Below are 142,231 nucleotides of genomic sequence, written 5' to 3' on the forward strand. Positions count from 1 at the left end.
AACTTTCAGAAATGGCATCTCCTGCAGACATTGTATCCCACCCTTAGTCTGAGCAAGGGGGGGGGGGGCTAATTACTATTGAGTGGTAAATATTATCAATTATAATAATCATAATAAACCTACCATCCCATGCTAGCACCGGCTCCAGTGGGCCACAAGGCATTTGCAGTGCACTTTCACCTCAAGGGCAAAGCGTCTCAACCACTAAAGTCCTAATCTCCAACGATCTCCATCACAGGCTACCCTCTTGCAGCTCCCTTGCTGTGGACTCTGCTCACATTCCCAGCATCGGCCCCCTGTGGTTATAGTCACAACTCCCAGTAACTTGTTAAAATCAAAACTCAGTAAGTTTGTAATTTAGCAACAGATTTATCCCAGTAAATCCTCACCCCACAAGACGTCCACACAATAAACTCTAAACCAATTAATATGAATGTAAACTGCCTGCCCAGATAAGACAAATCGTCCTATAAAAATTGACCCCTTGTGAAATATTCACAACTACCTGTGGCCCTTGAAGGCCACACAGACCTGGGTAGTCCTCTTCCTTCATTTGTTTCTTCTCCTTTCTTTCTCCTCTCTTCCTGACTTACAAAAGCTCTCTTCTGCCTTACGTTTTTCACTGCCCAATCACAGGCCTTGCCTTATCTTGTGCCCGCCCTCACCTGCATACAGATATCAACTACATATTACGGTTTCCATTGTTGCCCCCATTCCCCAGGCTCCGTCACCAGGTCTGTGCTCAGTCCTACTGAGCCCCTTAAAACTGATAGGGTTCAACAGAGTCAATTTAGCTCAAATCAGATCAGCGGAGTCCAGCAAGTGCCAGCACACAGTAGGATCAGTCTGCTTAGGCTTGGCCACACTAGGCCACCTTCAGAGCCCAAGAGGCTAGGGAGGCTCTTGGTTGCCAAGAGCAGACAGGCCGCCAGGGAAGCTCTGCTCAGGGGCACACCCACCTCTGGGTGGCTGCCAGTCTCCTTGCCAGAAACCGCAGGCTGGGTCTGGGCTGCCCAGAGCCTGAGCAACAGGGCTCAGGACACAGTGGGTCAGATCTGCAAAGCATCTGACAGACGCTTCTGATCTCCAGAGGACCCTGGGGTGGGACAGGGGCCTTGGCAAGGCTGCAGCCGCTGGGCAGTGGCTTGGAATGGAGGTCTTTATTACTGGGAACTGAGGAGCTAAGAGGCTCCTGTCAGCTTGTCCTAAACTCTTAGCACTTGTGGTGGCTTGGGCTTCACACACTGTCAGACACCTTCGTGGTGGCCTCCACGGCCTCACCTTCAGGTAATCGGGCTTATTCCTGGGACTACAGGGAGAGGTGTAGGGACTATGGGGGAGAGGCATAAGGACTATAAATGTTTATGTGTGAGTGTGACTGTGACTGTGTCTGTCTGTCTCTGTCTGCCTGCCTGCCTTATTCTCTTTCTCTGTATGTACCCAGAAGGGACCTCATTCCTTCTAGAACATAAAAAGACTCAGGTATTGCCTCCCAGGTTTGAAGCTGGCTCCACAAGGGACACGGTGACATGAGGGGCAGCCCACTGATCCATCTTCTGGCCACTTCCTTCCTCTGCCTTCTCTCAATGGTAAGGCATCCTGGGCTTAAGGACAGCAGAACTCTGGGTGGTGGGACAGTTAATGCGGGCACAACTTAGGACTCTTGGAAGACCCTATACTGGATGCAATCTGGTTTCTGGGTCCAGGCTTGCTTTCCTCTCTGGGCCCAGAGAGCTTGCAGGTTCTGCTGTGTGACCTCAGGCAAGTGTCCTTCCCTCTCTGAGTCTCAGCTTCAGTTGAATGGATACAATGTTCATGAGGCTTCCAAGGAGACCATTGAGGAGAACGGCTCCACATAGGGTAGCACAGGTCCTGAACCTAGATGAGTGTCTAAAAGAGGACATTGGGACCCTGCAGTCTCCTCATAGAAACTAAATCAGAGGTGAGTCATGAGTAGCTCTGAACCAGGACAGAGACGGATGCTGGGGTCTGATTGCAAAGTACAGTCCAGGAGGGTACAGTATGCTGGCCCTCAGGCAGTCAGAGACCTCTGGCCCTGATCAAAGAGAGCAGGAGATACCTCTGTGGCAAATGTCCTTGTCTCTTGGTTCTCATAGGACACCTTTTAATTGGCTTGTGAGCAGTTCCATTTGCCTCACCTTTAAAACAGCCTCATAAGAAAGTGTTCTGTCTTAGTCAAAGGAGACTCAGAAAGGGTAAGCAACTGACCCAAAGCCACACAGCAAAGAAGAGTTGCATGGAGGAGCTGGGGCAGACAGAGGTGTGTTTGGAAGAAACCTTAGTCTATGCCTCTCCACCCTAACCTGGGCAATGCCTCACATTAAATGGAATGTGGGTATAAGCATCTCCCTCCCTGGCCCCAAGAGGTCTCCCTGGACCAACTGGCTTTCAGTCTTGATGAAAGGGGATGGGCAGAACAAGATGCTGGGGTGAGTGGGTAGTCTCCTCCCCCCTCTTCTGGCGGGGGGGGGGGCGTCTGAAAGGCTGAGGAAGAGCTGCCCTGGATTCGCCACTGGAGTGACATTTGTGAGGCCGTTCTTCCCTGGTTCCAGAAGTTGATTGGCATCTGGCACAGAAACCTAGGGATGTAGTCATGGATAGGATATAAAGCCACATCCTTTCCAGGGGAGGGAATTCTGGGTCTTCCAGGCAGGCTGTGAACTCCTGGCTGTGGACTGGGAACCTGGAAACAGACAAGCGAAGTTGATCGGGGGGCTGACAGGGACCAGAGTCCCAGTTACTTAGTCTGGGGAGACCAAGGCAAAGGAGGCAGCTTGGATTTGGGGGCAGGATGATTAGCAAAGGCATGGGAGAGGAGGGAAGCCAAAGCAAGAACCCCTACCATGCCTGCTCACTGTCCTTGAACTAAAGACAGAGGCCGAGGCAGAGGTTCAGGTGCTAACGGAGCCCCTGGAAGACAACAGTTGTTTTGGAGTTTATTTCGGAGCAACATGTCACTCTGTAGTCCAGGCTGCCCTGGAACTCACTATGTAGCTCAGGCTAACTTCAAAAATCTTCTGCCCCAGTCTTCTAAGTGTTATTTCATATCTTTAAATCGGACAAGCCGCCCCACAGGAGAGGGCTAAACAGAAGACTGGTCCACATAGCACTCAGAGTAAGGATATCATTAGTGGCTTTTCCTAGAGTCAGGACCTGAAGAAGCCAGACACTACCGAGAGCCTGCAGCAGGCCTAGGGCTCAATAAAAGGCGTATTTTGTGCTTAGCCAGTTCTGCCCAGCCATGGGAGTCAGACCCCTACTCTGGAAGTCCGCCTCTTTGCTCTCGGGACAACTGCAGAGTGCCCTGCTTTAGGTGGGAACCATTCACTGGTCAGGGAAAAGCCACAACTCTGGGGCGGCCCCTGCTGGCCAGAGTGAGAAGTGCGGGCCCTGAAAAGCAGGTTTTGGGAACTCTGGGTCCAGGGGTGACAGGATGGGGGCTACAGTAAACGGATCACTGTTTCCTTGGGCCCATCAAGAGGTTTGGGGTCTTTAGTTTTCTTTTCTTAACTGACAAATCCTTCATATAAGACCTTCTACTCCTGTTAAAGATTGATCGTCCACTGGTGGGGTAGGCAGTCCGGAGCATCTTGAGTGGAACCTCCCTCTTGGTCCCCACCCTCTCGGGAGCTCAAGGCTTCTGGTACTTCATTCATGTGTTTCTCTTCTGGGTGGGAGGCGCAGTTGTGGCGCTGGGATGAAGCCCTGTAATGAATGGGTTCCGAGCCTCTGGCTCAGTTTCTGCCTTTTTCAGAAGTGTCCTCCTCTGGGGCTGTGAGTCCACGTCAGCGAGGTGCCCTTGGCACAGCTCCCAGATCTGACTACGGGCAATCACTTCCCCCCTGAGGAGTCAATTTTCCCATTTGTGCAGGGTGGTGGGGGAGTGAGGTGGTGTGGTATGGGGGTGGAGAGTTGGGGTGGGCTGGGGTAGAGGGGCTGTGGGCATACATGGGTTTTAGAAGCTTCTGGACCTAGATGTTTCTTAGAAGCTTCTAGATAGCTTTTTAAATAGATCACAGGTCCTGCCTCTGTAACTTCTGGTTCTGTGAGTCCCAGAGGAGGCCTGGGAATCTGTATTGCCCTTTCTTGGCTTAATCTGATTGTGCACTTAAGGCTGGGAAACATGTTGGGCGGGGCCAAGACCAGGAAGTTGTATTTTCGGTTTGATTTCTTAGCCTGAGGGGTAAGAACGTGCACAGACTGCTGCCTTCGCTGTGTATCACCTCAGGCCTTTACACTAGCCGTCCTGTGAGCTCATAGCAAAGATGACCACCAGAGTTAACTGCTTTCGGAAGGGTGAGGAGACTGCTTGGTGGGTAAACTGCTCACAGTGCAAGTCTGGGGACCTGAGATGGAGCCCCAGCACCCAGGGGTAGCAGCCGGGCACAGTGGGACACATCTGTATCCCCAGAGCTGAGTGGGCAGCAATGGTCAGATCTTCAGGTTCATCTGGTCAGGCAGCCTAACCGATTGGTGATTGTCAGGCTTGGTGAGACACTCTGCGTCAGAAACAGAAGGTAGAGAATGATAATTTCCTCCACCTGATGTGGATGTCCTCATATTTACACATAAACACCTGCACATACACATACACATGTACACCAGAAACAAACAAACAGCTAGCCATATAGATGACCTCCTACCTACGCTCCAGGGTTAGTGACATCACTTCCTGTCCCCATTTTACAAACGAGGAAACCCAGGCTCAGAGAGCTCAAGGCACTCTCAGGCCTCTCAGCCAGTAAGGCAGAGCCTAAGACTGAGACTCTGACCTGGGTCCTTGCTCAAGGTCAGTGCCATGCCACCTCTTAGGAGCACCGTGGGACAGTTAGGCTGAAGACCAGTCTGTCTGACGCCAAGGCCAATCTAAGGATCCCACACCGTCTGAAGTGACCAGTTGTAAGAGTCTCCATCCCTTCCCTGATATCAAAACTGAGTGAGGTTTCTGTCTCCTCAGGTGTGTGCCCAGCTGTGCCGGACACCCTGTACCTGTCCTTGGACACCACCCCAGTGCCCACAGGGGGTACCCCTGGTGCTGGATGGCTGTGGCTGCTGTAAAGTGTGTGCACGGAGGCTGGGGGAGTCCTGCGACCACCTGCATGTCTGCGACCCCAGCCAGGGCCTGGTTTGTCAGCCTGGGGCAGGCCCTGGCGGCCATGGGGCTGTGTGTCTCTGTAAGCAGGTTTGCCAGACCAGTGTGTGTGCACTCGCGCGCGTGCGCGCGTGTGTGTGTGTGTGTGTGTGTGTGTGTGTGTGTGTGTAGGGGTGTTAAAGCCACGGGATCCAGAGTCAAAGTGGAGCCTGCTCCTTGTATCTCTTTCACCTCACTTTGGGCGCTAGGTTTATTCAGCTCAATTAGTGACCCAAGGGCCCGCTCCCTGTTTCTTGCCTCTCTTCTGCTGGCACTGTCCTTATGGTGATTTCCATCCACACCCACTCATATCATAGCCAGCTCCAGAGCTGTACAAACGGCTGCCCCTAGGCAAATGTACAGCCCTGTGGAGAGCAAGGGTATGGGCGTGTATGTGGGGCGTGGTGTGTGACACAAGCAGTGCTGGGCACTTGTACTGTTGTGCAAGTTCTACAAGTAGGGAAACTGGGGCTCGAAGGTGTTAGGTGGCGAGCTCTATGTCCTACAGCCTGTTCCATCTTCAATCAGATTTAAGTAACAGTCCACTTCCTCCACCTGGGCTGGGAGCCTTAAGCTACTTTTTGTGACCACACACACACACACACACACACACACACACACACACACACACACGCCACACCGTGCTGTTTTCAGGTGGCATTGGAGTGACATTCCTCACCACTCTCTCAGGCCTGGGTGTCCTCTGACACTTTAGGGCAGGGCTTGGTGCCCAGCACCAGGGCCACGGTTGCTGGGAGACTCTCTGTGTCCTGATCTTTAGCAGCACCTGCTCTGCCTACAAGGTGCCAGGATCATCTACCAGTGATGACCTTGCCAAGGGCGCCCAAAAGCAAAATTACCCCAGTTGAAATTTTTGAGAGAGATGGCTCAGTTGTTTTGTTTTTACAATTTGTCTATTTCATCTAAGTGTGCTTCACATTTTGACAAAAACGACCTCATCCCTTCCCTTTCTTGTTCCTGCTCTCTGCTCCAGCCACACTAGCCTTGAACACCCAAGTCATGGTCTGGACCACAGGGCCTTTGCACTGGCCATTCCTCTATGCCCCTTCTATCCCTAGACACACACATGGGACGTAGTCCCTCAGCCGGGACTAGACCACTAGGCCAGATCACCAGGCAACACAACCTTGGCACATTGGCTGTGTTTATTTCCGCTGGAGATTGCCAGTGGGGAGGATGTTTGCCCACGTAGCCACATATTACAACTGCCTGGCACATGGCCTAGGCCACAGGAGGTGCTCAGCAAATATTTGTGGCTTTGCGTGGATGCCAGCAGAGGTACAAATGGGGCTGGCAGTCACTGGAGCCCTTTCCTAAGTCCTGCGAGAAAACATTGTAGTGGCCCATTTCACTTTATCCTTAACGTGGGGGTACATCCTCACATAGCCCCTATTTTGCAGGTGAGGGAGCTCAGCTCAGAGAGGGTTAAATCACTTAAGTGGGTCACAGAGCTTCCAGGTGGTGGAAGGGAAAAAAAACCACGGTAGCTCTGATTCCTGCCTAGCAACTGACTTCCGGAGGGAAGGCATGGCCTAGAGATCCCCAGATAGCAAGCCCATGGCTTGTACTCAGGGGAGGCTGAGGACCTCAGATGAAGGCCGGTATCAAGGGTGGGAAGGGGAGGTTGCCAGCAGAGCGGATCTGGAAGCAGGCTTGGGGGAAACAAGAGTTTTCGCTGCTGGGCATGGGTCCAGCTGGGTAGAATTCTGAGGCAGTTCGTGGGGTTTACAACGTCAAGGTATCCCCCATAGCAAAGCTACCCTGCTGAAGGACTGACTGCCCAGCCTCACATACCCTACACCCAGCCAGCTCCCAGTCTGTGAAGGGCCAGGAACTCTTGCTAAAATTATCGTCCTCCTGATGACTTCCCTAAACACTTCTCTGTTTGCTAGCTCATCCTGGCAACGGGGCCAAAGCTGGGGCAGAAGTCAGGGTGTGTGTGTGTGTGTGTGTGTGTGTGTGTGTGTGTGGCTGGATGTGTGATGGGTGTGTGTGTGTGTGTGTGTGATGGGTGTGTGTGCATGCATGCTTGTGTGTGTGAGTGTATGTGTGATAGATGTGTGTGTGTTTGATGGGTGTATGTATGTGTGTGATGGGCATGTGTGTGTGGTGAGTGTGTGTGTATATGTGTGTGTGATGGGTGTGTGTATGAGTGTGTGGGTGTGATGGGTGTGGGTGAGTGTATGTATGATGGGGGTGTGTGTGATGGGTGTGTGTATGTATGTGTGTGTGGTGATCTGTGATGGGTGTGTATGTGTGATAAATGTGTATATAAGCTGTGTTTGTGAGTGTATGTGTGATAGGTGTGTGTGTGTGTGTGTGTGTGTGTGTGTGTGATGGATGTGGTGGCATGAACCCAGAAGTGGCAAGGCCAGGTAGGAATCCAGGCACAGTGGCCTGTGTGGTTTCTAGGGAACCACTGACAACATGGCCCAGGTCAGAAGGTCTTTGTGTCCAAGGAGTTGTGATCTGGAGGCGGTGGGGACAGTGACAGTCCTCTCTGGAGAATAAGGGGATGCCAGGAGGAGTACTCTGGGCTCTCCCTCCAGACAGGCAGTGGCATGAAGGCCCGTCTTGAAGGTATCACTGTGTGTTTCTATGTGCCTGGCCTGTGCTAGATGCCCTGTGTGCTGGTCTGTGTAACCTGAAGGCACAAGCTGCTGTTATCATTGGTGGTGATGGGGCCACTCAGAGAATTTCAGTAGCTAATATATACAGCTCTAAAGCCAGAAAATTAAACCTGACCAGACAGGGATGATGTCACACAGGAAGAGGACAAAGAGTCTGCCACATGAACCCCCAGTCCCAGTGTATGCTTCACAGCTAAATACTAAACATTACTAACTTCAAAGGGTCTCTAGCCCACGCTGGCCTTGAACCTCTGAATCTCTTGCTACCACTTCCCAAATGCTAGGCTTACAGGAGTGCCCCATGCTACCACAGAGTTTATACAATGCCGGAGATTGAGCTTAGGGGCCTTGAGCATTGTAGTCAAGCACTCTACCAACCGAGTTACATATGACCCCTTAGCCAAGGTTTCATTTTGTCAGATTCGTTACACACATAATTTCACTTAGCTGTGGACTAAATCCAACATATCCTACTTCTTACATGGAGAAACAGGCAAAAAGTGAAATTACTTGGCCCGTAGCTAAGAAAATACAGAGCTGGAGCCCAAGCCAGGCTCCTGGATGCCTCTCTGTCTTGCTGAAGAGGGAGGCCGGCCAGAGCAGCAGAGGTGTGGCGAGGAGCGGGGATGGCCCAGGGTGCCCGTCTTGTGTTCTGACCTCAGGACCCTGTCCTGGTCCTCTTTCTCCTCCCTGTGCAGTGGATGAGGATGACGGTAGCTGTGAGGTGAATGGCCGCAGGTACCTGGATGGAGAGACCTTTAAACCCAATTGCAGGGTCCTGTGCCGCTGTGATGACGGTGGCTTCACCTGCCTGCCGCTGTGCAGTGAGGATGTGCGGCTGCCCAGCTGGGATTGCCCACGCCCCAAGAGAATACAGGTGCCAGGAAGGTGCTGCCCCGAGTGGGTATGTGACCAGGGAGTGACACCGGCGATCCAGCGCTCCACGGCGCAAGGTGAGTGAGTGCCACCAAGGCCTCAGCTGCAGCAGCTCCTAGAAACAGAGCTGACAAACCAAAAGGCAACCACTTAGGGATATAATTTTAACTAAGAAATCATCGAAAATTAAGTTCAAGGGACTTGAGAGGTGGCTCAGTAGTTAAGAGCACTTGCTGTTCTTGCAGAGGATCCGGGTTCGGTCCTTAGTACCAACATGGCGGCTCATAACCAGCCCTACCTTCAGCTCCAGGGGAATCTGCTGCCCTCTTCTGACCACTGTGGGTGCCGGGCACGCACCTGGTGTACATGCATACATGAGGCGAAACATGCACACATAAAATAGAAGTAAATAAATCTCAGAACGTAAGCGTTCAAGTTCAGGTGGTGGAGTCGGGTGGGGGAGGGGGAGGAGGAGGAAGGCGCGTTAGCCTTCCTAAGTGAGATTTTTGCATCTCACAGCAGTGGTATAAATACAGTGCAAGTGCTATAAGAGCATGTATAATAAATTAGGATATATAATACGATGTAAAATATGTGTATAGAATATATATTTATGATACTTAAACCCATGTGGATAATTTATAATATCGTGACCACATGATTGTTTGGATTTAGGTAAAATCCATAGGTAAAAGATTACGTAAAGTCTAGCTAGACCAGGCAAGACTCGAGTTTGAGGCACAGCCCAGGGCGGGGCAGAGGGACGTGCAAGACAGCTACATCCTTTTATTAGCTTTTCAACTCTGGGATTTTGTTGTCCTGTTTCTTTAAAAACACTATTCTTACCACATGAATTTGACTGAGGAAGGGACCAGAAAGTGAGGGCCGGTTCCATGGATGCCCCCACACACGGAGGTAGGACACGGGTAGCATAGATGGACACTGTCTTTCTTTCTTTCTTTTTTTCTTTTTTCTTTTTTTTTTTTTCCTTTTTTTGAGCTGGGGACCAAACCCAGGGCCTTGTGCTTGCTAGGGACACTGTGTTTCTAAACCCATGCTTGCTATGTGAGACTGACATGGCTGGTGAGATTCCTGGCCTCGGTTTCTCCAACTCTAAGAGGGGACTAATAAGAACGTTCACCCTTCCGAGCCATGGAGAGGGCCAAATGAATTCGTTCAAGTAAAGGGATTGTAAGAAGGCCCGACACTAGCATCGTGTAAGTGCTAAGGCCAACCTTGTACCTGCCAGGGAATATGATATATCAAGTTAGGCACATAGGAGAGTCATCAAATCACCTCTGTATCCCCCTACCCCAGCAGTACCTGGAACTGAACCTAGACCTTTGTATGTCCTGGGTAAACGCTCTACCACTGAGCCACGCTGCCAGCCCTCAGCTTGAGTATTCAAAAGCAACATAAAAACCCTGCCTCCCGTCTGGCCTCCCCTGTGTGCACATGGACAGGGCCGTGAACAAGCACACGTGCAGCTATTCCTCTGTAACCAGCTGTGCATCCAAAATAGGGTAGTGCAAACAATTTAAGCTATTCCAGACTAGTTCACAAGTAAACAAGACAGACCATGGCTATTTCGTCTGGTTTTGACAATTACTGGGGGTCATCCCCTAATCTACTCTTCTAACTGCAGGCCTGGCTACCTCCCAGCGGTGTGTCCCAGATACTTGCTGTTTCTCCTGGCCATGTGCTTATGGTTCCTCTCCCCTCATGGTGGCTTCCTCCTTCTCTCTTGTTCCTCCTCTTTTCCCTTCCTCCAACCAGGTCACTCCGAACCCACCTACCTCTAATCCTCCCCAGTAATTAGCTGTAGCCAATTTTATTTAACAAATAGTTTTAAGTCAAGGAGCAAGGTTTGCACAACAACGGCTTGTAAACAGGAGAAGTCACTCAATAAAAGCTTGCAAACAGGACAAATCACTCAACAAACGCTTGTAAACTTGAGAAGTCGCTTGTAGGCCCAGGCCTTCAGGTATAGAATTTAGCATTACACTACATAGCAACAGAGCAAACCTCAACAAAGTAGTTTTGTAACCTGGCCTGCACTGAGCATGTGCAGACTGTTCCTTAGCAGAAATGGTTTCAGAACTATCCAGGAACACTTCCATTTTAGCTAGCTTCAGTGACTGTGAGGTGACCAGTGTTCCTAGGAGGGTGCGTGTAAGGTCCATGCAAACACTGCACCATGTATACAGGGACCCAAGTAGCCTCACACCGCCTGCCCTAACATACAAACACACGAAGGCTGTGTGTGCAGGGCAGTGTTTCTCAGCATCAGAATCAGGGACATTTGGGTTGCACTGAGTCATTCTTTGCGGTTGGGGGCTTTTGGGTATGAAGTGGGGTGTGGAAAGACAGCCTTACCCCTGCCCTCTAGATGTCAGTAGCAACCCCCCCAAAAGCTCTCAGGGTTGGGGGAAGGACATCAATCATAAGAGAAAAGGAGAGTCAGGGAGGAAGAGACAGGCCATGGTGAGCCTGCCGTCTTGGGCCCTTCAGGCTTGCAGTACCAAGCCACACAAGTGTGTCTGTAAGACACCATGTCTCAGTGAGTAGGGAGGTAAGGAAAAAAGAAAGATGGCCTTCGTTAGTTGCTTTGGGACCAATGTCAGCAGGGTGCACTATGCTCAGACAGCCTCAGCTATTGCCTTATCCAGTCCCAAATGTTAGAAAGCTTAGGAAGACACAGAGGCTAAACAGCCTGGCCAGGTTCCCTGTAGTGGCCGGCGGGCGAGCTGATTGAGCCTCAACTTCTCTTCTTTCTAACCCCCAGGACACCAACTTTCTGCCCTTGTCACTCCTGCCTCTGCTGATGCTCCTTGTCCAAATTGGAGCACAGCCTGGGGCCCCTGCTCAACCACCTGTGGGCTGGGCATAGCCACCCGAGTGTCCAACCAGAACCGATTCTGCCAACTGGAGATCCAACGCCGCCTGTGTCTGCCCAGACCCTGCCTGGCAGCCAGGAGCCACAGCTCATGGAACAGTGCTTTCTAAGGCCAACTGGGGATGCGGATACAGGGCCTGCCATCCTCAGCAAATGACCCTAGGACCAGGCCCTGGACTGCTGGTAGATGCTCTTCTCCATGCTCTTGGCTGCAGTTAACTGTCCTGCTTGGATTCACTGTGTAGAGCCACTGAGCAATCCCTGCTCTGTCTGAGGTAGGCGGAGCAGGTGACCAGCTCCAGTTCTCTGGTTCAGCCTGGGATTCTGGGTTCTCCTGGCTCATTCCTCAAAACATCCCTGTACAAAAAGGACAACCAAAAAGACCTTTAAACCTAGGCTATACTGGGCAAACCTGGCCACCGTGCTGGGGATAAGGTCAATGTTAGGACCAGACAGCAGATTGCCTGAAACTTCCAATTCCCTTCTTGGACTTCTGTATGCTTGTCCCCAAAGATGATGAATGAACTCGTAAGTGTACCTTCCCTGACCTGAGAACACCCTGCCTGCTCGGGAAGTATTCAGGGGCAGAATTCTCTGTGAACATGAAGAGATGAATCACACTGTCCTTAAGAAATTCCTCAAAGTCCAGGAACTTGAGCTTTGTATTTTCAGGAATGCACATCTCTTAAGCACTCGCAAAACAGGAAGGCTCCACACCTCTGGTAGGCCAGGGCCTTTCTCTTCAGCATGAGAAAGACAAGGGACAGCAGAGTACTCTCCTCTGGAGGACTAGTCCAGCCTAGAATAAACACCCAAATCAAGCGTGGAATTTTGTTTGGTGTCGTGTTTTATTTTGTGCAGAAAAAAAAAAAACAAAAACAAAAACAAAGCAAAACCTGCCTGGATACAAATGTTACATCCTCTCCCACCGTCCACTTTGCGGCTTGGGAGACAGCTCGGTTGGTAAAGTGTTGGGCAGGGTAGCACGAGAAGCTGTGATCAATCCCTGGATCCGATATACAAAGACTAGATGTGGTGATGCTGGGGAATTGGAGGCGGGAAGGTTCTCAGGTTCCATAGCCAAACAGCCTAGCCTAGTTGGTAAATTCGAGGCCAGTGGGACTCCCTGTCTCAATAAACACAGTGGACAGCTCCTAAGTTAACAGTGCTTGAGCACTGCGCATGCGCGTGCCCATGCTTACAGCCCACGTGCGCATGCTTATGGAAACATGCACATTCGCACGTGTGTATGGGGGGTGCGCGCATGCACGCACACACGAACACACATACACACAAACACACACACAAACAACAAATATTTTTTTAAACTAGAATTATCATCAAGGTCTAACCGAGCCATGAGAGATGTCTCTGGCTATCATGGTGACACATGCCTTTAATCCCAGAACTCTGAGGCAGAGGCAGACGGATGGATCTCTGTGAGTTTGAGGACTGCCTGGTCTACCTATTGGGTTCCAGGCCAGCCAGAGCTATACAATGAGATCGTGTCTCAAAAAAAACAAAAAAAAAAAAACAAAAACAAAAAAAAAAAACAAAAAACAAAAAAAACAAAAGAAAACAAAAACAAAAAACAAAAAACAAAACAAAAAACAAAAACAAAAAAAACCCAAAAACTAAACAAAATAATGGTCTGTGTTTGAGCTGATTTTTTTCCCTATGGAATTTTAAGACGTATGTAAGTCATACCCATGCACAAGGCACAAACTCTGTCTTGAGTCTTTCCAACTGTACCCATGTGACCAGCACCTCCATCCAAGTATATAATGTTCCCATCACCTCAGAACAGTCCTTCTGGGCTTCTCCCAGCCTGCTTCCCCTGATCGGGTGATCCCTGTCCTACCTGATTTCCATCTCCACAGGTGTGAGTTTTTTCCTGTTCCTGCGCCTTGTACACCTGAAGCCTGACACTCTTTAATGACCAACTTGTCCCACTCAACAGGAAAAGAAAAGAACCATTTACTGTAGGGACTGAGTCCATCTGAGAGACCCTTTAGGGAACCAAGATCAACACCACACCTGGAAGTAAGAGCCGCCCCCTGGTGGCAGGCACCAGGTTGACAGACCCAAAGCTGTCCCTGAAGGCAGAAAGGAACCTTAGGATGCAGGACTGCCTCTTGCTCTCCCCGAGAGTCACCAACCAGGGAGGAAGGTCAGCCTCGTGATTCTGTAGTCAGGATGAGGAAGGGCAAAGACAGGAGCCCTCCCTGTGTGAAGAGATGGTGTTGGGCTTATAGTTGACTTTCTGACCTTCTAACCTCCTTCTCTCCAGAGTGGAGCTAACTGGGTATGCCTGGCTGAACCCAAAGAAAGTGTCTGCACTCACTTCCATAGCGCTGGGTTGGAGCAGCAGGAGAACGTTCTGTCATAGACCCAGTGCTCTCTGGAGACTTCTCTGTCAGCTAGGGCTGATGCTCCCAGCACAGAGTCTTTGTGGACTGGGGGGAGGGAGGCACCCCATCGTCATGTATGTTGAGGGGGAAAATGAAGTCGGGGCTCCTTAGGTGAAAGGCAGAGAGAGATCCTTGGCCTGCGTAGGGTCCATTCCTAACTGGGCCCTCTAGACCTTCCCTGGGAGTCGGCCCCAGAATGGTACCAAGCAGCCGACAGCACCATTGTCTAGTGAGCATTTCCTGTGTCCTGCTGCATCTGTCCATGACCTTACGAAATGTGAGGTAAAGGAATCCCTGCTCTACAGGGGGAAACTGAGGCCAGAGGGGTAAGATTACAGATACCATCAAGGCTGGGACACGCAGAACCAGCGGAACCCAGGGCTCAGGGGCTGTGCGCTTCCAGCCCCCACCCCCACCCCATCTCTCTCATCTCCCTCTTACCCTTTCCTGTCCTTTCTCTCCTCCTTTGTTCTATCTGCCCCATCTTTCTTCTCTCTTTCCAATCTTGTTGGGTTTTTTTCCCCTTCCTTTCCTGGATTACACGTGGTCTTTTGTCTACTGTTCAAGAATAGCCCGCCTGTTCACCAGTATCTGGTCAAAGCAGGGGCTTGCATTTCCTGAGTCCGCGACCCCCGAGTCCACCTTGAGTCACCATTTCACTAAAATCAGTGCTTTCAAAGGGGCTCTGGTAGAGGAACCTGTAACACGGTGCTGCCCTCTAGTGACATTCGTAAGCATGAACAGTGGGGGAGGCTGCCAGCCGATTGAAGTCTTGAAATTAGAGGTCACTGCTGCCCCCTGTTGCCCAGGTGTAAAAGTGCAGCCTGTTTGGAGACCAGCGGGAGGTGGTGATTGAGAAAGCCAATTTTGTTTGTTTGTTTGTGAGTTTGTTGTTGTCGTCGTCGTTGTTTTTGTATCTGAGTGTATTATTTAATCTTTAGACCCTGAGCCATGTCACCTTGTCTGTGCCCTGGATGACTCCATCGTGAGAGCCTTCTATTGGCCACACTGCATAGCCAAGAAGAACTTTGCCGTGCACAACCATGACTAAGTCACTCTGCTTAAACTCCTTGGGGACCTGAGATAACCCTCCACCCCGCTGGATCAGATCCCCACAGCTCCCAGGCCTGCTGTGTCTTCCAGATCACTTGTGCAGAGACACCACTGATGGCTGTAGTCTCCTCTTGGCCAGATTCTCCACCTAGGCTGTTCTCCGGGCTGCCTTCTCGGGCCTGATGGCTCTTGATATTCCTTGTGACTCTCAGTCTCATTTTTCTGCGAGCCTAAACTCCTCTGGCTTCCAACTAAAGAACCAGCCTATGTGGATAGTGTTTGGCCGGGTTCAGAAGTCAGGGAAAACAGGGGTCAGGTGGGATAGAGTGTGCAGCCATGATTCTGGCTGGCCTCACATCTCTGTGTTTCTGGGGAAGGAGGTGACAGACATTATCACCTAATGCCACCCAGGGAGCTGACACAATTTTACCAGGTTCTTTTAGTTAATGGCTGCAGGTCCTGGGATCTAAACCTGTTCTCTGGCTCTAGAAACTTGCCCTTGACCTCACTATGTGGGCTGAGGGAGCCGGGCTAGGAGGAGGAAGCCAGTAGGATGTTTCTAAGAAGGGCCTGTGGGTGAGTCTTGGAGGTTTCTGCAGTATTGGGGTTCTTAGTACCTGCTGTTTGACCTAAGCCATAAGTTAGACTTTATCCAAAACTCAGAAACAGTAGGAAGTCCCACTTAGGGGTCTGTTGTGTACGTATCATCTGACTTGATTGTCACAAGAACTTACAGGATACGTGTGTCAGGGTAATGCTAGCTGCCTCTGTGTGATGCTCCTGGCCACTTACATGATGACCTTCTATTCCACAGGCATGGAGTTGGACATTGCAGACAGAGATGGAGAAGTCCCCCTATTCACTAAGATCATACCTGGAACCCACATTCTCACTTGCACCCCATTGGTGACACTCACCACATAAACACTTGTGGCTGTAAGAGAGGCTGGAAAATGTAATGTCTTGCTGGCAGGTGTCTCAGAGTCAACATTATGCTATGGAGTCTTTGCTAGAATTAGGGTGACCACAAAACTCTTGTTAACAATCTGTTTAACCAGCTTACTCGGCTAATCAGGACTCTGCAGGCTGTTTGAATGGGACACTCCCGCCACACGCCTGCTGAGTGGCCAGCAGGCCACTCTCTGGTACCCTTGTCCCCTCTGGCTTCCTGCCACCAGATTGCATGCTTGCCAAGAGTCTATTAGGTTTGTTTCTAAACTGGCCTGCGCCAGCCACACTGGCCTTTGTGAAGAGGCAATTGGATTAGCGATCCCATAAGCTGGTGAAATATGAGCACAAAAGGAACAGATTTGTTTTCTAATGAAAACTCAATGAAGACTTGTGGTTTAAAAACTACTTTAAATTGGGCACGGAGGACACAACTCTGAAAGATCTGGAAAGAAATATCCAGGGGGCAGCTGCAGTGACAGCTCAGCGGCTAAGAGCATGTGCTGCTCTTACAGAGGTCCCAGGTTTGATCCCCAGCACCTCACCAAGTGACTCACAACTGCCTGTAACTCCAGCTCCAGGGGTCTGATGTCTCTGCCGGCACCTGCCTTCATGTGTGCACACACACAAACACATGTACAAATGTACGCACATGTGTGCATGCACATGTTCACATGCACACACGTTCACATGCATACACATGCACACACGTGTTCACATTCACACATGCACACATGCACATGCACACAGGTGCACATACATGCACACATGTGCCTGCACACACATGCACACACATGCACATGCACACGTGTAAACACATGCACATGCATGTACACACATGTACACACATGCATGCACATGTGCGCACATACACACAATTAAAATAATGAAAATAATGTTAAAAAGGATAAAACACAAGAACGTAGAGGGAGTCTGCACTCCTGCTTTTCCATTAGGTGTCTGCCAGTCCCTGGGTGTCCTTCACGTACGGGGGCAATGTTCAAAGCTCGTGAACGGGACTAAACTCAAGGAATAGATTGGAAAACAGGGGTTTGTTTTTAAGTGAATTAAGTCTTCCAGGAGATGAGTGTGTCAATCTCTGTGTTAGCTCTCGCTTATCTGATGTGCTCTGGGTCCAGGGTTTGGTTACTAGCCCGCCATTCTAAAAATTCTCATGAACCGGGCGTGGTGCTGCACAACTGTAGTCCTGGGTACATGGCAGCCTTAGAAACTTAGCAAGACCTTGATTCAAAACAAAAGAGAGGGCTGGGAATAAGACTCCTGGGGAGAGAGCTTGTGTAGTGTGAGAACAAGACTCGGGATTCAGTCTCTGTCACATCAGAGAAAAAAAAAAAAAAACAGTCCCTGCTGCTTGAGTAACTGATTCCCCTCCAGTCCCAGCTCTGGTGGATATGTGGGCTTTTACAGAATCATTATCCCCATTTCACAGGTGAGAAAACTGAGGTCCAGGATAACTGAAGATTAAAAACAGCATTCAAATCCAATTCGTAAATAGCTTATGAAGCAGTGGATTCCCACACTGTTTTTTCATACGTCTTTAGTTAGGTTAACCCAGTCTCTACTCTTTCCTTTCCCATTACAAAATAAGTTTTTTTTATTAATTTTTGACATAGGATCTTACTGTGTAGCCCCGCCTGGCCTGGAGCTCTCTTTATAGATCAGATACACCTGCCTCTGCCTCCCAAGGCCTGGAACTAAAGGTGTGTACCACCGAGCCTGACCTGAATTTTTAAAAGATGTACTTTAAAAAACAAAGTTTTAAAGATTTGTTTTTATTCTGTGTATGGTATTTTCCCTGCATGTATGTGCGTGCCTAGTGCCCAAGGATGTCAGAAGAGGGCCTCAGATCCCCTGAATCTGGAGTTATGGTTGTGAGCTACTGGATGGGTGCTGAGAACTGAAACGGGGCCCTGCACAGGAGCAGTGAACACTGAACACTTGTAACTGCGGGGCTGTCTCTCTAGCCCCAGAATTTAGAACTGAATTTCTAAGCACAGCTTAATTATAGCACGTTTGAATATAAGTGGCCACATGTGACCAGTGGATAAAGCACAGAAGTACTGCTCCATGCTGTGCAACTTTTAACCCATGCATTTCTGTTAGTGTATGTGTGTGGGTGCACATGTATGTGTAGGCACATATGCATGTATGCACCCATACAGTCCAGAGGATAACTTTGGGTGTTGTTTACCAAGCACCACTCACCTTTCTTTGATGGAGTCTCCCAATGACCTGGAACTCATCCAAGTTGAGGGATCCCTCTGTCTCTACTCCCCCAGTGCAAGTGCAGGCACAGGACACCATGCCTGACTTTTAACATGGCTTCTGGGGCTTGACCTCAGATCCTAATGTTAGCAGGGTAAGCAGACTCCTGACTGAGTCATCTTCCCAGCGCCCAGCACATAACATTCCTGTCCAGTTCAGCTTTTCCATGTCTTCTTGCCATCTCTAGGCCACGATGTCTTCTGCATCAGCCCTGGTCTTGTCATTTAGATAGCTCTTGATTTCAGCAGAGTAGATTCACAGCAGAAGAGAGGACGGGGCTTTTCAGCAGCTGAACTCTGTCATGTGGCACAGTCAGGGTCAACTATACCCTTGCCTGGCCCACTCCTCCCTACCAACAGGAGAGAGTATACAGCAGGCAGCCCTCCAATGCATGCCTCTTAGCCTGATGACTTCAAAGAGTCCCGCGTCCTTCTAGGCCTGAGTTGTCTAGGGTAGGATCAAAGTGCCCAGCCTACAGCCCCACTGTGAGGATCAACTATAGGCAATACCTGCTTCATGCTTCATGTGTGATGGTACATGCCTGTATTCTCAGCACTCAGGAGGCTGAGGTGAGAGGAGTGTGGGTTCAAGACCAGCCTGTACCACACAGAGAGATCCTAAAAAGAAAAGAGAAAGAGAAAGAAATCACCAAGGAAGTTTTAATTACTTAGGATGCTCCTCTAACTCAGAACAAAGATACAACAGGAAACAGAACGGGGGTGCGGTGGGGGTTTGAGAGTCCACTTGGCTGCTGCTGTGATAAAATACCACAGCCAAGGCACCACACAGGAGGCTTATTTGCCCTTAGAGTTCTAGAGAGAGCTCACATGTTGAACCACAAGCAGAAAACGGAGTGAACAGAGAGTAGCCCTGTCTTTGAAACTCAAAGTCCTCCCTCTAGGCAACATACGCCTTCTAACAAGGCCCCACCTTCTAAACTTCCCCAAAGAGCACCACCAACTGCGGATAGAGTCATCCTCGTTCAAACCACCACAGAGAGAAACACATTTAAAAGACTGCTCTTCTGTAGAGATCCTAACGTATACGCAGATGTGGAAAGAACTATTTGACCACTCCCAATGTTCCTTTGACTTTTTTTCTTTTTTCTTTTTTTTTTTAAGATTTTATTTATTTATTATATATAAGTACACTGTAGCTGTCTTCAGACACACCAGAAGAGGGCATCAGATCTCTTTACAGATGGTTGTGAGCCACCATGTGGTTGCTGGGAATTGAACTCAGGACCTCTGGAAGAGCAGTCGGTGCTCTTAACCGCTGAGCCATCTCTCCAGCCCTGACATTTTTTTTTCTTGTTTGTTCGTTCTTTTGTTTGTTTTGAGGCCTGGTCTACTGTGTAACTCTGCTGAATTTGCTCTGTAGACCAGGCCGGCCTCACACTTCCAGAGATCCACCTGCTTCTGCTGGAATTGAAGGTGTGTACCCGACCTACAGCAGTTTTTTTATTATTAACTGTTAGCAAAGCAAGAATTTATTAGTGAGCGTTGGGACTCCAGGCTGGCTGAGACCTAGAGCCAGAGAGGGAGCAAGCTTAACATGACTACCATTTGTTCTCCAAATAACTTCCCTGTCCTCCTGGGGCAGTGGTACCCCTCTAGTGTGGATGTGACTATGGTGTGCGGTCTCCCTGTCCCACTCTCCCTTCCTTTCCCCTCCCTCCCTTCCCCCTTCTCCTCCCTTCCTCCCTCTCTCTCCTTCCCCCTCCCTTTCCCCTTCTCCCTCCCTCCATTTCCCTCCCCCTCCCTTCCCCCTCCTCTCCCCTTTTTGGGTTCTCCAGAGATTAATGTTTGTCTTCTGGTGGCCAGAACATTTGGGACAACCCTACCCACTCCTGTCATCGTCATTCTTTGGTTAGCAATCATGTCGATCATGTCAATCAAGTCCAGATCCCAGAGTGACAGTCAGGCTGCAGACAAGCCACAGCTGCTCTCTAAGGAGCTTCCGAAGATGTCCCCTGGGGTGGAAACAGTCAATTCTGTTAAAAGGAACGCAGAGGGATCTTATCAGGGGAAATGCCTGAGCCTGCTGGTCTTCTGGAAATTCACTGAAGTGCATTCTAACTGTAAAAGTCAATTGCTTATGATCCCCAAAGCCTTCCAGAAGGCACAGGGGAGACACCAGTTGGGGGAGGGGTGCTGATATTAGCTGGTGAGGTTCTGAGCACATTTATTTGATCCTTATAGGAACCCTATCAGGCGGATATTCTTACACACCTGCTGGGGCAGAGATGGGCATACTGGGGCTCAGAGAAGTGTAGACCTAGACGGGACCTAGCCCCAGCTCACTCAGATAACTGGGCCCTTGCTTGTCTCGTCTGCTCTTGTGTGGCCTCAGATGATTCTGCGCTCCAACTTCCTCTCCCCAGCATGGGAGTGGCAAAGGCTTCAAGCTTTTAAGGAGCATCCAGGCCTCACTGAAGGGCCCTAGGTACCTTGTTAGCACCGAGGAACAGAGGAAAATCACAAGGTCTCCTCAGGTCCCCAAGGTGGGGGCAGTGAGGGTAGGCAAGACAGTGTGGGGGAGCTGAGGGGAGTGCCTTAGGGAGTTCTGTTTTTGGTGTCTGCTCAGCAGATGACTTTCCAAGCTGAGAAACACACGTTACAAACTCTAACCTCCTCTTGCTTAAAATAGAGCTGCTGAACCAAAAAATGCCAAGCACAGGGAAGAGTCACCTGCCTGGCAGGGCCAGACAGTGCCTTGGCCCCGTTTATACCCTGGTGGATGGTGTCTCAGTCCTGTGTCTCAGGATCCTCACAGTGCTGAGACAGCTCCATCTACCAAGGCTCGTGCAGCCTTCCTGCAGATAAAGAAAGCAAGGACCCCAGGGCCCATGGGAGGGTGACGTGGCCAACAGTGACTTAGGGACTCAGGCAGCCCCACGTCCAAGTCCTGTCTCAGCCATGACCAGGTCACTACCTTCTCTTTCTCCACCTGTAGAGGTGACAATATTGTAAGGCCCAGCACACACAGGGTTCCAGAGCCTCTGGCCTCTTCTTTGTTTCTGAAAACAGAACTCCTGGTATCCGTGGACGTTTGAAAAGAGAGGAAACAAGACTAGGAGCTCAGGGGCACTCGGGAAGCGGCCTCAGCTTCTGTAGCATCCTTTGTGGGAGCACAGGTATCTTGATCCTCACATGGGAAAGTTGAAGCACAGAGAAATGGGAATGTTCTATCCATGTGCACCTGAGTAGAACATGAGGGAGTAAGGATTCGAAATCAAATCTTCGTGGACCTCAGCCATGCTCAGGATCATCCACAAGAACCCCCCCACCCCCACCCCAACTTCCCACCACTGCCATGACCAAACCAGTTCCCAAACCTGTTGGTCAGCCCTTGATTAGTGGAAGGGTCCGGTGCCCTTCCCCCACCCTTAGATTCCTGCCCAGGTTTCTGCCTCTCTAATGCAGAGAAGATTCAGAAAAAAAAAACAAACTTGCTGATGCCCTTACTAAAAATAAAGCCGTGGCAACTGTGTTAGCTCTCCTGCGTCAGCACCCCACTTCTGGGCCACTTGGCCGACATCCTGACTCTCAGGGGGTGAAGGCGTGCAAATCTTTCTCTATAGGCACTGAGCCCCAATTCTGTCCCAGAGCTGAGGTCTTGCAGGCCCCAGGCCACCCGTGTGACCCCAACAGTGGCTAAATGCTCCTAGGCAAATCGGCATGGCTTCTCCATTTACCCAAGGCAGCTGTCAATCACTGAAAACATGGAGACTTACTCCTACCTCCCATTCCTCTCCAGATTACCTTTTGGGGTTGAGGAGAGCTCTGGGCAGTAAAGGGCTTGCTGCAGAAGTGTGAGAATGTAAGATTAATCCCCAGTACCCAGGTTTTAGTCAGGTGTGGTGCACAGGTTTGTAATGCCAGCTGAGGAGGTCAAGAGGGTCTTGGGCTGGCTGACTAGCCGCCTGCCTGAATCGGAGAGCCCCGGATCCTCATAAGAGATCTTGTTCCAAGAAAATAATAAGGTGGATGACTCTTGAGAAATAACACCCAAAATTGACATGTGGCCTGTGCACGCATACACATCCATGTGCATGTGTATCCCTCCACACACGTGCAGATCCACATCCATCCCCCCTCTCCCCCAAAGAAGAACTTTTTGGTTCTCTGGACCCTGAGCTAGGTTAAAGGTGCCTGTGTGTCCACATTCCTTCTTGGAGACGGTGAAGGGACCTGTCTTCTTCCCACTTCTGGCTTCTGGATGTCACCTGCTTTGCCTCATCTTGGGGTCCCTCCTCCCAAGGGTGACTTGCTTATGCTGACAAGTCTGTGGGTATCTCTTCTGCCTGCATCCTCCCTCAGCACAGGGATCCCAGAGGTGTAGGTGTCCTTAGGGGTCATTCTTATGCTACTGACGTTCCTTAAGAGACAGACAGGAGAAAAACCAACTGAACAAACGAAAACGGCATTCGGGCGATTGTGAAATTGAAACAACCCACACTCAGGAAGCGATGGAAGTTAGGAGCTCCTAACTGGCACACGCAAGTCCCCATTTGACCTTAAGCTGCCACTGTTTGTGTGCTGCACACACACAGGTCTGAGTGCTGGACACCCAAGGATGATCCTTGGGGGAGGGGAGCATATGTGGAACTTGAGGGATGTACTGTAGTGGGAGGAATGGAAGATGGCCGTAGCTCTGAGGGAGGAGCTCAGAGGAGAGCGCCTAGGGTGGTGTCAAGGAACAAGTCCAATGGTACTGAGTGAGAGTGGCCAGGGTGTGAGCCAGCTGAGTTGGGAGGATTAAGTACATCAACACCTGAATGGCATGGCTGCTGGTGGTGTCTCTCAGAGGTTGGCTGAGTGGGAGGGGGAGAAGGCTGTAATGAGTCTGGGCCAGAGTTTACAGCAGGAACTGAAAGTTGAGATGTGGGTGGAGCAAGCAAGAGTAAGAGGCGATCTGGAGATTGGCCTGAGTAGTCAGAATGATAATAATGCTTAAAACACTGCAGCGGACACCTGGGAAGGCCAGCTGCAGCAGACACCTGGGAAGGCCAGCTGCAGCAGACACCTGGGAAGGCCAGCTGCAGCAGACACCTGGGAAGGCCAGCTGCAGCAGACACCTGGGAAGGCCAGCTGCAGCAGACACCTGGGAAGGCCACACTGCAGCAGACATCTGGGAAGGCCGGCTGTCGCCAACAGCTTTAGGACCGGGTAACTGGCGCTGTGTCAGATGTCTTTATATGGGCCCATATGTAGGACTCTGCAAAGGGTACCATTTTGGAGCATGGGGACAATAGTGGGGTCCTTCAGAAGTGGGGTTCATGGGAGGCTTCCCAAACACCTCACAGCTCACCCTGGGCTCATCCAGAACCCTTCCCTGAATCTCCACAGCCAAATCCACCAGTCACTCTTGACCCATGAATTAGGGTGTATCAGCCTCAGTGACAGATTGGTCCCTGAGTCTCAGATCCTGACACGATGGATCAGACTTTCAGAACAGCTGGTCCTGATAGCAGGCAGCCTTGCTTAGCTCTTTTGTGGTGCTACGCCTGTTCGGTCTGCTGTCGAGGGAAGGGGTGGCGTGGCATGGGGGCAGGACTTTAGAGATCAGGCCTGGGAGTGGCACATGTCAGTTCTGCAAGGATCCACTGGCTAAAGCTTGGGTTGGGGAAGTGTCTTGATGCCAGGGAGCATAAGCAGCAAGGCTTGCTGTGTGAGCAACTCTGCAGTGTCCCTTCTCTTCATCTGTTGTCGAAGGCTAGCCCCCTCAGCCTGTATCTGACTAATGCCATTCCCCTGGCTGGTCCTCACTCCAAGCAGCAGCCCCTTGCTTTTTCTGAGGTGTGGTGGTGAGACACGATGTCGTTTAGCCTAGACTGGATTTGAACTTCTGATCTCCCAACCTCTACCTCCCAAGTGCGGGCTGCCATGCCTGGCTCTGAAAAGCAAAGCAAAATAAAACAAAACAAAACAAAAAACAAACAGATTATAGTGGAACTGCGTGTGGTTTTGCTTAGAGTTTTTCCCTGGTTTTCAATTATCCTGAACAATCAGCCTGGGATCTGGAAAGGTGGCTCAGTGGTTAGGAGCACTGACTGCTCTTCCAGACCTGGAGTTTGATTCCCACATGGTGGTTCATAAGCTTCTGTAACTCCAGTTCCAGGAGATCCTACACTCTGTTCTGGCCTTCACAGGCACTGTGCAAGTGGTACACAGCCATACATGCAGACAGATATAAAATAAAAATTAAATAATAAAAAAATGAATTTGTGGACGTTACTTCTGCCTGGCCCTCCTGTCTGTCTCTCCAGCCCGCATCCTAATTCTCTCGATTCCACTCACACCAGCTTCTCTGCTGTTCTCTGTCACCAAGTCACCTCCTTTCTGCTTTTAGCGAGGAACCTACGTATGTGGCCTGGATTTCCTCTCTGGTCACTCCTGGATGGTTTGGCACGAACCCCTCCAAGCATTTTCCTCCTTCTTCACACCTGTCTTACTTCATCTTTTCGTGCATTTGTCAACCCTCCCTGCTTGCTGGCAAGCCCGTTCTACTCCCACCGGGAATGGAGGGCACCAGAGGGCGCTTGGTAAATGTTTGCTAAATGATAGATGGGAGGAAGGAAAGGGTGCTGAACCCCCAAGACCTAGGGCGAGTTAGGGATGGTGCTGTGCACACCTGGGCCGGGTCTCTGCTCCAGATGTCCCTGCGGGCACCTGCGTGGTTTAGGGCGGGGAGCGTTGGGAGAGCTCAGAGCCCGCCCCCTGCTGTACGCGGGGCGCGGCGGGGACGGAGCGGGCGCCGTCGGGGCGCACTGAAACCCGCACTCGGAGCCGGCGAGCCGCGATGAGGAAGCAGAGCGCGCGCACGGCGGCGCTCATCCTGTGCATCCTGTCCTACCTGCTGGTGGGCGCCGCGGTCTTCGATGCTTTGGAGTCGGAGGCGGAGCGCAGCCGGCAGCGACTGCTGGCTCGGAAGCGAGGCGAGTTCCGCAGAAAGTACCGCTTCTCCGCCGACGACTACCGCGAGTTGGAGCGCCTGGCGCTGCAGGCGGAGCCGCACCGCGCCGGCCGCCAGTGGCGCTTCGCGGGCTCTTTCTACTTCGCCATCACGGTCATCACCACCATCGGTGAGCCCCCGGAACCTCCCCTCTGCCCCGCTCAGTCCTGATCTCTCCTCGGGTGCGATCCTACCTCCGCCCCCTGTGACTTTGGAAAGGGCATGTTAGCTCGCTGAGCGAAATGGGGGCAATCAGTTAGCTAACGCAGGGCTGTAGGCATCAGTAAAGGATTGCACTGAGACAGGGGTGGTTGGAAGAAGCTTCGGGTTCTGGGTGTGAACAGAGTGAGGCTTCCTTGTCCCATTGTGTCAGCTTTGTGACATTAGATAAGTTTCTTGACTCCTCTGAGCCACAGTGCTCTTTGAAAACTAGGATTGCTAATATGTCTTGCAAGGAGGAGGCAGATTATTATTAAGGAGATAAATGTGTGCAGATCATTTTAGCATAGGGCCTGACCCACAGAAAATATTATGAACATAAGATTGCTTGTATAAGATAACAATTATTCTGTTAACCCCATGAAATCAGCACTCTCTGTTGTCTTTTGACTGCTGTTTGGCTAGTGTCCTAGAGCCTAGTAGACATCCAGTAACTTGTTAAGGGAATGACTACCAAAGCCAAATGACTACCACACACTGGGGCATCCAGAGGAGCCCTATGTATACCATTTGGACTCCAGCTGTTACCATAACCACATCTGGCCAGGACCTGAGGGGCTAAGCCTGAGGAACTTGCAGAAGAGAGAACCAGGCTCTCCAGGGCTTGGAACCTGTCAGCTAGCCACTTGGTTCAGGGCTCTAGCTGTCTGACTAAGACGTCCCTGTGGCTTCCCTCACAGGAGCAGACCAGAAGCCCACACCTTGGAGAATACACTTGCAAAAGAGCCAGGTGTTTGAGTACCCATGCAATTCCAAAGGCTCAGTTCTGAGTGTCTCCTGCTACCTGAATTCATGGGCAAGCGACTGTGCCGTCTTGGCACATGTTTTCGTCAAAGGCAAAAGGCAAATGCTCTGCTTTGCTGGGGGAATGAGAACCCAGTATGGGTCATCGGCTGTGCAGGCCTCACCTGATAGTAATAATTTATTATTTGCCATGTGTAGAGCCAGCTCCCATTCAACACTTCTGCCCTCTCTTGTCTACAAGTCCCAACCTCAAGACGGGCTCATTTGCCATACCTACAGAGGCTGTGCCTTGTCTGAGGCCTCTGCCCCTCTGCTCCTTACCATGTTTTTGGGCAGCCTACCAACCAGGTTTAGCTCCTTCCCTCACTGATCTGAAACCCAAGCTAGGGAAAGAAACAGAAGGAAGAAAAAAAAAAAGATTAAAACCAACCAAACCAAGCCAAAACCTAACTGAAGAGAAATTGGAAATGTTTTTTGCTTTTCTGGCTACTTGGGTGACTCAGAAAGTGTGGAAGTGGATACCATGGCTCCTGCCCTCCAGGAGTTCAAAGTAGGGATGGGGCAGAGTGTATCCCTCCCCTGGTACCACAAGGAGGCAGCTCATAGGGCTTCAAATGTTTACGTTACACTGAGACTTTAAACATTGTATACGTTCACATTGCACATTTCACCAAGGTGTGCAGGGTGAAGAGGAAACTCCCTTCTACCCCCCCCCCTTTAACACCCCCAAGTTACGAAGTCTTTTGGTCTAGTGTATATTAGTTGTACGCAGCAATGGGTTTCAGTGAGGCATTTTCCAATGCACACACATCAGGCACTCTGACCATATGCACCCCCACCACTTTCTCTTGTCTTTCTCCCCTGGATCTGTTCCTTTTCCCAAGTTCTTTTCCCCTCTTCTATCTCCTGTCTCTTTAAAAAAGCAAAAAACAAAAGCAAAACAAAACAAAGCAAAAAACAAAAACAAAAACAAAAACAAAAACACCTAGATTCCACATGAAAGAGGAATCGGGCCGTTAAGTCTTTCCGAGCCTCTATCCTGTCTCTTAACCCAGTCATTCACCTCCCTGGTTCACACACATCTTACCTGTCTCTTGCATACTTGCAGCTACATGCTCTGTGTACCTGTTCCTTCAAGCATCACGCATGAAATAGGGATATTATATCTATCTTCTAACTATTCCTGCTCTTTTCAAGTGGAGACAGGGTCTCATGTAGCCCAGGCTGGCTTTACAGTCGCTATACTGTGTAGCCGAGAATAACGGAGGACTTACGGTCTTCCTGCCTCAGCCTCCCAAGTGCTTACAGGTGTGTGTCCCCATGCCTGTCTTTTATGTGACACTGAGAATTGAACCTAGGACATCAGACATGCTACACAAATACTCTATCAATTGAGCTGTAGCCCAGACCCTGATTTAGTATATCGTAGTGCTTTTTAACGTCAACCCTAAAGAGCCACGTCATTTTTTTAAAGGTTGAATATCAGGGCTTCTCAACCTTAGAAGCACTGACATCTTGACCCAGTTAATTCTGTAATGGGGCCTGTCCTGTGCCCTAAAATATATTGATAATATCCCCAGGCTCTGCCTCTGGATGCCAATAACATATGACATTACAACATATACACACACAGCCATTGCCATCCCCTAGTAGAGACAACTAAAAATTTCCTTAGGTATTGTCAGATGTGTGCATGGTGACAAGGCCACTATGGTCTGGTGTAGTGTCCTACCATCTGGATGGTGCTGATATGAATCTAACCAGGCCTCCTCTATTGATGGATGAGTGCTTATTTTTAGCTTTTGCTATGACCATGATGGCAGCTCTTGTGTACTGGAGGGCTAACTGTGGAGCTACACAGGTCTGGGGCTCTGTATGTTTTACCTTTGAGCCAACAGGCCAGGTCTGCTGGAGGAGGGGTATTCCCTATGGGGGGTGGATTCCCTTGCTCTTCAACAGCCTGGTTATGAGCCCAATCAAGCTATCGTTGCTCTCTCCAGAAAGAGACACATCCACACATTTCCACAATGACACAGTGACACATGACTCAGGGAAGCCCACGCATGATCCCTAGATCCATGAGGGAATCAGCGAACAGAGCTAGCACCAGAGATACCCAGAGCCAACTGGTGTTTAGTGAAGGCTGACAGGGTGGTAAAAGATGAGGAGGAATATGAAGGGAGCAGGGGGCTGGGAAGGGGGGAGAGAAGCCAGCTCAAGGAGGAGGAAAATATGAAAGAAGGAGTGTGTAGAAGTGACTTTCTAGTAGGGACCAGATGGGGTGTGCCTAAAGAATGTCGGCATAAAGAGGGTAGATCTGGAGACTGGGGATTAGAACGATGGCTAAGGCTGGGGAGTGGAAAGGAAAAAGGAGGGGTGAGGCTGGGGAGTGGAGAGGAGAGAGGAGGGGTGAGTCTGGGGAATGGGGAGATGCGCAGAGGGGTGAGAGTTGGAAGTGAGGGAGAAAAGGAGCTGGGGGTTCCTTGTAAGAACTGGGTCTTTACCCTGTAGGTACTAAGAAGTCACTGAAGATGTGTCTCCTGTCCCTCCTACCAACACATAACTTGCCAAGACTGACATTTTCTGTACTCTGTAGGTTGTCAGAGCACCTGTCAGGTACATGCACACCAAGTCACAGAACCTTTCCCGTACCGCCCAAATTCTTCACACCCTTCAACCTCCAGGCCAAGCAGCCACAGAGCTATTCTGTCTCTCCATCTGTTGGGTCCATGCTTTGGGGCTGGACTTCCTCCATTGGGCAAAATACGGTTAAGATCCATCCTTTGCTACCTCTGGGAACAGAAGTTGGCCCAACCGAATTCTGTGGTTCGAAGGACCATGGGTGGACTATCCACCCCCAGGGGGAGGGACACGTGGGTTGTGAATAGCCACGCAGGAGTTCAGAAGACAGGAATGACATGGGTGGGGCTTGGAGCTCCTGGGGACAGGAGTGCTTTGGGACAGGCTGGGCTCTCAGAACCACATCTCTCTTCCTACACAGGGTATGGCCATGCTGCTCCAGGCACCGACTCGGGCAAAGTGTTCTGCATGTTCTATGCCCTCCTGGGCATCCCCCTGACTCTGGTTACCTTCCAGAGCCTGGGCGAGCGTCTGAACGCGCTGGTACGGTGTCTGCTGCTAGCAGCCAAGCGCTGCCTGGGCCTGCGGCGGCCACACGTGTCTGCTGAGAACATGGTGGTGGCTGGGTTGCTGCTGTGCGCCGCCACCCTGGCCCTGGGCGCCGCTGCCTTCGCGCACTTCGAGGGCTGGACCTTCTTCCACGCCTACTACTACTGCTTCATCACCCTCACCACCATCGGCTTCGGAGACTTCGTGGCGTTGCAGAGAGACGAGGCGCTGCAGAAGAAGCCGCCCTACGTAGCCTTCAGCTTCCTCTACATCCTGCTGGGGCTCACAGTCATTGGTGCTTTCCTCAACCTGGTGGTCCTGCGATTCCTTGCCAGCGCTGAGGCCCCAGAGCGCGCAGCTCTCCGCCGTGCTAGCGTGTTCCGCAGGGGGGCGCCCGAGAGCCGCGTCCGCATCCCTTACCCCTTTCATCCGCTGGAGACCTGGGCCCGTGACAACCCGGCCTTCTCACCCCCTTTGAGCCCAGAAGCAGTGCATGATTGCCACAGCAGCCCAGACAGACTCCGGGCCCGGAGGAAGTCCATCTGACAGTCTTCTCCCACTCGGGGCCAGGTCTGGCCAATGTCTAGCTCTGCCTGTTAGCAAACCCACCCTTCTTTCTGGCTTGGAGGGGGTTGAGGTTCCCGTTACCATCTGTGGATCATCCCTTCTAGATATACATGAAAGCTGCACTAACGGCACAAGCCGACTCCACAGCCACCTGGAGGTACACTGTTTAGTCTAAACTTGTAGGAAAATGTGGCCATCAGCCCCTAGGAGGGGTGATGCCTATCTGGCCCTTCAGAGGATGACAAGTGGCTAGTTTCCGCTCTGAAGAGGACACACAAGATACCTTGCAGGGGAAAGGTATGACTTTAAACGCCAGAATTCGACTAGTAAGGCTGGATGCTCATGCTAGAAGCATGGATATAAACAGACTCAAGGGAATGTTTGGCTCAACAGTGGACATTTTTTGCACTATACAGACGACTGCGTTTTCTTTGCTCTGCATGAGGAGTGGAATTAGCCCATGTGTAAATGGTTGTTCCCACTGTCAAATAGATGCCTTGTCCCTGGCCAGCCCCTTTTGGATGAAGAGATCACCTCCCCATATCACTACCTATAGGCAGTTCAGTGCTGTGGGATGATATCCTTTCTGGGTCCCACCGATCACCAGCAATATATCGTTGGGATTCTCATCACTTTCCCGGGCCTTAGCTTCCCCGTCAGTAAAACAGGGTTCATCTGAAGGCCCTGTTTCACATAGGCACCTGTGGCAGAGTTTCCTGATGCAGGCATAGGGAGCGTTGATGAGACCGTTGGAAGAAACTTGGCATCCTAGAGCACTCATTCCTTAAAAGGCCAGCATCCTTTAACTTCCCAGGTAGAACTGTCTCCATGCAAAGCAAGAGCAAAACCAGGGTAGAAAAGCCAAAAACTTTAATTTCCAACATGAGCTATATAGTCATGAATACAATGCCATGTGACCCGCTCCAACTCAGACGCCCCCAAATCCCTCCCTCCCTGGAGGACCAGGCTGTTCCTGCCCCCCAAGAGGAAACAGGGAAAGGTGGGTAGATGAAGGGAGGCTCCCAGCCCCAGGATTCTGGGGTCCCACCTTCCTGTCACCTTACAGGACGGCACAAAGGACTCAGAAGTAACACCTACGTCTACTTCCAGCCTCCGGCCCAGCCCACACAGGATCTCTTGATGAAACAAAAAACCCTTGGGGCTTGCTAGGTAAGCCTATAGAAACTCTCTATCCACCAAGGTCCTGTTCTGCAGACACAGGCCCTCTTGGAAGGCCAAGAGAACCATTGCAGGGGACGGGAAAGGGGTCTAAGGCTCTGGGCCTAGTGTAGTGCTGCTGCTCAATAAATAAATGCAGGTGACCTTGCCTGGTGCAACAGCTCTGCCTTGGGAGAATGTGGGAGCCCCTGTGCTGTTCGTGAACCCCAAAGTACTCAAGAAGCTCCTGCCTGAAGGAACCTGGAGGTGAACTGCTTAACTGCCTCTGTTACATGCTTGCATGCCTGTGCTATGGACCACTGGAGAGCGAGCTAGCTCTGTCAAAGCCATAACGTGAGCAAGCACCTTTCTCTTTCAGGACCTTCGCTCCCTCCTGAAAACAAGGCTGACAATTGCAAGCATCCCTTCCCTGGCTATTCGGGGCTCTGATGGGGGTCAGAGTGAAATCACGGGGGACGCGCCGTGGGAGGTGTTATGGGATGAGGTGCTTCTGAAGGTTAGAGAGGACTTCCTTGAGCCCCCGCTCTATGAACCCAGAAGGGAACTTGTTTTTTTTTTTTTCTCACCCCACCCACTCGCAGCTAGACCTGAAGAGGTAATGACCCAGAATAAAACCCTTCAGCTCATGATCCCTGGGGAGATAGCCCAGGACATCCAGGCCAACCCGGTACCCCTCCCACCAGCCGCCCTCTTCTCCCAACTCAAGCCCAGAAAAGGCACTAGCCCAGGAAAGAGAGCCAAGCAGGACAATGCCACCTGTGCCTAAAGGACAGAAATGATGATGGTGGCACCCCTGAGTGGTGGTCTCCCAGCTTTGTCCCCCCAGTGCATATTGCTGAGGGCCCTTCCTGCTTGCTATGGCCTGAGTTTCCTAACCTCTCAGATGGGCTACCGTTTGTCCTGCCACAGCTGGGAGCCACTAGGAGGCTCCAAAGAGAAGCAATAGAAAGGATGAGAAATGCTGTCCTCCTTCAGCCTTCCCTGGCACCAGCTCAGCATGAGACATGAAGGGGAGACCTGGGTGGAAATGCCACTGGACCTTCCAGTGACCCCACGATGGCTCTCCTCAGGCAGGGCCTTGGTATCCTTTTGTTTTTTTTTTTTAATGCAAATGGACTAGAGAGCCACAGGCCTGTCCCTTCAGAATGCAGAGGCATTCTGGGTAAGGAAAATGGAGATGGCTCTTTACACGACAATCCTACACATGACCTTTGTCCAGAGGGAAGAAAGAAACACCCTTAGAGACACAGCACCAGAAAGGCTCCCCCCACTCCACCCTCTCGACTCCCCTCCAGATGGTAGAGTTTGAGTTGACAGAGGGTCAGACAGCAGTGGGAACAGGCTGGGCTTGTTGGTCCCCGAGGCTAAGGATGAAAAAAATCACTCCCCGTCCCCAAGCCCCGTCCAGTCCTTTGGTGAGGACAGAAATGGGTCCCACACCCAGTGGTCACAGCCCCTCGGGCACACGCTTACAATGGTACAAAGAAATGGGGCTCCAGCCCCCCCACTCTACCCCTCCAGGAGGTGAGTGTGATTTCACAGAACAAACAAGAAAGTCTCTGAGGGGCCTTGCTGACCACCTCAGGGTGTTGTTATTGCTTTGGAGTCAGTGCTCCCTCGTGCGCTCGTGCTCTCGCGCTCGCTCTCTCTCTCTCTCTCTCTCTCTCTCTCTCTCTCTCTCTCTCTCTCTCTCTCTCTCTCCACATTGGAGCTGAGCCTCTCCCTGCTGGCTGTGACAGCCAGGCTCCATCCGACCCTGAACGACCACAGCGATGACAGCTGGAGAGGGAGGTGCTCTCCTGGCTCAAAATACTCCCAAACGGCGAGTAATAACCTAACAGCAAGGATATCACACTGGAAAAATGGGGTGATGGCTAACTGTGGGCCTCGAAGACAGCCCATCGAGAGCCCTGCTCCCTTGTCCAGGAGGCCTGACCAAGGACACTCCCAAAGACACGCTGAAGACCAATTGGAGAAGAGGGGCCTGTTCACAGCCCCTCCCCGTGTAGCGTCAACAGCTGCATGGGGAGGGGCCAGAACTGGACAGAACCCTAAAGGGCACCCCAGGCTTAGCCAGGCTGGGAATGAGAATTTCCAAGTTGAAGGAATCCCTTGGTGAATGAACCAGGAACAAGGAGGGATTCAACAGAGTCCTGGCGTCCTTGGCGGGAAATGATTCTGTCTAAATGTAGTCCAGGCCTCTCTCTGCAAGGCCCAGCAACCCTCGGGAGTGCGTGGTAAAGAAAATCAAGGCCGAGGGTCTATTACACCAGAGTGCTGAGAGTGATGGACAGTTAGGGCTACAACCTTAGAAGGGAGGAGAGAGGAAGGCAGGGAGGAGGTGGAAGGGCTGGCCTCCGGGGAGCCAGGCAGCCCATCCAGCCCAGGCTAGAGAGAGAGTCTATAATCTTCTGGAATGTACTGGGGGGCCTCCCCTCTACTCACAGCCTGGGGCTTGAAAAAAAGACTACATCTGAGCTAACAGGCCTCAGGTGTGAACACTAATTACCCAGCTAACCTGGACTACACCCTACACAGCAGGGACTACCTGAGGAGGACTGGCTGCTGGGCGCCTCCCAGGAGTGGGTGATAGAAATGTGCTTCTATAGGGGCCAGACTGTGTCCTCCCTCGCATGCAAAAGGGCTCCTGCAGGCCCCAGGGAGGGCCACAGGAAGGCAGCTACTCAGGCCTCATTGGAGCCTCAATTCTCAAACTTTTAGCTCTATATCCCTCCTCCTGGAACGCCATCTCTCCTTGAGCCAAGGTGATGAGGCTGGGCAGTGGCTTTTGCCCTTCCTACGGGATGGTTTATTTAAACAGACTAAAATGTGAGTGGCTCTAATGCCTCTCCAAGACCCTAGCCCAGAGGCAGAGGGATAACAAGATGACCTTTGATCTCATCCAACAAGAAGGGATCTCCTGTTTGGAAAACCCTCACCTTGGTGCCACATATACCTAACTCCAGCTTCTTCAACGCTCCGCTCCTACCACTCTCCCACAGGAGAGCTGTTCCCTGCGTACAAGGTTCTGGAAACTCAGGTTCCCCTTAGTCCCTCCACCATATCACAGATGACAATGTCCTTTCCAGTCCACCAAGAGCTCCAGACCAGCTTGTTGCAATCCCATGGAGCAAGGACCCTTGGGGATCCTGCCAAGCCTTGGGTACCTCCTCCTTTCCTTTGGTCTCTGCTGGCCCCCAATTCCTAGAGCTTACAGCAGAGGGACAGGCAGGAGGGGATGGATGGATGGACTCAGACAGGCTGCGGCAAAGCTCCTTCCACGGGCAGGCAGAGGGAGACCCACGCTCCCCTTCAAGTGGGGAGCTCTGGGCACCCCCTTTGGGAGCTGGCTCCGGATCCTTGCAAACTGCCCCGTCAGCTCTGGGGCAGGAGTAGCTGCCGGAACCCGGTGCCGCAGGAAAGACACTTGCTGGTAATTGGCACCATGGAGATGGCCGGCTTGGTTCTGGACTTGGCTCTGGGCAGCGAGCTTCCAAGGAGGCAAAGGGGGAATGGGTGGGGTGGGGTAGGGTAGGGTAGGGCGGAAGAGTGGTTTGCTCTGCCACTTCAGTCTTTCTCCGATTGTAGCCGCATCCACCAGGTCAAAACCGGCCAAGTCAAAAGTGTAGCCAACCCACTGGGAAAGGGAAGGTCTCAGGGGTAGGAGGTGAAGGAGTGAGGAGGGGCCCATGGGGGGCAGGTCTCCCCATTCTGCTTCCCCACTGTGGGGAAGAACCCCATCCTCCAATGTCCAATGTGCCCCTGGGCCTGGGGTCCCAGGTCAGGGCTGGGTGGTCTCCAGGCCATCTCGGGGAGCCCCTCCCCATCCCTGGCATTAAGATCGCTCGCCACAGGGCCCCACGGTGCTCTCGAGGGACAGCTGGGATGCCTGCCGAAGCAGGGGACCTGTGGCTGGGTCCACCATGGAGGAGGTGGGGAAGAGCTTGTACCAACCCACGGCCAGGGTGGTCAAGTCCAGTTCCTCCAGCAGCACTCGAGCCACGCCCATGAACTGCTTCCGCTCCATTCGTCCGTAGTTTCCCCACACAATTACCTGCAGGACAAAACACGGCTTGTTACATTTTTTTTTCTCTCCATCTTTATTAAATTGGGTATTTTTATTTACATTTCAATTGTTATCCCCTTTCCCTGTTTCCTGGCCAACATTCTCCCTAACCCCTCCCCCTCCCCTTCTATATGTCTGTTCTCCTCCCCATCCTCCCCCCATTACCTCCCTCCCTCCAACAATCACGTTCACTGGGGGTTCAGTCTTGGCAGGACCAAGGGCTTCCCCTTCCTCTGGTGCCCTTACTAGGCTATTCATTGCTACCTATGAGGTCAGAGTCCAGGGTCAGTCCATGTATAGTCTTTGGGTAGTGGCTTAGTCCCTGGAAGCTCTGGTTGGTTGGCATTGTTGTTCATATGGGGTCTCGAGCCCCTTCAAGCTCTTTCAATCCTTTCTCTGAATCCTTCAACGGGGGTCCCGTTCTCAGTTCAGTGGTTTGCTGCTGGCATTCGCCTATGTATTTGCCATATTCTGGCTGTGTCTCTCAGGAGAGATCTACATCCGGTTCCTGTCAGCCTGCACTTCTTTGCTTCATCCATCTTATCTAGTTTGGTGGCTGTATATGTATGGGCCACATGTGGGGCAGGCTCTGAATGGCCGTTCCTTCAGACTGCGCCGGGCAGGGCTGCTCAGCTGGTGAAGTGCTTGCCTCAACCCTGGCCTAAGACCCTGGGTTTGATTCCCAGGAACCAGGTCCACAAGCGGTACACAGACATATGTTCAGGCAAAATACCCATCCACATAAAAGCAGACATAAAAATATATAAATGACCATCCCAGTCATTTGTAGGCCCTGAGCCAGAACCTGAGGTCCTTGGGGTCAAAGCGGCTAACGTGTGTAGAGCCTGCCTCTTTAAAAACCATGCTAGAGGGCGCAGCAAGACGCTCGGTAGCAGGTAGGGATGTCTACTGCCAAGCCTGGGGACCTAAGTTCAACGCTGGACCCACATAGTGAGAGAGGAGAGCAGACTCCCACAAGACACCACTTGACCTCCACATGCGTGCTGCTCACATAACATAATCAATAAAATATAATAAAACCCACTCAAATCCAACCGTGTTTTCGCGGCTCTAGTGTCCCCATGACTGCCATCCCACACCTCAGCTTTCTCTCTCTTACTCTTTCTGTTCCTTCCTCCGCACGGCCCCATCTTTAAACGAAGGCCTTGAAGGATGTCCCCACATCTGCGACATGACCCCTCTCCCTGCTACCTCCGCAGGGGACCCTGGAACTCCACAAGAAGCATTTTTGTAAAGTGGAGATTACAGTATACTGTTAGCTGTTGTCCCTGTTCCGACCAATCTTTCTCTGTCGCCCTTTCCGGTCTCCTGGTCAACATCGTCTTGGAGCTGGTCTGTGGCTCTGAGTCTAGGGCTGCAGGCTCCTCATTGGCTGGCCTCTATTGTCCTGCTCTATGAGGGTGGGCTGGCTCAGCCCTGCTCAATAGAGGCTTACAGATAGTCCTTAATCAGACAGGATATCACTGACTGCCTTTTGTTTTTAATCTTTTTGGAAGGTCGTTTTTTATTTTGCGTGTAGTATGTGTTCAGCTGTGGTGTGTGTGTGTGTGTGTGTGTGTGTGTGTGTGTGTGTGTGTGTGCATGCCCTTACAGAGCCTGGAAGAGGGCACTGGATCCCTGCAGTTAGAGTCACAGGTAGCTGTGAGCCATCCACTGTGTCTTCTGAGAACTGAACTTGGGTCCTCTGGAAGACCTGTAATCCCTCTTACCTGAGCCATCTCTCTAGCCACCTTAGGCTGGACTGAGTTAGCTAGTAGCGTGTGTGCATGTGCACACATGTGTGCATGCATGCATGGAGTGTGTATGCGATGGCATCCGTAAGGAGGTCAGAGGACAAATCAGGGGACTGAGTTCATCCCTTCTCCCATGTGTTCTAGGGATGAAACAGCCAAGACTCAAGAGGGACCAAACCCACAGTGATACAAGAAGTTGAAGGTAAGAGTCAGCTCCAGGGCTTCAACTGCCCTGGGTGTGGCACTTGAGAGACCCTGCCCCCAAGGAACACGCCCCCCCCACATGCACACACGCACACACACACACACACACACACGCATGCACGCACGCACAGGACTCTCTTACCTGCAGGACTTTGCCCTGGGGACTCTCAGGAAACAGAAGCACCTGGTTGTACAACGGGTCCAGTGACTTGCGGGCCACTTTGGTCTTCTTCTTGGCAATGCAGACACCATTTTCCAGCAGATAGGCCTTGATATAGGCAGCTAAGAACAGAGGGCAGAAGGCAGGGTTCGAGGTTGCTCCTTCAAATTGTATTAGGTGTAACAGAGAGAGGTCAATCACCTACTTCTGGGGACCAGAGAAACCCCCAGGGTGTAGGGTGGCCAGCATGCGTAGCCATGTCTGGGTGGGTACCATGTGAGGTCTCGTCTGGGTGAGCCTGCTTTTCTCTTAGTCCTTACTGCCTTTCCTTTGCTCACTGTTTCTTCCCTCAGACCACAGCTTGCCCACCATACTACTCTCACACATTCATTTGCCAATTTCTCCATCAACGCTCTCTGGGCCCCACCGTATGACAAGTATTCTATTAGGTACCAGGGTATAATGATAAACAAGAAATAACTCTCGCCCCACCAAGCATTTCAGTCCAGTGGGCCACACCAGATTTCTTTCTCAGACACCCCCACACCTGGCAGTGTCTTCGAGCCTGGCTTGGCAGTCAGCCCGCGTGCCTGGATGATGTCCACCTCCAGCTGACCGTTCCGCTCCTGTAAACCGATCTCCACATCCCCTGCAAGGAAAGTGATCCAGAAGCTCCAGCAGGGCCTTGCCGTCCCCATGCGTCCACTCCCAGCCCAAACACGAGCATGCTATGTGTTTGCTACAACTGCAGCTTGGACACTTCAGAGGCAGGCACTGTGGAGGGTGGGACCGAGGGACTCAGGTGCCAAGCCAGGTGCTTAAGAGCATGGCACCAACAGGCTAGGATAAGGAGGGAGGGGCGCAGGGCTTCAAATACTTACCCATGGGTGTGGTAGCCAGGGTCTGGCGGCCCACAAACTGTGCTGGCCCCATGCTCCCCAGGAAGTCACTGAACTGGGCATCCGAAGCTAGACAAACTCCTCCATAGTTCAGGCTGTAAGAAAAGGATGTGCTGATGTTTTTGTTTGTTTGCTTGGCTTGGTTTTTTTTCAAAACAGGGCTTCTTTGTGTAGCCCTAGATGACCTGGAACTCACTATGTAGACCAGGCTAGCCACAAACTCAGACATCTTCCTGGCCCTACCTCTGTCTCTGTCTCTGCCTCTGCCTCTGCCTCTGCCTCTGCCTCTGCCTCTGCCTCTGCCTCTGCCTCCCAGGTGCTGGGATCAAAAGTGTGCACCACCATGGCCAGTCTCCATGGTGGTTTTCACACACATCCATCACTGACCTATATACCATGCCTGCTGCCTTAACTAGCCAGGGTGACTGTAGGGAACATGGGAAATGGTTTTGGCAGGTGCTGGTGCAAAATGCTTAATGCCTTGATACTCCAAGTGTGGTCCAGGGATCGTCGGCATCAGATACATCTACAGCTGGTTAGAATCATTATCTCACGTGACACCTCCACCCAGCTGCTGGACCAGAATCAGCAGTTTAATGTGAGGCCCACTCAAGACAAAGCCGAGATGGCCCATGCCCTGCACAGCAACCTGGGACACCAACAGGTGCTGCAGCCGTCTGGCTTCTTCTCCTCCCTTTGGTAATAAAACCTCCAGTTTCCCTTAGAGAGCCTACTTCTCCAAATCTCGTGATTGTAGCAGGGAGAGCCACCTCTCAGGACACTCAACTTCCTTGCCCAGGTCTCCAGAGCAGGTGTGTAGCTTGGTTAATGAGAATCTGATGTGGAAGTCGTGGTGGCTTTCATGAACTGTGAGGGGGCACAAAGCTCCCTTTTCCTCTCAGACTCGGCTTGGGCCATGGAACTGGAGTGTTTGGTGTAGAGAGCCCAGTGACGAAGCCATTATGAGACTGAAGTGTTACGTAGGCTTCCGGATCAAGCTTTGCCTGATACAGCGATCTCTTCCTGAATAGACAAGTCAGCAGGTTTACTTAGGTTAAACCAGTTTGAGCCACTTCCCCTCCTCTAACCTGGCCATGCTGACACACTCCTCCCTTCTCCAGGGTCTCTTGCAGTACTGAGATGAAGTGCCCGACCCTGTCTGACAGATGCCTATCTATGGCTACCTGCAACCCACATTCTCAGCTCCTCCTCACATGGCCATTGGAGGTTGAGTGTCCCTTTAGAACAACAACAGAAACAACAAAAACAAACAAACAAACAAACAAAAAGCCAATCTTTCCCACCAATACTCAGATAAGAAACGTTTGCCCAGCATGAAGGGTGACCCCAATTCTTGGGCAATGATGATGGATCCAAGATCAGATGCCAGAGCCAAGCCAGGTCATTCAGCAACTCTGGTAGTTAAAAGGCGAGCCCCATAGGGCTAAACTGGTGGCGAATGCCCTCACGAAGAGCCTCACGAGATTTCTGGGTGGGGGCTGCTCAGGGCTTCCCTCCACCTTGAGGGGCAAGCAGCTCAGACAATAGCTTCCCTTCCTGTGTAACCAACGGACAGGGCCACAGCAGGCACAGGGCACCTCGTCCATTACCACCGGTTTCCTACTGCCCCTTAGGTCCTCCACCATCCAGTAGCAGGGTGGCTTTAGAAGAGGGGTGGCCCAGTAGGGTGCAGACTGAGACTTGGCTTCATGGCTTCTAAGTTGCAAATCTAAGAAACAGACTTAGAAAGATTGTAACAAAAATCGGGATAGTCATGACCAGAAAACAAACAAAATCAAAACAGAACCCAGGCCTGGAGAGCAGAGGGAGTCTGGTAAGATCTACGAGAGCTGTGACCAATGGTTCCCAGTTGAGCCTGGATGCTGAAGGACCACAGAAAATCGCAGGCATCTGAAAATAGAAGGCTCGCACTGCCCTCCTTAGAAGGCAGAGCCAAGGAAAGGGCACAAGGCTCTGTAGCTGCCTGGGTGTCTTTTCAAGTAACCCTGGGACAGTCTCTGAAGTCCCAAATGTCCCCCACACCCTAGACACTAAAGTTGCATGTACACTTGAGAAAAGGATCCATGGGTGATGGTCTGGTAAAGGAAGGTGGCTGAGACCAGAGAAAGGATGACTAAGGAACAGGCAACCGTGGTCAGAAGCTGAAAGACCCTGGTATGATGGATGAACGATGCCTGTGGACCACACGGCTCTCCTTGACAATCTCAGGAGCTCAGTGGTAATGGCCAGCATGCCTGGCACTACTGGCATGGAGAACCCTCAAGGATGCAGGTATTCCAGTCAGCCGACACTATCCATCCAGTCACCAAGCAGACTCATACAGACCATACCAAGGAACGAGGCAGACAGTGAGTTTTGCCCTCATAGGAACATAGCAGGAGAGTGTCAGTGAGCAGAAAGATAGCTCAGCGGTTAAGAGTACTGGTTGTCCTTCCGAGGTCCCAGGTTTGATCCCTAACACCACGTGGTGGCTCACGACAGTCTGGAACTCCGGTTTCTGAGGCTCTGATGTTCTCTTCTGACCTCTGTGGGCATCGGGCACACACACAGTACACAAACATTTGTCCAGGCAAAACATGAACACACACAAGTAGAAAAACAAACATCTAAAAATAATACCAATTACAAACCACAAAGGAAGGTGGTAATTGCTATGGAAACACTGGAGGATGAGGGTACTATAACTAGAGAGTAGGTTCCATGTCTGTGCTTTCTCCACCTTATCAGATCAGTTGTCTCTTGGTACCCATGATGGATTTATTCCAGGTCCAGAAGCCCTAGAGGTAACTAAGTGCACAGACGCTCCAAGTCCTTCCTCTAAGATGGATGGATAGTGTTTGCATAGACCTACTCGTGTCCCCTCATGTACTTTAAATCACGCATAGACTGTGTAAGACGCATGCCATTGCACACAATACTGTAAATAGTTGTGATGTTTAGGAACGATGACATGGAAACCTCGTACACATGTGGCACAGATATGACTGCTGCAGAGACAACATGAACAAGGCCAATGATGCTCCCAGGCTGGGAACATGGGGATGGGGGCTGCCAGAAAAGGCAGATGCCACACACATTTGTGCACTGTTCCCCGCGTGTCTTCTCATTACAGTGATAGGCATGTGGCAAGCTCAGGTTTTGGCTTTTGAAACTTTCTGTAATTCCCACCCCCCCCCCCAAATCTTTCTGAATCAAGGCTGGTTCAGTCTACAGATGCAATTCAGGGATGCCACGGGCAGATGTATTTTGGCTGTTTTAGCAGTTTACTTGAATTCTCTCTACCTGTATTCTGTGCCTAGAACATAGATGTAACCTTCTGGAAATCCCTGGACCACGTGAGACTAACCCTCAACAAACCAGAAAAATGGAGGCTTGACTCGGAGATCTGTAACAGCAAATGAGCAACCCTAACTATGGCTGCCAGAGGTCTAAGAGCATCTGCTACAAGTACCTGATTCATTTGAGCCTTAAAGTCTTTGGTCCGTATTATTCATGGGCCCATTTTATAGATGAGCTGGAGGGGGCAGTGACTACTCAAGCCATGCTGGTAGTGTGTGGCTAACTGTCCTCCCAGCATGCACCTCTGCACTCTCAGCTGCTCTCTCTCACATGAGCCACACCGTCTGAGGGTATCTCTTCTGGCTGTGAGAATGCTCTATGCTTATACGCAGGGCAGGGAGGAAGCCTCTAAGGATTCCCCTTCCATCTCACCCCAAAGACAACATCCAACTGATGACAACTGGGAGTGGCCTGCAGCTGGGGTGTCTTGGTCTTCCATAGCAGCCTCAAGCTTCCGCCGCCTGTCGGGGAGAAGGCACGACCCCTGCCCTTTATTAGCTCCTGCCTCCTATCAGATCTCTTCTTGCTCCCAGTGTTGATTTTCGGGGTGGCCTTCTGTTCTAGCTGAGTCTTTGGGTCAGCTTCAGAAAGAGAGAGGCTGGCGCTAGAGCCTGGCAGATAAATTCCTGCAGCTACTAACCTTCACTCATCAGAAGTATATTTTTTAATAAAGAGAGTACTAACAAAAACAAAGTAAATGTTTGGAGACTAAAGTGTACATTCATCATTTCTTACAAAACCAGTGCCTGAGTTGCTCAGCATGAGACTGACCCCAAGATGTGAGCTTTGCTCTGTGACCCTGGGTCTGTCTCTCTACCCTACCTCCTCGGCACTCTGAAGGATCCGAGATCTATTCTGGAAGGAGGGGGTGGGCTTCTAAAACAGAAAGGTAGTATGGCCTTGTGGGTTCCCAGGCAAGGAAGGAGCCCAGCCCCCCAGACAGCACGGGGCCTTTTGCAAGCCAAAATTGAAAGTTTCCTCTAACATCCTCATCATCTGCTCCTTGATTCCTGGTGGAGTGCAGGCAGACAATGGGGAATTGGCAGGCCTGGTAATTAGCGGTAATTGTTTCTAATATCTGGGCGGCTGCCTGATTTCCCATCCCAGGGTGCCTCACTGGCTGCCAAGGCACCAAGCTGCCACCCTGAGCTAGCAGAAGCAGCCTCCATGGGGCAAGAGGCTCAGTGTGCCTGGCCTCCGCTGGCTAGAGGGTCAACCTTGCAAGAAGCCATGCTCCGCCATGGGAATTTCCCTGGAGGTGTGGAGAAGGCCGACAGATCAATCAGATGTATGCCTCGCTGGCCCCCCTGCTTATGGCGGTGCCCACCAGCAAATTTCTACCCTTTGGTTGGTGATCTTAACGAGAGCACGCTGCCTCGTGCACAGTGTGCTTGTGAAATGTTTCCAGGCTCTGCGCAGGAGCAAAGGGACATGAGAGAGCTTGCAGACTGGAAGGCGCCACACACATGCACTGCACACAATAGTCCTTGTGTGCCACAGGAGCTCAGTAAACGTTCCCTGCCAAACTCCCAAGCGAACAGAGTAAAAGACAGCCATCGAGATGTGGGGCACAGGCGCTGGGAACTGAACTCGGGTGGTCATGCTTGGCCACAAGTGACTTCACGCACTGAGCTATCTTTCCAGCCCCAGGGGTTTTTCGCCTCCCTGGACTACGATTTCCTCACATATCAAGTGAAAATGAAGAGTGCCTGTCTTGCTGAACTGCTGGAGAGCAACAGATAGGACAGCACAGGTTCATGCAGAGATGCTCCCAAACCAATCACAGAAGGACGCCATAGCTGCCAGCCCCTACCGCCCAGCCAGGCACAGCTTCCTCCCCTTCTGGTAGAGCAGCATCTGGATGCCTGGGTCCAAGCACAGGCCATGGGGGTGGGGGAAGGCGGCAGGAGCCACACAGGCAGAGGCAGAGCCTTGAAACAGGGTTTTACCCATTGTTCCTCTAGCCCTTTATTTTGTTTTAATGGCGAAATGAGATTTCCTGCAACTCAAATTCTATTAGTTTTGTTTGTGGAGCGCATTCCATTTTGTCTTTTATTATTAACCTTTGGGCTTAGCTTGGACCCTGTGTTCTCGGTGGTTAAAGAAGTAATTGGGTAATTTACAGGTTCGGCTCTGTTCTCCTTTCCAGTTGGATCGCCCGACTTAATGGCATCAGAGATTAAAAGGCCGTACGGCCTCGTGGCAATTACAGGCTGTGGTTCTGAAGGGTTCTGGAAGTCCCTTCTCTTGACCATTTACTCACCGCCCCCTGCCAACTCCACGCACGGCCGTCCTGCCAGTCACCTCCCCACAGGCTCACATCACCTGCAGTATAGCAATTCTGCTATAAGGCAAACGTGTAGTCCTATAAATGACTGAAGAGCATATACATACATACATACATACATACATACATACACTATATATATGTGTGTGTGTGTGTGTGTGTGTGTACGTACACACACACACACACACACACACACACACACACACACACACACCCTGTAGTAGAGATCACAGGTTAGGAAAAAATGGGGCAGCATCACATAGAAAGGGAGAGAAGGAACCTAATATAGAGTTTAATACACTTTAAGGGCTTAAGTATTACAATAAATACGGTACTTCACCTTGACAGGGCAGAGATAGCTGGCTGCCAGGAAAGGATTGATTGCCTCCTGTGATTTGTTGGGCACTGGTGAGGACTGGCTGAAACCAGGTGAGAAAACTGTACCAGAGCTGATGCTAACACCTGGATAACTGAGGCAAGGCGGTCTCAGTTGTTGGGAATGTGTGAATTCCTTGGTGAAATCCGCTTTCTTCATTCACCCTCCATTGCTCGTCGCCACCCGACTGAGCACATACGGAATCCACGCGAAGCTCACATTGTTCCCCAATACTTCAATTGTGTTGGCACAAATTCTAGGTTTCAAAGCCAGCACAGTAGCAGGACTGACCACGGGCTAGAGGACACAATATCACATGATCTAGACGCCCACTCTCAAGTAGCTAAGACTTTCCCAAGCCTGCCCCTCCCTAAGAATGGAGCTCCTATAAGGAGCCAAGGATTAGATTCTCATTCATCAATGGCTTGTAACGAGCCAAGCCTGATAATATTAACTGATTAATGTTAACTCATTTAGTCCCACGCCTTTATGAAATGTAGTCAATGTCTCTTTTAGAGAAGGGTAAAGCAAGACAGAGTCACAATAATCCAACCAAGATCTCTTGGCTAAAAAGTGGCTGCTCTGTGGCCACTTCTTAACCATTAGAAGACACAGCTAACCCCAGGGCATTAATTCCCAGATTTCTCCTGGATATCAGACCTGGTGTGTGGTCAACTCACTTAAATAAGATGATATATTTGCATATAAGCTATGAGCATTCTCCTGTAGACTTTAAATCACGTCTAGATTGCTAATAACGTCTAACACTGTGTAAACTGGATGCAAATGCCTGCCTGGCCTTACTGTCTGATTTGGGAGGCAATGACAAGACACAAAAGCAAGTAGCACATCTTCAGCGCAGACACAATTATCCATCCAAACGTTGTTCCTGTGATTGTCTGTACCCATGGACGTGGAGGTCTCGAACAGGAAAGGCTAATGTCCCCATGTCCCCAGAGCAGAGCATGGGAACCTATAATTCAATCTCTGGGGTCAAGCAGTCCCGGGTTCGCATCCTGCCTACACTGCTCATTAGGTATGGAGAACCATGGCTCCCCTTTCTGGGTCTTGGTTTTCTTTCTAGTAAAACAGGAAGAAATGACTCCGAGTGTTGAACAACATAAATTGCTGAGGGTTGAGTGTGCCACAGTCAAATGCTCAGCCAAGCCTGGTGCTTACAGAACAGGAAAAAGCCAAACCTGTTCCTCTTAGCCCATGGCCACACTGCCCACTAGTCACGATGACTCTGGGAGGGGAGAGAGGGCATTCTTGCTATCTGCTGATCTCCTCGGCCTTCTGTGAGCATGCAGCCCTGAGCCTGGGTTGCAATGACCCTGCGTGAGCTCACAAGCTACTTTCCCTGGCTGTGGGCAGAGTGACCCAGACACCTCAGGACAACAACACAGAGAGGGAAGAGGCAGCTGGGTCTAGAAGCCAGCGCTGGGAGTTACTAGGTTGGGAGGATGCTACATCCCTGGCTTTTATGAGATGAAAGGGACAGGGAGGACAGAAAGGAGTGGAATGTAGAGCTGCTTCTGTCCTACATACCTAGTCATCAAAATCTGAGAACACCAACTGTGGACCAGCCAGGCACTGAACTCAGTGTGTAGTGGGGCACACAGATACACGGGCAACAATTATAGTAGACAGTAGAGAGTGCTGTGGCTAGAGAGGCCAGGGCTGTGCAAACTGCCAGTCTAGTCAGACAAATGGTAGGTAGACTTATGAGCCACTCCATTTTTCCTGCCTGTGCCCAGAGCAGACATTGTTAATCAACTGCAGAACTCCAACCGGCCTGATTTTGGCTCCATAAACCTCTTCGACATAAGCACTTGTAGGAGTCACTACCAATGGACTGGCATTGGCATAGGAGCTGAAGCAACACGCTAGCTCTTCACTGAGATCTGAGGGGACTCAGAGGGTGAAGAGGAATTTGGACAGGAGTGCAGGTAGACGAGCCATGGATGTTGAGACATGAGGCAAGACATGAGCCTAGAAGGCTCGGGGAGGTGGACTCAGAGAGGCTGGGAGAGGTCAGCAGAAGGAAGTGCAGGATGACAGACTATAGAGTCTGGACCAAAACTGAGACTTGCAGGAAGGAGTCCAGGCAAGAGCAACGGGCATCTCAGCTAAGACCCCTGTGGACGGAAATGGGGGAATGGTCGGTTCAAGAGACAATTAAAATGGGCCCATCACTGAGGGTTAGGGAAGGAATACGAGAGAAGGAACAATCTAGAAGGTCTCTGGTGGGGTAGCTGGAAGGTTGAGTGTCCTGAGCACTCAGCCAGGTAAGCTCTGCTGAGCCAACTACCACTCCTAAGGCCATCCCTGTGTGCCTCTGTCCATGTTTCCTGAACCTTAAAGACGGTCTCTAGCCCCTCAACCAGGTGTAGCCACAGTGAGGAGTAGTTACCTGCTGAGAAGAGGCATCCAGGAGCCTGCTCCATGCTGGCTACCAGGTTCCCCTTCAGGACTGAGCTGCCCATGGGGGAAGCTGGCACCACACAGCACACACATTGACCTCCTCCCTTGCCCGGTCTCTCACACTGATTTCCAGAGTCCTGTCTCAAGTCAACCCCTGACTTCAGATGTGAGGTCTGGGACAACTGGTTCTGAGAAAACCCAAAGCAAGGTAGACAGCCAGACAGGAAACATCTTAGGACTGGAGGCAGGTGTGTGTGTGTGTGTGTGTGTGTGTGTGTGTGTGTGTGTGTGTGTGTGTGTGTGCAGGTGTGGGTGCTGGTGAGTGTGTGTGTGTGCAAGTGTGGGTGCTGGTGAGTGTGTGTGTGTGCAGGTGTGGGTGCTGGTGAGTGTGTGTGTGTGTGTGCAAGTGTGGGTGCTGGTGAGTGTGTGTGTGTGCAGGTGTGGGTGCTGGTGAGTGTGTGTATGTGTGCAGGTGTGGGTGCTGGTGAGTGTGTGTGTGTGTATGCAGGTGTGGGTGCTGGTGAGTGTGTGTGTATACAGGTGTGGGTGCTGGTGAGTGTGTGTGTGTGTGTGCAGGTGTGGGTGCTGGTGAGTGTGTGTGTGTGTTCTAGGTATATGTGTCTAGGTATGTGTGTATAGATGTGTGTATGTGGTATAGGGGTGTGTGTATGTATGTGCTGGTGTGTGTGTGTGTGTGTGTGTGTGTGTGTGTGTTAGTGTGTGTGCACTATCCTCAGGACCCTTTCTTGGGCTTGACTTCCCTCTAGCCTGTGCTTTTTTTTTTTTCCCTCGGAGCTGGGGACCGAACCCAGGGCCTTGCGCTTGCTAGACAAGCGCTCTACAGCTGAGCTAAATCCCCAACCCCTAGCCTGTGCTCTTTGTTGAGTGAGATGACCCTGCTCTGACTGTGGCCCCTCCATCCTTAACAAACAAATCCCCAACTTGGGATGTGGCAGAAACAGGAAACAGGAAATTCCTTCCAAGCTCCAGAAGATAACCCTTGGCCCGTAGAGGAGGAAGATGAAGGGACTTTGTGTTCATGGTGGTCTTGCCGACCTCCCAATCCCCCAGAATCCTGTACCGTCAGGAATATTCATGGATGCAACATTTAAATGAGAGAAGGGGGTGAGTGTAGTTGGGCAGATGCCTGGACACGAGTCCCCGCTCGGCTGCTGCCTGGCCCTATGACCTTGGGCAAGCTACCCTGTGGCATCTTCTCATCTGTGAGTGGGGCTATTAGCATTCATCCACCATCGGGCTGTTGTGGGGGATTAAATGAGTCAACACGGGTCAAAGCCCTTGGCACGGTGCCTGCCCAAAGCCCTCAACAGCCTTCACATGGCTGCTATGGCCATTAAGCCAGGGCGCCTTGACAGTGTGCACATGGACCAGCTGGGGATCTTGGTGACATATGGATTCTGACTCAATAGGTGTGGATGGGGCCAGAAGTTAGGTATTTCCAGCAGGCACCCAGGGTGTGCTGCTGCTGCTGCTGCTGCTGCTGCTGCTGCTGCTGCTGCAGCACTGCAGTTCATGCTTTGAATAGCAAGGGATAAAGCCACTGTCCATGGGACTTTGTCACCTGGAGCCCACAGCACGTCACCGAGTATGAGCAGCGATCTAAGCTGTTTGCATTTCTGTATCTCAAGACCCAGCTGGGATAACAGCCTGGGCGATATCTTCATACCTGCCTTTTGTATCGGTTTCCAGTTGACTGGCCAGTGCCCCACAGTGGAAGCTCTCGGGAGACATAATTTCCATGGTGGCCAGCCCAGCTGTCTGGCATACTACAGATGCCTCATCACATGTGTTGACATGGAAACCCATGTGGGAGGCCCCTTTGCCTTTATAGGCATGATAGCTGGTGCTCAGTGGCTGGCCCTAGCAGTGCCAGGGGCAGCAAGCAGCCTTGTGTGGCTCCTCCAGTGAGGCTGGCTCCCTGTGAGCATCTGCTGGCCTGGCAAGAGCCCAAGGGGTGGGTGGGAGGAGGGGAGGGCACTCACACCCCTTCCTGTTTCAGAGCCTGGCAGCTGGGGCTATCCAGCTCTCCCAATACATAAGGAACAGAAGATGGCCATGGCTGAATTGTCCCCTGTCCTCTTTTCATCCAGGGGCAGGGTGAGCTGGCAGCACTTGGCTGGCCTCCGACAAGATGGAACCCCTTCTAGGCCTCTAGAGTCTGTTAATTCTGGGGTAGCCAAGTAGGCTGCCGATGCCACCAAGGACGCAAAGGCCCTCCACCTCTCTCCTTTCAAACTTGGCAGATGGCATATTGAAGTAGTCGTGTACTTATTATTTTCTGGCGCCACTGCTGGAACCAGTATGTTCCAGACCGTTGATTCTTCTTCAGATTGGCTCAGCCTCCTTAAGTAAACTTTTAATGCCCACTAACAGCCAATACCTTCTGGGCGCTCCCTCGTGTTCTCTAGACTGGGACGGCTCACCCTATCTGCTCGGAGGCAAATGACCCAAAACAGCAAATCGCTCAGCTCACAGTGGCTGGATTAACATTAAAGGACACTAACAGTGACCCCCATCAGTGGACCATGTGCCGGTCACTGTTCTAGGTGCTTCTCATATACCCATCCATCCTCACTGCTGCTCTCTGCCCAGCCCCCTCTCCATCTCCCCATCAATGGAGAAACTGGGTTCAAAGAGGAGAGAACTCTCCCGAAGATGCATGATCACTAAGGCGCATAACCACAGGCTAAGACCGCCTAACGCCGAGTCTGTTTGATCTGCCTATAATGTGCTTGGACTCTCTGGTCCCTGTAAGCATATTCAAGCAAACAACACCCGAGCCCCTTTCCACACCCACAAGCAGGCAGCACCTCTTCCCTTCCTCATAGCAACCTCTTGCTATGCTTCCCCCGTGGGAGTCGTGGGAGTCGTGTGATGGGCTGGCTCGCCTTTCTCTTCTGTGATGTAGGACCACAGCTTCAATGTGCCTGCTACCACTTAGGGCATCACACTGTATCCTCGGGACCTGGTTCTTCTAATCTCCCGAGCCCAGCATAATGCCTTCTGGGCCGGAGATCACAGATGTGTCCAAGGACAGACACCCAACAGGCCAGTAGCAGAGACATGCCTGGACTTGAGGCCTCCTGAGTGGGACTGGCACCTGAGAGAAGGAAGGGCATTACTCCTGGGTGCCTGGATAACTTCCTCCAAGCCCAGCCATGTGGTTATAAAATGTAGGCCACTTCCCCCCTCCTCCCTCCCCTGATGTTTCTCATCCTCTCTCTTCTGCTGTCCACCCATCTTCCCTCCCACAGGAAAGTGTCCCTTGAGGTGGGCGGAACAGCAGCTCTGCCAAGTCCAGGCCCATTCAGAAGGACTGAGATGCCAGTATGGGGGGGAGGGTGCAGGAGGGGGGAGGGGACAAGGCTTTTAGCCAGTGGGAGCGCAGCTGACAGGCAGGTCAGAGATGGAGGGCAGAGGCTGAGCCCCATTCCACCCCACACTGGCTGGAGTCTGCCCCCCAGTCCACAGCGGTGAGGGGTGGGCCAGTCCAATCCAGCAACTCCCTCTGTGAAGAAATGCTGTTTCCTGCCTTACTCGGTGCAGCTGCCATGAACTACGTGCTGCCACGAGCACTGGAATAGTTAGCATGGCGGGAGTGGGGTGGTTTATTTTAAATTTCAGACCCTTTACATTTGCACAGCCATGTGCAGCAGACACCTGTAGACAGAAAGCACAGACGTGAACTTTCCCACGCCTCAGTTTCCTCATGGGTCACGACAGGGAGTATGACCTTCCTTGCCTCAGAGGACAATTGGGAAAGCGAAGCAATGTGATAGTGTGAAGGGAGCTCCAGCTCGGAGTGAACTCCTGAGTTCCAGAGAGTAGTGGCTCAGTGGCCAAGGTGAGGCCCCGAACCCCTGAGTGCCGGGTTCTCTGAACAATGTGGAGTTATTCTGAATCTAAGAGTCTTAGCCAGGATGGGCTAAGGATGGATAGGGGGGGAATATGAGAAGAGTAGGGGTGTGTGTGTGTGTGTGTCTGTGTCTGTGTCTGTCTGTCTGTCGGTCTGTCTGTCTGTCTGCCTGTGTTCATCAGAGGAGGCAAACCCCAAGACTTCCCCCAAGGGTCCGAGGAGTGTGAAAGGTCCCTAGCATAGATGGGTCCTCCAGAAGGCTGGAAAGCCATCTTGCTCCCAGACACACTGACTGGGTGGCTGGGATGAAGAGCCCTGCCACCTGCACTCTGTCACACGTCCCCAGGTCCTGGTGTGCAGTCCTGAAGGCAAACCCTGGCGAGGACCTCAAGACTTGACATACATGAGCCTTCTCCAAGCCCTGGTTTGTACTTTTAAAATCCAACTGGGACTTAAGAAACTAAAGAATGGAAACTGTAAGGACATGTGGCTAAACCACAGACTCCTTTCTCTGGGTGATCTACCGACACTGGTATACAGTAGGTGCCAAGCCCTGTCCTCTGTTCTTTACACATATTAACTCAGGATTGCACAGACTGTAAATACTTAATCCTCAGAATGTGTGAGTCTTAGGTTTGTTTTTCTTGTGTTACTGAGACGCAAACCACTAAAGGGGGAAGGCTCACCTCAGCTCACGGTTTAAGGGTGCACCAGAGCAGGAAGTCAGGTGGTACCTTTAGTCAGGAAGCACAGGGCCATGGCTGCTAGTACTTGGCTAGCTTCCTCTCTCTCTCTCTCTCTCTCTCTCTCTCTCTCTCTTTTTTCCGTCAGGGTCTCACTATATAGCCCTTGTCATCCTGGAACTCTGTGTAGACCAGGCAGGCTGGCCTGGAACTCAGAAATCTTCCTGCTTCTGCCTCCCAAGCGCTGTGACTGAAGGCGTGTGCTAGCTCGCTCAGTCTCAGCCGTCTCCTTTGTAATGCAGTTCACGACCTACGCCCAAGGAATGGCACCGCCCGCTTTGAGTGTGGGTCTTCCCAATTCAATTAACCCAACTAATATGACCTTGACAGGCAGTCCAGAGACTCAGTGATTCCTTACAGATGTGCCTGGAGGCCTGCCTTCTAGGCGATTCTATATTCTGTAAGTTGACAGCTAACATTAACCCTCACAAGCCCAAGGTGGTTGATGTTATCCCTTCATTTTACAGATAGGGAAACAGGTTCAAGGATGTCCCCTGTTCACAGTCACACAGCTCTAAAATGGGAGGGACAAAGCATAAAACCTAGGCTTTGCCCCTCACTGATTTCTTCTGAAGGCCCTAGAGGTTTAGGCAAAACCCCACCAGCCCAAGGAACCAGGGTTCTTGGGGGGCTTGCCCAGCCCCTCTCTCCCCACTGATTGGGGGCAGGAACTCTGCAGGGCGATGTAGGAGCCATACTTACTTGCCCTCTGAGCCATAGCTATTCATGCTGTCCTCGATGGACTCATGGCTGGCTTGGCGTAACGTCCGGCTGGGCATCTCCACGGCCAGCCCTGTCTCTGTGCTTCTCTGGATGGCACCCTTCAGCCTCCGGCTGTCTGCTGTTGAACACGGGGGGGAGGGCAAAAGAGGTGGGGAGAGACACGGGGTGGGGGTGGGGTGGGGGAAAGGGACAGAGAACGGAGTCTGGTTAGTGGTTCAGCAGCTGAGGGCGGCCAAGCGTCAGCCCTAACCAGGCCCGCCAATGTCCTTGCTCCCTCTGGCTCACCTGTGCCCACTCTCCCTGGGGTACACAGCCTCCCAGCCAGCACACAACACTGTCTAGAGCTTTGTAAGCTGGTCAGCTGATTTACATATTTTCTCCCCTGCAGTTTTCTCCAAACACCCCTTGTTCTCTGCTGATAACATCTTAAGCATCTACTATGGGTCAAACTCTTTCCTGTGCTCTGCCGGTTCAGGCCAGGGCTTCTCCGTGCCAGGGTGACTATGGGTGGCATCCTGCCATGTTGCCACTAGATGCTAGTAGCAACCCTGTGCCAATCAAAATGTCTGCAGACATTGCCAACTATTCCCTAGAGAACAAATTCACCCTCTGCTGGTAGCCACGAAGATCCCTGGTTTTGAAGGCACATGGCTGACTCAAATCCTCAATGCCTCTCCCCTTAGCTACAGAGTGTGGGAAGTGCTCAGCTTCCCCGGGGCCTCCATTGGGTTATCTGTAAAATGGGAGAGCTGCAGGGTTATTATCAGACAAAATGGCCTTCGTGTTAAGAATTCCTTCCCATCATGCCTTTCCTGACCAGCCACTTCTTTGCCTACATCTTGGAATACAACACTCTCTCACTGAAGGCCTGTGAACTCCCGTCGGCCCTTCCACAGCCAGCCTGTTCTCTGTTTCTTCCTGGTGCTGACTGGTGTGGGCTTTTTATTGGCCAGCTTCCACAAAGATGTGTTCACCAACGGGACCCTGAGCCAGGGCGTATGGTGAGTTCACTGGGGGTTCTTCAACTGGTGGCTGTTGGATAAACCACGGTGTAGCTGAGGTTCCTATTACTCTCCTGCTTCAGTGCGGAAGACAGTGTATGCAAGTCAGGGACTGGCCCACAGAGCCGGCGAGGAGAAGCAGGTATATGCCAGGTAGGCCATGCACCTCCAGCCTCCTCTGTTGGACTCCTCCTAGTACTGTGATAGCATCATGGCGTCTGAACCCTGGGAGCCTCATATGCACACGGGGAGAGCCATCAGAGTTGTGTATCCATGTATATGTGTTTGCCAAAGCGTGTGCTCACATGTTCCTGTTTCCCAGGAGTCTGTGAGCTCAGAGAAACACATGTGAATATACACACAAGAACCAAGGAATCTAAATGTCTGTGTTTGTGTTTCCACCCGTGGTCTGTGGGTCTGAGGGCAACTAGGTGGTCATCTGAGTGTCTCTGTGTGTTTGGCGTGTGTCTGAGAGCGACTGGGTGCACCAGATGTGCATCCTAAAGAATTGCACACCCACTCACTGGGGAAAGCACACTGAGGGGAGGCAGCAGTGTGCACTTCTCTGCGTGTCACCTGGTGTCTATGAACATGTGACAGAAGTGTGTTCCCGTCTGTCTGCATTCATTCATGGTTTTCTAATTAGCATTCCCATGACCACTTCTGTGCCCCCACCCCATTCATATTAGGTAACAGAGACAGGGACAGACCCAGAAACACATCCAGGTGAGAGAAACGTCCTTACACATGCGCAGTCGTGCACAGGAACAAACAATCCTTCCCTGAGGCTACAGACCCATGACCTGCAGACAAGCTTCAGACACCTTCCTTGGCACCTCACCTCCCATCCCTGAACACCATGCACTGTCCCCATGTCACTGTCACCGACTGACATAGAATCAAGCATGACAAACAGCTCAATCTCCAGGGCTGAAGAGGCCAGCGTGTATTTCATGTTGGTGACAGCCTGAGACCTTCAAGGAACCCTGCACTCAGGCTCCTGGGCCTCATGCCAGCTGGATTTAGCCCACAGGGAGCCCGGCTCTTTAGGATGGCCCAGGCGATGGCCACAAAGGCCAGACTGCTCACTCGTGGAGATGTGAAGGGTTGATGCCACCAGGTCTGGCACACAGTAGGTGCTACTACAGCTACTGAAGAGAGAGGATGACCTCATGACACTTACCAGTTTACCCTCCCCAGCTGTCTGGTTGATGCTTTCACGACCATGACACTCTCCTACCTCAAGACTCTATGTATCCAAGAATGCTCACCATCTAACCTCAGCTGCCCGACCCCTCTGTCAGTCGTCCCTTGCCGATGCTTACTCTACAGGAGGAAGATCAAAATGCAGAAGGGCATCTTCCAGTCTAATCCCGAGAAAGACCACATTAGGATGGATTGGTATACAGCCAAAGGGTAGGGGAGCATAGATGTGGTCCCTATGGGGTCAGGGACACATCCCCTCCATAGATAACGAGGACTAAAGTGTCACTACACAGTAGACCAACCATGGAGGAGGCTTTCGGGAGGTGGCAGACACTGGGCAATGGACTGTCGCCATCATGCTCAATTTCCATTTTGGGGCTCAGAGCTCGTGTTCTGTAAACTCTGGGTATCCAAAGTGAACCTGACTACCTCAAGGCTGGCCACCCTGATGTATAATAGACTGAGTATGGATGTCCCATTTCTTCACTGTGCTGTATTGTTCACTGGGCAACAGTCCTTGCAGGTGCAAGATGTAGTGAACACAGCCATGGTGGGCAACAGAGATGGGGACTAGCTTAGGACAACGATTCCTTTACCTTGTGAGCCAGAGTTACCGACTCCCTCTTCCTTTCACATCTTTGATAGTGAATTCTACTGGATCTCCAGCTGTCTCTGGTCACAGCCTTTGCAGTTCACAGCCCGACTGGCTTCTACACCTTACCATCATCCATGTATCCTTGGGGGGAAATATCGATCTTCTCTTCTCTCTCTCCTCTCTCTCCTATTGGTGGTTCATCAACACCACAACTACAGACCCACCCTATGCAAATGAGCCCTACCCTCTAGTCACAGACTGCTTACAGCAACTGCATTCCATCTATCTGAAAGAGAGTCCCGGGCTCCCTCGACTTACCACACTGAACAAAGCTCCTACTATGGGCTTTCTTCTCTCAGTAAGCTTTCAATCCATCCCCCACCCAGACTCAGAGCCTTCCCGGAGCACAGAGTCTTTTCCTCTCCTTCACTGTATCCCAGAGCTTGCAAAGTCTTTGCCCCTTGGATCATACCTCTCCCGCCTTGCCCATCTTCACAGCCAAGTACCCTGGCTACCTCGAGCTTGAACTCTAAATGGCTTCCAAACCACTACCCACAAGCCATTAACAGAGTAAACCAAGACTTCAGACTGAAGCATTTCACTCTTAACCGTTTGTCCTATCCTGACAATCACAGAAGAACACAGAAGCGATACACCAAGGAGTTCCTCACTGTACTGTTCACATCGATGAGATGCTGGAGTTAATGGCCCATCGATGAAGGACCAGTTAATTAAATAACACAGCTGCACAGTAAAATACTGTGTAACTGCTGAAAACACTCGACTACATCCACAGTGACACAGACTGGCTCCCTTAACACACTGGTAAGTTAAAAGAGCAATTTGCAGGCAATATGCAAAAAATGGTGCCATTTCTGTAAAGTTATAGATAGCTGTGTGTATGCATGTGCACATGTGTGTGCACGTGTGTGTATGTGCACACAAAAATGCCTGTGTGCCTGTGTATGTGTGTGAGCACACACGCATGTCTGTGTGCCTGTGTGTGTATGAGTGTATGTGTGTGTGCATGTGTGTATCTGTGTACGTATGTGTGTGTGTCTGTGTGTCTCTGTGTGTGTGCGCTTGTGTGTGTATGTGTGTATATGTATGCACACACACATGTTCTGTGTACCTCTGTGTATGAGTGTATGTGTGTGTGCATGTGTGCATGTGTGTATCTGTGTATGTGTGTGTGTCTGTGTATGTGCATGTGTGTATGTGTATATGTGTGTGTACACATACACACGTTTGTGTGCCTGTGTATGTATGTATGTATGTGTGTGTATGCACACACGCATGTCTGTGTACCTGTGTGTATGAGTATATCTGTGTGTACATGTGTGCATGTGTGTATCTGTGTCTGTGTGTGTATGTGTGAGTGTGTGTTTGTGTGTGTAGGGGGGAGAGAGAAGAGAGAACAGTTCATCTTTATATTTATTCGTACGAACAGAAAAATCTAGGAAGATATGAACTGAAAGGCCAGCAGTGAGTAACTGGGGTGGGGTTGTTGGAAGGAGTGTGCCCAAGACCATTTTTATATCTTTTTAATCTAAAAATAAGTGCACAGACTGTGAGCGTAGAGCTTGGTGAATTTTTACAAACTAGGGAAGATTGTATAATCACAACATAGATTTAAACAAACAAACAAGCAGTCAGTGTCGCCAGGACGCTGAGGAGTCCAGCTGCCCCCATCACCTGCCCTTTACCGGGGCAGTGACCCCACGGTCTCTAATGGCAACGGTTACGTTTCCCTGGTTCTCACTGTTATGTAAGGCATGAGTCTTTCCTGGTGGGAAGAGGCTGCTCTCATCTGCTTGCTTCCACCTTTGAGCTCCATGCACGTCACTCCAAATGACTTCCTCACGCACGGCCTGGGTGGTCCCTCCGTACAGCTTGTTTACACAGTCTGGGTGGTGGGTGGGCTTTTGCTGGCTTTTTCTCAAGTTCGAGGCTATGAGGGGATGATGTTGCTATGGGTAATTTAGCGGAAGGCTCTTGGGGGAGTCTGCACCTCTGTCTTCTGGAAATGTACCTGACAGTGGAGCTGCTGGGTCACAGGGTAGATATTTGTTCTGCTTTAGCTGACTCTGGCAAACGGTGTCGCCGATTTAGGCTCTATCTCGCACACGGGGGAGGAGATTTTATTTCTCTCCAGTGTGCTTATTTGACGTTTGGATTTTTTAAAATAGTTAAATGCATTAGGTCCACAATATAAATGGAACTAAAATACAAATAAATTCGCAAATAGATCACAGTTCTAACCATGCCATGACCTTACTTCAAGCCTTAGAATTGCTCTTCCTGTCCTGACAAATTAAATTTAATCGCTGTACCAGAAATGCCACTGATTCTGTCTAAATCAGGTCCCACACTGCCTCCCCTCTCCCACCACAGCCCGGCTGGGCAGCTCATATTGTTCATCGATCCTCAGACCTATCCCATCTTTGTTCCTTCTCCTCCCTCCCCGCCCCCATCCACCAAACTTCTAACCATCCCCTAGAGTCTACCTTAAACCACACCTACACTAGGCACTACGTAACTCAGATTGTCACAGACTGGGACAGCACACAATTCTTAGAAGCTCTGTGAGCATTAAATGTAACAGGTTACAGTGTGGCACAGCCAGTGCTGTCAGGACCTCACAGCAACAGGGGCCCCTGCAACGGGTCTGCACGAGACTGGCATTGCCGACAGCCAATAGTAGACTGGAAAGGGGCCAACCGTGCTCTGACCCTCCCTGCAGAACTATTGGCTACTAGTGGGTTCTGAGAGGGGAGCACACCTATTTTTTTCCAGTTGTGTACCCAGGGATGAGCCCACCATGCTCCAATGGACAGTTCTGCACTCACGGTCACACAGATAGCTCAGGTTAAACTTAGTAGGCTACACAAACAAGCACACATGTAAGATGTGGATATAAGAAAGGGACTGGTGGAGAGGAATGGGGTCGTAGGAATGGGGAGGGAAACAGCAGCAATCAGGAATGTATGGTGTGTGTGTGTGTGTGTGTGTGCGTGTGTGTGTGTGTGTGTGTGCGTGCGTGCGTGTGTGTGTGTGTGTGTGTGTGAGAGAGAGAGAAACTGTCAAAAAACAAATTTAATAAAAGATTAAAATAAACATAAGGTTATGCAATAATGTAATAGGATTTTAGTCTCTAGATATCTAGTGACACAGGCCAGCATGCAGCAAAGGTGGCTGTCACCAGTGTATTATTATCCCCACGTCAGTGCCATCGACCCATTTAATTCTCACAATGACCTTTACAGAGTTGCCATTCCACTATACCCAGAGAGTTGGGGGCTGAGAAGTGACTTCCACTGGGTGTGGCAGTGCACAGGGACAATGCCAGGACTTGGGATGTGCAGGCAGGAGAAATTCAAATTTGTGGCTAGCCTGGGCCACAGTGCAAGTCCTTATATCCAAAAGTAACATTCCTGAGGATACACAGACATCCACAGCTGCTCAGGGCAGAGCTGAAGCCAAATCCATGTCTTTCTGATTCCCATGCCAGGTGTCTTCCCCTCCCCCTCCCCCCCACTCCCTCCTCCCTCCGTCCATCCTCCGTACTCTATGGTACATGTGGAAACCAGAGTAGTCAGGTCTCTATTTCTACCATGTGGGGTCAGGCTTGGTGGCAGCCACCTTTCCTGGCTGAACCACCCTGCCGGTAACCCTTATACAGTTAAGATACAGTTTTTCTTATTTTTAATTATATGTAGGCGTGTGCCTGTGTACGTGGGTATATGCCCATGAGTGCGGGGGTCAGCCAGAGGCATCAGACTTCCCCGGAGATGGAGTTACTGGGAGCAGCCAGTGCCATCTCTCCAGCCCCCGAGATAGATTGCGAATGAACCACCGAAATGGATTCACTGAGCTCTACCACGGAGTTCAAAGCCATCTCTTCTGAGGAGACTTTTCCTAACCTGCGGTTGAGTTGACCCCTGACCTCCACCTCTGCTGGCCATTGGATTCTGCTACAGGTTGGAGCAGGGGCATGCCGGCCCTGTGTAGGCAGTGTGAGATCATTTGCTTCCAATTAGCACAGAGGGCACCACCCAACTATTCACCCCACTAAACTTGCGTTTCACTTGGTTGGGGTAAAGACATGGCCCCAAGAAGACCACGTCTAGCAAGGGACCATTACTCAAGTTGTTCAGACCCAAACAGGAGCGGCTTAACTTGTCTTCTTCTAGGAGCATTTACAAAGAGCGGGGAAGTAATAATGACAAATTACGAGAGCAGACACAATTATTTTTAGCTGCTACCCCGTTCTGTGCACTATTAGACACGTAATTTGATCCTCTGAGAGGCAAGCGTTAGAGCCTAATTTTACAACAAAGAAGCCAGCTTGGAGTCGCTCAGTATCCAGACGTACATCAGACGAGCTAGATGGAGCGTGAAGCCAGGATCAAAGCTGGAATAGACCCTGCACCCTCAGCCACCGGAGGCCTCAGGAGGTGGACGGGGTGGAGGATGGTGGGTAGAGGCTACTCTTCACCTGGGCAATTCACTTCGGGTAAATGTTGCCAGCTTTGTGTTCTACACAGAAAGCCTGACGCTGAGAGAGGTTACATGACTTGTCCCAGGTCCCCAGGCCCTCCTTCCTAGTCCCACGACGAGTGTCTAAGCCCATTTCTGTGAGTGTCCACTGTGGGCCCACACAGCAGCCTGTGAATCCCAAGGCACAAAAGAGCTCTGGGTGACTCAGTTAATTAAAGCCAGGATGAGAGAGACAGAAGCTCTAGCACATCGCTGCCCTTTCTGACGGCGATGCTTCCTCCATGGCCGACTTCTCCCCGGCCTTGTTATTCCCAGTGGGTTTAGCTTCCCCTGTCTTACTTGGCTGAGCTTTCAAATCCACCTGAAAACTGAAGGCTGAAACCATCCGTGAGGTCCAGAGTACTAACAGTACCTCTGACCGTGTCTCCACGGACAGGCCCAGTAATCACAGAATTTCCATGAAGACCCTTACCACCCCATCTTTGCCCTACAGCTAGCAGAGTCTGCCTTCCCGGGAAGCCAAGTCAGGCTCCATTTGGAGCGAACATAAAGATTTTCCAGACCAATACCTTCTCAGTTCAGGGGACAACTGAGGCTCCAGGACGGGCTATGTCTGTGATATCTGGCTGTCAAGCTCCCTGCTCTGTGGTCCACAGATGCTCCCTGAGAGGGCTACAGCATCTTCAGAACACAGCAGTGTCTGCATTGGGAAGACTTTAGAGCCTGGTGGCCCAAGTCTTTCAGTCCGCTCCAGGCACACATACCATTGGCTATGCCATTCTGAGTAAGTTGTCCATCCATTTCTCCCTGTTTCCTCCTCAGCTGGGCATGGCTGATTATATCTGTAATCCCAACACTCTGGGGACTGAAGTAGGAAAATCAGAGTTCAAGGCCAACCTGAGTAATACAGTGAGATTCTATGGCCAAAAAGGGGGAGGGGGGCTGAAAGTGTGGCCCAGTGGTAGAGCACTTTAAAGATACATGTGAAGTTCTGAGTTTGACCCCATCACTGAAACACACACACACAAACACACACATATATACAAACATATACACACATACATACACACATACACACACTCACACACATACACTAACACACACCTATACACACATACACACACTCATACACAAACTCCTATACACATACACACACACACATACACTCACACACAAACTCCTACACACATACACTTACACAAACACACACAGAACTTTAAAATATCTCACTGTCATCTTCCTCTTTTATACCAAATGTTGTGTCCACTACAAAAGTGTCCTTTCCCACCAGCTCCCTCCTATGGCCTGCATGTGCTTTCTATAGAGCACGACATCTCTTTGATTAGAAACTTTTGAGACAACCCACAGCTTGCAGAATACATCAAAGGCTGTGACACACTGCTTTCCCGACCTGGTCCTAATTTACCGCCCAGCCTCATGCTGCTGAACCATTTCCCTTTCCCCCAGTGAGCTCGCTTGGCATGCTCTTAGGTGGAATACTTCCAAATGTGGTCAGCTGCACCCCACCCCAGCTTCTTACCCCACAGTGCACAGAAAGGCTTAGACCCTCTCTCCTCCTCTGGACAGAACTTTATTTTGGAGACAAGGTCTTATCACGTAGTTTTAGCTTGCCTGGTACTTGAAACAGATGCCAGGTTACCCTTGAACTCACAGAGCTCTGCCTGCCTCAGCTTGCCCATTGCTGGGATTAAAGATGTGTCTAACCATACCCAGCCTAGGAAGGAGATGATTTTAAAGCAACTGTTCATTGAATTATAACACACACAAAGACAAGTATACAATTATGTAGTATATAAGGTTTTGGGGTGCTCAGAGCTTAATGAATATTACAAAAGTGTCAGCGTCCAGATGTGAAAATGGAACTTTCCTGATGCCCAGAAGCTCGCTTGCCCACACCCAGCTACCCAACTGCTGGAACTCCTAAGAAGAAGACTGTGCTGTCTATTATACCTTCCCCTCCTCTCTTTGTGTGTGTGTGTGTGTGTGTGTGTGTGTGTGGTTTACATTTGTGTGGATGTATGGAGACCTGAGGTCAATGCTTTGTGTCTTCCTCAAATACGACCCCTCCCCCCATCTCTTGAGACACAATCTTTCAGTGAGCTTAGAGTTCGCTGATGGGCTAGAGTGCCTGGCTAGTGAGCTCCGAAACTTGCGTGTCTCTGCCCAGGCAGTACTGGCATTACTGATGTGCACTGCTGCTTTTGACGTGCCTGCTGGGATCGGCCTCTGATGCTCATGTTTGTACAGCAAGCACTTTATTGGGCGTACCATCTCCCCAGCCTGGCTTGCAATTTTAATGCCTAGAACCACCTAATAGATTTTCTTGACTGTCTGGCTTCTTTCACTCAAAATTCTGTTTTGTGAGGTTCATCGTTCTAACGATTTCATTCACTCTCTTTATTGTAGTACAATGTGTGAATGCATCAAAATAATTCCCATCCATTCTATTATTGGTGAGCACTTGGGTGATCTCCATATGGAGATATTACAAATGGCTCTGCCAAGACTATTCTTGTATGTGTCTTTTGGTGACCATTTGTGCACAGTTCTGCAAGGCACAAACCTAAGGCTTGGAAATGCTAAGCCATGGGATAGAGATTTAGGAGGCCCCCACAGCATGCTCTGGGCTGGGCTGGGTAGGTTAACACATAGATTAACCTTCGGTAGGAAGCCACGTCTGACGAGATGGCTTTCAGAGCAGAGAACCTGTGCTGGGGAATGATGGGGGAAAGACTGCTGATGAATGTCGAGTTGGCTCACACCTGCATCTTCCAAAGGAAAGATCTGTTAATCTACAGAAAGCAGACGACACTCAGGATGGGAGAGGAGGGAGTAAGGATCTAGTCTGGAACCATCTGGCATGAAGTAAACTCTGCATATTATCAGATTAATCGTTCAGTGTCATCCATTCTCCAATACCAGGCCGAGAGGTCATCTCAGTGATATTGCAACACGCATGTCAGCATCTCCAGGATTATGGTGCTGGATAACCGATGCTGGCAGAAGCTAAATTCTACGAGGCTTTGGCCCTCTTGGTGGTACAAAGCCATGGGTGTCTCTTAAAGGCCTCAGACACTGTTGTGTGTAGGAACCAAGCAGCCGCAGCAGCCTCCACCACCACACCGCAGTCGTGGGAACTGTCCGTGGTGCTAGGCAAGTGCAGAGGTCGTGGTACTGCTCAGGCACAAAGACCTGGGCCGGGCTGGGGGTGGGGTGGGGGTGGGGCTCACAGGAGGGACGATTTCAACACTAGGAGACATACCCACCTCATCTAGTGTATTTTTAAATAACACTTCCTCTCCATCAGCTGCCACAGAAGAGTCCCGTTTCAGGGGCTGGAGAAATGGCTCAGCGGGGAAGAGCTACAGCAGGAGGAGGACCTGAGTTTGGACCTCAAGCATTCATGAAAAAAATAGGGGTATGGTCGCAACTATCTGTAACCACAAGGATGTGGAAAGAAGAAACAGGAAGCTCACGGTGGCTTGCTGGCCACCAGCCTAGCCCCTGGCTTAATTGAGTGACAGAGAGCAAGACACCTTACATCCTGCTTTGCCCTCCATAAGGCACTGGCACGAACACGTGTATTCTGTACAACACACACACACACACACACACACACACACACACTTCATATACATGCAACACACACACTTCATATACATACAACACACACACAAGAACACTGACAGTAAAAGTAATTTTAGAAAAAAAAATCTTATGCTTTTTCACAGGAGAAGCCATCACCACGTTCAGCCATGAGAAGTGCTCATGGCTATCCTCCTGCCCCCACATGCTCGCACTGATGCTGAGTCTGGACCATCTTCACAAGGAGAGGTGGAGCTCAGGGGCTAATGAACCAAGATGGGCAGGAAGCTGAAGCAGGAGCAGGAACTTGGTTCTGTGCAGTCCCTATCACTTTTGCCTTTGGGTGTGAGGAGAGGAGAACGGCTCTGGCCTTCTCAGAGGCCGACTACAGAGGGTCTGAAGAAAAGACTGTCTTGACACAGAGAGGGGAGACAAGGAAGAATGGAGGCAAAGGTGGGTGGCGAGGATGTGAACACCCTAGAGACAGAAGGGAGGGCTGTGAGGGGCTCTGTGTGTAACACATATACAGGACTCTGTAACCCTACCAGCCTCTGCCCTATAAAGGAATTCTATTTGCACCTACATTTCTTACACCATGTTTTCCTCAGTGTGGGCGTGGGGGTGTCTGAAGAACAGTCTTTAAGGGGCCATCAGGTGGGGGAGGGGGAGGGAAGATGAAGCAGGTAATTTTCATTCACCGGTCTCTTCACTAATTACCTATTCAGTGCCACAGCCTGTGCTGGAGGCTCACAATGCGGATGAATGAAACCCAGACTTTGCTGCAACTTTGTCTACCTGAAGAGGCAGACAAGTAAAGGGGCAATTATAAGGCAAGGTGCTATAATTACAATGTAGCATAGAACAAGGGCAGAGGTGTGTGCACAGCATTATGAGACCCAGGGAGAGAGATAATTAATCTTACCCCAGAGGCAGAGGCGGGGTCTGGCTTGAAAGCAGAACTGTTTCAACGCTGAATTATACTTAATTGCAAATAAAATAGTATTTCATTGACCATGCAAACGCTATGGTCTGGTGCAGCTGAAGGTTACGTTGACAAGTGGAGAGCGTGTGGGCAGAAGGTGGGGAAAAGGTGTTCGCCCAAGAGGTCAATGTTGGCTCGAACATTCTGGATGCAGAGTAAAAACAAGGGGGAGGGGGTCCTACGCCCAGCAGAAGAGATGATATGGCTGTTCTCTCTGTTCTGGCCAACACGAAATGACCTTATAGAGAAGGAGCCTCGAAACAGTCACCGAGAGACAGCCTATATCCGCCAGCCTCTTCACAGGAAGCCATTTCCACCAGCGCTCAGGGCAAACTGAACACACCACATGGAGAGCAGTGGGCTGTGGGCAAAGGTACAGCCTATATCTCTGTCCGGCACTGGGAAGCTTCACAGTACACACAGCATCCAAGACTTCCAGGATTTGCCCCAAACCTATACTACGAAGCCTGACACCACGCACTTAGCAGGTGCTCCATCTACACTGGTTACTCATCCTTCAGCAAACAACCCACTCACTTCCGTCTCAGCAACACAGGCTCTGGAGCTGCATAACCGGGCTGAGGAGTGGAGTAGCCCTCTTCCCCACCACCCGTCTGGACTACTGGGGTCTGAATCCAGGGCTTTGTCCGTGCTAGGCAAGTGCTCTGCTGCTGAGTATCAACCCAGCCTAGGCTCCGTCACTTTCTGAGCAACTAAAAGAAAGTTACTAAATTTATATAAGCCTCGATTCCCTTGTATGCCAGACGTAATGACCTTTGTGAGGAGCCGATGTATCAGTCAGCTCTCACTAGGCTATGCTGCAGTAACAAAAGGTTCCAAATGTCAGTGACTTCTACAAAAAAAGGTTTAGTTCCTGTTCGTATTCAACGTTATTTCTGAGTCATCGGGAGTCCTGCCTCAGGGATAACTCTGGGGCCCGGGGTGAAGGAGCAAGCCCTGTGTGAGAAGTGATGCTCGAGTGGCTCTAGTGTCGTCAGGAAGTAGGAGCGACAGCCGTGGAGAGCGTTTTTAGCCACCGTACTTTTTCTCTTTGTATATTTCAAAGGTTTAATAAAAAAATGTATAAAAGCAAAGAAGAAGGGAATGCAATGCTCCCAATAGTTCGAAAAGGCCAAAGGTCCAGAGGATGGGGAAGCTTGAGCGTGCACGCTGGAGAAAGAGAGAGAGAGAGAGAGAGAGAGAGAGAGAGAGAGAGAGAGAGAGAGAGAGAGAGAGCACGAGCGAGCGAGCGCGAGCTCATATAGTCAGTTAATGATTCATTACGACAAGGCAGCAGCAAGCCCGTCATAGCAGAGAGAGTCATACTGTGAACTAGATTCCCTCCCGTCCCTCGTGGGGCTGGATTCAGTGGCACAGCATGTGCACTGCTCCTGTCGTAGCAAGGTAAGGGTACATAGTAAATTACGGCCACCATCACCAACGGCACTGAGGTGGACACTAGTCTTCCCAGTTCCCAGAAACTCATGAACCAAGCTCCGAGAACTGGAGCAATTCGCCAAAGGTTCCTCACCAAGGAAGTGGTAGAGGCAAGAGGCAACATCAAACTGTGTTGGAGAGAAAAGCGGCAGCCATCACTATGTCCAGAAAGTCCGAGAGTCTATAAAGATAAGATTAGATAAGCAAGCCAAGGCATATACACACAATTAGATGATTACTCCAGTATAAGAAGGAATAAAGGGGTTATATCTTACGACATAGATGAACCTTGACAACATTATGCTAAATGAAAGAAGCCAGACACACAGACACACACACACACACACACACACACACACACACACACACACACACACACACACACACAAATCCAGTGACTCGATTTACACAAGATGCTGAAACGGAACTGTTGAAATAAAAAGGCTACTTGTCCCTGGAAGCCTTGCAGGTGTGGCTGCTGTGTCACATGTGCGTCAGTAAGTGACAGAAGAGAGAGGCCATGTCTATGCTCAGGGTTCTGCTCTATGAACATCTGAATGATTAGCAGCCTAACATATCCTGTTAAGTGAGCCTGAGAGGACCAGCAGTCCAGGTGCAGTGCTGGCCCCGACAGGTCCAGAGCGTGGCAGAGACTCGACGAACCCCGCCTGGAATGGAGAGCCCTGGGACAGACAGACGACCCTCACATGGGGTCATTCAGATGAGCCAGGTGAGGAGCTACCCCAAGATGACAACCAGACTGGCGCCACTAGGTTTGGACAGGGAGCTAACCCGAGATGATGACTCACTGGGCGCTGTGCAGGCCTGGGGGAGTAGATCATGCCAGAGATGATCCCTACCCTCTGCCATAATGCCTGAGTGGGGCATAGCCATCCTGAGACCACTCCTGAGGTGACCTCAGACACTCAGAGATCCGAGGCACTACTAAGAGGAGCAAATAGGTGGTAGAGAAATGGAAGAGAAAGGCAAACAGAAGGATGTAGGCACAGTGAAGAGGGGCAGAACTGGAGACTGAGAGAAGGGTCTGTTACCACCAAAGGCCAGGCAGATGTCCCTAGTCTGGGATGCTTGCTCAAGGACACGTTGGTGTCTGAGGACTGTGCAGAACTGTCCCCACCCTTCACCTTGGGCATCATGAGAGAGCTGGCCCTGGGGGGCTTGTGAGCAGGACAGTTAACTCCGTCCCCTAGCAGCTGCAGTACTCAGGACAGAAGCCCCCACCCATCAACACTCACTACCCTGTCCCTAACATTTCATTTTGGGAGTTGTGGATGAGCCGACCCCAAGGATACTGGGGTGGGAGAACTGGCCCTACCACTCTTCTCCCATCCGGGTGTGTGGACAAGGGACAGATACTCTCCTCCTCCCTTGCTCCTCACTACCTGTGGCAGACAGGAGACTTGGCCCTGGGATCATGACAGCAGGAGAGCTGACCCTGTCCTTCACTGGCTGCAGCACTTTGAAGAGCAGGCTCCACACATCACCTGGGCAGCACAGTAGAGCTGACCCTGATCCTGGCCCTGGTGGCGGGGGTGGGGGCGAGCTGGCCCTGACACTTTTCTGCTGTGAAGTGACATGGAGGAGGGAGAGATGATGCCACCCTCCCCCAGACCAAGTTCCTTGCTTTACCACATCCTACAGCAGGCAGGAGAGCTGGCCCAGAGGTCATCAGTGTGGGAGAGCTGGCCCTGCCCCTCACTGTGTCACTCAGAGAGCAGGCTCTGCACCTTGCCTGGGCAGCACAGTAAAGCTGGCCCTAGATGTGGGGGCTATGGGTGAGCAGGCTCAAGGGTGTGAACATGGGAGAGCTGGAGGGCTGACCAGTTCAGATACCTTTCAGGCTCAGATCCAGGGCTTTGAGTTGGTCCACCAGAACATCTATCCCACTAATGAACTGCTAGAGTGCATGAACGGGTTAGTCTTATAGATCCAAAAGTACAGGATCTTCAAACAGAGCAACAACAGGACATCCCAGAAGAGCCCCAGTGAGGTTCCAATAGCCATAGAGTAGTTTCATACCAGACCAAGTCATGTCAATGAAACTTTACAAGCAACTAAGTGTGGACAAAAGGGTATACTACGGGACACACTGTGACACACTACAGCTTCCACAGTGAGTTTTTTTCCTCTGTTGTGGAGAGGTTACAAGGGTGGAGGGTGTGGGGAGATGAGTGGGATTGGGGTGCATGATGTAAAATTCACAAAGAACCAATAAAAAATTAAAAAAAAAAAAAGACTAGTGTTTGCCAGGGCAGGAGCGAGGAGGGATAGAAAGTAATCACGGATACAAAGTATCTTTAGGGGGTAACAAAATTGCACAACTGATTTGGATGATAGTTACTTATCTATGGATATACTGAAACCCACAGAACTGTATACTATATATACCAAACAGGTGAAATATATGATATGTGGATTATATTCCAGGAAAGTGTGTGTGTGTGTGTGTGTGTGTGTGTGCGTGCGTGTGTGTGTGTGTGTGTGTGTGCGTGTGTGTGTGTGTAAAACATATACCTCTCCATCCATATCATCTCATATCCTGGGCTTGACTTTAACCCCATCCTACCCAGAGCCCACAAAGTCAAGGAGACAGTAGTGTAGGGGTAGGGAAGGCCTCTGTCAGGGACAGAAAACACTGTAGCTGAACAGGGAGCTAGCTTGTGAGCCTGGATAAGCCTTCATCTCAGAATGTACTTGAACACCAACAGGGACCTGGGAAGGAAACACCATGACAGGGGTGGCCTGGACCAGCAGGTTGTTCTTCAGTGGCACATCCCTGAGAGGAAGGACTAGGGGATCAGAAGATAAAGAAGATAGCACACTTTGGGATCAGGAGGTTGGTGACCAAGCTGTCTTAGGCCAAGCAAGCTTATTAAGAAGTGCGGCCTCTTATATACAGTTTTTCCTGAAAGGAAAAACGCAAGCATCAGCAAAAATCATCACAATAGAACCAAGTCAGCAGGAAGCTGGTCAAGCAATACCACACACAGGAACAGAGGAATATCTCAAGCGCTCCACAGACTGAGCACATGGTAGCCTTTGGGACTGATAACCAGAGTCCCTTGGGAGGTTAGGGGTGGGGGGTAGGTTCTCAGAATCCAAAGCCACAGCCTCCCTAAGGCCCTGGTCCCAAGCCATTACTGGCCTTGCCAAGCATGTACCTGATTTTAGGAATCAGGTTTCTTAGGAAACTAAGTTCCTTCTCCATACATCGGGGTCTAGTGGAGAGTCCTAGAACAGCCTAGTCCTCCACAATGGTGAACACGGATGGGGATGGAGGGTAGGATTGGGATGATGGAGTCCCTTCCTCCCAACTCCACCACGGCAAGCTGCTTGTCTGTGTTTCAGGCTGGCCATCTCCATGACGTCAACTGACATACGGCCAACTTCCTTAGAGCTGAAACCAGCCGAGAGCACCAAGCAGCAGCACTCTTGAAAGCAACTCCACCCCGGCAAGCTGCCTTTAGCACTGGGGGCTAGGAGAAATGGCAGCCTTGAGTACTATATTTGCTGCTGATCCTATTTAGCTTAGCCCCTAGATCCCAAGACCAGTCCCTCTTTGCACTGCTCTGCAGGACAGCACCTCCATGTGTCAGCTAACTCCTTCCAACAAGAAACTTCCGGCTAAATGCAGGCTGGGTCCTTCCCCTTCCCCTGACCCCAGATTGAACAAAGATGTCTCTTCAGCAGACCTGAAGAGCTGGTAGGCCCAGCTTGGCTGTGGCACCTGTTTCTTTTCACTCTCTCAAATGAGGGCAGAGACCATGCCTGCCTCAGATCAAGCGAGCGAGTCCTGTACAGGTGCCTGGCAATCAGCAGCGGGTGCTTCACACAGAGGCTGTGCCCAGGGGATTTCAGCCTGGCACCTCTCAGCATTAATGTGCAAAAGGTCCTCTGTGGGGGTGGGGGACATGGTGTTGTTAAATGCAGATTCTGACTTTGCAGATTTGCGGTGGTGGGACCTAAAAGTCTGCTGTTCTGACAAGTCCTAGGTGAGGCCAAGGCTGTTGATTTGTGGCCCACATACTGAGCTGCAAGACTCCTCTCTTTTCTGATTTCACCACTTTTCTTGGTCTTGTAGGAGCCTCTTGAGAGCTGATGAGTGCTGTTCCCTCTTCCCTTAGAAAAGAACCTGCCAGACAGACAATGCACCGCAGACATCTTTAGGGCTTGGAAGTCTCAGGTTAAAAGCTATTTTTCAGCACCTAAAATCCTTGTTCCTGATGGGGAAAAGGAAGCAATAAGGGCAGAGAAGACCCCAGCAGGGACTCGGGCATGGTGGGTCTGGCCGCAGCTGTGGACTTTCCACATGACATCATAAAAATTGCCAATCCCTCTGGCAGATTGGTGATGATCAACATATTCATATTCATTCTCTCTCTCTCTCTTCTCTCTCTCTCTCTCTCTCTCTCTCTCTCTCTCTCTCTCTCTCTTTCTCTCTCCTCTCCTCTCCTCTCCTCTCCTCTCCTCTCCTCTCTTCTCTCTCTCCTCCTCTGGTAGCTGTTGCCTAAAATACCCCCATGCTAAGAATTCTTACACTGTGTCTGGATTTAGAAAAAAAAAGTGCCATGGTTGATTGGTGATGCCTGCCATGGTCCTGGGAAAGAGGGACTTGATTAACTGGTGATGTCTGCCAAGGTCCTAAGCCTAGAGGGCCTCTGGGACTTCCTGCCAGATGTCTGCCACCCCAGAGAGCCTTCCAGTGGTGACATCCATAGCTCATTCGACTCACACTAGACTGGAGAGCGAGAGGCTTGGGCTTGCCCTCTAAGATAACAGGAGGATGATTTCTTCAAGGTGTTACCTTCTTGGATCTGTAGTCACACACACACACACACACACACACCTCTTTGAGAAGAGGTAGCAGAGTCCTTGTTGGTGGCAAAGGACAGGGTGTCCTTGTGCTCCCTTCCCTGGCTATTTTTAACTGCAAGGGCACAGGTTCAGGTAGAAGCTGAAATACAGAAGGGCTACCCAGCTCCCAAGGGAGGGGATGCCACCATCCTCCCATGGTTCCCAAGTTGCCACATGGGTAGCCAAGTGAGGCACCAGGCAATGTGCCAAGGGACAGGAGAGTCCTCACCTCCCATGAGACTTCCCAATGGCTCTATCCCATGGTTCCCCAGGTAGGGTCAGACACCCGTCCTGAGTATATCTAAGTTCTGTCAGCTGGTCCCAGCCTCATATTGCTTCTTCAGACACTAGATGCACACACAGGTGCACTCTCATCCTGGAGGGAGGGAGAGAACACTGAGCATTGGGTGTAGGGCTCCAAACATGACAAGTGAGTTGGAGTGGGGAGAGCACAGAGCATGGCAGCTGAGTTCCTTGTCCCTGGGCCCTTCCAGTCTGGGTAGAAGAGACAGTTAGAGAGGGGCCAGCTACAAGTGTAGGAAGTGCTTTTGCAGAGCCCCACCTCGGCATCTGTCTGCCAGGGGCCTCAATAGCACAGGTGTGCCTGCTCCCACTCTATCCCAGGCTATCTCACTGCTGCACTGGGAGCCTTTAGGGAAAAAACAGTTTGTTGAAATATTACATTACAGCCGTCTGTGGAGTGTAAGAAACCAAAGGATCCCACCTGGGACCAGACAAGAGTTGTTCACTTGTTCATTCACTCCAGGCTTTTGATTGTTGCTTTGTTTCTTTGTTTGTTGTTTTATTGGGGGGGGGTTTCAAGACAGGACTTCTCCATGTAGCCCTGGCTGGCCTAGAACTCACAGAAATCCGCCCACCTCTGCTTACTATGTGCAGGGATTAAAGGTGTGCACCACCACTGCCAGGCTACGAGGTATTTTCTAGACATGTCTTATATGACAAGTAATATTCTGTTGCATCGGAACTCACGTGGTCATAAGTCTGCAAACATTAGACATGACAGACATCAGACAGAGGACTCATATGCAGGGGGTGAAGGTGGGAGGTTCTCTCACAGAGGACCTGGCGTGCATAAGCTGGTAAAGAACTGAAGACGGAAGCAGGGTGTGGCATCACACACTTGAAACCCCAGCACTCAAGAGGCTGAGGCAAGAGGACTGTCACACGTTCAAGGTCAAACTGGACTACGCAGTGAGTTCAAGGGTAGCCTGAGCTACATAGCAGAATTCTGTCGCCAAAAAATAAAAAATAAAAGTGAAAACTGAAGAGACCCGAAGGTAGTAAAGGAATGAATGTGTGAATACCTCTCCAGGGAGAGGAACATAAAACCCACAGCAGCTTTATGTGTGGTTTGTGCAAAGAATGGAGAGCTGGAGAGATCGCTCATTTGGTAACGTGCTTGCCTGGCAAGCATAAGGACCAGGGTTCAATCCCCTGAACCCCCAAAATAGCCCAGTGTGGTGGCCTGTGCTTGTAACCCCAATTTGGTAGGGGTGACCAGGTCAAAGAGAGACCCTGTTTTACAAAAAAACAAAACCAGTGGATCACCTCTGAGGAATGACAGCTAAGGTTGTCTTCTGACCTCACACGCACACTTCTGCATGTGCACACACACACTGGCACAAGTGGCTAGGACACATTGAAGGGGGTGAGATTAATATGCAGGAGAGGGGGGTTGAAGGGATGTCCTCAGCAGTTAAGAGTACTTCCTGTTTTCGCAGAAGACCTCGGTTTGGTTCCCAGCACCCACATGAGCTCATAACTTCCTGGAACTCCGGGGGATCTGAGACCCTCATCTGGTCTTTGCAGGCACCTACACACATGTGCACACACCCCACAGAGACGTATGCAATTAAAAATAAAAGGAAATTTTAAAGACGAAGGAAAGGTAAGAGAAGGCACAGTTTGCGAGACAGGCCCTTCTATCTGGAGGCCTGTCATACAGTGAGGACCACTCTGACAATGACAGTGACAGTGTGTTGACGACAGAAGCAGTCCTGCACTCTCTGGGTCTTACACCAACTTCATGGACGGGAGGCTGAGAGTCAACAGGTTCACGGGGCCTGCGGTTGGCAGAGTGGCCCCATAGCCTGAAGCTCCCTGACTTCTAACACACCCAGCACCATTCCATATAAACCAGAAGCACAAGTTTCTGAGTTCCTGATCCTCGTGGACTCCTTTGACAATCTACCAAGGACTGTCTTCCTCCTGAGAATAATTCTGATGTCCCCCAAGGGGAAAAACACAGCACACAATGATACCACTTAACGTGAATTTCCATGAGATTCAAGGTTATGAACGGAAAATAAGCATTTTATAAACACTGGGGCTTCCAGGTGTGAGGACTTACAGGAATTAGGTTGGCAAGAGAAGTGGGCCAGGAGCAGGGAAGTGGGACCACGGCAAAGAAGGAGGATAAAAGAGTGGGAGGGAGGGAGAGAGAGAGGAGTTTGTTAGGACTCCTCGCCAGGGGTGAACACAGATACAGTGTAACCATAGGTACATTTTAGGCTACACCACTTTTTCTAGTTTCCTTGGTGTTGTCTGAGGTTTCCTGGCCAGGACAAGGGCCTTCTGTCTAGTGGAGAGAGAGCAGGCCCAAAGCCCAGTTTCCCTAGAAGAGGAAATACAGTAGCAGACTTCTCACTTTCTTGGATAAGGAGGACACTGACAACGGGGGACATTTCACAGCCCGCCAGCACCAGCCTTGAGCCTCAGAAATCTGAGAGAACATTAGACTTTGGTTTTGGCAGTGACTAAGAGTGGAGACGGATGGGGCTCTGGACAGGGAACAGGGTTCTGGCTGCACCTGCAGCTGACAGAGCGGATCTGAGCCCAAGCTGACTGAGTAACCAGGTATATGTGCTCCCCAGGGGCCCTTTTTGTCCGCAAGATGCTCAAAGGCATCATAATTAGGTCTGCAGGGATACTGTGCACAGAGAGAGGAAGGTTCCTACAGCTGTTCCTAAACTGTCCAGCACAGAAGAAACCATGCAGAGCTAAGGCTGAAGACATCCCTGTAGCCAGTGCACAATGATCTGCCAGCCCTCTTCCTTCCTCCCTTCCCGTAGGGACTGTTGGGAGAATCTAATACAGGTAAAGAAAAGGAGAGAAAGATGTGGAAGGCCAAGGCCTCCCGCCTTGCCAGCTGAGTGGATTTTATAACCGACCCCTTACCCCAACTTTTCTGGCCTTCATCTTCCCCATCTTGTTTATTTTGTTTCTATAACACAGGGTCCCACGTATCCCAGGTTGGTTTTGAACTCTTGGTCTTCCTGCTGCTATCTCTCAAGTGCTGGAGCCACAGTTGTGCACCTCTACCTGACCCGTGTCTTCTCGCTGTACCACCCACCCTGCCAATGATGACGGTGACAATACAAGGTCAACAAAGCTGCTGCTAATAACAGCCATCTGGAGAGAATGTCCTCGCAATGTGCCCATCACCCAGGGCAGGGCTAGTCACACAGCACTCAGCGAAAACTTTCTAGGTATTGATTTCACCATGCAAAAGTCCTCCAGAGTAGTAACGACAGTATGGGGCCTTTCTCACACAGGCTCGCTTCAACCTTCCAGGGGCCTGACTGCAAGAGCCATTAGGTGCCCAGCTTACTCATGTAGAAACCGAGACACAAAGAGGTTAAAGACGCAGCCTACAGGGTGGGATGATGACAATGATGATGATGGTGATGATGATGGTGATGATGGTGATGATGGTGATCATGATCATTACGATGACGGTGACCATGACGATGATGTCAATGACGATGACGATGATGAAGGGAGATGTTTGAACTCAGGTCTGGCTGCATTTGAAATCTATTTTTTTTGGCCTCTCCACATAGTTATTTTATAGATAACAAAAGTATCTATATAGGCTGGATCATCCATGCCATCACTATGTTAGGGCTGGTGGTGAAGGAGACTTTGGATACAAGAGGTTGATCCAGCAAGAGGCACCCAAGAGAGACTCTGCCCTCATTCATCGGGGAAATAAGGGGCTGAGCCATGGTTCCCAGATGGAGACTGGACGGCATGTTGAATCCCCAGTGGCTGAGCACAAGTGTCACCAGGGGCGCCTGTGAGGCAGTGAATTCAGGCTCCGTGAAGATATTGGATTGTCTAGGCTGAGCTGGGAATCCAGAGAAGCGAGGACTCAAGGACCATCAGTAAAAGGAAGGCATCCCCTTTACCTAAGACTGCGGAAGCCTTATGAGCCATTTTGGCCAACAGAACACAGGGCCCACTCTTACTGTGTGTAGTTTGCTTAGCAACAGGGAAGGCCGGGTAAGTACAGGACTGTGTCCAGCATGGTCACCTGGTCTGCTTCTTCCCCGGGAAGCCTCCTTTACTTCCCAAAGCCAAGGAACCTCTTGCTGAGCTTTTACTCCAGAAAAGTCTTACCTGTAGACCACTGTGTCTACACCTACCTTCCCTGGAAGGCAAGACTGGGTTACCCTCACAAGCCTGAGCACCCAGCCCAGAGGGTGTGGTCCTGTTGGGGGTGCTCACTAACTACTCACAAACAGGGCCTGCTCTGCTCTATGCGGGACAGACAGGAGGTGGCAAGGAACGCAGCCACTGCAGGGAGGAAGTAATCCAGGTCACCAGGTTGGGAGGAGCAACCTACAAATGCTTCCTGCCGCTATGAAGTAGAGGCTGGGGCTATTTATAGCTCACGAGCCTTCTGCTTCTTGCATTGAAATGCAGGGCCAGGCCTAGAATAAAATCCTGTGGAGGTCTGTCAGGTTTAAATTTTATTTACTGATTGATTTTACAAGAAGAAGGACTGGGAAGGTAGAGATAGATACGCACCACGGCCCTTCTAGCTAAGCTGCAGGCGCTGTGCTGTCCCCATGCAGCCTGGCCAAACCCATGACCAACAGCAGAAGGGCATTCAGTTCGAGGTCTGACCCTAGGAATCCGAGCAAGGCCAGCCAGGGAAGGTCCTTTTGAGGAGATTTTTGAATGGCGGTGGCTTCAGCTCACAAAATAGTGTCATAGCACAACCCTGGTTTAATTTAAACAACTCTCCCTGTGCACATGCATGCGATCTCTCTCTGTCAATCTTTCTCTCTGTCTCTGTCTCAGTCTCTCTCTGTCTCTGTCAATGTCTCTCTCTTTCTGTCTCCATCACTGTCTCTGTCTCTATTCTCTCTTTCTGTCACTGTCTCTATCTCTATTCTCTGTGTGTGTCTCTCTGTTTTTCTCTCTGTCTCTCTGTCTCTGTGTCTCTGTCTCTGTCTCTGTGTCTCTGTGTGTCTCTCTCTGTTTTTCTCTGTCTCTGTCTCCTCTCTGTGTCTCTCTGTGTCTCTCTCTCTGTTTCTCTCTGTGTCTCTCTGTGTGTCTCTCTGTCTCTCTCTGTCTCTCTCTGTCTCGCTCTGTCTCCCTCCCTCCCTCTTTTGAAAACAGTCCCAGTGTATTCTAATTTCTTTCTACTTTTGCAGCAAAAGATTAGGATTTCCCTCACTTTGTGTTGTGGGCTTGTGTACCCATGTCAGAGCGTGGTGTGTGTGTGTGTGTGTGTGTGTGTGTGTGTCCCCTCGCACACTCGCAAGGACATGAATGTGACTATGTACAACAGGAGGCCTGAGGTCAATCTCAGGTGTCCTTCCTCAGGAGCTGTCTGTCCACCTTGTGTTTTGAGACAGGATCTCTCAGTGACCTAAAACTCACCTAGCAGGCTGGGCTGGCAGGTCATTGAGCTCTGGGAATAGGGCAACATGCATGTGACACTAGACCTAGCTCTTTTTTTTTTTTTTTTTTTTTTTGGTTCTTTTTTTCGGAGCTGGGGACCGAACCCCGGGCCTTGCGCTTCCTAGGTAAGCGCTCTACCACTGAGCTAAATCCCCAGCCCATGCTTTCTGGGACTTAAACCCAGCCCTGGAGTTGTTTTGATTTTTACTTTTTTTATTTTCTTTTTCTGTGTTTTCTTCAAGTTGTCACTGTGGCTATACCCTGTGTCACCTGAACATGTGAGCCCCTGGGAAGCCAACACAGTTGTTTATCCGCTGTATGTACAGATCCAGCCACTGAGAAGAGCAGGCCCTTCCAAGGTCTTTCCTGGGACCACACAAGGGAGCACACATGAAACCTCGGCATATGGCACACTGCAGTGTGTAAAGGAGATAGCAGCTAAAATGGTGCGTGTGTTTGCAACAAGTGTCAAGGTTAAAACGTGGAGCCGGTAGATAGCCAGGAAAGTGTTTGCCCTGCAAGCTTGAGGTTCTGAGTTTGGGGTTCTGGATCCCCAACATCAAAGTAAAAGCCAGATGTGGTGGTGCACACTCTAACATCAGTGCTGGGAAGGCAGACAGAGGGTATCCAGGCAGGTCAGTGAGTGTTAGGTCCATGAGGAGAACCTGCCTCCAAAAACAAATCTGGAGAACAACCAGAGAAGACATCTGACAGCAACTCTGGCCTCTATGTTCACAAACAGGATGCAGCACCACTATACACACACATACACACACTTACATACACACATTCATACACACTTGCACATATTCACACATATGCACTTTCACACACACTCATGCACACTCAAACATATTCACAATATGCACTTTCATACACACATGCACTTAGGCACTTACACACACTCATACACACTCAAATACTCATACACATGCATTTTTCACACATACACACCCTTGCACTTACACACACTCATGTACACTCATACATATTCACACATGCACTTTCACACACACATGCAGTCATACATACACACATGCATTTTCACACACAGTCACACACATGCACTTACACACACACTCATACACACATACTCACATGCATTTTCACACACATGCACTTACGCACTTACGCACTTACACACTCATACACACTCAAACATACACACATGCGTTTATGCACTTCACACACATGCGCGCGCACACACTTAAAGCTGTAAATGGCAACTCTGCTTTCCTGGAAATGAGAGGTCCCCTATGCTAGGACAAGATCACAGTTCAGGATGCTCAGAGCCAAGATCCCACCCAACCTGTCGGAAGTGTATGTGTAACTGGCTCTTCTCCCTCTCCATCCACACTCTCTGAATTTCAGGATGCTGAAGACAGAGCTTAAGTCCGAAGCTAATGGTGTAATTCTGGTTTCCGAGAAGGATGTTACTGGGAAAAGCTCCGGGACCTTTTCCAACCCACCTGTCCCACCCCTGTTTCCCTATACCCACAGCTCCCAGGAGATATAAATAATATATCTGCTTTGTCCCCAGAAAGCCCATCTTGTGGCCTGTCACTTTGCAGCAAGTAAGCAGCTTCTCATGAACCACAGGAGTTCTCAGCATCCTAAGCTCACCAGAGTGCCACCCAGCACCTGCCCTGCTGTCTTTGCCCTGGGTGCAGAAAGGTTCTGTCTCCATGGCAACATCCCCTCAAGATGCGGCTCACAGGAAACAGTGCTGGTGACTACTGGCTGACTCCATCAATGAAAGGTGGCCTAGTGTGACAACCTGGGTGGGATCCTTGGAACCCACATGATAGAAAGCCACCTCCTACAAGCTGTCCTCTGACTTCCATGTGCACACTGCACCATGCCCTGCTCCTACCCACAAGATCAACTAATAAATGTAAAAGACAAAGGTTTAAAAAAGAAAAAAGAATGATGAAGGGTGGTATGGGACAGTGGTTAGACTGACGGACTCAAGGACCAGGCAGATCTGGATTTGAAATTACCACTGAACAATCCTGGGCCAAATTCAAACCTGTCTTTTCTGTGCCTCAGTTTCTCTATCTGGGCATGCTGTGGACACTGTATTCCCCTCCCCATCTGACACCTCAATAGGATAATGGAGGTGAAGTGCTTAGTGTATCTGGCAGACCGGGGCACATACCTCCTGTTTGGACAAGGATGACAACAGTGGGAACAGCTCAGAATCCCAGAGCCTCAGTACCTTCCCTTCGAGTCCTGATTGAGGCTCTTCCTGGTCTGAGGGATGCTGGGAACTCTCTGGCCAGCTGTGCCCTGAGCAAAGGTGCCTAGGCGAGGGTGGCTATGACTTAGCAGAAGCTGTTGCCCATTGAATGTATCCTTCTGGACCCTGGGAGGGGCTGTCTTTCTGCAGCTCACCCTCCTGGAGAAGGGGTCTCGGGGTATGGGAAGACATACTTTTTCTGATCTAATCCAGGTTCCTGTACCTGGTCCCATGCTGTGGACCACGAAGTTGGAAGGGCCAAGCCACACTATCTCACTCTTAGTTCAAAAGATGAGGTAAAGGCCCTAATACGTAAGGCTCTGGCTGGAATACAAACGAGGCTCTCATACTTATTCTAAATATTTAAAAGTTATAAATCAGGGCTATTAAATAAAATATGTCCCCTCCTTCTATTCTGAGAAATATGCCTTCGTAATGGCATAATGACCTTGAAGGCCCAGGCAGGTTCAAATTTAGAATCCCCAGAGTCCCGAGGCGGATCAGCAAGTGAGGGGGGTGCTGGATGTCAGCCATAGCCCACCCCTGGTCTCCACGCCCAGCCCCCACTGCACACCTGTGTGCTGTCCGAACCTGCACAAAGGTTCAAGGCCACCTGCGATTGACAAGCTTAACGATGTTATTTGTAGCTCAGGAGGCTCTCAATTTTGCTGTAGAAGGGAGGCAGCAATAATTAACTCTGGCTCACTCATTCAAGCCTCCCAGATGAACACAGGGAAGGGCTCTGGATATACCCACTGGCTCATGGCCATTCAAGTAGGGAACTCTGGGGTCCCCAGACCTGAAATCTGACCTAGCATGTGAAGGACAAATGACATATCCCTTCCATGGTCCTCATACCTAGGCATGAGGTAGGGCTTGGATGGGGGAGCAGGCAGAAGCAACCCAAGGAGTCTGGCAGCCTCATATCAGATGAAAAACGGGGACCAAGACAGCAGTGACAAAGCCAGCAGCCGCCTGCAGGTTACAGGAACAGTGGCTGATCCCTGCAACACCGGCTCAATTTTTACCAAACTCTTTTACAAATCTAGAGATGTGACAACTCCTGGGGGAAAGGTGGGCCTGAGGGTTCTCCCATTCTCTTCCCCCAGAAAGCCCAGATTTGGGAGTTCAAATTTGAAGGCAGACGGGAGGATCTGCAGGTCTGGCCTGATTTTGAGCCCTCTCGGGGACTAGAGACATACAGCTGGGGTCAACCCCACCAGCTTCAACCTTTAACTAAAGAAAAGTTTTCTCTTTTCTTTCTTTCTTTTTTTTATTATTTTAATTTTTCTAAAAAAGACTGAGACAGTCACCTCTGGAGAGAAATTATGGGTTTCAAGAACTCTTGACAAAGAACCCCGTTCCAGAAACGTAAAGCCAGCGTTTTAAATTTGGTTCTTATTCACTGCTGGAAAGCATTAGAACGAAGATTACAAATTTAATAATGTAACACGGCAGGAACTGGCCCGGCCTCAGCTCTGCGAGAGTAATTTGTTTCTGCCTTCCAGCCGGCACTTCCCTGCCTCCTAGTATCACCAGACCAGCCTGGTGACACACTCCTGACTTTTTTCTGGTGCTCTGGCCCACGAAGCAGCTGGATGCTGCCCCATCACAGGCCTGGCTGAGGGTTTGGCTGGGATGGAGAGGTATATGTGAGAAGAACCACCGTGTGCAAAGGAGGCCAATCCTGACCACTGTCTCCATTCCTCCCCGTCAAGCCCTAAAGAGGTCTTTAAGGTTTGCAAACCCCAAGTCTGAGTGCATAACCCATACCTGCTAAAGTCAACAGGGGCTCCAACTGTCCATCAGTTCAGGTGCAAGATTTAATAATGAAGTATAATCCAAGGCTACCCCATCAACTACATGGTCCTTTCTTTGGGCTTTCAAGTCCTTTCCTACCTTTGAGTCCTTGATAGCTGCTGACAATGGCAAGAACTAATATTTTCTTGAGCACCATGTCTTAGGCACTGGGTGAGGGCCCTTCTCTCCTAGCCCCTAACCTATGAATGGCAGCAAAGCCAAGAAGCTAAGCTGGGACCCCACAGCCAGGCCACAACAAGGATTCTGCCTCAGGGCCCCGCTGCGTGATCTTGAATGGCCCTTTCGCAAATAGCATAGTTAAGTTCGTTGGTTGCCAGTAGGAGCCTGGCTTCTGACTCCTGACTATGAAGCCCTCATTTTTACCATGCTGCATGTATTGGAAAACGTTTAAAAGACACAAACTAAAGGGCAAAATCTACCTATAATTCATGGACAGACCTTAAATTAATTATCTCTATGTGTGTGCAAACTCCTGGGAGAGACAGAGGGACAGAGATGGGTGGGATGGGCAGGATAGCCACATGGATCATGAGAATTCAGTGCTCTGCTTGTATCCCCATGGCTATCGGAGCTTGGCACAGTGGCCTCCTGTCATTCTCACCCTCTGCCACTGCACAAGGTCAACTGTACTCATCCCTCTCATCAGCTTAGCTATGCCCTCTGTCCTTCCTGGGGCCAGATCCCTTGCCATGGCCTTTCCTGGCATGCATCCTCAAATGGTGCTTACCATGGGGATAATGGAACCATCTGTTGTTTCTTTAGGTTGTCCAATAACATCCCCAACCTCAGACTAAGAACTCCATGAAGATGAGAGGTAGCTTGTCTTGGGTTCCCAGAGCAGGCTGGCAACAGCAACCAAGGGAGAACCAAGGGAGAAAGGAAGGAACGAGGTGCTGGGAAGGGAGGGAGAGGCTAGGAACTGCTTGTCCTAAACCAGTGCTCCCGGGTGGGACACGGGTTCACACAAGTCCCTGGAGGAAGTGTAAAGTAAAGAACCATGGGAACTCACAGGGCAAAGTAGAGGGTCCCGGGAGTGCTTCCCAGAGGAGGGAGAGGCACCCCAGAATAGGACAGCCCAGCAGAGGTGCAGAAGTAGAAAGCTAGAACAAGACCATCAGTTGGGGCTGGGGATAGAGCTCACTGGCAGAGTACTTACTTAACATGTCCACACAGAGTGTGGCAAACAATAGAACAGCATCAGGTATAGAGAAGCCATTCTGAGCCAGGAGGCATTAGAATGCTTGCTAAAGACAGACATGTGCAGTCAAGTAATCTGGCCCTGTCCTGTTTATCCTTCAGCCTTCTCTCCAGTGGCTTCTCTTCTAATGGTCAAGCAAGCCACAGCCCTAGCTACAGTGAGCTGTTGCCAATCCCCTAATTCACACCCCTATCTTGACCCAACCTCTCTTACCGGCACCTGCATTTCTTTGCCTATGGGCTACCCCTGCTCCCACAACCCTATTCTGCTAGAAATGCAATATCCACTCTGGGTGCCCATCCCAGCTCTCTGCCATTATGAAGGAAGCTGACACACAAACAGTCCTACTCATTTGTTCTGGGTAGATAATTCAAGTGTGTTTTCTAATCCTAGAAATTCAAGTGTGATTACAAGCCTAGGGGTTCTTAAACTACAGCCATTAGACTAAGTTCACTTGTCAATAAAGTTTTATTAAGATCCAGTCTCTGTTCATTTACACAAAGTCTTTGTGGCTGAAAAGTTGTAACAGAGATCCTAGACCTGCAATATAGACCAAAATATCTGCTGTCTGGCCTCTTTCAGAACAGTCGTATATGAGGCAGTCTCCCCAAAGTCTCCAGGAAGGTTCACCTCCAGTGTCCCTCACTCAGAGGTCACCAGCCTAAAGATGTGCCATATCCTGGCTACCTCCCTGCTTCACTTTCCCACCTCCCTCCTGAGCATCTGACCACTTTTGTAAACTATGTGAATAATACACAATCGCTATTCAACTTTCAACTCATGAAAAGCCAGCAGCTTCAAGTGGCATCTCTGCTGTTTAAACTTCAATCCCGACCTCAGAGTTTACACCTGAAGAAACCCAAACATGGACAGCGGGGTGATGCTGTTGTCCCCCTTTTGCAGAGGACCCCTAAACCAAGACTATTCCCTATGCATACATTGCTTCTTCCACAAGCCTGGGGGTCATTGGTGTTTCTCAGCTACTCCACCATTGGCCAGCTAGGGACAAGTTCTGGGTTCATATGGCATCTTGAACTTACAGGATCCCTGCCACTTGATAGCCACACACTCATTCAGCTCACATGGAAACCAAGGTTCAAGAGGATAGTGGTATGCCCCAGGGTAATGCAACCAGTAAACTAACAGAAATGAGCTCTGAAATCAGAAAACCCTAACAAACCAGCCCCTGCCCACCTCTCCAACTTAGGCCAATGTTCCATGGGGCTCCAGGAGTCTGAGTAGATTGAAATCCTTTCAGTATGGAAGACTCCAGAAGATGCAAAGTGGTAATCAAGACAGATGCCCTTCAAGGTGGCACTGGGAAAGAAACCCTGAGAAGTCTCAGATACACACATATGTTCCAGAAGAATTAGAAATGCCATGCAGAATATAAGAGAGACCACAAAGCTGGGTTCAGGCTTAGAGAATGAGTCTTGCCCCAGTTTTCATGAGGCAAATGACTCTGGCCAAGACAGGCGTCAAGCCAGAGGAGATGCATCTCATGATCTTGAAATAATCAGGCCCACCTCATGGACTATGAACAGGGGACACGCCATTGCCAAGGCATGGTACAGTACAGAGCTAGACTCCCCTGTTCTCCCTGCTCTAGTCAGAGGTTCCCTGACAGCAGATGCCAGTGCCCTGGACAGACCTTTTTACCAAACAGAACCCTCACCCCACCAAGCGGCTGTTGTATAAAGACACACCTTTGGTTGGTGGGAGCTGCCTGGCCCTGGAAGCCCTAGCTAGAGGGCTATTAACATGAGAGATAAGAAAGCTGGTTTATGGTGATACCACTCTCGGCACAAGCCACTGAACAGCCATGGTGGCTCCGGTGTTCCTTGACCACCCAAAACCCTCTCTGTTGCTTCTACCACCTATCGTCAGACAAACCTGAAGCAAAGGCTAAGTAATGAGGTAGAAGGGATAGTTCATGCAGTTCCATATTGAGTTTGCGCAACCCCCACATTGCCTTCCACCTCAAACAACCTCCAGGACTCCAAGCGTCATCTACATGCTCAACTCCCTTGCAAGAGACTCCTGGTTCATTGTTCAGTTTGAAGGTCTCGCCTTTTCACTGATACACAGCTTCCTGGGGCCAGGAGGCTTGAGGATGGCCTAGCCTGTTCTGCATGGGTCCCCCAGAGACTCCTGGTCCAGCATGGTCTTGGGCCCAGTCACATGAAAGATGTTTCTCAAGACTTGTGCTGAGGAACTAATTAATTTTCATGGCAGGTCCCAATTAGTGACACATCCTCTCGCCCGGGCCCAGGGTGACTGCTAGTGGCATTTTCCAGGGACACTGAGTGCTGGATATGTATGGTACAGACTTGAAGCCTCAGGGGCCAGCAGGATCTATCCATCATAGCACATGGCACATCTGGGGTCAGAGGAGGCTCTGAGTCACGAGTGTGGGAACGCTGGTGCTGTTTCTGGTTTTCTTGGCCGCCTGCTGTGAGGCTCTGGACAAATGAAGGTGCCTCTCTGGTCTTTACCCAAGATAGTCCATCAATCTCAGGGCTTAAAAAATGCTATACTATTAAGCGCTGGCATGTTTCACTTTTGGTGTGCACCAGGCCCTCTATAAATCACTTGACACATCCTGATTCATTTAATCCTCGTGACACCTTTGCAGCGGGAAGGGGCTCTGATGAACCCATTTTACAGATGGCTCTGAGTGGGTCATGGAACTTGCGCCATGGTTACTCAATCAACACACGGCAGAGGCAGGATTCGAACCCACACCTTCTGATTGTGAAGTCTGACTCTCACCTATGTCCTTCTAGCCATCCAGGATCATCTGACGCCTGTGCAGCCCTCACAGAAGGCTCAGAAACAGGCAGTGTCTTAGGCACTTAAATGATTTTGGTAACAGGAAAGTAAGGGGACACTGGCAACCTTAAAGATTACTATGGTGACCTAGGTGGTGGAGGCGCATGTCTTTAGGTACTCGGTAGGCAGAAGCAGGTGTAGCTCTGAGTTCAAGACCGGCCTGACCTACAGACAGCATAAGCTACACTGAAAAACCCTGACTTAGAGGAAAACCAAAAACAAAAACAAAAAAAACAAGACTGTCAGGGTGGCCATGGGAGTAGGCCTGTGCAGCAGGAGGTGGGTGGACAGTTTCTCTGATGTCCTTTGGGGCTATTCTGCTCTTTCCAACACAGATGTTTTCAACACGACGGTAACAGACCCAGTTTCAAAGTCTGGTAACAGCGCTTGTATCCGGAAGTGAGCAGGAAGATTCTCGATGATGGGGCATCCAGAACACTTCTCGGGGGGGATCTTTGTCCAATACATTCTAGACTCTGCATATGCATACACTAATGTCCAAAATCCTTATTTTTAAAAAAGAATTTGAGACAGGGTTTCACTGTGTAACCCTGGCCATCCTAAAATTTGTTCTGTAGACCAAGCTGGCCTTGAACTCAGAGATCCCCCTGCCTCTGCCTTCTGAGTGCTTTTTTTTTTTAAATTATTCAGTGCCCCACCCACTAAGGGACTTGGGCTGGGCAATAAGTGGGAAGTGAGGCCCTTTCTCTCTAGAAGGCTCTGCCTGCATCTGAACCAACCCCCAAAAGACTCTGGAAGTCTGGGAGACAGGGACACTGAGTTTTGGGGGCACCTCAGAAGATGGCTCAGTAAACCAACCGCTGTATAAAGATCTGAGTCTAGCCCTCAAACACCCATAAAATCATGGGTGTGATGGTACATCCTTGTAATCCCTTGTACCTCCTCAGTACTAGAAGGTAGAGACAGGTGGCTCCCTGAGGCTCACTGCCCAGCCAGTCCAGAGTAACTGTAAAAGCTCCAGGCTACCAAGAGGCTCTGCCTTAAGGATGCTTCCCAAAGAACAACATCTGAGGTTGTCCTCTGGCCTTCAGAGCACATGTCCACGTGCATACGCATGCACATACACAAGCGCCCACATGAACACACGCATGCATGCATGCACACACAAAACCAGAGGAGACACCGAGATTCATGCTCACTGTTGTGCAGACTTCTTCTCTCTGACCACCAAGGCAGCCTACAGGGCTCCATGGGCACACGGAGCCATCATCTCGCCAGGCCCAGACACCCCCGCCCCAGCCTGTGGTCACCTCATTCCAGGAAGTCTACAATGACAGGAAAGGCAGCAGCTCCCGTTTCTCCACATGAGGCACAGACAGCCTCACCTCCTCATTGGATCTCTATTTTGTGCATCATTTTTTTAACACACAGGGCTGAGGCCCGGACCACTTTCTTACAATGGACTCGTAGCAGCAAGGTACATCCAGGTCACTGCTAGCCCAAGCCACCCCTCCAAGAGAGCACTCCCATCCATTTAGGTCACACCCCACCAGCAAACTAGTTCGAGGCGCCTTGCCTTGTCTTCTTATTTCGAGTTTTCTTTGGGGGCAGATAAGAAATCTATTACTCCACAAGGTCCGCCTCCTGCTAAACTTTCCCTAGAAACTGGCCAGCCTGTCTCAGAAGCATCTCAATAAACTGACTCAGCCAACCCGTTGGCAGCTCTTCCCAGCAGTATGCCTTCTACATCCATGATCCCTCTCACTTACTTCTTCCCAGTCGAGGCTGTCCTCAAATGAACCGTGTGCTTGCACACATGGCCCTGCCCACTTTTCATTAGTGCAGGAGAGAGCGGTGCCCTGTTGCATCTGGTAAAAGGCACTAGACCCAGACTCTCTGAGATTCAGGGGCTGCCTGTGACCAGTCCTCGGCTCATTGCGCCTTCTATGACACATTGGCCTAGTCATTACTTGTTCACATGGCTTCTCAGAGGATGCCGGGAGCTCACTGTAAGCCTCACACAGCTGAAGTTCTTCTGGATCGGAGACCGTGAAGAAACCGCAGGGCCCACAGATAATAGCCAGCACTGAGGTCTGAGACACAGTGAGTGCACTTAAAGGACTTTCATATGAACCGAGGAGGGGCTCAGTGGCTAAAGTCCTTGCCACAAAAACATGATCTCTAAACCTACATATAAAAAAGCCACATATGGGGGCTGGGGATTTAGCTCAGTGGTTAGAGCGCTTACCTAGGAAGCTCAAGGCCCTGGGTTCGGTCCCCAGCTCCGAAAAAAAGAACCAAAAAAAAAAAAAAAGAACCAAAAAAAAAGCCACATATGGTAGACATCTCAGGGTTGGGAGAGTGGAGACGGGCAGTCCATTGGCCGTCTAACCTAGTGCACTTGGTGAGTTTCAAGTCGCTGAGAGATCCTGCTTCAAAAAATAAGGCTGATAGTGCCTCTGGTCTCTTGCACATCCGTGCACATGTACGCATGAAACTTCACAAAGATACATACAAGGGGGAGGAGGGGCAGAGACAGAGAGACAAACTGCAAGGGAGAGGAAGAGGGAGAGAGCCGGTGTGTCCCAGAATCGGCGTGTGTGTATACTGTATGCCTGGGAACAGACCTAGGGAATGCTGGGATTCATCGCTCCAATAGATGGGACAGCCATAGTAGCCAGCACTGGCTAAAACCTCCTGTAAACGGGGTGTTGGACACACCATCTCTTTGATCCCAGTCACCGAGGCTACAACCCTGCTCTGGAGAAGCACATTACATAATTCGTCCCTCAAGGCAACCTTTGAGGTGTGGTCTATGGTTGTGGCCCATTTTACAGAGGAGGGAATTAGGTGCAGAGAGACAAAGTGACTTGCCCCAGAGTCCCCCCGAGGTCAATGTGAGTTAGAAGAAGCAGAGCGAAAGCAGGCATCCTGCACACCCCACCCCTCGCTCTCCGGAAGAGAGCAGGCAGGGTGAGCAGTGAAGTTCCTGGAGTCTACAGGATCAAAACAGCCATGCTGTGCATTCAGTCCAGCCACTGTTTCCAAAGATGGGGCTGAGGAGAAGTTCTCAGTCTCCGCCGTGTCGCTACTCGCATGGGGGCCTTTCCTTCCCCACTCTGGACGCATTTCCCAACCAGATGCTCTGGTCACTTCCTACCAGGCGGTGATGATCTGATTCCTCACTTCTGCTCCCTAAAGCCCCAAGTCACACTGAGCCCAGGACCTTTACCCTGGAACACGGGGAAGAGCCTCCTGCCTCCCAGGGCAGGGCTCTTTGTCACTGCAGCTTCAACTCTACTGTCCCTGCCTCGGCTTCCCCCAACTACTTGATGCCATCTCCTTTTGTCACTTGACACCATCTGAAAATAAGTGTTTTTAATTGGTTACCTGGTTATTGTCTATATGCCTCAGGCTCCATGACACAACAGCAGAAACCATGTCTGACTTGTCCCCTCCTCCGCACCTCGCCCCCCACCCAGTATCTCCAGCACCAAGAACTCAGTTTGGCACTAAATAACTTAATGAATAAATGTCAGATAAGAAGATCTAGACTTAACAGCCAAAACTCTGGACCACGCGACCTTGGCAAGCCACCCTACCTTTCTGATCCTCGGTTTCCTCCTCTGCCTCATGAGGAGAATAGACCACACACCACACTCCAATGACCCTTCCAGGATAGCTTGTCTTAGAAAGCCAGACCTGGAACCCACCCAGTTCAGTCCATCCAAAACAGGCAGCTAGCCAGGGTCCAGGCAGTGGCTACCCTGTCCCCACCTCCACCTGTGTCCCTGCCCAGCCACACAGCCCTCTCACTCCCCCACCACAGAAACTGTTAATGAAGTGCGCACTGCTCGATGCGGCTACAATTACGGGGGCTAAGAATAAGGCGCTGACATCAGCCTCGTCAGTTTCCAAGTGAATCAGAAGGGGAGGGGGGAGGAAGGAGGAGGGGAGTGGTGCTCCAGAGCTGTCAAGTAGAAATAGCACAGCGTTAAATATAATCCAGTCCTGGCCTACATCATTCTGCAGAGGCAGGTGATGGCTGGGCCCTCAGGGCTAGGGCAGACAACTGGATCCTTCAAGGAGGTCAGCATAGCCACAGCTGCGGCTGGCCAACTGATGGGGACCATCCAGGAATGGTGGCCTGGAGCAGGCTGCCAGTCCCTGGGGTGTTTATAGAAGCCAAACAGACCCTTGCACCATGACCTGTGCCATGTGCTATTGTAGAGCCCCTTCCTACATAGGAGGAACTCATCTCCAGCACTAGAAGGTAGCCTCCAGGGAAGTATGGTTGGGCTAGGATCACCACCCACAAATGACTCCAGATGAGTAGGGCTCGGCATCTGTAAAATGGGCACATGTGTAGCAGCAGTCAACACCTCTGTTGCTATAGAACTCCGAGGAAGCACTTCAGTCATTTCATTTTTTTTAATCTCCCTGAGAGATGCTCTAACCAAGATCATTATCCTTCCCCCAACGCAAGAAGGTGAAGGGATTTGCTTGAGGCCACTGGGCATGGAATCAAATTCAAGCATCACACAAAAAGATAGCAAATGGGCGGTGGGGGGGGGGGACTAGAGAGATGGCTCAGTGGTTAAGAGCACTGACTGCTCTTCCAGAGGTCCTGAGTTCAAATCTCAGCAACAACATGGTGGCTCACAACCATCTGTAATGCGATCTGATGCCCTCTTCTGGTGTGTCTGAGGATGGCTATAGTGTACTCATACACAATAAATAGTTTTTTAAAAATTAAGATAACAAATGGTACAGACCGTGGGAACCAGTGGGGCTCTTTTCTGGTAGATTTTTTTTTAAAGGTGTGAGATGATGGTTGTTGGGTAGAAGGTTGGAGGCAGAGAAGAGCAGCTGGGGGTAGGGGTGAGAGTGGAGGGTGGGGAGTGAGGGATGGCTGCTTTCTTAGCCCAGTCTCCTCCACAGTCAAACTGCCCCCAACTCAGCCAACAGCTGGGGCGTTGGAGAGTGGCAAGGAGGAAGGAGGGGCCTCGTTCCCCAAAAAGAACCAAGGTAGATGGTGGACCTTTCCTTTCCCCTCCCCACCAAGCAGAGCCACAGGAAGCTTGGTAGGTGCAAACCAAGGAAGTTGGAGCTGGAGGAGGGGAAGGCAAAATCCCCAAGGAGGGTGGTAAAGGAGAGGGCTCTGGGGATCAGAGAGGACCCTAGCAGCAGCCTAAGACTTGCACAAGGGAATGTGTGCATATTTGTGTGTGTGTGTGTGTGTGTACATGTGTGTGTGTGTGAGTGTACGTGTACGTGTGTTCCTGCACCTGGCTCTCCTGAGATGATCCCTTTATCATGATTAGATTGAAGTGCCTTAATCCACATGTTCGCCTTATGGCTCGACTTGAACTAGAGAGGCGCTTGGCTTGAGATACCACCAGGCTTCAGTTTTCTAAATCTAGAATGCTTCCCAGTCTCGAATCTACAGAAGATTATGAAGCTGGGTGTGGTGGTGCAGACCTGTAACCCAAGCTCAGGAAGCTGAGGCAGGAGGACCACATGTTTGAGGAAAGCCTGGGCTACACAGCGAATGCCTGGCCAGCTAGGGCTACTTCGTGAGACCCTTTCTCAAAAGCAAAGGAGGAGATTACAGTTCTAGGTGGCAAACTGGGGGGTTGGGTAGTAGATGGCAGAGAAGAAAAGGGCACTGGGAGTGGCCTCCCCTGGGGTGAGGGAGGGCGAGGAGGCTCTGGAGCTTAGACTCAGGGCTTTAACGGGACCCCATTATGAAGATCTCCTAGGGTCTCCCTGTATCATGCATGCAGCCCAGCCCCCCTTCTGGAGCTGAAGGACTCAGTCTGTTCCCACCATTTTTAGGGGAAGGATGGGGGCAGCAGGACATTTTGTTTCCCAGATGAAGCTCAGGTCAAATTTCAAGGACAAAAGTTAGCACTTGCCTGGGAAAGAAAACTCTGCCAAATCCTGCAAATTTAGGAGGGAGGGTGAGGCTTCAATGTGGTCATTCCAGGTGCCTGGGGGTGCTGGCAGGAACTGCAACCCTGATTCCCCCTGCCAAGATCTGTCTGGCAGGAAATGGGGGAGCTTCACATCCTTAAAGTAGCTCAAACAACCACCTCCATTTCCCTCTGTTCAAAACCGGGGGTGGGGATGAGGGCTGTGGTACCAGTTGTGGATCCCACCCACCATGCTCCCCTCGAGAAGATTTGGTCTGAGCGGAAGAGGGAGGCGCCACGAAGGGCTTCCCAGCCCAGAGATGTGGCCTAAACTGCTAGGAAAGGGACTGGTAGCCGGCTGGTGTTGCCATGGTAACTTCCTCCCAGAGCTGGATCGAAGCATCCATCCTATGGGCAAATCAGAGCTGGTTGCTCCAGCTTCTCCTCCCTTCTCCTGGGCGGGAGGGGTAGAACTAGCCGCCAGATCACTTGGTCAGGCTCAGGAACACCAGCCTAAGGTCCAGACCCTGATGTAACAACCGCTTTTGGTATCTACTAGGAAGGGGCTACACCCCTGCTCCCCATCTACACCCCCAAGGAACTGGCACGTGGTTGTGAGACAAATAAACTGATTAGAAAGAAGAGGAAAACCGATAAACCAAAATGCTTCCCACCTTCCTTTGGCTTTCGAGCCCCCGAAATACCCACCTTTTAAGCACTCCAAAAAAGGGAGGCCCAGCTCTACCTCTATAAACTATAACGCAATAAAATTAGCCCATTAAAAGGATGACAGTTAACATTTTGAGAATCAGGATTTTTCTTTGCCCAAATGCACAGGAGTCTTCTTTATGGCCATGCTCAGCGACAACTCTCACTTGTTAATAAGACAGAGCAGAACCAGCACGCACTGAGACGTGCCAGGTACCTCGCCAGGCACCGTGCTAAGACTTTGCATATAGCAAGCAGCACAATTAAAAGCAAGTGTGCTTGAATCAATTTGTCCAGATTTGAACCCTAACTCCCTCACTTCCGGGCTAAATGACCTTGAAGGGATTGCTCTGCCTAGACCTCAGTTTTCTTATCTGAAAACGAGAATGTTATACAGGATATTAATTTTATGGGGAATGTTATGAGGAAAGATTAAAATTATGCATTTTAAATACCTAGAAAGACATGCAGTACATGGTAATAATTTTTAAAGCGTTGACCCAATGGAGTCTACTGGGAACACTATTATTTTTCCTCCTCATATAGGTGAGGAAAACAGGGTCACACGTCTAGCTCCTCCCCACCCTAGCTGCAAACCCATGGCCAGTAAGGCTGAGCAACAAAGATGTGGCCACAAATATCCCAAGTGTCCCTGAGTGCCTGCCTCTCTAAAGCCCCAGTGTCCTTGGGAACAAGGCAGGCACTAGCAACATCTGAGAGGTATCCCGAACATCTGAGGGAAGATTCTTCTGACAGGCATTGTAGCAACCTGCAGCGATCCTTTCCTTGGGCTCCGGGGTGCTAGAAAGACAGAAAGGAACCTCTTCTTCTTCCCCCACCGCCTGACACTCCTAAGTCCAAAGCAGGGATCTGCTATGCCCCATTTAAAGCTAAGGAGAAGTCTCCTCCTCAGCCTATGACTCAGGAAGCTAGCTGGAGACAACATGAGAACCTTGAAGATGACTCTGGCCTAATCCAGTAGATGGGAAAGATGTGTCAACATGAATTGGAAGCCACAACTAAAGGGGAGGCTCTTCTGTGAGCCTGAAGCCTGTCAGGGACACACTCAGAAATGGCGCTGCCAAGGACAGAGTAAAAAGGGGGCCAGCAGGAGAGGGGAGGAGGCCAGAGGAGCCAAGTCTGCACAGAACACTTCTCGTTAGGCCAATCCTTGTGCAGGACCCCAGACCCTATTCTGCTGCCTTTAGACATTACTTAGCTCAGTGCTGTTTTAAAGGAAATAAGCCTGAAAGGTTTCTTTTAGGAGAAAATGAATGAGATGAGATGATCAAGAGAAATTCAACATCCAGACAGTGGTCCTTACTTCCCACTTCCACGAGCCCCTCATTATTCTACCGGGTATGGAAATAGACTTTTTCCCTGTACCCCCCAAGCTCCAGGCAGCCACAGGGATGAGCAGAGAGGGAGCCTGAGATGTCCAAACAGAGCCCTGGGCTGCCAACTGCTCCCCAAGGCCTCCTCACCTGGGAACCATTTTCTGCACAGTGAGATCTGGCTTTTTAAAATTCCTCCTCCAGCAAGAGAAGCCACTGGTGTTCTGAAGGGAGCCAAAAGCCTGGTTCTGTTCTCAGCTTTGTGCAGGAGACACCAGATGACCTTGGTTTACGCATACACACTCACATAGACAAATGCATACCACACACCAGGGTTTCAGTCATTTATACTCAACCACAGATACCCAATCCCCACCCAATGGATTTGGGCCCTAGGAGGGCTGAAGAAGATGATCTCTAGGTCTCTTACAAGTGAAACACAAGAATTTGAAGAAACTCGCTTAGAAGGGGGGAAATTAGACTGATGTTTAGAAATCCTGTTAATAGTGTCAATGAAGTTGTCTTTGACTCAACTGAGACCTAGAGCAGGTCCGCAATAAGAGCCAAGGTGTCCGACCCGCAATGTGTAGCATGACTTTGGAGAAAAAGCAAACCATGCCTGGCGCAGGTGCTCCCACACACCTGTGTTCCTTGCCCTCCTGCCCAGCTGGTCCCTTGAGACACAAGTAAGTGGCCTGAGGAACTTTGGGAGAATGCCCTGCCACCAAGCCTGCTCTCTCTCCACAGATGCTCCAAGACTTGCCCGGCCTTCATCCCTGCAGCCAGCCCAATTTCCTCTCTCTGAGTTAGCTGCAGTAGAGGCCACTGTATCAGGGACCCCGCCCCAATTCCACCTCACCTGGTCTTGTCTAGAATAACAATTCAACATTCCTCAGCTCTGTGAGGGGGAAGATGAGCTCCTGAGTCTCAGCTATTCGGTCTGTAAAATGGTGAATCCACAGACCAGATGGGTAATAACCATTGTAACCCCCAACTCCTATCGCCAGGTCAGTAGAAAATTCTGTCAGGTGTTGGCCTCAACTGTTACCATTCCCCCACCACCTGGCTCTGGGGAACTTTCCTCTTCCCATTTTTCTTCCAATAGGTGACAGTCTATTACCCACCATTCCATCCCATAACAGAACTGAGACAGAAAACGCCTGCAGGCAGAGAGTTGAAACCTGAACTCTTGAATTCGCTAAATTGTGACATTTTGGGGGTAGTGCATACATGATTTCTTTTCCTCTTAAGAGATCATCCATGTATTTTAATCAGTATCGTATCCACTTGTTCTTACACACACACTTACACACACACTCCTCTTCCTCACCCACCCTTCATTGACTTCAAATTCTCTCAAATTATCAGTTTGAAAGCCATTTCACTCCACCCTCCCACCACACAGAGCCTTGTAACCGAGGCAGTGTTAACTGTACTTCCTGGTGAGGAAACTGAGGCTCGGGTTGGCATGACTTGTCCAAGGTCACAGCTTATATGGAGAGAGTAAAGACTGGAGCCTGATTCTAACTCCTAATCTTGGCACTCTTTGGGGGAACTCGCCCAAACCTTCTAGGTACCCCCACCTGTTGTTGGATTCCCCTTTTTATCCAAAACCAAGCTCAATGCTCTCAGTACCCTCTGCCTGGTTCCAGTATCCAGGAGCTGGCTTCCTCCCAACCCTTGGGCTGTGGCTACCGGTTTTTTTGTGTGTGGGGTGTGTGTGTGTGTGTGTGTGTGTGTGTGTGTGTGTGTGTGTGTGTGTGTGTGTTTCAGGCCTAGAAGCTGAAGGTTTGAGTTGAAGGTTGGCAGCTGGGTTCAACCCACCCCAAAAAGGCCACTCCAGGGACAAGATCACCTGAAGTCAGAGGCGCACACTGAAGGGTGCGCTGGTGTAGTTAGCACTTACACTACCTAGCACATCCCTGGAGAGGAAGGAGGAAAGGCCAGCAGACACCGGGCCAGTTCTGTGTGGCCCGCCCCAATCTGATTAGAGTCTGGAGCCCCAGCCTGTGGGGGAAGGGATTGAAGAACAAATCGGGACACTAGAGGCTTTGGCTGTCGAACAAGGGGGTCTTGGGCAGGGAGCCTCTAGATGCAGCTAAGACAAAGACCTCAGAGAGGTCAGGTCTGTGCTCCACCTCCAACGACCAGGAGCCCGTCGGAAGCTCAGGGGTGAAGCGGCCTAAACCCCAAGATCTGACTAGGGAGTCAATACCAGACTTGGGTGGTGGCAAGTCCAGTTGAGAAACAAGTCAGGGAGGGGGTCGCAGAGGAATCCTGTAGGTGCACATAAAAAAGGAGACTTGGGTCCAGGAGACCGAAGGGCCCACTTGCGCAAGAAGGATGAATGCAGATGTTCAAGGGGTCCCTGGGGCGCAGGAGGGGGGAACAGAACCAGAGCTCCTCCTAGACCCCTGGGGTCCTGAGGGAGTGGGAGGGGCCCCTGGGTATCTATCCGAGTAGGATCGAGAGGGCAGCGGAGCCAGCGGCCGCCTCTCCCGAGCGCCCCGGGTCCCCGAGGGTCCCTGGCTTCAGGACCCGGAGACAACCCCCCCCCGGGGTGGGTGGACCGCAGCGCGCTCACCTGCGTCCTCATCATCGAAGGAGTTCATGCACGGGAAGTAGATGGCGAGCGCCTCGAAGGAGGCGGACAGGCTGAGGCGGCTCTGCGAGCGCTCCATGCCCGCGCCCGCTCCAGGAGCCTCGGCCGCCGCGGCGGCGGGCGGCTTGGGCAGCTTGGCCGCCCCATTCTTGACGCGGAGTACGGCGCGCGGCGTGGTGGCGGCGGCCCGGGGCTCCGCGGGCGGGCGGCGGGGCTGGCGCCTGGGCGCAGAGGGCCGGACACTGGCGGCGCTTGGAGCGGGAGACGCGCGGTGCTCGCGGCGGTGGCGGCGGTGGTGGCGGTGGTGGCGGCGGCGGCGGCGGCGGCGGCGGCGGCGGTGGTGGTGGTGGCGGCGGCGCAGCGCGCTCTGGCCCGCGGCGTCCCCAGCCTGCCTGCCGCGCGGGGCGGGCCGGAGCCGAGCGCCGCAGCCAATCGCTGAGGCCCGGGGGAGGGGGCGCCGCGAGCGGGGCGTGGGAGCCGCGAGGGTGCGGGCTGCGCCGCCGCCGCCAACCCGGCAGGTGCACGAGCCCGCCGCAAGGCTGTCTGCGCCCGGCTGCTGCGGCTGAACCTCCAGTACCCGCTCTGACCCGTGGCTGTCAGTCCTCAGACTCGCTCCTGAGGCAGGTGTCCAGTAACCCCGATTTGTGCAGGCCTCACCCAGATAACCTCAGGCGTCCAGAGGGACACAGTCCAAGAAGTCTAAGAAACCTGCCAGGTACACAAGCACCCACAAGGATGTATTTGCTAGGCAAAAGAGATCTCAGACTCCCTCACACCCGAAGACGGAGGGACACCTGGACAGACACCTTCACAGATACCTGAACAGACAATCTATAGACACCCAGTGACTCGTACAGACATAGTGGCAGAGAGACCCACTGGCAACTTCAGAGGGTCCACAGAGACCTGCAGAATCACAGGGAGCAACAGGCAGGCGGGACATGTCCTCCCACTCCCGCATATTGGAGACCCAGAAACCCCACAGTAGTTTGCACAGATACACACCTTCTCATGCACCCACACTTGCTTGCAGACACATCCTAGAAGTCTCTCTCAAAGAGAGAGCATAGCTCTAGACCACCTCAGACACTTAGCACCCCTCCTCCTGTAGTGATCTGTCCCAAAAACTGGGACAGCCACCCTCGGAACACTCATACCTATAGACACAGCCATACAGACTGAGTCACTCACAGGGATGGATTCATTCTGATGCACAGACACCCTCAGACTCAAGATCCCGAGACACCGCTGCAGGCTCACACTGGCACACACTCTCAGACACATTCTGATGACCACGGTCCCCCGAATCACACCCACGGGAACAGATTATCAGAGCGGGAGTAGAAACAGATAAGCTCAATTGCAAACCCCCTTTGCCCTCCAAACCTGAATGGCCAGAGGCCCGCTCTACCAGCAGAAGTGACTGCCCTTTTCAGGTGTTCTCACCCCTCCCATGAAGCAGCCGTCTGAGATGGCCTCGGGAAAGGACTGCTCAGTCCTTCCTTTCCAAGTGGCCTAGAGTGAGCCCCTTTGTCTCACTAACCTATTTTCTCATCAGACAACAGGAACCCTCTGTTTTGGATGGTTGTATTTCTGTTGATTCCTAGCCAACCAAGTAGCTTAAAAGCAACAGACCTTTTATTAGTATACAATCTGTCTAGATTGTAAGTCTGGGCAGCTGAGCGGGGTTCTCAGAATGTTACAAAGTATTAGTGAGGTGTAGCTTGTTACTACTGGCTTTGGAGAAGAATGGGATTCCAGGATCATTCAGATACCAGCAGGATTCAGTTCCCTGTGGCTATTGGACTGATGTCTATGGATGCCCTTACACATGGGCTTTCCATATTCAAAGCTACTACGGGACGAATGGGTCCTTCTCATGTCTGTGATGTCTTTCCCTAGTCCCATGCAGTCAAAGGGTAGAGGTCCCTGGACCATCTCCTCAATTCTGTCATCTCACTGAGTACCTGGCACAAAGGAGACACTACTCAAGCCTCTTCCCCTTTCCAGGAAACAGACTCTGACTTTGAGAACAACAGATATATGAGAATGTTCCACCCATAATCACCCCACCTTGGTAAATGGAACCTCGTTCTTTCTAGTCATTCAGAAACCATACATCTCAAAGCTGCTTCTGCTTCTTCTTCTTCTTCTTCTTCTTCTTCTTCTTCTTCTTCTTCTTCTTCTTCTTCTTCTTCTTCTTCTTCTTCTTCTCCTCCTCCTCCTCCTCCTCCTCCTCCTCCTCCTCCTCCTTCTTCTCCTTCTCCTTCTCCTTCTCCTTCTCCTTCTCCTTCTCCTTCTCCTCCTCCTTCTCCTCCTCCTCCTCGCCCCCCTCTCTGCCTACCCCAGGGCCTAGTAGGGTACCAGGCAAAAAAAAAAACCGTGTCATTAAACCAGCTTATGAGGGCAGGGTCCTCAGCACCTCTCTCCCCCATTTTACAAAAGCTGAGGCTTGCAGAGGGGACCTGATATCCCCAAGATCACAAGAAAAGGATGAGATTGGAGCCTGTGTCAACCCAGTTCCAAAGTTTGCGTATTTTCCACTGCTCCTAACATGGGGGCAAATTCATTCAGGAATGCACATGGGAGGGGGCTGTGGGAGGTCACTGAACTTGGCCAGGAACTAGGGAAGAAATCCCAAAGACCCAAGAGGAAAGTCGGAGACTAAATATTGAAAACGGCATACAGATCCTGAGCTGGCCTTTGGACAGTCAAATGCCACCTCACCACTGATCAGTAGGACCTCTGGGCTGCTCCTAAAAATGTGTGAACAAGGGCTGGAGAGATGGCTCAGTGGTTAAGAGCACTGACTGCTCTTCCAGAGGTCCTGAGTTCAATTCCCAGCAACCACATTGTGGCTCACAACCATCTGTCATGGGATCTGATACCCTCTTCTGGTGTGTCTGAAGAGAGCAACAGTATACTCACATAAATAAAAAATAGATAGGATAAATCTTTTCTAAAACTGTGTGGGCAATGTTTGCCCAAGCCCCTGCCCTCAAATCCAGGTGAAGCTCAGTGACTGTGTTTTAACCAGAAGAAGACAGGGATGGATGCTGTACATGAAATCCCCGAAGATGGATCAGAAAGGTCCTGCAGCTTCCTCCTGGTTTGCTCGGGCTCCAAACTCTGGGAGAAGGCAGCCTCTACCCAAGATGCCTAGGTATGGGAAGACTCCATGTTGGAGATGCCATAAGAAAGCCTTCCAGTCATTAGCCAGCCTCGCCAGGCCTTGTGAGAGCACCATCCTGGGGCTCATTCTGGATGAACCTTGATACAGCCACAGCTGGCACGTGCTGGCAGCTGAGTGACAGACACTGAGTATTGCTGCCCCACTGAGCCCTTCCTGAGCATATGTCAGTCTAGAGATCATATTTTATACCACATTGGAACAGCAACTTTGAACAAGTGGATCAACCTCCCTGGGCCTCAGTTTCTCCAAATGTAAAACAGAGACCCACAGTGTGGGTCTCACTGTCAAATGAGTCCCTCAGCCTGGCACTCTACACGTGTGAGTTTATGTTCTAATGTCCACAGCTCCTCACCTGTCAGAACCTAGCACACACAGCAAAAGGAACCTGAAACACCATCAACTGGCTCATCTTGGGGAGAGGGAAACTGAGACTCGGAAAGCGCCGTAAGGCACATGTGGGCAGAGGTGTTGAAAGACAGAGACCTCTTGCTGGTTCCATCATGATCCGGGTCACCTGTACAACTGACCAGGGCCTCGGGAGGCTCCTGTGGGTAGCACAGATGATGCTGACTCTAGGGGAAGAAAACAGTCTGGGGGCCAGTGAGATGGCTGAGAGGGTAAAGGCAACTGCCATCAAATCTGACAACCTGAGTTTGATCCCTGTGACCCAAATGGTAGAAAGAAAAAAAAAAAACCTTCTCCTTGTTCTCTGACAAGTTCAAGGGTCACACTTCCCTCCCCCATGTGCACAAACTGATTCTCCTGTTGTTGCTGTTGTTGCTGTTGTTGTTGTTGTTGTTGTTGTTTAGCATTTTTGAGGCAGTGTCTCACTATGTAGTTCTGGGTGTTCGGGGACTCACTCTACAGACTAGGCTGGCCTTGAACTTACAGAGCTCTACCTGCCTCTGCCTCTTGGGTGCTGAGATTAAAGTTGTATGCCACTATACCCAGCTCTGTTTTGTTTTTGTTTTTTGTTTTTGTTTTTGTTTTTGTTTTTTTAAAGAAAAGAAAACCTAGTCAGCCTTCAGTGTGATTTCTCCTTTCAGGGTTAGCTCGTGGCTAATGTTCTAAGAATAGGGTTTGGGCTTATACGCCTAAATATTTGATCCCTTATATAAATGTAGTTTCATCATTGGAAATGTTACGGCCGGCCACTTGGACCTGAGTGTGAGAAAGGCTTGAAGAACAAATTTGAGAGTGAGAGGAGGCTTGGGATTGTGGGTGGGGACTAGTGAGAGTTGATCCTAGGGAAAGGCAATATGGAAAACCAGAGGAGAGCTTCCAGTTTAGAGGCAGAGAAATGGAGAGCGCCACAGGCTGAGGAAGCATCGCCTGGGGCACTTCAATGCCCCTCCTTATTTTGGATGTGTGGTCTGTCTTGGAAAAGTTCTTTCAGGATTCTCCACTAAGAAATAAAGGCAATGAGCTGGAGAGATGGCTCAGTGGTTAAGAGCACTGACTCTCCTTCTAGAGGTCCTGAGTTCAGTTCCCAGCAACCACATGGTGGCTCACAACCATCTGTAATGGGATCTGATGCCCTCTTCTGGTGTGTCTGAAGACAACGACAGTGTACTCATATAAATAAAATAAATGAATCCTTTTTTAAAAAAAAAAAAAAAGAAAGAAACAATGACAAGGAGTCTGGGAGATAGGTGAGTTGGTAAAATGCTTACAAGTCTGGAGAACTGGGACCAGATCCCCCAGACATGTGTCTATAATCTCAGTACTACTGAGGGGAAGATTGTGAAATCCCGGGAGCTCAATGGCCAGTCAGTCTAGCTAAACCGCAGAGCTCCAGGTTCAGTGACGGAGCCTGTCTCGAAAACTAAGGTGGAGAGAGAGTGACCGAAGAAGACACTTTAGGTCAACATCCGGCCTCCATGTGTGCATGCGCTAACACATGAATGCAGGAGCCTATCCATGTGCATGTGCATATGGGAGAGCGGGAACACACACACACACACACACACACACACACACACCAGAAAAAGATCAGACCTACAGAGCATGCATGACATTTACTGAGCAGCCACTGAATAGAGTTTCTCAGTGCCTATTGCATGAATTCTGTATCAAGAACTCAGGAGACGGAGGCAAACAAAACAAGCCCGATCTCTGCCTTTGTGGGGTTTGTAGTCCGCTAGTGATCACCGACATTATGTAATAGTTCGATTGTGTCAAATTTAATTACAACTGTGATGAAAGGTATGTAGCATAGCCCTGTTTTATAGTATTGCACATCTCTATTTTATAGTATGATGGGAGTTGAGTAGGCAGACCATAACTCTGCCAAGGATTGAAGGCCATCTGCCCTGGGGAAGTGATATTCAAGCTGGAGATGCTATCTACTAGGGCCCTGGTGTTGTAGCAATAAATAAAACACAGCCAGTGACTTCATACTTACAGGTTTTTTTATGTGCATGGGTGATTTGCTTGCACAGTTATGTCTGTAGGTTGCCTGAATGCCTGGTGCCCACAGAGGTTAGGAGAGGTCACTTAGGACTCTGTAACTGGAGTTACAGGTGGTTGCGAGCTGCCATGTGGGTTCTGGGAACTGAACTCAGGTCTTCCGGTAGAGCGGCAAAGTGCTCTTAACCTCTGAGCATCTCTCCAGCCCTCCCCCATCTTAAAATAACGCCAGGGCTGTTCTGAGGGTGCACAGGATTTGGAGTGGATCCAAGGGCATGCCTTCCCCTCTTCTAGGTAGGCAGCTGGGTCTTGGTTTGAACCAAAATACCATTGATTGTTTTTGCTTTTTCAACAAAGGCAGACAGCTGAGAGAGAATATCCCTCTGACGGGTGACATGGAGGGGCACAGAGAACTGTGGATCTGAGGCCACATGGAAGGATGTGGTCAAGACTTGTATGGGAGGCAACAAAGTTCCAGGCCAAGAGGTTGTGTAAACGGGAATAGGTGGTGTTTTAAATTAGGTGAGGGACCAAGATAAGGCTGATTTTCTGAATGTCTAGAGACAAAAATGACAGGCGGGCAGAGCCCCTATGCTTCATGCCCCTCTACCCTAAGCTGAGAAAAGAAGCCCTTACATCCTACATGATTCACAAAACCATGGTTTTGGCCTAGAAAAAATAGACAGGGGCTGGAATGCAGCTAAGCTCAAAGTGGGTCTGTGTGCGGCTGGGTCAGGAAGAAGAAAATGGATTTTGGCTATGTCTGTGTTCTGTCTGCTTGGGTAGGAGCAGGCATGCGTGCGTGCATGCGTGTGTGTGTGTGTACATGTGTGTGTGCATGTGTGTGTGCATGTGTGTACATGCATGAATGCACATGTGAGTGTGTGATCTCTGCTTATGTGTACAAACCTATGTCCTCATCTGTGCAACAACGACCTTGTCTCTGAGTATGTCCTTGCAAGGTATACACCCTTGCCCTAAGTGTGTCCAGGGCATTTGTATGTTGTGTGTGTGTGTGTGTGTGTGTGTGTGAGAGAGAGAGAGAGAGAGAGAGAGAGAGAGAGAGAAATTGAGGGCACATACTCCACGAATCCCGGTTTTTGTGCGGCTCAGTGTCTGCTTGAGTATCTCCTGCTGATGGCGTGTCCTTTTCAATGTCTGCCTGTCTCTAAGTGTATCAGTGTCTGAGTGGGTGTAACTGGGCTGGGCTGGCTATATTTATGTACAGTGTAAGATTTCTGTTCTTGTCTCTCTTTGCATCCTGGTTGATGTAAGTGTATCCTAGACTATGTGTGACTACTGCTGTATGTGACCTTGACCATGGAGACTGGAAGCTGGAAAGGAAACACTTGTATTTTCTTGGGTAAATATCTGCCTTCAAAATGTCTAAAATATAACACAAGGATGTTTAGAATGCAGATATTAAAGACTTTAATGAGCTCAAATTCTAGCTACGTATCTGTTAACTTATTCTTTCATCTATCCGACTACGCTGATAGCTAGTTACTCTGAGGTTATCTCTCAGACAAATTACTAAACTCGGTGCCTCTGTTTTCTTATCTATAAAATGGGGCTGATGGGGCTGGAGAGATGGTTCAGCAGTTAAAAGCATTGGTAACTCTTCCAGAGGACCAAGTTCAATTCCCAACACACACATAGTGCCTTACAATCATCTTTAACTCCAGTCCTAAGAAAACTTCTGACCTCCTAGGGCACCAAGAGCAATGTATAGTGTGTAGATCTGCATTCGAGCAAAACAGTCATGCATGTAAAATAAAATGAAATGAAATAAAATAACATGAGAGGAGTGACAAAGGCTACTTGATGGGTCTGGGGTAGGTGACAAAACACATGAAACAGTTGTGCCATATGCTCCCTCTAAGTGCTCACTGGAATTATGATTTTGGGGTGTGTGGTGTTTGTATATGTTCCTGTGGGTGTGTGCACAAGCGGAGGCAGAGGTTGATGTCAAGCATCTTCTTGGATCAGTCTCCACTTTATTTTTTGAGACAAGGTCCCTCTCTGAACTTGAACCTCATCTATTTGACTAGGATGGCTGACTGATGAGCTTCAAAGATCTGTCTATCTCCCCCATCCCACTCTAGTTCTGAGGATATAGCCATACTGCTGGATCCATCATTTTACATGGGTGTTAGGGATTAGACTCAGATCCTCATGCTTACCAATTAAACCCTCTCCCAGCCCCTGCATTGACCATTTTTATGCTTTGGTTATGACGTTTCCACAAATCCTCAGCAATTCACTAAATGCTACCTCTGAGCTAGAAGGTAGTCAGGTCACTGCCCTCTGAGTGACCATGGATGACCACCTCCTTGTAGAGATTCCAGGGTACCTGAATTTTCAAACACACTGAGAGCTGTGCAATCACATGGCAGAGCAGAATCCCAAAGCCTGAGACTGGCAAAGACCATTTAGGGTCATTTGGAAGGTAAAGCAGAACAGTAACACAGCTAGACTCATTCTTCTGCAGACTCAGTCTACTTCTGCCTCTGGTTGCTTCCTTCCTAAAGTTTCTAGTCTCTGCTCTCCTCTGAAGAAGTATCCATGAGAAGTCACAGGCCAGGACACAGATTCTCCTGGTCTTCAATGCTAGACTTAACTCACTTTTTGATAAAGGGAATGGAGTCAGGCTTCGCTACAGACTTGGGGGTTCTGGTGCACAAAGCAAATCTCCACTTGAGACAGCCATCCCCAAAAGGACATAGTCACTTTGTCCAGGCTGTCTTCAACCAATACACACACATGAATGCACATGCATGCACTCACATCTGCTCATACACTCACATGCCTGCAAATATCCTCAAACTTATACCACAGAGACTCACAAAGTAGAGGGAAAGAACCTATGTAGAGGTGGTTCTGATTCCATCCTGTTCCACAGTTGGTTCCTGATCTGTCAGTAAAGAAGTCATGGGCCAATTGCTGGGTGGAAGGAGTAGGCGGGACTTCCGGGTCCATGAAGGGAAGGAGACAGCCACAAGGGAGGAGAGAAGAGTTTGCCAAGATTCTGATGGAGAAAAGTTGACCAGCCACGTGAGATCTCAAAACGGAGAGGCCACAGAGGCTGCTCCTACAGGCTGACAGTCAGGGATGGACTCGAACAACTAAGTTTAGGGTAGGTGGAAGGTGCAGGATATGGTAGCACCTCCTTTCCGGGCGGGAGATAGTAGCACCCAGCAGTTGTGTCCAAAGGCAAATTGGAAATGAGCAACGTGTGTGTGTGTGTGTGTGTGTGTGTGTGTGTGTGTGTGTGTGTGTGTGTGTGTGTGTGCGTGTGTGTTATCTGTGGATTCAAGGGAAGCTGGATGGGGGCCAGGGTTACAAAGCCCGTTCCCAGAGCTTAGACAGAGTAGCAAAGCTACACGGAACAGACCCAATGCACACAGAAGGGTGAATTCTGTCCCTTGGTTTGCTCCTGTAGGACTTAAGCCTATGCTAAACCACATCTCACTTGGATCTTGGTTTTCTCATATGGACAGTACACCTCTAGACCTTATCCTGTGCTAGCACGACTAATTGGGATCATGAATAGAAATGTTTTGGAAATAATGGGGAAAAACTGGAAAAGAAACTTTGCAAACTGGGCAAAGGCAAAAGGAAAGAGGGAAATGTGGGGCTGGAGAAATATAGAAGAGTAATGAGGTAATCACCATATGAGGTGGTTTAAAAAGGTGAATTCTCTTAATATAGAAATAGCTCTTGCAAAACAATATTAAAAGGCCTTTGCATCCAGGTGTGGTGATGCACATCTGTTAGCCTGGTACTTGAGAGGCTGAGGCAGCAAAAGTGTGAGTTTGAAACCAGCCTGAGGTTCATAGTGATATCCTGAAGATAAATACACGTGTGTGTGTGTGCAGGTGTGAGTGTGTGTGCAGGTGTGAGTGTGTGTGCAGGTGTGAGTGTGTATGCACGTGTGTGCATGTGTGTGTGGGTATGACTGTGTATGCTCGTGTGTGTGAGTGTGTACAGGTGTGTGGGTGTGAGTGTGTGCACGTGTGTGCACATGTGTGCATGTGTGAGTGTGTGTACATGCATGTGTGCGCGCGCATGTGTGTTTGTGTGCATGTGTATAAGGTATAACCACCCCCAAATCCCTCTTTAGTAAGAGGTAGACCCTGGAAATCATCCATTTCAACTGTGCAGAATTTTGGCTGCCTTGACCTTGTACAGGTCTTGGGAGGATAACCCTCACTGCTGTGAGTTTCTGAGGTAGGAGGTCATATTTTGTTGAATAAATGCATGAAATTCCTAGGCATGAAGAAAAAATTCGAATGTTCTTGCTTCTCTGGGAAATGAAGAAAGGATTTAGCAGAAAGTTATCATTATAGTTAATGACAACCCTGTCCTCATTTAAAAGAAAAGGTCAGGTGTTGCTTTCAAGAACATTTATTTTTTGACAATTTCATACATGCATGACATGTATTGTTTGCCATCTCTCCCTCACTCCTTCTGAACTAACCTTCTTCCCATGAGCCCCTCCCACTGTCACATCTGTTGTTTTGAGACCCTCCGTGTTTGATAAAGGTTGCTTGTCTGAGCAGGGGTTGGGTGTTACTGGGGCACAGGCAAATTACCAATGACTATATCACTGGAAAAAATGATGATTCTCTCTTTTGCAGCAGCCATTAATTGCCCATAGTTCCTCAGGGAGGGGCGGGGCCTCAGGAGCCCCTCCATCTTCTGTGATAGACAGTTGATGGGTTCAGTCTTACATGGGCCTTGTGTAGCTAGCCACTGCTGCTTTGAGTTTGCGAGTTCGAAGCATTGGAAGGACTGAAAGAGATTTAGGGTTAGGTACTCGATCATCAATTCTTTTCTGCATCCTATGAGTCTCTGCACTGGCTGCTTCCCTTTACAAACAGAAACTTCTCTTGCCCATGCTGCAAGCAGCACTCATGGGTTGCTGGGTCTTGCCCAGACTCTTGAGTTTCTTCCTCACCCCTAAGAGATCCTCTGCTCATTTCCATGTATCATTCTGAGAGAGAAGAAATTACTATGTAGCAAAGAGCAGTAAAGTCAAGACAATCACACAATAAACCTCGAAGACTAACTTGTTAATGTTTACCAAAATACTCAGATCTGCGGCAGCCCTTGCTTGAGCAATTCACCATTTAACGCAGCAACCATCCAGGAATGTGTCCCGCCCTCTGCAGACAATCTTGCAGGTGTGCACAAAGATAGTACATACGCGTGTGTTTTTTGGGGGAGCTGGAGGTGGTTCAGTTGTTAAGAACAAGTCTTGCCCTCCCAGAGGACCAGAGTTTGGTTCCCAGAACCTATGCTGGACAGCTCACAACCACACATGCAAACACACAACGAGATGTCAGTGTCAGAGGTGACTGCAGAACTAAGGTACAAGTGCCAAGGTACAGGGTAGGTTCTTGCCATCTGCGACTTCAATGACATAAAGCGCAACGTCACAAGGAGTTGGGAGCTCATGCGCAACACACCTGGGGTGGTGCTACCAATGGAAACACGTCTCACTTCCCTTCTTGGGGTGAGAGAGTAGGCCTTCCATTTAGTATTTCCCAAGCCGTAACTCAGCTGCTGAGCCAGCAGAGGCTGAGCCAGGAAAGGGCCCAGCTGCGTGGAGGAGGTCAGCCCTTCTTTCCAGGGTCCACGCCTTCTTCCATAAACCAACTTTCTGAACCTGCCCTTTAAGGACTCCCCCAAGCCAAAAGAAAGATACCTGGTGACCCTGAAGAAACCATTCTCTTCAGCGCCTTAACCTCACTATGCGTAAGAAGGGAGTGAGCAAGATGGTTGCTGGAGCCCCCACCCCCACATCCCACTCTGACAGATCATTAAGTCTTATTTGGTCTCCTTTCAAGTCTGTTATTGCTTCCCCAAGTGACCCAGTGGCACAGGGAAGGGCTGGGGAGGACTGCGGCTGTCTCCCTTCCTTGGCAGCTTGTGAAGCACTTTCCAAAATCGTGAGAACCACTCCTCAGGGAAGAGGCTTCCAGGTCAGGTCCAGCTCAATCCCCTCAATCATGTTTTTCATGTGTGTGGTGTCTTCAGCCGTCCACCAGAAACTTACCTCAGGTTCTAGAAAGCCACCGAGAGCAGTGGGAAGAATCATTGTGCTTTGGGAATCTCTTATGTTCCTCTAACCAACAACTCAAGGAAAGGCACCATATTTCTTGACACTGGGGTTTTGTTGTCTTGGGAGTGATTGTTGGAAAATGCACCATCATACAACGTGGCATAATCCCATTGTGTGTGTGTGTGTGTGTGTGTGTGTGTGTGTGTGTTTATACATGCATGTAAAGTCCCACACATATATGTATTATGTACTCTTTAGGTAAGTTTATAGAATAGCATTTCCCTGTGGCTTTTTCAAACATCCTTATTGTTGTTTACCTCTCCTCAATTCCTCTTCGTCTGTACTTCCCTTTTTCCCCATCCCAGTCAATCCCAACCCCATTATTCCCATTACCCACTTCCCAACACCAGTCACCTGCTCTGGCTAATGCATTTACTACTGAGGACTGAAGAGAAATCCCACTGAGACTGAAGAAGCCTTATCTGGGACATACAGAGAAGCAGGAGCGTGAACAGCGTAAGACAGTGGCCTGAACATTGCTACTGGTGTCCTCTCTGCTGCCTCTTGGCCTCTGTAACTTGATGAAGAGGATGGTTGAGTTGGGGAAATAGAAAGTTATTTTCCTCATATTACCCAGAAAACACTGTGGAAAGTGTCCCATTTTCTCCACTGTCTTTACCCACCCTTTCCTTCTCTTTTGTCCATCCATCATCCAAGGACACATTGAATGACAGCATCCTCCTGGGGTCTCGTGAACACGTTTTGTCTTTTTTCCACCACCCACCTTTCCCACACCTCCCTGTCACTGTTTTAAATTACGGAATAATTTCATGTTATTTGGCTAACCAGGTACTGTTGGATACTTAAGTTATTTCCAGTCTTTTGCTCTCCTGGGAACATTTTTAAAAACTCTCTTACTACAAGGATGCCACACACACTAGCAGAGCAGCCACGGGACGAGAGGACGCGTGTACTGGAGGCTTCTCAAAAGTAATGACACATTTCCCCTGTGAATGTGAAGCAACCTTCTCTCTCCCTGGGAGTGGATGACTTATTCCTCACACTCACTCTCAGCAGCTAGCAGTCTTCTTTGTGATTTATTTTCTTGTCTATCATCAGTAACCCCCATGATTTGCTACTTTTCTTTCCCCACCACTAAGAGACACCCACACATTCTTGATCTATTAAACGCACTGACTTAGATAATCTGATCTAAAACATTTACATAGGTGTATCTACAGATGACACAGAATATTGCTTTAAAAGCCATGCACATGCATGCGTCTGTCTGTGTGTGTGTATCTGCATGTGCACATGCATGTGTGTGTGTGTGAACACGTGTGTGAACACGTGTGAATGCAGAGGTCAGAGGTGCATGCTGAATGGCTTCTTCAATAATTTATCTATTGCATATGAATTGTTTGTGTGAGTGCAGGTGTGTGTGTGCCACAGCACATGTGGGGACCAGAGGACAAGTTGCGGGAACCAGGTCTCTCCTTCTACTATGCAGATTCCCAGGAATCAGACTTGGATCATCAGGCTTGGACTGCAAGGGCTCTTACTCATTGAACTGTCTTGGCAGTTCTCCACCTTATATTTGTAACAGTCTTCCACAGCTTCCACTAGGGGCTAGCTGTCTCACCTAGAGATGGCTCACAAGTGAACCCCAGGATCGGCCTGCCTCTGCCCACCCCAGAGTCAGGATTACGGGCACACACCATCACATGGTGCTGTTTGCAGGCAGGCACGGGATCCGAACTCAGGTCCTCACAATTGCAGTACAGACACTTTACCAACTAACCCATCTTGCCGGCCCCGAAAAAGGGCGATTTTCAAGCACCACATATGCTATTGCACCATATTTTATTCTGCTGCCTTTTGTTCAATCAATACCATTTTTGAGATCTATATTAATTTACATAATTCTAATGTATTCGTTTTAACTGCTATTTAACTTTTTCTTCATTGTTGAAAGTTATTTTCAGACTGGTATAATATGTTGCCAGCACTTTGCGGTCCCAAGCAATAGTATTTTAAACACCATACCTGTATCTTTGTTTTTTTATTTGTTTAAAGCAGCATCTGTCTAGTCTGTCTACAGAACCCTGGCAGCCCTGGAACTGTGTATACATCTGTATCTTTAACTTCCCTAAAGTTTCTATGTAGAAATAGAACCGTTGGAGGTAAGGATAGCAGTCATTTTCAAAGTACTTTATTCAAAATTTGCATTGTGACTTTCGATAGGAAATATATTTACATCATCATCACTCCACACGCACAGGTAAAATTTTCATGAGGTAACCAACCTTGTTACACCAGTGCAAGAAGAGCCGGTGATGTATGCCACGTTGTTTAGTTCAACTTCACACTAACAGTGAAATGCTACTGAATTTCGCAATATAGTAATAGGTTGTGTCAACTATGGGAGAAGGAATGGGTGAAAGGTAATTGGGTCTTACTGACTCCTTTTAAGGTAGCTCATCAGATACTCAGATTTATAAGATGTTAGATTCCCATCTCTCCACAACTCAGGCACCGCTGTGACATCTGGGTCCTGTTTCGTTTTTTTGTTTTTTTTTTTTTCTTTTTCTTCAGTCTGATGTGTATCCGGTAAGAGATCATTCCTGTTATTTTTCTTTCTCTGAAGTTAACACTTCGCTGTATATATTTATTCGTCCTTTGAGTTTCTAGGGAATATGTTTCCTGTTTTTATAAATTAGGTTTTGTCAGATTTTCTTCTTGGTGCTTTACTGCTGAGTTTCTTTTTTTTTTTTTTTTTTTTTTTTGAGCTGGGGACCGAACCCAGGGCCTTGTGCTTGCTAGGCAAGCGCTCTACCACTGAGCTAAATCCCCAACCCCTACTGCTGAGTTTCTCATATCATTTGGATTGCAATCCTTGAGCCATTGTTGAAAAAGCACGTTGCAAAAAAAACTTTTTCCCAGGCCGGTGAGATGGCTCGGTGGTTAATAGAGCCTGCCACCGAGCCAATGACCTTTAGTCAGTCCCCAGGACCAAGTGGTAAAAGGACCAAATCCTGAAAATCCTACTCTGAGTTCCACACCCATGCCATGGCACACATGCGCACTTATGTACATGCATAGACATGCCTAGACATACACAATACACACATGCACATATATGCACACATAGACACACATGTACATGTGCACACATATGCACCACACACACATATGCACATACATGCACACATAGGTACACAATGCACTCTCTCTCTCTCTCAAATACACACACACACACACACACACACACATATGCACACACAAAATAAATACGTAATAAAAAATCGTAAATGTTCCCAGTCTGTCAACCGCTGGTTAACTTTGCGATTGTGCAGAAAATGATTGTTTCCTTTATGCATTGGACTTGTTTCCTGTTTTGTGAGACAGCATCTCAGTACACTGCTCATGAGCTCCCAGCTTGTCTGATCTCCAGACCGTGCACCACCATGTCCATTTTTTTTCTATCTTACTTAAGAGATAGCTCCCTAACCAGTACCACAAAGCTCTCCTTTAAATTTTATTGTTTGATGAATAATTTGTATTTGTTCCCATTCAGAACCACTTTCCCCAACACCATTAGGATAATCCCATGTCAGAGTTGGGGTTTCTAATGCTTCAATAAAAACCATAACCAAGAGCCACGTTGGAGAGGAAATGGTTTCTTTGGCTTACACTTCTACATCGTTGTTCAGGACAGGAACTCAAACAGGGCAGGAACCTGGAGGCAGGAGCCGATGCAGAGGTTATGGCACAGTGCTGCTCACTGGTTTGCTTCCCCTGGCTTGTTCAACCCAGGACCACCAGCCCAGGGCTGGCACTACCCACCATAGACTGGGCCCTCCCCCATTGATCACTAATTGAGAAAATGGCTTACAGCTGGGTCTCATGGAGACATTTCCTCCACTGAGGCTCCTTCCTCTCTGATGTCTCTAGCTTGTGTCAAGTTGACACCCAAAGCCAGCCAGTGCAACCCATTTCCCTACTGATTTCTGTTGCTGCCTCTTCACAAACCAAATGCTCACACACCTAGGTCTGTCGGTGGGTGCAGTCCTTCCGTCCCAATGATATGACTTCATATGTTAGACGCTTCAAGAACATTTAACAACATCACAGTGTTCCTTAATATCTGGCAGGGTAAGAGTTTTTACCTTTGCTCAGTTTTTTTTTTTTTTTTTTTTTTTTAAGAATAGCTCCCTTAGCTACTGCTCATGCAACACCCCGCTCCAGTACTGAGAGTTAAACCTAGGGTCTCCCTTTACAGTCCAAACAAACATCAAATATGAGATCCTCCTGCCTCTCCCTCTCTATACCGGGATTGTAAGCATACAGCACCACACCCAACTAATTCTCACATCTACAGGCATGAGAGTTGTTCATCTACTCAGTTCTTCTATCTTACTTAATGTTCCCTCTGCTGCTTAATAACTTCTAGGTGATTCCTTTTCTTTCCTCCTCTTTCTCTTCCTCCTCCTCCTCCTCTTTCTCTTCCTCCTCCTCTTCCTCTTTCTCTTCCTCCTCCTCCTCCTCCTCTTTCTCCTCCTCCTCTTCCTCCTCTTCCTCTTCCTCTTCTTTCCTCTTCCTCCTCCTCCTCTGATTTTTTTGTGTTTTTTTTTTCAGACAGTTTTTCTCCGTGTATCTGTGACTGTCCTGGAAGTCACCCTGTAGACCAGGCTGGTCTCGAACTCAAAGCTCTATCTGCCTCTGCCTCCCAAGTGTTGGAATCAAAGGTGTGCACCGCTGACACCACCACCCATTTGTCTATTCTTTTTTCTCTAAGAATATTTTTTTCCAAATAAATAAGTGGTCGTGTCTTCTTGAGAAGGTGTGAAGTTTTCAAGACACTTTCACTCCGATCTCTTCTTTGTCTAGTGCAGATTCCAAATATCTTGGAAATGTAGACTTGACACAGTCAAGGAAGAACCAGACAAGCACTAGTGAGAGGGCAGTCACCAAGAATACCAAACTATGGCAGGTGTCAAGTGTCTCTGGGACCGGAAAATAACTTGAGAAATAAAATCAGATCTAGCAGATCGTAGTGAGCTAAGTGCTTTCTGAGGTTATCACTGCACACATTAGAAGATAAATCTTTTAAACGCTGTAGGAGTAGACGATATCGAACTGCCACGCAAAGAAGGCAGGTGCGCAGAGCCACAGGACTGACTCCGTTACGCCAGTTATGTGAGCTTGGAGCCAGGGCTGAATGGCTTTAAATAAAAGATGCTAAGTGTCTCCCCAAGATTTCCGTCTGGGTTGTTTCTCGTGCGCCACCCAGATTGTCTTCTAAACACGGCGGAACAAACATTAGAGCAAAATGAGTCACGGACTTATCAGTCTCTCTGGGCAGCAGCTTAGGATAGCAAGGGCGGGGATGTGGGTGGGGTGATCAGATGACATTGGCAAGAAAGACCAAAGATAGACCCCAGGAAACCATGTTGAACACCACAAGTCAACCTCAACACGGGACACCAGACCATGCCCAGTAGAACAGACTGCTCTAATTGGGTAGCGGTCCAGTTGGTGAAACATTTGCCTATATCCCTGGGGGGGGGGCGGGTAAGGGGGGAGGCGACTTAGTCAGCGGACTTCCAGGACTTCCACGGGAAGAGAAACAAATGGCCAGTGTGAAAAGTGAAAACGTGTCGCCACACCAGAAAGCAAAACAGCACTAAGGGAATGTCTCCAGTCTGATTAGCAAAGGGTGGATTTAGCCCCTCCTCCCCTCCCCTCCCCTCCCCTTCCCTTCCGTCCCCTATGTACTCTCTCCTCTCCCCCCCTCATTTCTTACTTCCTAGATATTCACTGTTGAGAAAGTGGTAAAGGGCACTTCAAGCGCAGCTGGTAGTTCTATGAATTGGCACGGCTTTTCTGGAGGGCAATTTGGCAGACTATTAGAAAAAAAAAAAAAAAAAAAGAACACGCCGAAGACAAGTGCTCTATTTGATCCAGCAATCTTACTTCTAGGAACTTTTCCTAAGGAAATAATTAGAAGTGAGCACAAAGATGAATAATAGCCGCTTAACATTTACAGAGCGCTCGCTCCCCACCGGGCAACGTGTCAGCATTCTGCTCTTAACTCCTTCAGCCCTTGGAGCAACGCATGGTGCAACAAGGACCGTCGGGTCTGCGTCCATGCATGGAAACTGAGACGGAGATGAAATAAATGGGGAAACTGAGGCCACGGTGGTGTAAATTGCTAAGATCGGGTAGCTGGCCAGTAACAGGCTGGGACTTGAACCCTGGTCTCTTTAAGCCCCAAACCGGAAACCCCGTGCTCCAGATCGCTTTCTTGTCCTGTTTTCTGGAACGCTGAACTAAAAGGATGCTGCACACGGTCTTGTTTAAAATAGCAGCCAGTCAGAAATAAGCGTGTTGAGTAAGGACCAAAGGTGGTTAGATAAATGGTGTGCCAGCATATGATTTCCAAACGCAGGGTTTTGAAAAGTAAGATTTGAGGCTACGGGTGTAATTGTGATACACCCGTGATAGAAGAGGGCTTGCCTGGAATGCGTGAGACCCTGGATTCAATTCCCACTATTTTGAAATAGGATATCTATGAGGAATAAATGACATGTAGAAATACCCATGAATTATCAAGTAAAAAATGATGTAAACCGCCTGCGTCCTATTTTAATTTCTGTGAGTATCTCTGTGTGCATGCATGCATAAATAAGTGTGTGCATGTTGCACATGTGTGTACTGATGCCCATAGATGCCAGAAGACAGCCTTGGGTGCAACTGCTCAGAAGCGCCATCGCTATCCTCCTTATTTTGAGACAGGGTCTCTCTTTGGCCAGGTTTGTTGGCTGGGCAGCAAGCCCCAGGGATCCACCTATCTTTGCTTGTTTGGGGTGGAAGGTGGGGGTCGCTGCAGAGAGGGCTCTGAATCCTCATGCTTGCGAGGCAAATAGCTTACCAACTGAACCATCTCCCCACTTCCAGGCCCAACCTCATTTTCATTTCTTAAAGATTTACTTTTAATTATGTGTAGCTGTGCATATCTGCACATAGACGTGTGCACATGAATGGGATTCCCTTCAGCTAAAATTGTACACAGTTGTGGGCTACCTGATGTGGGGTCCTAGGACTGAACTGAGGTCCCCCAGAAAAACAACAAGTGCACCTAACAGCTGAGCCATCTCTCCAGCCCCCTCCCTTCTCATTTCTTCAATGTCTACATGTCATTTTTATCACTGCCCAATCGATGGGTGTCAAGGTCAGAGAAGGCAGGCTGTGGACCAAAACACTTGAATGTAATCAATCTCATGGTGTCTACACAGTACAAATTTACCCAGCTGTGTGATTACGTGTGCTGCATGTAGGTTTACGTAATTTATATCTCCCTATGAGAAATGCATAGCTGTATAAAGCTATCCTGGAAGCAAAGTGCAGAACAGTGTCAACCATAATGATTCCTAAGCATGGTATAAATTACAGTACCTTCCATATACCAGTTGATAGTTCCCGTTTGCCTTACAGTGGGCTGCACTCTTCTAAAAATTCTGGAAGGATAGTGCTTGGTTCGTGAGAACTGGGATGGGGGTGGGGAGGTTTGCACGTTAATATTGGAACCCCGGAAGCGCCTAGGTCTGTCCAAGGTCTTCAGCTCTGTGTGAACTAAATGCCAGGGTCAAAGCCTAGAAGAGAGGAAGGAGAGAAGGCCAGCGCTGGCTGGCTCGGTAGGGAAGGCTGCAGGCGAAGTCCTGGGGATCCTGGGCTGGACGGAAAGTGGCACCCTTAACATAGATCCTTCTGACATTTAAGGAAGTCCCTCTGTGCAGGTGCTGTGTGGAACCACCCTGGCCAAGGAGACAACTCACTGTTCAGCTGCTGGTGGGATGGCTTGGTGTTCAATCGTGGTGACATCAGGCCTCATGGGAGGGCTTGGCTGTCAATCAGAGGGCTTTTCGAGGCAGCGTGTCATCTCTGCTTCTCTCTCTCTTTTAAAGGGACAGGTTCTGCCTGAATGAGGGAGGCAGGCCAGGATTCCTATGATGCTTTCTTTCTCTTAAGAGTCTGATTCCAGGGCATTGGAGAAAGCAGAGAGAGACAAGGGAAGTTACTGTGAGTAATCTCTCCATCCTGACATTTAACCATGGCCCTGAAATATTGACAATGGAGAAGGAGATAAAAATAAAGCATTTAGGAACAGCTAGGTGTCGAGAGTGACACACCTGTGATCCCAGCACTCAAGACGCTGAGGCAGAATTGTGAGCTTGAGGCCCCGAGACACACAGGGAGACCAGACCTCGAAAAAGAAATAGGAAGCACGTTGACAGCTTCGGTAGGGCTGAGAAATATCTTGGTGGATAAAATGCTGGCTGCACAGCCCAACGACTAAAGCTCAGATCCCCAGGATCCATTTAAGAGCTGGATAGGTAGGACAGCGTACCTGAAACCCCAGGCGGGGACTAGGCATAGCTGGCAAATTAGCTAGAATCACCAAACCAGTAAGTTCCGGGTTCAGTGAGAAATCCTGCCTCAGTAACACAAGGTGGAGCACAGTCACAGAAGTCACCCGGCGTCAAACTCTGGATTTCACATAAACGGCGTGTGACAACACATGCCAACACAAGCATAAACACATCTCTTTTTATACACACACACACACACACACACACACACACACACACACACAGAGCTTTTGTATCTAAGGTTTTAAATGTTAAATATGATTAAATATAAAATGGAAAACTACAATTGTGAGCACAAACAGTTCTTTACATCCTTTTCAAATATAATTTTTTTGGTTTGTGTGCATCTGCATGTTCCTGAGTCTCTGTGCACCATATTCATGCAGTGCCCACAGAGGCCAGCAGAGGGCATCAGGTTCCCTGGAACTGTAGTTACGGGTGGTTGTGAAGCACTATGTGGGTGCTGGGAACCAAACCTGGGTCCTTTGAGACACGTCTCCAGCCCCTGTAATCTTCTTAAGTGATATCAGTTTTAGAATCATCAAATGTGTTGAATTTAGAAAAATGCATTCCCTAACCTCTGCTGCAGACAGAGGTAGCTCAAAGTGGCCACTGTTAGCATTCCTTCTAGGCTCCGCCCAACAGTTCCCTGGCAATAGCCAGGTAGACCTGGCCTGCTATAAAAGGGGCTGTTTGGGTACTCCTCTCCCTCTGCCCCTTCCCTCTCTCTGCCTCTCTTCTCTCCCTGATCCCCTTTCTCCTCTTCCCCTCTTTCCCTGTGCTCCTGCCCAGATTCTCCTCCTCCTCCTCCCCTTCCTCCTCCCCCTCCCCCTCTTCTTTTTTTCTCTCCTCTCTCTCTCTCTCTCTACACTATACCTGTTATAAGGCTTGCACCTTGGGGGTGGGGGTGAGGGGAGGAATATCTCAGCATGGGCTTGCCTAGGCACTCCTCCCACCTCACCATACCTGACTCTCCAAAACATATCTGGTCTTTAACACACACACACACACACACACACACACACACACACACACACACACACCCCAGTTATGGTCAATGTGATCCAAACTAGAAATTTGTGGGAAGCTTTCCTTTTCCAATATAGTAATTTACTCACTCTTCCTTAGAGAAACAAAAACACGGTGACTGGAGTTAGAATGTTGGCTTTGCAATCATGAGGAATACCACAGGAAAACTGCCAAGAACTCACCCTGATATCCTTGGTCGGGAGAGACAGTGGCTGAGTGTGCTGGCTAGTTTTATGTTAACTTGACATGACTTAAAGTCATCTGAAAGGAAGGGAACCTCAATTGAGAAAATGCCTCTATAGGATCTGACTGTAGGGCTTTTCTTAATTAATGATTGGTGGGGGAGGGCCCAGCCCATTGTAGGTGGTGGTCTTGGGTTCTATAAGAAAGCAGACTGAACAAGCCAAAAGGAGCAGCCCAATAAGCAGCACCCCTCCGTGGCCCCTGGTTTCTGCCTCAATTCCTGCCTCTAGGTTCCAGCCCTGCCTCAGTTCCTGTCCTGGCTTCCTTCAGTGAGGGACTACTATGTTACAGAAGTGTAAGCCAAATAAACCCTCTCCTCCCGACTTGCTTTTGGTCATGGTGTTTCATCACAGCGATAGCAACCCTGACTAACACACTGTGGTTACTAGCACACTTTTTGTTAGCTGGTTATTTATGTTGTTCTATAACTCAGAGATAAAAGCAGTCTTTAACTGACTCACTCAACAATCTAAAATATTAATGTGTGTGGTGCAGACATAAAACTTTGCAAGCAAAATACTCATACACATAAAGAGATAGGTAGGTAGATATACAGACAGACAGACAGATAGATAGATACATACATATATACATACGTGCATGATATAGATAGATCATACATACATACATACATACATACATACATACATACATACATACATACATACAGTTAATACAGAAAAGGAAGTTTGGGGACAAATAAAAAATATAAAGCAGTATCAATGTTTTATTACAGATGGTCACCACCCAAAACCAAATTGTATGGTTTAGGGTACATGAGGCCCTGGGCTCAATCTCCATAGCTAAAAGAAACGGAGAAAAAGGAGAGGAGAGGCTCTGTTGTTAGAACAATGTCACCTGAAGCCTGTTGGTATATTCTAAAAGTATGTTTAAAGAGTTTGTGGAGGCCAGGTTTGGGTGTCTCCTTACATGGATTTCCATCTCATCATTCTGAGACACAAGCTCTCACTGAACCCAGAAGTGATTGATTTATGTCTTCCGAAGATCTGCCTGTCCCCACCCACCCACACCCTCTCACCTCCTCAGATCATGTCCCCACTCCACCCCTGCAAATCCCACCCAAGCCTCCAAGCTAGGGTTACAGATGTGAAAAACTATGCCTGATGTCTTTGTTTTTATCTATGTATCTATCTATGTATCTATGTAAGTATCTATCTATCTATCTATCTATCTATCTATCTATCTATCTATCTATCTATGGTATATATATACATATATATACATATATATGTCTATATATCTATGTATCCATCTATATGTCTATGTATCTACCTAAATGTCTACTATGTATCTACCTATGTATCTGTGTGTGGATGGATGTATCTATCTTTTTATGTGTATGGGTATTTTAGTTACAAAATTTTATGTCTGCATGGTGTCCATGGAAGCCAGAAAAGGATACCAAATCTCCTGGAAAGAGAGTTATAGGTGGCTGTGAGCTGCTGGGTGGTTGCAGGGAATCAAACTCAGGTCCTTTGGAAGAGCAGCCTGTGCTCTTAACTGCAGAGCCATCTCTCCAGCTAGACATCGGGCTTCTTGACCTGAGTGCTGGGATCCAACAGGTCCTCACGCTTGCGTGTTAAGCCCTCCCCATCTTCCCAGGGTCAGCCTCTTTGTTCAGTCGGTATTGCTTCTAAACTCTAAAGTTTTGGACAAATGTGGATATACAGAAAGTTCCCCCTGGCTCTTTATTCCACTTTCTCTGACGTTAACAGCTTACATAAGCACGGTGCATTTGTAATACTTAAAAGACGGACTTCATGATTGCAAGTCTATTATTAACCGCTCTACATATTTAATTCAGATCTTCTAATTTTTTTCCCGATGATATATTTTTCTCTTCTATGTCCTTAATTAGAACATCACCCTATATGTAGGTGTCCTATCTCCTTGGTCTTCTTTGGCCTGTGAGCGTCTCAATTTCCTTGGCTTCTGGGCCTTGACACTTTTGAAGAGTAGCAATCAGATCCTCTCTAAAGCATTTCTAAGTTTGGTGTGTCAGGCATTTGGACTGAATCTACACAGGAGTCACCAGTTGCCCTCATCCCATGACATGGGACGATGCACGGTGCCCACCAAGCTCTTCACTCGCCACATTTTGGTTCTCTAATCTTTCTCCTTTTCAGTGTTGCTTACCATGAATCTATGAAAAGAGTGAGTGGAAATTCCACCAAGGTGGAGGTTCTTTTCTTTTCTTTTTTCTTTTCTTTTCTGAGGGGGGGGAGGATTGGTGCTTAGGGCTTGGCTGGAGGAGGGAAGGGAAGATAAGTATAGCTGTGACATCAATGTTTAATCGGTCTAGAAACTGGCCAGGCTGAAGTGGCAAGGGCTTTGAGAACTACGTGACTGCTGGCAGAATGGAGACTTAGGGCCTTCTGGAGATGTTTTTAATACCATGTTATTTTCTTCTTAGCTTATCTCTCTGGGTGAGGGTGGGGGCTACCTGCTACTTTTTAGCTAATAGCTGATTCCACTGCCAGAGTGAGTCAGGTGAGCCAGAGATGGAAGTCCACAGTCTCTGTTGTCTCTATTCCAGGGACCTCTCCTTATTTGCTGTGTCTACACAGTTCTGCTAGATAATTATGGCGACCCGCACTTTCTCACAGGGAAACAGACTCAGAAAAGTCAATGATTTGCCCCAAATCAGATATAGTTTAGCAATTGGAGATCCATTAGGCCATGAGCTGGGAAGCTCAGCAAAGTCAGTTTGGATTCAGATGTCTGTGACATCAAACCTGTGCTATTGTTCTCACGCACCACACCGCACCACGTGCTCCCTAGGAAAGGTCATGAGCGATGTGGGAATCCAGCCATGAGCCTGTTCTGAACCATTCTCCAACCGGAAGAGTCTTTGGCTTCTTTATAATCTCTTGGCCTCTTCACAACCCCATCGTCTGGTATGAATCCCTGGATTAGCATGGCCCACCCACCGAAAATTCTTAGAAGCTACAATCTTCTACAGCTTCCCCTGCTCTCCTTGACAGGACCCCACTATGCAGGGAGAAGCAGAGAAGGAGGGATGGACCAGTGAGTTGGCCCAGTATGTCAAAGTACTCGCTTTGCAAGCCTGGTGACCCGATCCCTGAGCTCATTGTGGAAGGAGAGAAGTGACTTGTAAAAGTTACCCTCTGGAGCTGAAGAGTGGCTCAGTGATTAAGAGCACTGGCTGTTCTTCGAGAGAACCTAGGTTCAATCCCCAGCAACCACATGGTGGCTCACAACCACCTGTAACGGGATCTGATGCCCTCTTCTGGTGTGTCTGAAGACAGCGACAGTGATCTCAAATACATAAAATAAACAAATCTTTTTTTAAAAAAGAAAAAGAAAAAAGCAGCCTTACTTATTGAAGCTACTTGTTTGGTTTCTAATCCAGGGATTCATAACAGGTGATGGGTCTATGGAGAGGCTAATATATCTGATGGATACTTTCTGCTCACTCCAGATTCTCCCCTCTCAGAATGTCACCAGTGGTGATTCCTGTGGTCTTCTCCTCTCTGGGCCTCCAGAACCATCTCATGAATACAGCCTTGGGAGTAAGAACACCAGGGATTGGAGCTCAGTCCACCTAGATGGCCTTGGACAAAGACTTCAGCTCTATCTGTTAAATGAGGGTGATATGATTACTGCAGAAATGATGTACCTATGAGGCAAGATAACTGCAATCTCATAGACTGATATTAGCTGAGCATTCACTACATGGTGGCCATGGCTAATGTTTAACTCTCTTTGCAAGTGCCTACAATTTATTCGTTTCTCAATTCCATGAGATTTCTGTGGCTTAGGCCATTTTCACCCCACATGATCCATATACCACTGGTAGCTTCTAGAGAAGTCTCGGCAGGGCTGGGCTCCATCTCAGCCTCTTCTGTGCAGTCAAGGTCTAGAACTGTAGAGTCTATGCCCAGTTGTATGTTGGTAAATATTTATCAGAGGTGGCATTCTCGTACAATGATTTCTTGAGCGATTTCTCAACAGGATAGAGCATTCCTTTGTTCATTGTTGTGACAGAACACACAGAAGCACTTGAGGGAGGTAGGGGTTGTTTTACTTGGGCCCTGAGGGTTCAGCCCATCATGGCAGAGAAGGCACGGCAGCAGGAACATGAAGCGACTGCTGGTCATGTTGAGTCCTCAGCCGGGAGAGGAATATCAGCAGACAGGATTCTGGCACTCAGCTCACTTTCCCTTTTTTTATTCAGTCCAGGTCCCCAGTGCAAAGGTTGATGCCATGCACATTTAGGAGAGGTCTTCCCAACTTGGCTAACCTAATCTAGAAATCCCCCCATGGACATGGGCAAAGGTTTGTCTCCTGGACGAATGTAGACCCTGTCAAGTTGGGCATAGATGTTAACCAGCACAGGGAGGGAAAAAGCAGCAAAGGACCAAAGAGAAAACACGATTTAAAGAAAGAAATCCTGGTCCAGCTGAGTCCCAGTCCCACACAGGGTACTACTGCATGTCCACTAACCTTCGTGGGCTTGTGCAGGCACAATACGAGAGAGGTACGGATGGGGCTTGGAGGAGGGACCTCTCAGTCCTACTTAGTCAGGGCGCTGGAGGCCTTTTGGGATGGGAGTCTGTATTGGTCAGGGGTCTCTAGAGTCACAGAATGGGTGGAATGTCTCTCTCTATTGAGGAAGTTTATCGTGATGATTTACAGTCTGCAGTCCACCTAAGCCAACAATGGGCAGCTGTGGATGGGAAGTCCAAGAATTTAGTAGTTGCTCAGTCCCACGAGGCTGGTTGTTCCAACTGGTCTTCTGTAGATGTAGGTTCCAACAGATGGGCTGGCAAGTAAATGCAAGCAGGCAAAGAAGAGTGAGTCTTCTTCTGATGTCCCTATGTAGGCCTCCAGCAGAAGGTGTGGCCCAGATTAAAAGTGTGTACCACCATGGCTAGATCCGGGACTTGTTTTGTCCCAGACTGGCCTTGAACTCAGAGATCTCCTTGCCTCAGTCTCCTGAGATTAAAGGTGTGTACCACCTTGCCTGGGCCTAAGCTTTTCATGGTCACTATGCCTCAAGATCTCCAGGCCAAGATCCAGGTCAGAAACTTATGTCTCCCAGCCTCAAGATCTGGATCACAAGTGAGCCCTCCAATTCTGGATTGTAGTTCATTGCAGACGTAAAGTTGACAGCCAGGAATAGCCCTTACGGAGTCACAAGAAAGTTCCATTGGCTGAAGGGAATCCTGAGGAGAAAGTGGGGACCTCTGAGTTTCCAAGTGTGACAGAAGCTGGGAGGGAGCCTATGCGGGGAAGGCCATATGGCCAAGGTCTTAGTATGAATCATCCACTGGTGGCCACCACTCTGACGATCATTTTCATGGAAAAAGTGACAAGACAGAGATGTGCTGCTGTTGGTGCTGGCGTGGTGAAGGAAGTGTGTGGCACTGTGGGGGTGGTGGCGATGACAGTGACGATGACTGAGGCCGAGTGCTGGTTACTGGTGGGAGTAAAGGTCACAAGTGCCCACGCCCCTGTTTCTTCAAGGTTTCTCTCTTTCTCTCGAGCTCCGTGTTTCTTCAGAGGCCCGGGGAATCAGAACAACAACATTTCGTCTTGTCAAGCCACGCAGGTAAAAACACAATGGAAAGACTGGAAATACAGTCTTTCTGCCTGTGCAGATCTGCTGTGTATATTTCAAAAAAAAGAAAAAAGAAAAACAATGCACCCGTCCCTGGGGCTGTCATTTATTCTGTTTGCTACTGTGTGTCATTGTTTACTGTGAGCTATAGGGGCGTGGTGACTTCCGGCTCCTTGACATGTCAAACCCAGGAGTGGAGTTTAACATGCCAACATTGTACAGGAAGCACTGTAGTTGCTGGCATGGATCCCCCCACTCCTCATCCCTCCCCTTTTCCCTCCCCCCTACAGGACACCAAATTATGGGTCTAGCTTGGGAATATGAGAGCTGTGGACTATTCCTGTGGTCTGTGGGTCAGCTGGTAGGCTGTGTTTACAGTGTAAGCTGCTGTGTGTGACAGGGTCTCTGAGCCCTTCCCTTCTCCTTTTACAAGGTGAGGCAGCAAGGCAGGGGGTCATGCTCACTGCTGCTCCAAGAACCTGCCACTTACAGATGGCCATAAAACAGCTCTCCATCCAGGAGCTATCTTGAGGCACTTGTCAAGTTTATTTGTGCATTGAGCATCAGTGGATCAGTGGGGATTACAGATGGGGGAAGCACACAAAAATCCCTGCCCTCCCAACGACCATTACACACTAGTAGGTGTTAGATAGGACGCATTCTGATTATAGGTGGGGAAACTGAGGCTTGATGAACCTGATCAAAGACAGAGAGCAAAGGTCAAGGCTAAGAGTGTAACCGGGCTCAGCCTGGTTCCGAAAGCCCCACACGACAACAATTTCATACCGGGCGTGTTTGTCTGCCTGTCTGCCTGTCTGCCTGTCCGTCTGTCTGTTTGCTTGTTTTGTCACCCCACTGCCTCCCTCCATTCTTCTGGTACCAGAATAATTAGCTGCTTTCAGAAAACCACCCTCCACAACGCCATCTCGAAAACGCCAGCTGGGTATGCCGCCTTCCTTCCTTGAGCCTGCGCTGTGTGACCCTGTTTCTCTTTCCTAGACGTCTCGGAGCTAGGGCTCCCGGTATGCCCAGCTCTCCCCGCTCAACACACACACACAGTTTTGCTTATGTTTCTGTACACTAGCCTATGACTCTTCCATAAGGCGAAACTTTGCTTCAGTTAGGCAGACTCTGCTTCCTCTGCACATAATCTGGTACCTGGGCTGTCCGAGTCATGCCCCCTCTAAGCTTCCGTGTGGATCCGCACTGGCTTTCCACCTCCTCACTCCCAGCACCCGTCTTATGAAAACACAGAGGAAGGAGACCCCATTTATCTGACCGAGCCCGGCTTTGCCAACACCCCTGCTCTCTAGCTCCTTCTTCAGACTGGGACTTTCCGTGAAATGCTTCCCGGCTCTCCTCAGACACACAGTGCTGCCCTCTAAGCAGAAGGGGTGCAAGTCCGCCCTGCCATTGAGCTTCCCTACAAACACGCGTGTGCAGCCTCCTGTGCTCTGCTTGGCGGGAAGGGTGCTAATTACTGCACTCTTGCACGAAGCCCAGCCACGACAGGTGATAGCTCAGCAAGTTCAGGATCAGACAACCCCTCCTCCCTCGTGTCTATTTTTGGGTCACCACAGGTACTTATTAATACCACATGCCAGGACTATAGGTCAGAAAAGAGACATTTCTTGGATCATGTATCTATTCAGGACTGCAGTGAGGAGCATAGAAATTCCAACGAAGGAATTTTCTCTTCTTACCTGACAAAGCAGTCTGGGCTGGCTCAGGGACTGAAAAAGAAAAAATCCCGTGGGACAAAAGTTTCTTCCTCTTCTGCTAGTTATCCTGCGCCCTTAGGAGCCGACTCTCAGCCTCCCAGTCCCAAGATGGCTGCCTCACTTCCAGAAATCTCACCTACACTCCAGGCCAAAATAAGAGCAAGCAACAGGGGAAGGGAAATGGCCTGTGCCAGCTGAGTGTGTGTGTGTGTGTGTGTGTGTGTGTGTGTGTGTGTGTGTGTGTGTGTCTGTCTGTCTGTCTGTCTGTCTGTCCATCTGTGTAGGGAAGACTGGAGATTCCCAGAGAGCCCTATCAAAGTCCCACCCACACCTGGTTATGCTATGAGGGTCTCTCAACTCTTGCCTCCTTGTAGGAAAGAATTCAGTCAAGACAGGTAGTTTGAGCAGCCGTTTAGCAAACCAAACATCAAAAGAGAGACTGGAGTGGGCTGCCCCAGGTAATGACTGGCTGGGGGAGGTAGTGTGTGTGTTTGTGTGTGTGTGTGTGTGTGTGTGTGTGTGTGTGAGAGAGAGAGAGAGAGAGAGAGAGAGTGTGTGAGTGTGCATCATAAGGAAGTATCTATGAATATTTATGAGGTGGATGGTAGGCTTACAGGACAAAGCAAACATTCTGCTGTCCCAATTCGTGGCGCATTAACTCAGGATCAACAGCCTCAAAGATGAACGGATGAAAATTTTATTAACCTACACTGTGGGTATGGAGCCTCCATATTTCTTAAAAAAAAAAAAACCTTTCATAAAGTTTGAACAGCATGGGATTGTCTGTGGCTTCTAGATTTGTCTGGTCATCAGAACTGAAAAGAAAGTTTGCTCAAAATGCTGCTACCCACATCCAAGGCCTATCCTTGAACGTTCTGGTTCCTGTGGCCTGGAGCACAGACCTTAATGCTTTCCAAGTTTCCAGTGTGCTGTACACCAGATTCACAGCTCCCTGTTTCCTAAGCCAGAGCTGTGACACATGGTCTCCCAGTGCTCACAGAAATGGGAAAGCCAATGTGAGGGCCAGGAACAATGGGAGGCAGAGGCAAGCAGAGCTCCACAAATTCAAGGCCAGCCTGGTCTACATAATGAGCCCCAGGTCAGCTACAGCTACACAGTGAGACTTTGTCTAAGAGAAAAAGGAGGAGGAGGAAGAGGAGAAAAGAGGAAGAGAAAAAGGCCAGTGATAGAATTTGTTTACCAGAGATTTTGATGAAATCAGATCATGCTTCGACGTTATATTTTTAATTTTTATTATACTTTTCAACTCCATTTTTTAAAGCAAAGAGTCACAATTTTTAAATCGTGTGTGTCTATCTGTCTCTCACCTGTCTGTCTGTCTGTGACCACCACAGACAGTAGAGCAGTGACCCCAGGGAGGCAAGAAGGTATTTTGGTTCAAGCTGACTCAGTAGCTGCTGTTGGTTCAACTTCAAGAGTCTGACCCCAAGGAGTTTATTTTAGGCATATTTAAGCTGGGTCCAGTTTGGCGAGAATTTTCCTGGTGATAATTAACTCAATCCCATGTGCACCTTTTATACAGATAGGTTCTATACGTTCTCTGAGAAAGACAAGCTCGTGGTAAGCGTCTGGGGAAGGATGCGGTATGGTCTCTGCTACACGGGTAGCACACAGTTCACATGGCTATCAGCCATGTCTTCTGGGTGGAAAACAGGCTATGCATCTCTCATTTAAGGAGACAACCCTGTGTATTTAATGTTCCTGGCTCCCCTGGTGCTCATATGTGAGCACAAGAACCTCCATGCCTTCTACATATGAATGGATGCATGTGTAAGTGTGCCAGGCCACACATGTGGAGGTCAGAACTAACTTGGAGAAGTTAGTTCTCTCCTGCCACTTTGTAGGCTCCCAACTGCCAAATTCAGGTTGTCGTTCTTGGTAGCAAGCGCCCTTACCCATTAAGCCCTGGCTTCCCCCTCAGCTCCAGGCTTTCTGTGTAATTCTATACACTGTTTTATTTCCTGTATCCCTTTGAGTACATTTAAGATAGTTCACTTTTTTCCCTCTTGTCTTTTCAAGACAGGGTTTCTCTCTGTAGCCTTGGATGCTCTGTAACACTCTCTGAAGAGCAGGCTGGCCTCAAACTCAGAAATCTTCCTACTTCTGCTTCCCAGGTGCTGGGGTTAAAGGAGTGTGCCACCATGCCTGGCTTAGGGTTGGCTTGAAGTCTTTGGTGACTAGCTTCTGTCACTTTATTTAGTTCTGTGGAGGCTCTTGTTCCATTTCCTTGTATGCCTGATCTTAAAGATGTGTGTGTGCACATGCATGTGTGTGTGCATATGTGTGTGTGCTTGCACATGCACACATGCATATATATCCTTCTGTTAAATACTGGACAATTGGGGCTGGCAAGATTTCTCAGTGGTTAAAGGCTCCTGCCTTGGTGACCTGATTTGAATCCAGGACCTGCACAGTGGAAGGAGAGACTCTGACCCTGCAAGTTGTCCTCTGACTTCCACACACGTGTGGTGGTGTGTGCACATGCATCAGCCTGCAAACAAACACACGCTTGAAATGAGTTAATAACTAGGAAAAATTTGAAATGGGACAATTGACTGTTACAGTGTGGTGACCCAGGACATCAGGTCCTGTCTCTTCATCAGTTTGTTGTTTGATTAGGGAAGCTGCATCATGTAGTGATTCCTGTAACTGTTTAACTTTTCAAAAAGGACTGTATTCCTAGGGCCAGGCATGATGGCGAATGCTAGCAATCTCAGTCCTAGGGAAATTGGGGCAAGAGGATTTGGAGTTAGAGGCCATTGAGAGCTAGGCAGTGAGTTCTAGGAATTCGTGAGAGAGAGAGAGAGAGAGAGAGAGAGAGAGAGAGAGAGAGAGAGAGTATTATTCAGTTCCCTTTAGCTTTAGTTCAACCAGAGTTTTTACAGAGGCATACAAGAAATCCAAGATGACAAAACACACCTCCCTCCTTCCTTGGTCTTTGCAGACAGGCCTATGTGGATACTCTCCTTCAGAGCCCTGTCTCCGTCTTCAGTTCCGTGGTGGCTGAAGGCTGCTTTTAAGTTGTGTCTTCTTGATTCGTCATCCTCTTGGATCCCGTGACTGTGGGAACCTTCAGCAGTTTTCTCCAGGTCTGACAAAACTGGTTCGGATGTTTCTGTGGGGGAGTGTGAGAGCCACTTGGTCCTACAGACATGGGCCTGCCTGTGTGAAGCGTCCTGTCCTGGGTAGCGAGATTGGCACCTGCTGCCGTGGGAACATAATTCTGTGATGGTCAGTATGACTCTCGGGTCTCGGAGATGATTAAGTACTGGATCTGACCCCATGGAGTCCCTTTGTGGCCCTCTGTTAGAATCTTCTCACTTTCCTCCAGTTCCTGTAAGATGGGCCACCCTTAGTGTAAATAGCTCTCCTTCCTCCTGACGGCTGTACACGTGGGCACCATGAGGACACCTAGTGGTGAGTGGAAAGATCGGTCAATGACTCCCATAAAACACAAAAACCGGCAAGAATGCGGAAGGCACTGGATTGCTGCCTGTGACAGGGACAGCTCAGCTGAAGCTGGACCTTAGCGTATGGGCTGGATGCACCCGCGCTACAAAGTCTCTAAGAGTTACTGAGTTACTGCTGGCTCATGCTGGCTCACAGGTAAACACAACAAAGAGGAGAAGGCTGCTCCTCCTGGCTGTGTGGCAGGTTTGCCACTCCCAGAGATGACATCCTTCTGGGAGACGAAGTTTATGTACACAGGCTTAGGTTATCTGCAGCTTAGCTCTCTTTCCTGTGCCATGATGATGATGATGGTGATGATGATGATGAGAAGGAGGAGGAGGAGGAGGGGGAGGAGGATGACGACGACGACGATGACGACGACGGCGGCAGCGGCGATCATGATGATGGTTGTGGTGGTGGTGATGATGGTTGTGGTGGTGGTGGTGAGGATGGTGGTTGTGGTGGTGGTGGTGGTGGTGATGATGATGGTGGTGATGATGATGATGATGATAACTGGCTTGGGTTCCTAGAATTCATCTGAAAGGTCAACACACTATGTTGATTAATTACAAGATTAAAAAATAATTTCAACAAATGTAGAGTCTGGGAGCTGAAAGGATGACTCATAGGAATGTTTGTCAAGCAAGCGTGAGGACCTAGGATTCATCCCAGCACCCAGGTAGGATGATCACATATACCTGCAACTCTCGTGCCATGGTGGAGTTGGGTAGAGGCTGGAGGATTGCTGGGAGCTTGCTGACTCCCAGCCTAGCTGCATACCTCAGGAGAGACTCCGTCTCAAGAGAATAACCCACTTGATGGACACTCGATGTCCTCCTCTGGCCTATAATATGTGTGTGCACAGGCACAAACAAATCTTCACCACTTGTAGCTACAACACACATGCACACACAAACCATCATAAAGAAGTCCATGTGCAGTCTCACCCCATTTGTTTAAAGCTGTGTATGCACACATACTTATCCGTGTATTTGCCTGTGTAAAGGCTTACATGTTCATGTGGGTGTGTATTTAAGCTCAGGGGGCTTCCTGGAATGGAGCTCACCGCATTAGCAATGGATTGTAGGTGACTGCTGCCCCCTTTGCATTTCCCTAAGTGGCCCATGACACATATGTATTATGCACATAAGTATTTAATGAAAGAAAGTTGAGCGTGGGGACCATTGGGGCTTATTGAGTAAATCTGCTCATCTTTCCTCTCTCCAAATATCCTATGGAAACCAAGAAAAGTGTTTCAATGTCTTAAGGAAGGCCTTTAAAATAATGGTAACTGCATGTTGGAATTATGAAGTTTATAATCTGGGGCTGAAAAGACGGCTCAGTGGTAAAGAGCACTGACTGCTTTTCAAGATGTCCTGAGTTCAAATCCCAGCAACCACATGGTGGCTCACAACCATATGGGATCTGGTGCCCTCTTCTGGTGAGTCTGAAGACAGCTACAGTGTACTCATATAAATAAAAAAAAATCTTTTTTTTTAAAGAAGTTTATAATCTGCCATGTCGTGTGTGTGTATGTGTGTGTGTGTGTGTGTGTGTGTGTGTGTGTGTGTAGGTCATTCTTTGTGCTCCCCAACCATGAGTAGCTCTAAAGAGAACGGGGATTTTTGACCCTTTAAAAAATACATTATTGCTGGTTGGTGGTGATACAAACCTTATCCCAGCACTCGGGAGGCGGAGGTCGAGGCAAGCAGATCTCTGAGTTTAAGGCCAACCTGGTCTACAGAATGAGTTCCAGCCTTCCTTGGGAAGCCTCCACTAAGTACCTTCTTGCACTGTGAAGCCTGGGTCTTCACTGTCTTCCCCTAAGCTTGGTACATGGCAACCCAGCCTTCTTACCACAGTCGTGGTATGCAATATGGCACGCACAAGCCACGTGCAGATGTTTAAACTTAAAATAAATGTTCACCTCACTCTGTACCAGTCGTATTTTAAAGTGTCTGATGGCCACACGTAGCAGTGGCCAACTGCTCCATGGGGCAGTGTGTAATGCAGGTTTGCATAAAGGTCTCTGGAGCAGGGATGCTCTTGAGCAGGGGTTGGTAAACCCTGCCCACCGCCAGGTCTCTGTCACTGTGGCACAAGGGCAGCCACAATCAGTGCGTGGCCCACCTGCTGGGACGTCGTGTGGCTGTAATCCAAAAAGACTTGATTTAGGAGCCTTGAGTCCAAACTTTACATCGCTTTTACATGCCATAAAATATTACTGCCCCTTTGATTGCTTCTCTACAGTCATCTGAGAATGGAAAATGATCCTCACCCTACGGACTGCAAATGAGTTAGCAGCGAGTAGATTTAAGCCACAGGTCACCGTTTGTTGACCCCCTGTCTTAGTGAACTGCAGTTTACAAGATCTATGGCTATTATTTTAGCGAGGTCAGAGAGAAAGGAGGGGCTAACATATTCAAGGCCTTTCTCTTTGAACCCAGAAGCATGGTCATCATCTCTTCGTGGCCTGCTGTCTCCTGCACTCCGGGATCTGTGGGTGAGGACCCGTTCTTCTTATGGATTCTCCTCCCAGTGTTCAGAAGATTATTTGACGCCTGACAGCTCTCCGTGGATCCTGTGGAACAGACATATGCTTGCCAGCTACCTCCCGAGTGTCATTTGGCTTTTCCCTTGGTTCTGCCATCAAGCTGAGGGGATGAATCCTGTCTGCTCGACAATTTTATTTCTTGTTATCAACAAACACATTGACATTCCAATTTTTCACCAGCGTCCCAGGAGCTCAGCGTATGTATTTTCACCTCTGAGCGAAGACAGCAGCCCTCCTGCTAAGCACAAAAGTGGGAGCTGCAAGCGGATTTGATAAGGAGACGAAAGGGACAGGAAGCGGCCTGAAGAAGGCCCATACGTGGAGGATTTTCAACGACGAAATCGCCCTCTCCAAGATAAAGATGAGAAGGCTACACAGAATGTCAGCACTGCTGCATATCTAAGAGGACACTGCACTAGGTTGCAAAACAGTTGAATGGGGCAAAAGCCACAGAATACATTAAAAAAAATGCACACGCCTGTGAACAGCAGTTACCTGTGAGGGATACAGACTAGAAGGGGGCGTGAGAGAGACCTCTGGGGTCCTGAAACGTTCCAGATCTTCATTGTAAATGCTTACATAGTGTTTCATTTGTACTTATAAATTACAGCACTGACCTGTATATGAGTTATTTCTTCAGTTTAGGAAATGAAGCTGAGCATTATGTAAATAAAATCCAAACCACAGTGAGATGCCATCACCTCAGATGGCTAAGGATGGTGACTGTCGAAGACAAAAGGTGGGTGGAAAGATAGCGGCAAAGGGCTTGCTGGGTAACCTTGACGACCTGAGTTCAGATTTCCGGCTCCTACATACAATCCTGGCATGACAGCACATGTGTAACCCCAGCTCCAGAGGAGGATAAGCAGAGCTAAATCCTTCAAGTTTCCAGCCAGATGATCCAGCTGAGACAGTGAGCTCCAGGCTCAGTGAGAGACCCTGTCTCAAAAAATAAGCTGGAGAGCCATCAAGGAAACTCCTAATGTCAACCTCTGCCCTCTACACCCGAATACATACATTTGCACATGTGTACATATGCACTGCTACACACAACACACACACGCGCGCGCGCGCGCGCGCACTTACATACCACACACTCACAGAAACACGCACAAACACATACACTTACATGCAACACACTCATGCACCAAAGAATAAAATGAAATAATAAACATATTAGGAAATGTCAATAAAATTGAGCCTCTGGGCACTGGTGGTGCAAATGAAAACAACCGTTAAAGAAAAGAGAATGGTGGGGGCTGGAGAGGTGGCTCAGTGGTTAAGAGCACTGATCAGTCTTCCACAGGTCTTGAGTTCAATTCCTAGCAACCACATGGTGGCATAAAACCATCTGTCATGGGGTCTGCTGCACCCTCTTCTGGTGTGTCCAAAGACAGCTACAGTGTACTCATATATGTTAAATAAATAAATCGAGAGAGAGAGAGAGAGAGAGAGGGGGGGGGGGTAATTACACCCTCCCAAAAAAGCAAAAATAGAAGAAATAGGAGAGATGGCTCAGCAGTTAAGAGCTCTTGCCACTCTTACAAAGGAGTCAAGTTCAGTTCCCACCTACATAGGGTGGCTCACAATTGACTGTAAATCCAGCTCCACTAGCATCAACACACTCACAGACACACACACACACACACACACATACACACACATACACACACACATACACACACATACATAACACACACATACACACACATACACACATACACACTCATACATACACACACATACATATACACACATACACACACATACATACACACATACACATACACACATACATACACATACTTATACACACATACACACATACATACACACACATACATACACACATACACACACATACATACACACACATAGACACACACACACAGACACACACACACATATATACAGAGAGAGAGAGAGAGAGAGAGAGAGAGATTAAAGATAGAATTACCCCTTCTAGTCTCCATCTGCGCCCAGAGCTAAGGCTGTCCCACAGCCCTCCAGACCCAAAACCTGCCAGATATAGCTTGTCTCACAGGAGCACTCTCACTCTTAAGCCCACAGGTGAAACCTCACTTTCACTTCACTAACTGTTCAAAGAGGCCAGGAGTGCACAGGGCACAGGAACCGCAGAGCAGCCTGGGACAGGATTCTTTCAGTCTCCATCTGTACCCAGAGCTAAGGTTGTCCACAGCCCTCTGGACCCAAAGCCTGCTCAGAGAGAGCTGGTCTCCCAGGAGTGCTTTCACTCCTAAGATTGAAAGCCAGAAATGAAGACTACTTCATTTCAGAACCAGTTCTCTCACTACAGCAAGTTCTGGATGCCCCAACGCACTGGAAAAGCAAGATTTGGATTTAAAATAATATGTCATGATGATGATACTTGACTTTAAGAAGGACGTAAATAACTCCCTTAAAGAAATACAGGACAACACAGGTAAACAAGTAGAAGACTTAAAAGATAAAGCACAAAAATCCCTTAAAGAGTTACAGGAAAACACAACCAAACAGGTGAAGGAATTGAACAAAACCATCCAGTATCTAAAAGTGGAAGTAGAAACAATATTGAAATCACAGAGAGAGACAACCCTGAAGATAGAAAACCTAGGGAAAAGATCAGGAATCATAGATGTAAGCATCACCAACAGAATACAAGAGACTGAAGAGAGAATCTTAGGGGCAGAAGATACCATAGAAAACATTGACACAGTAGTCAAAAGAAATGCAAAATGTAAAACGTTCCTAACCCAAAACATCCAGGAAATCCAGGACACAATGAGAAGACCAAACCTAAGAAAAATAAGTATAGAAGAGAGGGAAAATTCCCAAATTAAAGAGCCAGTGAATATCTTCAACAAAATTATAGAAGAAAACTTCCCTAACCTAAAGAAAGATGCCCATGAACATACAAGAAGCCTGCAGAATTCCAAATACATTGGACCAGAAAAGAAATTCCTCCCATCACATAATAGTCAAAACACCAAGTGCACAAAACAAGGAAAGAATATAAAAAGCAGTAGGGGGGAAAATGTCAAGTAACATAAAAAGGCAGATCTACCAGAATTACACCAGACAAAAAATAAATAAATAAATAAATAAATAAATAAATAAATAAATAAAAGAATTACACCAGACTTCTCAACAGAGACTATGAAAGCTAGAAGATCAGCAGATGTCATACAGACCCTAAGATAACACAAATGCCAGCCCAGGCTACTGTATCCAGCAAAACTGTCAATTGCCATAGATGGAGAAACCAGGATATTCCATTATAAAACCAATTTACACAATGTCTTTCCACAAATCCAGCCTTATAAAGGATAATAGATAGAAAACTCCAACACAAGGAGTGAAACTACACCCTAGAAAAAAGTAAGAAAGTGATCTTCTTTCAACAAACCCAAAAGAAGAGAGCCACACAAACATAATTCCACCTCTAACAACAAAAATAACAGGAAACAACAATTACTATTCCTTAAGACCTCTTAACATCGGGGTTGGGGATTTAGCTCAGTGGTAGAGCGCTTGCCTACCAAGCACAAGGCCCTGGGTTCGGTCCCCAGCTCTGAAAAAAAGAAAAGAAAAGAAAAAAAAGACCTCTTAACATCATTGGACTCAATTCCCCAATAAAAAGACATAGACTAAAAGACTGGATACATAAACAGGACCCAGCATTTTGCTGCATACAGGAAACGCACCTCACTGTAAACACTACCTCGGAGTAAAAGGCTGGGGAAAAAATTTCCAAGAAAATGGTTCCAGAAACAAGCTGGAGTAGCCATTCTAATATCAAATAAAATCGACTTTCAACCAAAAATTATCAAAAAAAAAGATAAGGAAGGACATTTTATAATCATCAAAGGAAAAATCTACCAAAATGAACTCTCAATTTTGAACGTCTGTGCTCCAAATGCAAGGACACCCAGATTCATAAAAGAAACCTTAATAAAGCTCAAAGCACACATTGCACCTCACATAATAATAGTGGGAGACTTCAAAACCCCACTCGTATCAATAGACAGATCATGGAAACAAACTAAACAGAGACACAAAGAAACTAACAGAAGTTATGAACCAAATGGATTTAACAGATATCTATAGAACATTTCATCCTAAAACAAAAGAATATACCTTCTTCTCAGCACCTCATGGTACCGTCTCCAAAACTGACCATATAATTGGTCACAAGATAGACCTCAACAGATATAAGAAGATTGAAATAATCCCATGCATCCTACCAAATCACCATGGACTAAGGCTGGTCTTCAATATCAATAAAAACAACAGAAAGTCCACATACACATGGAAGCAGAACAATGCTCTACTCAGTGATAACTTGGTCAAGGAAGAAATAAAGAAAGAAATTAACGATGTTTTAGAATTTAATAAAAATGAAGGCACAACATACCCAAACCTATGGGACACAATGAAAGCAGTGCTAAGAGGAAAACTCATAGCTCTGAGTGCATCCAAAAAGAAATTGGAGAGAACATACACTAACAGCTTGACAGCACACCTGAAAGCTCTAGAATAAAAAAGAAGCAAATACACCCAAGAGGAGTAGAAGGCAGGAAATAATCAGACTCAGGGCTTAAATCAACCAAGTCGAAACAAAAAGAACTATACAAAGAATCAACAAAACCAGGAGCTGGTTCTTTGAGAAAATCAACAAGATAGATAAACCCTTAGCCAGACTAACCAGAAGGCACAGAGGCAGTATCCAAATTAACAAAATCAGAGATGAAAAGGGAGACATAACAACAGAATCTGAGGAAATCCAAAAAATTATCAGATCCTACTACAAAAGCCCATACTCAACAAAACTAGAAAATCTGGATGAAATGCACAATTTTCTAGACAGATATCAGGTACCAAAGTTAAGTCAGGATCAGATAAACCATTTAAACAGTTCCTTAAAGAAATAGAAGCAGGCATTAAAAGTCTCCCAACTAAAAAATAGCCAAGGACCAGATGGGTTTAATGTTGAAATCTATCAGACCTTCGTAGAAGACCTCATACCAATACTGTCCAAACTATTCCACAAAACAGAGATAGAAGGAACATTACCCAATTCATTCTATGAAGCCACAATTATACTTATACATAAACCACACAAAGACAATCAAAGAAATAGAACTTCAGACCATTTCCCTTATGAATATTGATGTCAAAATACTCAATAAGATTCTCACAAACTGAATCCAAGAACACATCAAAATGTTCATTCATCATGATCAAGTAGACTTTATCCCAGGAATGCTGGGATGGTTCAATATACCGAAATCCATCAACATAATCCACTATATAAACAAATTCAAAGAAAAAAAACCCACATGATCATCTCATTAGATGCTGAGAAAGCATTTGACAAAATTCAACACCCCTTCATGTTAGAAGTCTTAGGATGAGAATGGGCTTGAATTTCTATGAAATTCATTAACCCATTTTCATTTACCTGTCTCCTTCTGTAAGAGTTCCTTGCTTACTCCATACGCGTGCTGCTAAAACAGCATGGATATAGACAAGACCACCATCTGATTCACAACAAAGGAACTCCATCTAAGAGGCAGTATATGAGTAAGGATACTTGAGGTGCTTGGTCCATTGATCTGTGTGGATAAGAAATGAACCTTGACCTTCATGTCATACATAGTAGTCATTATAGTGAGACCAGAGGTTAAGTGTAAAAGGCACAATGATAAAACTTTTAACAAAAGCAAGAGATTGGTTTTTATGTTCTTGGACACGTACATACCCAAGAACATAAAAACAGTATACAAGCAGAAATCTTAAAAGATCGATAGCCAATTCTTTTAAAAATAAGAGCACTGTGCAAACATGACCACCTGAGTTTGAATCCCCAACCCCCATCCAAAACCCAGACATGGTGTGGCACTTGTCTGTAACTTCAACACTGGGGATGGTGTTGAAGACAGATCCCAGGGCCTTGACCAGCCAGTCTCACTAAAATAGCTAGTTCTGGGTCCATTAAGAGACTCTGTCTCAGCAAACCAGTAGCCAACATCAAACTAAGTGGAGAGAAACTTGAAGCAATCCCACTAAAATCAGGGAGTAGACAAGGCTGCCCACTCTCTCCCTACCTATTCAATATAGTAGTCAAAGTTCTAGTCAGAGCAATCAGACAACAAAACGAAGTCAAACGGATACAAATTGGAAAGGAAGAAGTAAAAATATCACTATTTGCAGATGACATGATAGTATATTTAAGTGACCCCAAAAATTCCATCAGAGAACTCCTAAACCTGATGATAACTTCAGCAAAATGGTTGGATATAAGATTAATTCAAACAATCAGTAGCCTTGCTCTACTCAAAGGATAAACAGGCTGAGAAAAAAATTAGGGAAACAACACCCTTCACAATAGTCACAAATAATATAAAATACCTTGGTGTGACTTTAACCAAGCAAGTGAAAGATCTGTATGACAAGAACTTCAAGTCTCTGAAGGAAGAAATTAAGGAAGATCTCAGAAGATGGAGAGACCTCCCATGCTCATGGATTGGCAGGATTAATATAGTAAAAATGGCCATCTTGCCGGAAAGCAATCTACATATTCAAGGCAATCCCCATCAAAATTCCAACTCAGTTCTTCATAGAATTAGAAAGAGCAATTTACAAATACATTTGGAATAACAAAAAACCCAGGGTAGTGAAAACTATTCTCAACAATAAAAGAACTTCTGGGGGAGTCACCATCCCTGACTTCAAGCAGTATTACAGAGTAATCATGATTAAAAACTGCATGTTACTGGTACAGAGACAGGCAGGTAGATCAATGGAATAGAATTGAAGACCCAGAAATGAACTCACACACCTATGGTCACTTGATCTTTGACAAAAGAGCTAAAACCATCCACTGGGGAAAAGACAGCATTTTCAACAAATAGTGCTGGTTCAATTGGAGGTCAGCAATTAGAAAAATGCAAATTGACCCATTCTTATCTCCTTGTACAAAGCTCAAGTCCAAGTGGATCAAAGACCTCCACATAAAACAAGATACACTCAAACTAACAGAAAAGAAAGTAGGGGAGGGCCTCAAACACATAGACACAGGGGAAATTTTCTTGAACAGAACACCAATAGCTTATGCTCTAAGATCAAGATCGACAAATGGGACCTCATAAAATTGTTAAGTTTCTGTAAGGCAAAGGACACTGTGGTTAGGACAAAATAGCAACCAACAGATTGGGAAAAGAGCTTTACCAATCCTACATCCAATAGAGGGCTAATGTCCAAAATATACAAAGAACCCAAGAAGTTAGACTCCAGAGAACCAAATAACCCTATTAAAAATGGGGTATCTAGATAAGCAAAGAATTCTCAACTGAGGAATATCGAATGGCTGAGAAGCACCAAAAGAAATGTTCACCATCCTTAGTCATCAGGAAATGCAAATCAAAACAGCTCTGAGATTCCACCTCACACTACGCACACAGAATGGCTAAGATCAAAAACTCAAGTGACAACAGATTCTGGTGAGGTTGTGGAGAAAGAGGAACACTCCTCCATTGTTAGTGGGATTGCAAGCTGGTACAACTATTTTGGAAATCAGTCTGGTGGTTCCTCAGAAAATTGGACCTCAGTGCTATTGAGGACCCAGCTATACCATTCCTGGGCATATACCCAAATGATTCTCCAACATACAACAAAGACACATGTTCTACTATGTTCATAGCAACTTTATTTATAATAACCAGAACCTGGAAAGAACCCAGATGTCCTTCAACAGAGGAATGAATACAGAAAATGTGGTACATTTACACAATGGAGTACTTCTCGGCTATTAAAAACAATGTCTTCATGGAATTCTTAGGCAAATGGATGGAACTAGAAAATATCATCTTGAATGTGGTAACCTAGTCACAAAAGAACACACATGGTATGTACTGACTAATAAGTGGATATTAGCCCAAAAGCTTGTAATATCCAAGATACAATTCACAAACTATATGAAGCTCAGAAAGAAGGAAGACCAAAATGCAGATGCTTCATTTCCTTCTTGGAAGAGAGAACAAAATATCCATGGGAGGAAATATAGGGACAATGAGTGGAGCAGAAACTGAAGCAAAGGCCACCCAGAGACTGCTTCACCTGAGGATCCATCCCATATGCAGTCACCAAGCCCAGTAACTATTGCTGATGCCAAGAAGTGCTTGCTGACAGGAGCCCGATATGGATGTCTCCTGAAAGGATGAGATGAGGACTGATACAGATGAGGATGCTTGCAGCTAACAGTTGGACTGAGCATGGAGACCCCAATGGAGGAGTTAAAGAAAGGACTGAAGGAGCTGAAGGGATTTGCAACCCCATGGGAAGAATAACAATATCAACCAACCAGACCTCCCAGAGCTCGCACGAACTAAACCACCAACCAAAGAGTACACATGGAAGGACCCTTGGCTCCACCCTCATATGTAACAGAGGATGGCATTATCTGGCATCAATAGGAGGAGAAACCCTTGGTTCTGTGAAGGCTCTTTTCCCAGTGCAGGGGAATGCCAAGGTGTTGAGGTAGGAGTGGTTGGGTGGGAGAGGAAGCATCCTCATAGAAGGAAGAGGAATGGGAGAAGGGGAAACTTGGAAAGCGGATAACATTTGAAATGTAAATACATAAACTATCCAATAAAAAGGTTTTTAAAAAGATAGAATTACCATATAATTTATCAATTCTAACTCTGAAATTGACAGAACTGAGTTCAGTGGTTGGGAAATCAGCTCAGTGGTAGAGCGAGCGTTTCCCTGGCGATTGGTCCCTAGTAATGAAAGATAGCTTCACAAGGAAACAAAAACAGAGGTTTTTGAAGAGGGATTTACCTCCATATCCTAGTAGCATTGCACACAATGACCAGGCATAGAAAACTGCCCAAGTATTCATCAGAAGAAAGAAGAAAAATGAGAAACCACGGCTTGCATTTACCAAATTTCTGGAAAAAAAAAAAAAGAGCCACAAGTAAGTACACGAACATCAAGTGATGAGGGACAAGAAGCTGAGAAGGTAAATGGAGTGAGGGTATAGTCAGACAGAACATGTTGCCCAACAGTTTATCTTGGTCCTTTAAGGCTGCTGTAACAAACTCTCATAAATTGTGTGGCTTATGAACAACAGGCTTTTATTTTCATAGAAGTATAGACCAGAGAATTCAAAATAAAGCAGAAGACCCAGTGTCTTGTGGCTTACCTTAGGGGCACACTGATAGTGCCATGTGGTAGGATAATTTCTAATGGTCTTCTTCCACAAGAGACCAATTCCAAGGTTCCCTACATTCAGGATTTCATCGTCACCCAAAGCTCCCCACCCCCAATACTGTGACTTAGCCCTAGGATTTCAGCAGAGAAACTGGGGATCAGGCAAGGCCCACAAGACTCAGACCACAACGCTGTGGTTCATAGAGGAGGAGAAAATCAAAATGATTACCAAGGTGTCTCTGAGGGTTGGGGAAAAACTGCTACGTGCTTTGCACTTGAAACTCTCCTGTGTGTTTACTGTGTTACTGTGGATACTTAGGGGCCAGGAATGAACTGAGCCTTGTGCATGGCAAGCAGGTCTCTTCCACTGTTCTGTAACTTCAGCCCCCTTTTTTACTTCATTTTTAAAAAATCTTGAAACAGGTTTTCATTAAGTTGTTCAACTGACCTTCAACTCTGAGTTCTTTGTCTCAGCCTCCCCAATAACTGTGACTGCAGGCTACATCTTCTGATGATATTTGTATCCATTTGTTTCAACTAATACCATAGTAGGCAAAGTGTTACTACTTTACTTCCCTGTAAAGGTTTCACCTTCTTTGTGTACACAGCTAAGCAACTTGCTTTACCTCATAGACCCCTGGTTAACCTTGATGGCTGCCTTGACAGTATTTAGAATCACTTAGGAGACAATCCTCTGGGCATGCCTGCATGGACATAACACCATTCTACAGGCTTCCAACTTCAGCTAATTACATAGGAAGAAGCAGGGGAGCTTCAGCCTTTATCTCTGCTTTCTGATTATGGATGAAATGTGACCAGCCACCTCACATGTTCACAGCCACACCTTTCCTGCCATAACTGGCAAAATGTTCAAACTTTGAGAAACAAACACCCACATGCATTGAGTTTTCAGGCAATTATCACATCAATAACAAAAGTAGCTAATACAGAACACTGGTACCAGGAGTGGGGTTGTTGCTGATAAACGTGGCCAGGTCTGTAGGCAGAACTAGTTTGTGGAGCATTGTATGAGTTTGAACCTGCAAGCTAGGGAAACACCTAAATGCCCTAAGCAGGGTTAAGACATCATTCTGATGAGAGTTTAGGAGATCAGGGTGCTGAAAGAAATGTGGACCACTGAAGCCCTACTCAGAGATGGAAAAGGACCTTACTCAAAACCAAACTAGAGGCCATTCGTGTTATCTTCTGGTAAAGAATTTGGCTGCATTGTGCCTCTGTTCTGAAAATATGAGAGAAAATGGATTTTAAAGTGATTTACAAGTTTATTTGGCAAAGAAAATTCCAAGTGAGAGTGACATCCAGTCTGTGGAACGGTTACTGCTTATTGCTCTTAGCCAGACTTACAGTGAGAGTGGAAATATTTAAAAAGGTATAATTTTCCCAAGAAAGAAACATAAGCAAATTTAAAGTTGCTGGCAAGGTAGACATGCAGAAACCAATGATGATTGGTTAAAGAAGATCATTCACATCATTAAAGAGAAAGCTCGAGCTCAGTTCTTGTTTGCTATATCATATTAAAGCTTGCAGGTTGCTTTCAGTCCCAGGAGAGACTTTGGACATCTGAACAGTATTGGCACTGCTTAAGGTTGTGGACACTCACTTTTAGGGATGTCCTAAATGCATTTCATATCATGAGATGAACAGGCAATTGTGGAGCCAAGGTCAAAGGCTATGATTAAGTGATATGTTTATTTCTCAAACCAACAAACAGCCGTGGTGTTTAACCTTCATTGTCGATTTGATGGGATTTAAATCACTTAGGAGACGAACATCCCAGCTTGCCTGTGTTGACATTGATAGGCTTAACTGATGTGAGATGACCCATTCTGACTGTGGCTAGGGGGGTTGGGATGGTGAGGGGTTGGGACTGACAGGGGATGAGGGGTAGGACACAGTTACATCCCATGTGCTAGAGTCCTGACTAAAGAGAAGTGAGGAAGTGAGCAGAAGCCAGGCATTTGTCTCTGCTTCCTGAATGAATGTGGTGAGACTGGCACTTTACTCCTTTCCCATCATGACTGACTGTACCTTGAACTGTGAGACAAAGTAAGCCTCCCCTTCCTTGAGCACTTCTTGCCAGGCATTTTGTCACAGAAGCAAGAAAAATAACCAATACTCCAGCATCAGCTAGGACTGCATGTGACAAGAGTCCAGCACCATGACTAGACCACAGTGAGTGCTGACAGGAGGGGGCCGGCCTGAGTCATGATGTACAGCAGTGACCTTAAGTACTTGGAGCCCATCCGACCTTCTGCCTATGTGACAGCTGAGCCTGTGAGGTCTGGCTGCAGGGGGGCTCGGACTGCTGGACTAGGCTTGGCCTGGACTCCTGACTTCTAATCCAGGCCCTGCTGGCTGCTCCTGCCATCTCTGAGTCATCCCGTGTGTTTGACTCAGGGCACAGGGAAAAGAAAATTGTTAGGGGTTTGGGGGGGGGCATTCCCTCCCGTGCAAATTGCTTCTCTTTGTTCAGATAAAGGTCAAGAGTATGTTTTCTTTAGTGTTCCTGGCAATGAAATGGGAGAAATACAGGGTAGGTAGGAAGAAGGAGTAAGAGCTGGGGAGGAGAAAGACATGGAGCGTTGCCAAGGTCCATGACTGAAAGGCCTTCTGACTATAGGAAACGGCCTTTTGCGGGGGGGGGGGGGGGGGTGGGGCGGAAATACAGCCTCTGCTTTTTTATCCAAACCAGCAAAGTTGTAATCAGGAAGATTGAGAGAAGGTTGAGCAGGCGGGCCAGGCAGTCAAGGCCACACTCTGTAGGTCCTGGCCCCCTGCAGCCCTGTCTCCTCTCCTTATCTGAGCCTTGCAAGCTTTGGACAGTCCCCACTGCCTAGCCTCTCTGAAGCTAGCTTTGTGGCCACCTCTCGGATGCCTCTAGTTCTCTGGCACATGATATCATGTCTTCCTGAATTGCATTTAATGAACTGTGTCAGGATTGCTCTTTAGAACCATCTGTTGGTCCCAGTAAGACTGAAGGTCATATCCTGGGCTTCTGGCTCAGGTCAAGAATTCGTAAAAAATAATTATGCTTTTTTTTTCTTTGCCTATGTGATTTTTTTTTTTAATGTCTTATACTCACTGCCCAGAAGTAAGAACAGGAACTTTCGCATTAAAAAAAAAAAGTTTTTCTGGCTTTTCTGGACAAATTGAAAACCAAGAAACATGGGTTCTTTTATTTTTGCCCTCAGAGAAGTGCCCCCCATTGAAAAGCATGTGCTTGAACTGGAGAGATGGCTCAGCGGTTAAGAGCACCCGACTTCTCTCCCAGAGGTCCTGAGTTCAATTCCCAGCACCCACACAGTGGCTCACAACCATCTGTAATGGGATCTGATGCCCTCCTCTGGTGGGTCTGAAGACAGCTACAGTGTACTGATATATAATAAATGAATAAATAAAAAAGAAAAGAAAAGCATGTGCTTCTTCCACTTGTTCACAGACCCCACCACACCCTACAGTCTCCCTGGCAAGAGAGCCTCGTGTCAAAGGCTGTGTGTCACGTCAGCATTAGTGGTTTCTCTTACACTGGTCCCTTTACCCATTTTTTCTCTCTCACTATCTCACTTCTTAGATTTCACATCACCAGACTAAATCCTGTTGCCTGGGCCCCACCCCCACTGCCCTGTCCTGGAAGACAGAGTTTGGGCTTCGTTCACATCTGGAGCTTCAACAGCCTGCGGTGGCTGCTGGAAGGATGAAGGCCACTTGCTACTGTCCCATGAGCTCTTTCTGGATGCTCTCCTCCCCTTTCAACATACTTATTCACTCAACAGATAGTTACAAGAGTGTGCAGTGCCTCAGTGGT

At 49.0% G+C, this 142,231-nt stretch overlaps 3 protein-coding genes and 1 non-coding gene across 5 annotated transcripts; 3 read left to right on the forward strand and 1 right to left on the reverse strand.

The window, feature by feature from the left end:
- Window positions 1–1,032: 1,032 nt before the first annotated feature.
- On the forward strand, window positions 1,033–12,401 carry Ccn5 (cellular communication network factor 5). Its single transcript, NM_031590.2, has 5 exons — window positions 1,033–1,287; window positions 1,497–1,589; window positions 4,979–5,195; window positions 8,502–8,756; window positions 11,465–12,401. Exons 2-5 carry the CDS (start codon window positions 1,530–1,532, stop codon window positions 11,683–11,685), a joined length of 753 nt encoding a protein of 250 aa, NP_113778.2. The 5' UTR covers window positions 1,033–1,287; window positions 1,497–1,529; the 3' UTR covers window positions 11,686–12,401.
- A 12,596-nt stretch (window positions 12,402–24,997) lies between these two features.
- Kcnk15 (potassium two pore domain channel subfamily K member 15) lies at window positions 24,998–31,216 on the forward strand. The gene is made up of 2 exons (NM_130813.1): window positions 24,998–25,360; window positions 29,195–31,216. Exons 1-2 carry the CDS (start codon window positions 25,078–25,080, stop codon window positions 29,866–29,868), a joined length of 957 nt encoding a protein of 318 aa, NP_570826.1. The 5' UTR covers window positions 24,998–25,077; the 3' UTR covers window positions 29,869–31,216.
- Window positions 30,743–94,837, reverse strand: Rims4 (regulating synaptic membrane exocytosis 4). 2 transcript variants are annotated; one of them, XM_087650027.1, is made up of 6 exons: window positions 94,451–94,837; window positions 51,921–52,056; window positions 38,134–38,246; window positions 37,800–37,901; window positions 37,235–37,374; window positions 30,743–35,122 (listed from the first exon to the last, which is right to left on the reverse strand). In XM_087650027.1, exons 1-6 carry the CDS (start codon window positions 94,545–94,547, stop codon window positions 34,904–34,906), a joined length of 807 nt encoding a protein of 268 aa, XP_087506153.1. In that variant the 5' UTR covers window positions 94,548–94,837; the 3' UTR covers window positions 30,743–34,903.
- LOC120102044 (small nucleolar RNA SNORA17) lies at window positions 65,716–65,845 on the forward strand. The gene has a single exon (XR_015685149.1). It is a non-coding gene; the product is annotated as a small nucleolar RNA SNORA17 (small nucleolar RNA).
- Window positions 94,838–142,231: the final 47,394 nt, after the last annotated feature.

This window comes from Rattus norvegicus, chromosome 3 (genome assembly GCF_021556685.1).
Source record: "Rattus norvegicus strain SHRSP/BbbUtx chromosome 3, alternate assembly SHRSP_T2T, whole genome shotgun sequence".
NCBI lineage: Eukaryota > Metazoa > Chordata > Mammalia > Rodentia > Muridae > Rattus > Rattus norvegicus.

Coding starts and splice junctions, on each gene's coding strand:
- Ccn5 (NM_031590.2), top strand. CDS start 1,530: ATGAGGGGCAGCCCACTGATCCATCTTCTGGCCACTTCCTTCCTCTGC. Junction 1,590..4,978: donor TCCTCTGCCTTCTCTCAATG/GTAAGGCATCCT, acceptor CTGTCTCCTCAG/GTGTGTGCCCAGCTGTGCCG. Junction 5,196..8,501: donor CCATGGGGCTGTGTGTCTCT/GTAAGCAGGTTT, acceptor CTCCCTGTGCAG/TGGATGAGGATGACGGTAGC.
- Kcnk15 (NM_130813.1), top strand. CDS start 25,078: ATGAGGAAGCAGAGCGCGCGCACGGCGGCGCTCATCCTGTGCATCCTG. Junction 25,361..29,194: donor CACGGTCATCACCACCATCG/GTGAGCCCCCGG, acceptor CTTCCTACACAG/GGTATGGCCATGCTGCTCCA.
- Rims4 (XM_087650027.1), bottom strand. CDS start 94,547: ATGGAGCGCTCGCAGAGCCGCCTCAGCCTGTCCGCCTCCTTCGAGGCG. Junction 52,057..94,450: donor CTTCGATGATGAGGACGCAG/GTGAGCGCGCTG, acceptor GTTCAACAGCAG/ACAGCCGGAGGCTGAAGGGT. Junction 38,247..51,920: donor AGCTATGGCTCAGAGGGCAA/GTAAGTATGGCT, acceptor CTTTTCTTACAG/CCTGAACTATGGAGGAGTTT.